This window comes from Uloborus diversus, chromosome 4, assembly GCF_026930045.1.
Source record: "Uloborus diversus isolate 005 chromosome 4, Udiv.v.3.1, whole genome shotgun sequence".
In the NCBI taxonomy this organism is placed as follows: Eukaryota; Metazoa; Arthropoda; class Arachnida; order Araneae; family Uloboridae; genus Uloborus; species Uloborus diversus.
In genome coordinates this window covers 17,504,173-17,640,420 of record NC_072734.1, presented here as the reverse complement: position 1 = coordinate 17,640,420, position 136,248 = coordinate 17,504,173, and the positions used below count along the sequence as shown (strand labels likewise).

General features: G+C 32.5%; 2 protein-coding genes across 3 annotated transcripts; one reads left to right on the top strand and one right to left on the bottom strand.

Moving 5' to 3' along the window:
- The first annotated feature begins 26,983 nt into the window (after window positions 1–26,983).
- On the top strand, window positions 26,984–42,291 carry LOC129220315 (uncharacterized). 2 transcript variants are annotated; one of them, XM_054854715.1, is made up of 2 exons: window positions 26,984–27,151; window positions 39,121–42,291. In XM_054854715.1, exon 2 carries the CDS (start codon window positions 39,216–39,218, stop codon window positions 41,802–41,804), a length of 2,589 nt encoding a protein of 862 aa, XP_054710690.1. In that variant the 5' UTR covers window positions 26,984–27,151; window positions 39,121–39,215; the 3' UTR covers window positions 41,805–42,291. The 2 variants fall into 2 exon arrangements, with proteins under 2 accessions (XP_054710690.1, XP_054710689.1); XM_054854714.1 differs by lacking the exon at window positions 26,984–27,151 and adding an exon at window positions 30,802–30,860.
- Window positions 42,292–45,891: 3,600 nt separating this feature from the next.
- Window positions 45,892–125,743, bottom strand: LOC129220004 (GATOR complex protein MIOS-like). Its single transcript, XM_054854330.1, is given in 28 exon segments — window positions 45,892–46,888; window positions 50,548–50,641; window positions 52,171–52,276; window positions 54,812–55,007; window positions 62,037–62,217; window positions 67,460–67,532; window positions 68,461–68,526; window positions 71,020–71,189; window positions 74,040–74,152; window positions 76,116–76,184; window positions 77,142–77,334; window positions 81,668–81,737; window positions 81,962–82,105; window positions 85,036–85,157; window positions 86,428–86,543; window positions 89,020–89,057; window positions 92,253–92,312; window positions 97,332–97,426; window positions 98,736–98,837; window positions 99,243–99,405; window positions 101,814–101,872; window positions 102,286–102,335; window positions 105,200–105,279; window positions 114,588–114,655; window positions 117,244–117,317; window positions 119,110–119,236; window positions 120,097–120,203; window positions 125,555–125,743. Coding segments are annotated over 26 exon segments (2,643 nt in total). The 5' UTR covers window positions 119,160–119,236; window positions 120,097–120,203; window positions 125,555–125,743; the 3' UTR covers window positions 45,892–46,797.
- Window positions 125,744–136,248: the final 10,505 nt, after the last annotated feature.

Here is a 136,248-nt window from a genome sequence, read left to right as displayed (position 1 = left end):
ATTAAATTAAAAAATTAAGAGTCAATGTAATTTTTAACATAAAATGTAATCTTTTGTGTATTAAATGTATGTTAAATATAGTTATAAAATCTGTCGACACATCATAGTGCATCATTGTATTTTTACTTCAATTTCAACACTAAGAATTTTTTTCTTTTAAATTCAAAAAGAAAGATTGTGATTAGTAAATTAATTCTAAGTTTTAAGCTATTCTAATTCTGAGTTATTAATACAACGATTCAATAATTTTTATACTTTATCATACTTTTACTCCCAATTTTCCTTTTTATGAAATGGTTTGTTTTGTTCATGCAAAATACATTGGTACAAAACATTGGCCTTCAGTATAAATTCAGGAAATGAAACATGAAGAAATGAAAAATTCCTTCTACACTGAGCATCAACAGATTTTTTAATTGATATATACATTAACTGGGGTCTAGACAAATAAGTCAAAGGCCAAAGGTTAAAACATTAGTGCTGTCATCTACATGCATTCCAGAATTACATTTGTGTTTAATTTAAAAAGATGTTGCGGGTGTGACTTTAACTAAATGTCACACCCGCAACAGGAACACGTCACACCCGCAACGCTTAAAAACTCCAATTAAAACATTAATTAATTTTTTTTCTGTTTGTTATTCAAAGTACTTTAGTAAACTATTTTAGAATACAAAGTTTCAAAACTTTTAGGCAAATAAATTTTTCTGTGGAAATATAAATGCATTTTTTTGTTGCGGGTGTGACACAATAATTAAGAATAATTAAATATGCTTACCTTTTGTAGTGAAGATTAGTAGACATTTCTCTTCAGGAAAAAACTGTTGCTAATGAATGTCAGATTATGTGTGAAACTTTATAGATTTCTAGAATTATTTGTTCAGCTGTAATAGACCATGCAACATAAGCAGTTTTGGTGCAGTCTAGTTCGTACTGATATAGTTTCTCTTTAGTAATTAAAATAAGAATGTTAATGACATAAATGAAATTTTTTTTCAATAAAATATGAAATAGTATACTTTTAACAGTGTGTATGCAAAATTTCAACCATATTGAATGAAATTTGAATTTTCATCCTCATGTCCACTTTTTTTTGGATTGGGCGATGTATGATTTTTACCATCAGATATAATCATACATAAAATATACATTTCTGTTATATTTTATGAAAAAAAAACTCATGCAAAAATAGCACAAACGGTTATTTTGTGTTTATTTTTTTCAACGGCATTTTAAACAATAGGAAATTAACAATAAAAATTACTTTGTCACTTCATACTGTCTTTTCTTTTTCAGTGAAAATCTTAAAAGCAGAGACAACAATCAACTAACTAAAGAATATCCAACCATTTTCGTGTTGAATAATGAGCACAATCATGCATTAGCAACACTAGCTGCTTTAAAATATCGAGGCCTCAATTCAAAACTTAAAACAAAATTTTTTAAATTACTTATAGACAAGGACATGTCCCTCATCTACACTGTACTGTCATAAAACTGATTTGTTGATAGAACACTGGAAAAACTATTTCTAAACCGCAGCAGATAAGTACTTGCCATTATCTTCAACATTTATTTTGAAGGTGAATTAAAAAGCCAGTTTACACATTTTGGAGAAGAAAAGAGCATATTTGAATCTCTGAAAGAATTGTAAATCTAGTGCATTTAAGATAGTGGAGCTGTTGCACAGTTGAAATGTAGTACTGATAGTGAGCGTTATTTTATTATTTTACGTACACCAGGGGTAGAAGTGATCGACTTGTCACATATAGGACATTTTCCACAAAAAATATAGGACAAATATAGGACACATTATACGAATAATTTTGCTATGAAAAAAGAAATAATACAAATCATATATTATTTAGTTATTCTTATTAATGATTTTGTTTTAAAAAAATCTCAAACAAAATTATAACTTACATCTGAAATGACTTTCCTGTAGTTGAAAGAAGTATAAAGTACACTGTTTTTGAAAAAACAGTGTACTTTATAGACTAAATAACTAAACAAAATTTGAACAAAGATAATTTTAATATTTCTTCCTCACTCATGACCCAAGTACTAATTCCACTGTTCTTTGATTTTATGTGTAAACTGAACCCTTTACCACTTGTATTAAGAACAAACAGAGCTTGAGAAGGATCCTTCTGACGTTTTTCAGAGTTTTCTTTACGCTTGAATGTCTCAGCATGCTGCCTCAATTGCGAAAATCCACTATTGCTTATGGGCACTCAACAGTTGCAAAAATGGCAAAAAGCGGTAAAATCATCTTTTCCTTTAGTGCACCATGCACCAAAATTTGTACTATTAATGTCCTCTTGGTCCAACCACTCCACACGAAATTTTGTTAAGCGATGCGATTTCGCCATTATAATTCCACTTATTACAACAAACTACGTTTTAACATCAAAAGGAACTAACATTCCACGATCCCAAAACTCCACAAAAAGAAAAGATTGGAAAAAGAATATAAGAACACTCCGATCAGAAAATGCACTGAACACAAAAATATACCAACGAAAACGAAAACCATGATGGAAAAAGAAACAAACGGCTGTTGCCCCCCCCCCCCCCAAACGCAAAATTCTAAAACCAACTTCAGACTTAGTTCTCGAAACTCCACCCCCTATAGTGACGTCACATTGCTGTAGCCAAAAATGAGCGAAGATGCCTGTTGCAGGATTTAGTTCGTTTCGTTTTTTAATTTGAAATTCGTTTGGGGACGTACTTTCAGCTATATTTCAGCGAAAAATCCGATGTCAGAAAGTTTATTTACTGTTCTTTTTTAAAAAAATATACGGTTAAAAACGGGAATATAGGACATTTTCGAAAAATATAGGAAATATAGGACGGTTTTGATGCTTTTTTTGAAAATATAGGATATATAGGACTACTTCGACCCCTGGTACACCAATAAAGCTTATGACGCCAGTTGGTTATGCCGGATGCTTCTGGGGATGTTGATAAAAATTCACACGGGATTTACTTTTTTGTTACACCTCGTATAAACAATAGCCGATGATCGAGTAACCCAAGAGTTTCAACGAAGAAACTCGTGCCACGGCATGATAATTTGATAATGTTTTGATTATGTTTAATATGCAGAGAAAAGCTTTATTGTGACAAGACTGAACTCAATCCAGTCACTTAACTGTTTTACTGGTAAGATTGTGTCATTTCAGGCGAATGAAGAAATGAAAAAGTGGTTGAAAATGAACGATATCTACTGGAGTTCAGGGTTAATCCACTGGAGTTAGGGTTACAATCAAGGTTGCCAGACGTCCCGAATTTCAAGGGACATCCTCGTATTTTGAAAAAAATGTCCCCCATCCCGGGGAACATCCATACGGGACTGCTAAAGTCCCATATTCTAGCTAATAACAGTATTTTACAAAACGAGACATTATTTTAAGGGGAAAATATAACAAAACATGTGAAATAAAGGGCAAAAAGAAAATTACGTGGCAGCAAATGCAAAAATTCTTATTGTTTTGATTTGGCTTGTATGTTTTTGTTTTGGCGGCAGACAATGAGGCTTACTCATTCAGATTTTCCCCTTTGGGGCAGGTGTGGCATTAAAAAACAAGTTTTGCTTCATGATTCCTTGCATTCCTATTTCAGATAAAGTAGTCACATTTAACAAGAAAATTTTTCGATTGCACCGTTTCTCTTTCTACCCTTATAGCAAACGCAAGTAAAAAACTAAGTAGCACCTGTTCCTATCAACGTCGATTTGAACAATGAACATCGTTCTATTACTTGCCTTATTCTCTGAGATAGAGTTCCTCCAAGATTGTGCTCACCTACACTCCTGTTTGTGAAAATTGCAACACCATGAAGTAAGCATCATAGTTGAATGAAATTTAATACACAGTTCAGTGGTAATGGTACAAATAAATGCTTACATTTTCAAACCAAACAAACAATAAAAAGAGATAGAAATTAGTATTTTGTGTGGCCACCACGCGCTGCAATAAGAGCTAATACGCGACTCGGCATGGAGTGAAACAAAGTTTGAATATCTGCCTGCGGAAGAGTATTGAATATTGTTTGTATGCGCAACCAAAGTTTGTCTGTCAAAGCAACAGGACGAGGATCACGAGCAAGACGCCGCCCAACGAAATCCCACAAATGTTCAATCGGTGACATATCCGGGGAATATGCAGGCCAAGGAAGAAGCTGTACCTGCTGCGAATCAAGGTAGGATTTCAGTCCTGACGACATATGTGGACGGGCATTATCTTGCTGGAATACAGCCCCTGGCAATCCTTGCAGGAAAGGAATAGCTTGGGGCTGTAAAACTTCGTTTATGTATTGGGTACTGTTCAAATTGCCCACAATTCGTAGCTATTGTGATCGTCCAGATATGCTATGGCACCCTAAACCATAACTCACGGTGTTCGTCCACTGTGGCGTTCAATAATGCTAGGCCTAGGCTTTTGGTTTGAGTATTAATATCTGCAATAAATTCTTAGAACACAGCTCAGTCTCATTACCTTTTATACAGACCCTGTATGTCGAAGTGGTCTCATGTTTCCTAAAAGATTGTGTACTTAATAGAGTGAATGCTTTCAATGACATTCAGCTGGTTGATTACATTATATCTTAGTATTAAATGTAAATGTACCTACTGCAAGCATAAGTGCCCCCCCTCCCCAATATCACCTTGAACTCCCTCAAATTGAAGTCCCTCCTCTAAAAAAAGAGGAAAATTCCCCTTAATCCCTCCCAAAATTTTCAATGCCGCAGTCTGCGCCACGACTACCCCCCCCCCCCCCCCACATCCCCAGGCACTCAACCCTGCAGCAAGAAAAGAAGATTAGTTGACTTTTGCAATGGGAAGTATTCATACATATTATTAATGAAAATAATGCCACATAACATTACAAAATTAAGCTACATTAACAAAGGATTTTGGACAGTTTGTTGGTACCAATTAAGAGAATGAATTTTTTGATTCACTTCCACCAAGGTATGATGGGCTCTTCTTGTGAAGGCAACAGCGGAGAATTATGTAAGCTTTTCTCCGCATTACTTAATACAATTAAACAGCAAACCAACATCTTATAATGTAATTTCCAAAAATGTTCTGCCTCCAGATAATTGGTTTTCGCCTTTACAAAACAAGGACATAACAGAATATAACAAGCTAATGTTGTTTCAACATATCACTGGATCTAAAAAAAAAGAATCCCAGAGCAATATGGGAAATACCTGTGTTTGACGTCCAGCCTTTGTCTTCAGAAGAGGAAAACAACTTAAAAGCATTTGTTGGGAGATTCCTAAAAAAATGTCCCGTGCGTAACACTAAGTTTTTCATTTTTTTCCAGCTAACCAATGCCTTCAAAAAAAAAAAAAAAAATCCCGTTGGGGAATAATACATGCTTTAATATCCTATCAAAGCATAACAGTTAATCCCATATTGAATTAATAGTTACTTGAATAAAATAAAAAACTTATTGTTACGCACAGGACATTTTTTCGAAAATGGCTCTGTAGCAAGAATCAAAGTAGGGATCGAAAATGATTGACACAACTTCATTCCAGCTGTGTGCAAATTTTTGAAAAATGTAAAAGTACATCCTAAAACAGAGAATGGTTTTATCAATGAACCACACAGGTTTTTACAAATATAATGCATTTCAAAATGCAAGCAAAAGGGAAAGGAGATTTCACCAAAAAATACAGCCTAGAGCAATTGGAAGAAGAAAAGTCCACTTGACTAGAAAAAATAAATTAAGAGCTGGACGACCTTTCAACAAAATAGCCAAACCTAATTTTAGCATTAAAGATCACAATCGGGTCGTTTCCAAAATTTTAAAAGTATATTTTTTCTGAAAGAGCATACTTAAAAAAATATGATCTGACCATTTTTAAAATAATTTGACTAAGTTTAATGTTAAAAAAAATTACTTTAATCAGTTCGCTTTCATTATTTACGCTTCTGCCGATATCACAAATGATGAAATGCTTTTCAGTGTTGCCATTCACAGACAACAATATTTAATTCACATCTTTACTCAAGTGTACTGGCAACGATATGGTTGATAGCAAGCGTAGAGCGCAATATTTAATTCCCTTTTTGATTATCGTAACATGAAAACGTGGTAGACAGATGCACCAAAGTGCATCATTTGTGATGTCATAAAGGCCACGCCTTGTTTGAAAAATCAGACATTTAAAAAATTGAATAAAAAAAATAACTGTTGGGAAAATGAAAGTATTTTCTGGGTCCGTGTTATTATTATTATTTTTTTTTCGCTTATTCTATCAATTTCAGTGTCAAAAGATAGTACTTTTGACTGAAGGTAACAACCCCATTACGGTGACGGCACCAGTAACAGACATGCTTAAGACATCGCTCTCAGCTTAACTCAATCTTCTGAGCCCTTTTAATGTATTTAGACTTTTAAAACTATTTTTCTCTCATGCAACTGCATCTCATCTTACGTTTGGTTGCTCCTGGATCCTCTGAATGAGTTAATTCTATTTTTATTTGCTCAATTTCGAAAAAAGGTTCGACCCCCCAGTAACAGACACTGAATGATCTGATGATATCCAGTAACAGATAGGATGAGGAAAGGATAAGTAAGAGACGAAATTCCCCTTTTCTCTTCAAAATGTGCAAAAGCTTTTTTTTTAAACTAAAACTTTTTAAAATTCAAATGAACATGAAACACCATCTAATCTCGTGGTGGCTGTTCATAACCTTGCATCGCTGCCTCGGAAATACCAAGTGGTTTTAATTCACCCTGATAACACTAGATGGTTGCACCATAGTCGTTAGCCACAGCAACATCAGTTTTACCTGCCCAAAATTCTTATTGTTTAAATCCAAAGTTATGACTGTCTGTTACTGGTGCTGTTACCCTAAACCAATGGTTCTTAACCTTTTCACTACTGAGGACCACTTGTACCTTTCAGAATCCTTGGTGGACTACATAGATATTATTAATATAAAAAACAAAATAAAAAGACAGATAGCACCAAATGAATACATTAATGACTTCCTTGGTCTTGCTTCTCAATATTTGGCTCGAAAGAAGTTGACGCCAGTCTCATAGGAGCATTCAAATTTAGCAACCTATTTCTGTGTTGAAAATGCTGCCTCACAGAGAAAAAAAATGAAAAGGAAGAAGTTCCAAAGCTTTTTCACTGAGCAGTGGACTTTCATTAAGTAATCCTATCCAAAAATCTGCAACATTTTCGCAATGAGATTTTATCACTTTTAAATGATCATCGGATGAAATTTCAATAAGCTGTTCATTTTCCCGAATAGACAGATTATTATCATGGGTAGTTAAAAAGGGATCAGTCACCCACAGATTATTTTTCCTCACATCTGTATCAGCAGGGAAGTACTTCTCAAAGTAATTTTGAAGTGATTTAATGTAAGACTTAACCAGAGAATGTAAAACATCCTCATTTAAGCCTTCATTTTCAGAGATAAAATCTGAAAACAAGTTGAACATTTCAAACGATCCTTTTCCAGCTTCGAACTCCCATTGCAACAATTTTTTGGTCAACACAATACTGCAAACGTTTTGAGTTAAAAAAAATTCGGCAGATGCATTAGTTTATGTCTAAAGAGTCAAGATTTAAATTAATTATTTTATGACTGTTCACTTCGCGGACCACAGATTGAGAATCACTGTCCTAAACTACTTTTGGACATTGGCTTGCAAGGAAAAGAAAAGCTTCACAGTTTGAATGAGGCAGTTATGCAAAATAAAAGTTTAGGAAACAGTACATGACACAAATTTTGAAACAATTAATTATTCATTTCACATAGGTTAAAAATTTTAAAACTTTTACCCTTTTCCACAGTCATAAATGCAGTGTTTTATACATTTTTAAACATAAGAAATGACGAAATGTAACTTTTTTAGTTGTATTACTGAAAAATATTTTTATTCTACGTAAATATATCATAACAATAGTTACACTTTCATTACCATGAAATTTCTACCCCACTGTATACTTGTTTTATGTTTTCTGGTGTTTATTTCTAGATACTTTGCTGTGTCCTAATAATTTATTATTTCCCCAAAATATGTTTTAAGAAATTCCTAAACTTTTCAGTTAATTTAATATAAATCTAAAAACTTGATAAAGCATTTTCCCCATCATTTTGTGAACATGATTTTCAATTTTCAAGGGAATGTTCTTACTTGAGTCACTATTTTTAGTTTTGAAAATTTTTAAAATCAGCACAATGTGTCATATTTTTAAACTTGTTCTATTTATTAAGGTTTGAACTATTAAAGTATTTTTAATTTCTTATGGAGATTTCATGCACATATTTGTTTTGAAAAGCAAAGTATTAAAACTGAGCTTATTTAAAATTTCGTAGCATATTTCAAGCACAAAGAACTGTTTTTGGAAAACAAAACCTTGCTAGAGATTGGTATAGATACATCCAGTATTTATTGTTCTTTCAAATGAATCTGAATTATTCAAAATGTTGAATTACTTTTTTTATTTATCGCTTACTATATGCATTTCATTATTTCTAAATACAATCACCTAATTCATATTTATTTTGTCATCATTTTGGTATGCACACACATGCATATGCATTTTTTACTGAAGTCATGAATCCAAACTGTCATTTGTAAACTTTTAGTTCTAATGCCACCTATAAAAAATGTTTTTTTAGAATTTCTGCATATATACTCATCTGCAAAAATGAAGTGTAGTAATACTTAGAAAAAGTTGATGATGTGTCGTTTATTGATTTCATCATGCTTGTAATGGTTTATTTCATGCATCTTGTTTCATACTTTAGCAAACTTCATACAGCAATTTTACAATCAATTACATTTTGTGTTACCCCTTCTCCATTAATTAACAGTTAGAACAAAATTTTAATAAAAATATAATAAGAATTAAACCTTACCTTTTTGTCTGAACCTTATTACCTTTCTGTCTGAAAAGTAAAAGAAAATAAAACGTAAAGAGCACAAACTTGAAGGAAACAGCAGACACGTGTTTTGGGGTTAAAAAGAACCCCTTTTCGATGCTAAAGAAGTAAATTTATAGATAGATGCAAAGAGCAAAGACATCCTGCGAAAGCTATTAAGCCATATTGATTCCAACTTTCTATTTCTGAAAAAAATTCCTATCTGTTCAGTTTTCCCCAGAGCCCATCTAAAACCAGTAGTAGCTATAGTGGTGTGCTGTGAATGCATCAGTCGAACAGTGAGAAGTGAAGGGTTGTTAAGTACCAAAATTTGGAGATAATCAGTGTAAATGGTAGGAGAACCTCTCCTCTATTTTGGGGTAAGAGATGATACAAGTAGCTTTGGTTGGTGCTGCTGTACAGCATGATTTAGAAACAAATTTCAATGAAAGCTTACCTAGGATCTAAACTTAAAACTCGTTTTACTCAAAACTTTATAAAGTCTACTTACATCCCTTTGCTTCTCACTGCAGAATCAACCTAGCCCTTGTGCTATGAAAATAACTTAAAAAATTTACCAATTTTTAACAATAAACAATATTTTTTTTAACAATATTTTCACAGTATTACAAAAAATAAACTTCAGTATAAATTCAAATTGCATTGTAAAAGCTTTCTTATTTTCTTGATGCTAATCACAAACTGTTTTTACAGTTAAAAGGAATTCACAAAATGCCATTCTGAAATCAAAGAAACAAGTCCGTCGTTTTCGATTCTAAATACATGCTGTTGATTTTGGAAAAAGTTCCGAAATTCTTCTCCAGGGTATTTGTTCCGAAAAAATGTTTTTATACAGGGTGCAGCTCGCAGCAAATGCAATTGTAAGTTGTACCAGTAGATTTCTCCACCACATTCTTCGAGAATATTTTCAAAATAATGAATACACTTATTTTTTGTACTGCATACGGTTCCATCTCGATTCAGTATAAAAAAATTGGGCTGATTCAATAAAAATGACTTGAATGCTCCTCTTGGATAAAACTTGTTGATATAATCAGTCACATCTTCACTTGCTTGTCCTAGCAAAAAAAAAAAAAAAAAAAAAAAAAAAAAAAAAAAAAAAGAAAAGAGAAGTTAGAAATCTAGACATATATGTTTGAAATAATGTAAGTGTGTAAGTGCTTTGTAATGTTTAATGCAGTTGTACAAATTCTTCCTACTTTAATGAAAATACAATATTATCTACAAAATACTAGATAATTTATATTTAATACTAGCAGATTAAATAAGAATTAAATGTTGGATGAATGGAAGGAGCCTGGCACTCAGACCAAGCAGTCTCAGTTTCCAGTAACAACAAAATAGTCCCTCAAAAGTAACCTCGTCCCTTTCATTAAGAAGTAAGGCTATTTCGCATTTAACCCTTTCAGGACCATAAATAAGCTTTGCAGTAGTAAATGGAAATGTGCAGAGTTTTCATTAAAAAAAAAAAAAAGGTGCGTCGCAAAGACAGATGATAGAAGTGAAACTTTTATCTTATCTTTTTTTTTTTGACGTTCAAAACTGTCACGTCACCTGCGCGTTTTCTCTCATGCCACGCTCTTGTTCTTTCTGCAAAATTAAGAACAAAAATAATTCAAAAGCTCGTACTTGGTTAATTCTATTGCCAATATACATGGTTTTAAGTGGACAGAAGTTGCAGAGCGTAAATATTGATGTTCTAAAAGATATTACCATCCAAAGTGACTATCAAATAGGTTCACATGAAAAATAGCCTATTTTCAATGCGCTGTAGCTCAAGTTTGATACCTTGCATCTTCTTTTCCTTTATACCATTAGAAAGAACTTATTTTTTTCCTATAAAAATAAATTTTCTTTCCGATGGTGTTCTTTCAGATAAGCATGAAAAAATGAGCTTGAAATCCTATTAGTCGTTTACGAGAAAATCTCGTCCTAAATTGAATAAAGAATGGTGATTATCATTAAAACCGGTGTGTAAGTGATTTTGCAACTGTTATTTGTGAGAAATAGTTTTTTTTCTCTTTTAAAAAGTTATTTTCTAAATTCAATATGATAGACACAGAAAAACATCCTGTTCTGGAAACAGACTGACACATCAAACAAAACAAAATGCTTCTCTGTTTCTACTATATTTCATTTGCAAAATCTCATAAGCCGGTTTCCATGGCAATCACCATTCTTTATTCATTGTTAAACGATATTTTCTAGTAAACGACAAATAGTACTTCAAGTTCATTTTTTCATGCTTATCCGAAACAATACCATTATGAAGAAAAATTTTTTTATAGGAAAAAATATGTTCTTTCTAATGGTATAAACAAAAAGAAGCAAGGTGACAAACTTGAGCTACAGCATATTCTGAAAATTTGCATAGATTAGTTTCAAAGGCATCTCTACACCTCTATAAAATTTCATCCAAATCGGAGATGGTCCAGTGGGGACCACTAGGTCACTTGACATAAAATGACTCTAATATAATTTTTACTTTAAAAATGGTATTTTAAGGCTTTCTGCGCAAACTTAGATGATCGACAATGTGCCTCCAATTTTTTTCTATAAGTTTTGTTAACTGCAAAGTGTATTTTCATAGGTCTTTAAAAATTACCGATTTTTTCCCAATTTAAAGGCTTTTGCGCGATTTCAAAAATAGTTTATAATTTTTTTTTTATTATTTTTCCTGTTATTAGGATGCCAATGCGGAAGTTTTTCGCGCTATTAGAAATTGACTGGAAAGAAAATGTGTTTTTCAACCCACCCTAGTATATACTCAATACATATTACAAGAACGAAATAACTAATAACTTGGACACATGAAAAAAAAAAAGGTTCTAAAAACCAGAAGCAGGGTTCATACACTTATGGTTAAAAAAAATCCCTGACTTTTCAAGGTGTTCTAGGTTGTTTTTTAGAAAATTCCAGGTTACTCGCTTCATTCAAAATTAAGTTTAAATAATAACAATATTTTCAAAATAATCAAAGTTTTTTCAAGTAGCAACGCGGAAGAACTGAAACTTTTCCTCTTAGATTAAAAAAGAAAAAAAAAAAACTAATTTTTTTTTCTCTAAATTTTTTTTAAAAACATTTTGTTCAAAATCGTTTTAATTCGTTTACTACTTGTTGAAAACAAAGTACTTTCACCTTATTTTAGCATTTCTTTGATACCACGTGCCATGCATAATATTAGCGTTTTGTTGTTATCGCGCACCAAGCTTTTAGCATCTACTTTTGGTTTACAACACTTCTTTTTATTTTCTTAATTGTATATAACACAAAACATATTAAGCAAAATACAAAGCTATTTTTCAGCATAAATATGAATAACTTACTGCATTGATTGGCATACCATATAAGGCATAATAACAAAAATCAACAAAATGCTGATCATAGGCCAATGCCAATAATCATCTTTTTTTTTTTTGCATATTAAAGGATGCTTACATTAAAATTTTTCTTTCTAAAAAATAATTAATTTTTAAAAATTCTTAATTTATTTCAAATTTTATGTTACTTTCAATAGTTTACATTGAGATAAACATCGAATTCTGTTTTTGAAAATTTACGTTTACTTCCATTGTGCAAAGACCAAATATGGCAAGTAAGTTAAAAATTTAAGATAATGAGTAGATTTTTCAATTTGTCGCAAAAAAGTAGTTAAAAACAATGAATAATCTTAAAAAACTGAAAAAAAGACAAAATTGTCAGTTTTTAGCACATAAGCTACTAAATGAATTTGAATAAAATACTGTATTTTCCTGTATAATATATGCAGCAGCGTATAATCCCCAGGTCCTGAAATCGGCTTGAAGAAAAAAACCTTTGTATAATCCGCGGATAATACGATGCAAAAAAAAGAAGTTTGGATGCAACATACAATTTTAGCAACTAAATTAAAAATGTGAAGAAGTAATAACTGTTGAGGTATATTCAATATTAAAAAACAAAATAATCTAAAAAATAAAGATTTTTTCTCAAAATTGTCATTATAGTATACTAATTACTTGAAGAGAAAGAGTCAAGAAAAGAGCAAACGGTCTTATCTTGTGCAGAAGACTACGTTTTTACTGTATGTTTTTAATTTTATGTAGCCTGAATCGCGTAAGAACATTCAAGCTATGTAAAATAATCAACATACAGGCAGGATTAACGATCGCTAAGAAGACCATTCAAGCTTTGTAAAATAACCAACATACAGGCAGGGGTCATGATCTCTAATGGTGAATCAATCCTGCTGGAAATATTGAGGTTCAATGCGTTGGTGTTAAGAAAAAAATGCACAGATAATCCTTGGCAGCGTATAATCCACACCTCAATAATTTTACTTTTTTAACAGATAATCCACGGATTATATACAGGAAAATACTGTAATATTCTGAAGATAAAATAATGCATTTTTCAAAAAAACAATGAAGAAAAATTCTAGAAAAAAAGCCACGTTTTATGTTATTTTCAATAATTAACATTGCAATAAACATCCAATTCCATTTTTGGAAACTTAGGCACTTAAAGAGTCTTGTGTACCTCCTTCTTGGGAATGAACAAATATGGCGGCTAATGCCAAAAAAAATAAGGATATTTTTTTTTTTTTGAATTTGTAGCATGAGAACAACTTAAAAATAATAAATCTTCATAAAACTAAAATTCAGTTGAAACGTTTTTAGCACATCTGAGTCCAAGGCAGTGGAAGATAAGATTAAGTTTTACGAACCAAATTTTTCATTTCTCAAGAAATTTTTTTAAAATAATAAAAAAATTAATTAAAAAAAAAATACAGCACATCATGTTATTTTTATTAGTTTGCAGTTAAAGAAAACATTCAATTATGCTTCGTTTTTGGAAACGCATTTAAGCATTGTGTCTACTTCCATCTTGTGAATGACCAAAGATGGCGACTACATTTCACACGTAGCTGAAAAGACTTGGCAATCAAAAAACAATTTGCCTCAAAATCTTTACAATTTTTTTTCAGGAAACATTGATAAAAAAGAAGATAAGATCTCATAGTACAAAATTCCCTGGAAAAAAATTATAATTTTTTTTGGGAGGGGGGGGGGAGGGGCAAATTTGGAAAATTCCCCGACTTTCCCGACTTTTTTTTAATGTCATTTTCGCTGACAATTCCAGGTTTTCCCGGAGTGTACGAACCCTGCAGGGGGAGGAAAACTATCCCCTCAATCCCTCTAATGAGAGAATCGGTAATGATTTAAGCAAAAACCACTCAATGCACAATAAATTAAAAAAAAAAAACTGCATTTGTTACACCCAAAATATCTGGATTTTTAATTGCTTTTTGTTTTATTAATAGTAATTATAATTTCAATATTATTATTTGTAATAAGTTTAGATAATGGTGAATTAAGCTCTAAATGCAACTGAAATGAAGCTAAATCAGCAAATATTATCCCATAACTGATTAATAAAAATATATCAAAACTGCTGCAGAATATTTTGATATTTGTATTTTATTAGCTAAATGTTATGGAAAAACCAAGTTTCTCAATTTGCCTGCTTTGAAGAATGAGGCATTGATTAATTCTGCAACATCAGACTTAGAATTTGGGTTCTCCAGGTTCACAGCAAAATACATTAACAAAGGATTTTTTTTGTGCATAATCAGTTTTATAACAACAAATTAAAGCTTACTAGTTTAAATCGAAAAGTAGTCCTTCTCGACAGCACATGATCATTTTTAATAGCAATAATTTTCTTTGTAACATGTATTTTACACAGTTAAGTATTTTAATTGCATGACAGCGGAATTCCAGCTCTTTCTAATATGAAACAACCATAGTAATACAAAATACAGAACTCTAACTTAGGATTACTAGCTGCACAAAAACAGAAATGTAACAAAATTAGTAAAGCATAAGTGTGACAGGTTATGTAGTGGCATTGAAAAAAATCAGAACACAAATACAAAAGTGATGACCAGCAACAGGCTCTGGGCTCAGCTAGGCTGGTCCTAGTCAATTTACAATCCCCAGTGAAGATCGATGGCCCTCTTAAAACTATCTACTCCCTTGCTCATTACCACCTCTTCCGGTAAGCTGTTTCAAGGTTCCACTAGCCTGCTCATATAATAATTTTTCCTAATATCCATGTTAGCCTGAGATTTAAATAGCTTAAAACAATGACCCCTTGTCCTGTTTTCAGTGCTAAACTTCAGCCCCGTAACCTCTTTCATTTTAATAAATTTAAACAACTGAATCATGTCCCCCTCGGTCTCTTCTTTGCTCAAGACTGTACATTTTTAGCATTCTAAGCCTGGAATCATAGTCTAAATGAGAAAGTCCATTTATTAGCCTTGTAGCCCATCTTTGAACCCTTTCCAATACATTAATATCTTTCTTAAGATAAGGAGACCAAAACTGAACAGCCTACTCCAAATGAGATCTTACCAAACTTCTATATAAGGGCAGAAGAACTTTAGATTTGTTTGAAATAGATCTATTGATAAACCCAAGCATCTTATTGACTTTGTGTCTGCGTATGTTACTAGCTATGCTGCACTGTTGATTAGAGACCACACTTTATATATTTCAAGTGCATATGTGTATCAATGACTAAAAGGCATTAACTCATGTAAAAATGTAATGCTGGTAATATTCAACAACTCCATAAACCTTTAGAACCACAAAGAAAGTCACAAAAAAAAAAAATATAAGTAATGTCATGAAAGTTACAGCTGTACAGAACTCGTTGATTTTCGTGAATGCTCCACTGACAAATGGTACCACTTTATTATTAATAAAAAAAAAAAAAAATCAATTCATTTAGTATATCAGGACTAATAAATCAGGGCAAAAATTTTTTCATCAAGAACTAGTTATCCACGTTATGACTGCCTTACCTAAATGTCCTCTGAAGTTCATATAATGAGGAGAAGAGTCTGTACCGATCAAAATCTGTTCAAAATATTCAGCAGCACTTGTTTCAATGTCAGCACAGCATGATGCTGTTGGTTCTTCATCAGACAAAGAGACAAATCCATACGCATCCAAATGAAAGTGCTCTGGATAATTTTGTAAAAATTCTTGAAACGAAGTGTTGTAAAGATAATAACTCATGTAATCCCTTATATTTCTATGCGCTTGACCAACGTGACAAAATAGTGTAGTATGGTGCAAACTTCCACCTACAATTCGCAATCTATTCTCAAGGAATGAAACACACTCTTCCTCAGTAAGTCTTACCGTACCATCAACTTGAACAATAAAATGATGAGTTTGAGACAGCAAAAACCTTTTGAATCTCTTCCCAGGATAGTTTGCATTGATGAATATTTTAACCCATCTAGTGGCTTGGTCTGAAAAAGAAGAAAAAAACCCACAACAGTGAAAAATATGCACGTAACTGATAAAGATATAATCAACATGTTTTTAGGTACAAGGGGTTTCTGAACTAAATACAACAGGAACAGGCTCCAGGAGTTTGAAACAAACTGACAGTCAACAGAAAGTTATTTGTCATTACGTAATTTTCAATTTAAAATTTACTTAAATGCAGAAATCAAAATTATGTATTAAAAAGTTGCATAAAAATCAGGAGTGCCCTATCCCATGAGATTAAAAACCTTCTAATATCTCCCTCCACCTGCTCCCCAAAAATTTCAATGGCAGTCTGCACCCCTCTTCCCTGTTATGGGACCCCTGTAAAAATTTTAAACTTTGCAGCTGGAATGCTTAATATAACTTTCATAACAGAAAGAAGGAAAAGAGAGAAAAAGCAATTAATACAAGACAGGTTTCTATACTTTTCATTTTTTATCTCATCTAAAATTAAATCAGCAGTTTGATCCTCCCCCCCTTGAGATTTATTAAATGTTGTTCATCATCCCAGCTTTTTTTTTTTTTTTTGAAAATGTTCAATTTATTAACTTTTTTAATATTAATTTTTTAACAGAACTTTGTGAAGTAGACCAGGGCTGTCCAACTGCAAAGAGCTCACAGGCCAGAATTCCGGTCACTGATCACCTGGCGGGCCGCAGTTTGAAAAAGTTAAACGATAACCTCTTATCTCTTTTACAGTAACAATAGTTGAATTATTAATTATAAAACAATGAAACAGAAGGATTATAAAACAATTTGCTTTTATTTTAATGGGAAAACTGAGGCCGATCCGCCGCCTTTACAAGGGCAGGAATGCTTAATCGGAGCTGATGCAAGCTTAACCAAGAACTTTACATTTGTCGCAACCAGTCAGATAAATATTATCAACGGAAACGAGCAGAGAGTTGACGAGAGCAAGCTCTCAATTTCATTTTCAAAGTCAACAAAGGCCGTAGAGTCAGTGAGGGGGTCTTTATTTTTAACCAATTGCAGATAGGTTTGCTTATCTGAAATGTTTCTCTCTTCCCTCCCTGTCTCCCGCCGCAAACGCAAAACAACTCTTTCTAGGAATTCGTTTGAAAACCAGCGTGCAGGGTAAGATTGCTTGACCTTGATCTGTAGATGACCCGTACTTTTTTCTCCCAATACAATGAAAGGAGTAAAAGAGTGATCAAGAGGAAATTTCGGGGATCCCGGCTTGTAGTCTCAGATGCTTCTTGATATCATAAAATGTCGAAAAAAGAAGTATGCTGAATAAGAAGTTGGCGGGCCACACAATATGTGTTGGCAGGCCGCCAGTTGGATACCCTGAAGTAGACCAATGAGCCCCAAGCCCAAAGTATATTGGTCCACATTACAAAAACAAGTTCTTCTATGATTTTAATGATAAAAATTATCCAAAATTTATAACTAACTTATTTTGTTTCGTGATTGGGATTTAAAACCTTAAAGTTTAAAGATCAACACAATGTATTAAATTAAACCAAATATTGGATTGACCAACTTCTACTTTTACACTCTTTATTGCCAGAACCATTTTCATTTTATCAGCACAACTTGAGTCTTTATCAAGTTCACAGTTGCTAGCTAATACTAAAATTTTGCTTTTTGGATTCTTCTAAAAATTACATTTTTTTTTGGGGGGGGGGAGGGCTGGGTTCAAAAAATGGACCAACGTACCCAGTATGCTTGGTCTGAAAAAAAATGCTGTCATGACTTTTTTCTTCACAACAAAAAGTAAAAAAACTAAAAATAGTTTTGAACTAATGGAACTTTAAAAGAGGAATACAATTTATTACTCCATTCTTCATGAAAACCATTAAAAAAAATAATAAGTTGCAGGTTTATGAAAGTTACTCCACACTAGCAAAACAACAATAAAATAGGTTTCTAAAATGGAATTTGTTCAATATAATTGCCCCCTGTGATTTCAGTAGCGGATTGGTAGGACAATCGGTGCTATTTGTTGATCATAAATTAAAATAAAAAATATTAATAAAATTAAAATTATCGAGACTGGTCCCACCCGTGGTCTAACAAGTTCCTATTGTCCCCAAATGCAAAGTTGAAAGTTTGATGCATACTTACAGATAAAATTTCGTAGTTTCATGAAATGAGGGTAATAAGAGCACTCTAGGAGTTTAGCATGGAAAAAGTTTGCGGCTGCCTCTTCCACTGTGTCGAAATCACGCTTGTCATCGTCATACGCATTGTACACGCTGCCATTATCACTGTAAGGTTCTTCTGAGCTATCAATTTCATTTTCAAATTTTAACTTGACAAAATTTACAAATCCATTCTCATCTACCCGAAAATGGTCGGAATTCTCTTCCAGGAAAACTCGAAACTGCTCTCCCGGGTAATTGCTTTGAAGGAATGCTTTGATCTGCGGCAAGGCACGACTGCTGCTCATCAGTAAGTGGTAATAGTAAATTCCTTGTCCCATCTTTCTAAGCAAGCTCTGGTAGAATCGCACACATTCTTTTTCAGTGGACCATACTGTATCATTTTCATAGACCACGAAATAGTCTGAATTTGATTGGAGGAAACTTGAAAACTCTTCACCAGGATAAAATGCATTTATAAAACTAATCACAAAATTATCTGCATCCTCTGAAAATAAAACAATCTTTAATAGAAGAAATGGGAAGAACAAAAAATAAAACTATACCTTTGTACTAGTATTAGAAGTAAGAATTTAAGTATAAGCAGTCATGACTATGCCAACAATAATTTTATAGATATCAAAATGAACAATCTGTGCCAGTTTTAATAAATTACATGTAAATTTTTGACTATACGGCCTAGTGAAAAACAGAGATAGTTTTGTTTGAGAACTCAAATTTTAGGGAGAAAATAAAGTTTTTGAAGCCTATTTTAAGAAATTAAACAACTTTTCAATCATGAGATAGTCAACAAACTCATTACACAAAAGTTGCAAGAGAACAGTTCTCTCGCAACTTCTGGTTATGTTGGTGAGCTTTTTGCACTGATGAATAGGCTCCATTGTAACCTTGAAATAGCTATATGCTGTATTTTCTCCAATATTTGTGCTTTATTTACTTTGTTTTTTCACCTTAATCTGAAAGAATAGTAGTTTAGTTAAGTGCAGCTGTTTCGGAACTACTATCAGAGCCGCCGAAAAATAACCTTGAACCCGGGGGGCTTGGGGAGGCATGTGCTGTGGTCCTGTTACCAGCCATAGGAAATCCTTTACATCTGATTTTAGTTTAGTTTTGACAAAAATAAATGACACATCATTAGTGATGTAAAATACCCAGGTATTTATTTTTAGGGGTAAATACCCAGGGTATATACCCGGATAAATACCCAAAATGGGTATTTACTCGGGTATTTATTTCAAAAATTTATATTCAACTGAAATACTTTTCTGTATGTATTAAACTATGGATATATACAGGGTCTATTCCAAAAGTAATGCTATTTTTTTTAATAGTAATTTATTGAACAGATTTGCGCAAACACTCAAAATTCTTCAAAGTAACCTCCTTGGGCTCTTCTGCACATTTCTTCCATCTTCTCTGCCATGACTGGTAAGTGTCCTGAAAGGCGTTTTTGGGGACCTCCCCTAAGGTCTTCGTCGCGGCTAATTGGATCTTTTCTAGGGATGAAAAATGGGTTCAATTCAGGCCTACCTTAATCCGAAGGAACAAAAAGAAGTCTGTCAGGACTATAGGGGGCTGGGACAGCCTTTTCACTTGGTGTTTAGCCAGAAACTCGTGGATTCGCAGCGTGTTATGGCAAGGAACTTGCCTCACACTTTTCTTATCGTTAAATCTTGAGCAATGCAAAACACAGCAGTAGACAACATGTTCAGTTCAGTTGCAAACATCTTGATAGTCAATTGAGGGTCAAAGTCCAACAATTGAGGAACACGGGCTACATTATTGTCGGTTTTGCTGTTTGATGGCTGCCCAGAGCGTTGTTCATCTTGAACCTCTTCCCGGCCCTCTTTAGAGGTCTTTAACCACCTCAAAACTTGTGAATAGGACAGAGAAAAGTCCTTGTAAGCCTCACAAATCATTTTGTTAGTCTCCTCAAGTGATTTTGTTGGTTAAGCAACAAAACTTAATCGCATACCATTTTTCCCGTGACACGGTCGATGCGCAGAGATTAACATTAACTTATGTCCGGCCACTTTCACAGCTCGGAGAACCCCCGAGACTGGTTTTCCGGAAAACATTAGGGTCCCCCTCACCTAAACCAAATACGATTATACTCCGACCAAAAAAATCGGCCTGGAAAAAACCATTGCATTACTTTCAGAATACACTTTGTATAACCAACCATATATACAAAACAATAAATTTTTGCCCAAAATTGTATTGTGAAGAAGAATTATTGTGTGAAACAACTTAGCAATCTAATATGATATTCACATTAAATGTGTTGGATATGCCTAATCAATGTTGATAGCCAAATTTCATTTATAAAAAGTCATTCTACAAAAAGTAAAAAGCTTAACTAGTTACAAAAAAAAAAAAAAAGCAAATATCTTCTCCAATTATGACACTGAAAAGAAAGATTCCTTGGTTCACGATATGTTTCTTTCATAATTTTCATCAACTCTTTCAATAAAAGAAGTTATAAACTGTGTAATACCATATGTATGTATCAGTTTTACCAATTATTTCATATTTAGATTTTAAAAAAATAAAGAAAAAAAATTCCCATTCATTTTTTGCATTTTTTTGTAAAATACCCTGTTTTTGGGTATTTACCCAGGCCTTGGGTAAATACCCGGGTAAATTCCCAAAAAATATTTACCTACCCACTGGGTATTTACCCGATCCACATCACTACGCATCATAAAAATCTGTGTGCTTCACGATACCATTCCAACTTCTCTGTCACCGGTGAAGTCTTGGAGATAACAGCAAACACATGCGAATGAGTTCAGAACTCGAACAAAGCAACAAGACATCAGCAGATCGCCCTCAAAGCTATGCTGTTCGATAATGGGAGACATGAAAGACTGACCTTCCGTAGAGTATCCAGATAATCCTAACCATTATTATTCTATTGAGAGGTTATGGAGGAATGAGTTAGTCTCTCCCAAAACTAGTAAGGACATAAAAATACCAGAGTACATTTAAGGGCTGTAATTCAAAAACAAATCAAAATTTTTAGTTTTAAATGTTTTTCTTTATGTATTTTTGCTGAAGTGTTGCTGCTGTAAAAAAGAAAAAAAAAAACCTTTTTAGTTCTGGACTGGGGACGGCTGCAGACTCACAGACCTCCCCCCCTCCCCTAAATTTGCCACTGGTAGAGAGAGAAAAATTTAAAAAATCTAATTTTTTTTCATATAAAATATCCAATTTAAATCTTATTTTAAATGCACTAATATTTAATCTTCTACCAATAAAACCATAATTACTCTGATCAGTGATAGTTTTCTTGCAACTTTATATTATTTTCATTTACCTTTTTCAAAATTAATAATATTCCAATTAGTTTTTTCTTCTTCTGAGCTTAAATGTGTTTGAATGTCCTGTTAATTCTCAAAGCAAAATTATGTAGGTTTTTCACTTTAATCAAACAACCTGACATTTGAAAATTGCATTTTCTACTTTTTTTTTCTCAATTTTACATAAAAAAATATGTATACTTGCTTGGTTCTTTTTAATAGAAAAGTGACATCCTCTAGCTTTAACCTTTCTAAGCAGTGTCATAGCACATGTAAAAAAAATGACTTACCCATGTGACACCAGAGATTTCCAATGTCAATAGGTCTGTCACAATCCTTCAATATTTCCTCAAAATAATCCAAAGCTGACTGTCGATGACTTTCCAGAAAATGATCATACTGAATCACTTTGTCGTTCTCTAAGAAAAACATATCAGGGAACTCTTCAAGAAAATTAGAAAACAGCCTACCAGGGAACAGACTATTTATGTAATTTCTCTGCTTCCTTGTCAAACAATGACAGCGTTTCAGGAATTCTACATTTATTGGGTAGTTGAAATCTTCCAATTTCTCGAAATATCGAGAAGCGATTTCTTCCTTCAACCCAACTTCAAATGATGTGTTCGACATAGTGAAGAAAATCTGAAAAATACAAAAATTATTTTCAAAACAAATTTTAGCTTTTGTTAAAAAATAAAAATATGACACTATAATACTTTAAAAAAAATTATATAAAAATCAGGATTTTCACTAAGAAGTGGGATTGTGCAATTCCCACAATATTTTTCAAAATTCTACTCAACAAAAATCCTTTCGCAGGCAGTTTGCACAACTCTTATTGTCGAAAACCCCACTTTGGATTTTTTTTCTCTAACGTGAACTCTGTAACTACAATTTATTTCCCAAAGTCCCTTTAAATTGAGGAATCTGCCTAATTTCGAGTTGGTTGTAATTACAGTAAAACTCCTCTAATGTGGATACTAACGGGACAAATTATTTTCTCCTTGATAGAGAGGTGTCCTGATGACAGGGGTTTAATGTTACTTACCTTGGACTTGGGGATTAAAAATTCTCTGCATAAGAGGGGTGTCCATTAGGAGGGTTTTTACTGTACAGTGCCCGCCGCTTATTAAAATCACATTCGTTCTGCGGACATTTGATTTCATAAAGCGGCTGATTTTATAAACCGGCACTCATGCACTGAAAAAAATAAAAGGTTTTTAAGTATAAATACTCTAAAAAAGAAATAAATTACGATTAGTTGTATTTTATTTTTAGTTTAGTTGTATTGTATTATTTTAGTTCAGTTGCAAAATACAGTTGATATTTTAACTTACATATGGTACATTTTTAAAATTTCTCAAAGGTCTTAAAATATTGGCTTATTGTTGTTTGAAAAAGAGAATTTGAAAGTAAAGATTGAGAAATCCCTAATTTAATTGCAGCATCACACTAACTACATTTAGGAAGCTTGTCACAGGGGCGGCATTTCACCATTTCATTTGGGGGGTCGAGTTTCTTAAATATGTATAACCCCAAAGCGAAACCAAACACATTAGTTAACAAGAAGTTGTCGTAAAATCGGTTTAGTATGAATAAAATTAGTGTTTAGAAACAATTAAAATTTTGATTCATTGACTAAAAAGTTATCATACAAAACATCTCGCTACTGAAGTTTTTATACCTTTCGGAAAAGTTATAATGCATGATTTTTGGAATTCGGAAGAGCAGGGGAATCGTGTTACTAATCTATCAGTGCCCAATGTCGTGCTGTTTTGCCAGTTCAGCTAAATGAAAAAGTCCCCCCCCCCTCCCCTTTGTGCTTCGAAAATATTTCTCTAACCTCCTGAGACATTAAAAAAAAACTTTCTCTACTAGCTAAGCTGATTGTAATAGTTAAAAAATAAATGAAGTAACACAAAGTTATGTATGAAAACACTTTTTATATCTTGCTCTTCAAAATCACCATGGCTACTTCAAAAACTGCGAGGGGCTTAAACTTTTCATCATTGAATAATCTAGTCATGTCGGCGCTCTCAGCTTCAATGAGACATCATTTGCCTCCAGCTCTGTTATTCGCTATTCCAGACTTATGAGTCCATAACAAGGACAAAGTTGCAGTCTCTGGATGTGAAAACTATTCTGTCGGTATATTGCTTGTAACTTTTCTTGCCTCATGCTAAAAATTTTACTCACAGTTGAAACATTTTATTTTTCGTTTTCAAAATCCAATCCTTTTTTTTTTTTTCGCTCCTCTTTAAAATTGGCTTGGAGGAAGAATTTTTTTTTGAAATATTTCACGATTGATTGAAATATACATTCATAAAAAATCTATTTTCAGTTTCAATTGTAGATTGAACTGTGGTAGTAGGGTGCACAGATTAATTGTATATTGAACTGTGGTTTGAATAGTCGAGTAGTGGATTGAAAATATAGATTTTGATAGAGTAAAGCATTTTTCAAAAACCTTTTTCCGATGCAAACAAATTGGATAACAATTCAAACGAAGCCATACATGCTAAAGGGCATGAGCTTTTCCACCATTGAAAGAATCGTTTTGCAATAATTCTTCCAGTCGTCAAATCACTGCTTTAAAGTTATAGAGAAATGTTTTTACCGTTTTAACTCTTGAAGATTATCTTGTGTCACTCCGCGATTGCATAATTATAGAGCCCCATAAGAGGTATTTGGTTGATATGTCTTTTTTTATTCAATAATCACATGAATTTTTAAGAAGTTTCTATGAAAGCATTATAATGTACTGAGCAGCTGAAACGTGTTTCTAGCAGAAGAAAGCGATGAACACTCATTAAATAAATATACACTTAAAAAATGAGCGTAAACGTGGATGTAAAATATCAAGGAATTTTCTTGTGAAAACCATGCTGACACACCACTTTTCACGAGCCTCTCCTATTGGACATACCATCGGAGGACATACTGGGCACACAAGTGTGAAATATTTAGCCTATATGAGGCAGTGTCTTTTTTAGTTAAAATTAACCATGGTTCTCTACCAGTTTTCTATGTTCTGAAAAAGTCAAAAATACTTCATGAATTCCTAAGTCAGCTTCATGAATTTCTAAGTCAATCAACCAAATAACGAAAAACACTTTTTCTAGTCTGAGAGTGTGTCGAGTTTCATCAAATAGTTGCTGAGAACCAGCGAGATTTCCTTTAATGAATATTGATTTCCGACTTAAATAAATTGAAATCACCCATTTTCCATCATTCTGCTCAAAAAATTTGGGGGTGCGACCGCCCCCTCTTGACCCCCCTATTTGCCGCCCCTGGCTTGTCATACTAATTCAAAATTTCGAATTAATCTTTCACACTCAAGTCGTCACGACTTGCTAGCTAACAATTTTAAATTAATTGTAAAAATGAACTGTCAACCCCTGTTGATAGCTGAATGAGCACGAACTGACTGACTCAGTGGTGAGTGAGCAGGGCTGCATGTCGAAACAGTTCTGCGAAGTGGAAACAGGCAGCACCAACTAAATATATGGCTCTGAAACAATTCTCTTGAGACTGCTTCATTCTTCTTCTTTTTTTTTCATTCAACATCCTCCCCCCCCCCCCGCCCCCAAAAACGTACAACCTTCACTTTTTTTTTGTTCATGTGGAATTTGTTATTTTATTAGTGCTGCAATGTTTTAAATCCTTTAAAGAAAAAATAAAATCCTGTTTCTATTCAGAGAAGAATTAACATATGCTCTCCAAAAGTTTGATTTTATAAAACGGCAACTATGATTTTATTAAAGGAAAACCTAATATGTTTTGATATAGAAATGATTCTGTTCTTCCAGATTTGATTCTATAAAGCGGCTGATTTTATAATCCAGTGATTTTATTAGTGGCGGGCACTGTACTTGTACTTTTGACTAGTTTGAAATTTAATAAACAGAATAATGCCAACAATAATCTTGCAATAAAAATCAAACAAATTGTGAACTTTCCTTTTTAGTTTCATTATTTCTGGCGTGAAAATACTCTTGACGTTTTTTATGAAAAGTTCTGGCTCTTCTAAAATATCCCCCCCCCCTCAAAAAAAAAAAAAATCCAGTTTTATCTGATTGTTTTTAGTAGTACAGATTTTTCAAGATGCCACACTGATCACAGCTTGAAAATTAATATTTGAAAGGAATCTCCCTTCCGAAAAAAGAAAGGGTAGTGGTGGTGTCGGATGTTGATAATGTAATTATCATATGAATGGAGGCTCTTGGACATACTCATTTTTATTTCTTCCATGCAGATATTACTTAAAAAAAAAAGCTGTCAATTTTTTAAAACTCAAAAAACGTTTGTCATTTTAAAGGTATGTAGAGGGATGGGGAGAGGGAGGGCCATGTGCACTCCACATTTTTTGAGGGCAGGGCGATCAAAATCCATAATTACATTATGTTTTTAAAGTCTACGGAGGGAGAGTCAATTGACCCCCCACCTCCTGATCCTCCCAAATGAAGCCAATATAAAATATATGACAGAAATGAAAAGGGGGGGGGGGGAACATGGAAAAAGAACAAAACTATTTCCCCCATCATTACAACTAGACTACATATACTATATACATTAGGCTATATTTTCAGGAATTTAATCTGTAAAAATAATTTTGCTACATAAAAATAAAAGAGTGAATGAAAAAATGTTGTGCTCATGGAGAGGGATAAAGTTAAGAAATCTGCAGGCAACGAGAAAAATGAACGGTCCATTTATGTAAAAACAAAATACGGTTTCAAGATTAAGTATTTTTTATTTTCGAATGAAGGAGTAAATGAAACATTTTCGAGGTTTTATCTTCCCTTTTCATAGAAACATGAGTTTGAATAAAGTGTCTGCAAATGTCAATAGTTTATTTTCTAAAAAATGATATTTTAAACGAATGTTAAAATTGTTATCAAAAATCTTAGTCGGGAAGATGTAAATTGATACATGAAAAGAAATGTATGAAATTGTCAATGCATTGGGAATAATTTTTCTAATAAACCCAGAACTGTTTCTTTGAGAAAGGGGGAGATAGCAACAGCGTATATAATTTCATACAACTTTAAAATACATAAATATGAAATGTAGAAGAAAACAAACCGAATTTAGCGCCAACAAAAGTTAGCGCCACCACATGACCGGCCTGGAAAACCGACTGGAGGATTCAAATTGAAGTTTGAATGGCACTGAGTTGTACAAATAGCCCAAACTCACACCCTAGCCACATGAATCCTTCTTGTACTTACTCCAGATATTTTTTTCTTTTTAACCTACAAAAAATGTAACTGTAACCAAGCATAAGCAGTCATCAAACTTAAAACTCGGTTGTCAACGTTATTGAATATTCCTTTTTAAATATCCACAGATTAATCCTTTACACATTTTGATAATAGTTAATTGGAGTAGAAAATATAGAAAGCATGTTAATGACTTATTTTTTGAAGGATTTACCGTTTCAGCATCTGCATCAATAAGGAATTTATTCAGGTATGACATATGGACAAAGCAATGTTGTCATATGCTGTGCAGTAAAATTCGCGGGTATTGTTTTTCAAAAAACATTTTTGGCGATTGCTGTTTCATTTAATTTCCTATCCCATAAAATCCTTACTGAATGCATGATTCGGAAAATATTTGTTCGCGAAGAACATGTTTTCGTATTTATATTTAAAAAAAAATCTCACTCTTAAAAGTGTTCCAACTTTTTAAGAAAGAAATCGGTATTAAATTAAAGCAATATTTTAACGCATGTATTGGCATGCAAAGCTTTTATAGCTATTGTGTTTTCATGACAGTTACATGTTCGCTTTAAATCACAATTCTTTTAGTATAAGACAATGCATTTTTTTAATTATACTTCCATAGAAACACTGGACGCTTAGTGAAACGTGAGTTATTTTATTGTTGCTAGGACTCTTCTTCAGTATCATGTTTTGCGAGTCAAATGTCCTGTTTACAAACCCTTTTTAATGCCGAAATTAACAATCTGTTTCATCTACTACATCTGACCGTCTTTAATAGTATTTAAAATGGCACTATTTGAGAATTATTATTATTATAGGCAATAACATTCAACTTTGTGAATTGTAAGCTAAAACTTAAAAATATGCATTATGTTCTGAAATTTGAAATTGTATGAAGTCTTGCTATGTGTTGAAAATTTGGGTTTTAACTGATTTGTGATATCTTTATAGATGCTGTGTTTGTTTATGGGCCATTTTACAGTATTTTGTCCAAATATAGAGTCTGAAACATCACTTTTTTTGTTATAACTATTTAATTTACTGTTTGATCAGCACATTGTTTTATTTTGAGTTTCTTTTCTGGTAGGATTAAATCAGAGTAAAATTTTGTGCTAATCAAACAGTAAATTAAATAGTTATGGCAAAAAAAGTGACATGTTTCAGACTCTACATTAAAAAAAATGTTTGTGAAACGGATCTTAGAAGGAATCGGGGGGTGGGAGGGGGTGAAAAGTTTTTGACAGTTGGTGGCTTTAACTGTGGTTTTTAGTCAAGTCAAAAACCTCTTTTTGATATTTCTAAGTTGAAGTTTGGAATGGATAAATCCAAAACTAGAGATAAACCTTTTCAGATGATTTTCTAAATCCTTTTCACCAAACCTACTCTTGCTGATCTGAGCTATGCAGCTTCTAAGATACATTATAGATGCACGCTTAAAAAGCCCTTAAAAAACTTATTTTTTATGAATTTGGATGTATTTCAAGTTATTAGTTCAGTTATGAGCAGATTTTTTTTTTCTTAGTTCACAACTAAAGTTAATAACTGAAGACTAAAAATAGTATTAGCCAAATCCAAAGTGTTTGAATAATTTATAAGTACCCATTTAATGCTGATCAGTTTAATTTTTCTTTTACTCCAAAGGAAGAAAAGGCATTGATTACGTTAGTTAACAAAAAAACTTAGTTTGCATTCTGGTTTTAAATAGACAATTTGTACTAATTTAAGGTCTAGAACAACTAATATGGTAGTGGATTTTTTTTTGAATTAGCTCTTGTTTTCAAGATACATAAAAGTCCACTGGAGAAAGATGCACAACAACCACACATTGATTCAAAGGTAATGTTAAGGGGGGGGGGGGATATCATGTACAATAATTGTTATTAACTAAGTAATTAAACAATGTAAATTGTTTTGGAAAGCAGTGGTTGCTTTTTGGCTCATTGCTATAAACGCTTCATTTTTTATTATTTTTTTGTATGTCAAAGAAAGACCAACTCTTGTTATAGTTCAGCAGCATTTTGGTGAGCATTAACGCAGCCCAATGACCCTGATATCCGCCTCCCATTGTAAAGATATCTTAGTGAAACCGTTCCTTATTCTCATAGCTTTAGTTTTTAAACAAAATATCCTGGAAGAAGTGAACGAAATAGAATTTCAGAGACGCATCATTCATCAATTTTCACAGTACTTCAGCAGGGATTGTTTGACCAACTGTTTTTAGTTCTCGTCTTCTCTGCTGCTTAGAAATACTTGTAATGTACCCTTCCCTGTGGCAGAATTTTATTTTACTTTCTGCGACAAATTTTCTGGACCGAATTTCTTTCTGCAAGAATGCTCCGTGAAGTAAAAAATTAACAAACAGGCAAACTTAAGTGCAATTCATTTCAAAAGTGAAAAAATTTATTTATTAACAAATGTAGCATAACTTCTCGTTTAAGTAAATTCATTTATACAAAAACGAAAAGCATTAAAACCCAGTATCAGGGTTTCCAACAGATTTTCAGTTTTTGCTACAGAAAAAAAGGGACCTTATATATACAATTATATTAACAACATGGTAACAGCAATTGGTAAGTGGAGAAAAAATTGAATCTAACCAAAAACAATGTAAATTAAATGCTTAGAAGCTAGCTGCTTTGCCCAGTTCACCTTGAAAATAAAAATTGTGTCAAGTGACCTATATTCAACAATCAGGCTTAAATAAATAAATAAAAAAAATCATGCAAAATTTCCCTCCCAAACAATGATCACAGATATTAAAGTACTTTTAAGCAGGGTTCCCCGATATATATCATGATATATATCCAATATTTATTTTGAAAATATCATGATAGTTTGATATTTTCGATCAATTTTTTCAACTACAGTATTTTTAATATAAAAATGATGTTAATCGTAGTAATATTGTTGATTTATTATTAAAAATAACCAAAAAATTATGTACTATATTTTTATGAATTATTAATGCATGATTTATATAACAAATAGTATTCCTTTTTTACTTTATATTCATAAAATGATTCATAATGTAGCAATTTTATATTTTTTATTTCTGAATCGTATAACTGTGTAAAAGTAGCTTACAGAAGAAAGATGAGTGAAACAGCTAATGCTAAATTAACTCCATCAATATTGATAGAAATGTAAAACGAAATATAAGATATAAATAATAAAAAGAAGCGTTAATTTTAAGTCTACATATTGTAATAACAATGTAAGAAAATGAAGAGTGATTTGAGGATTCATTTACCATTTTGAAGACTTGAGTTTGTGCTGATTGAAAATATCGGATAGAAGTCAAAATTTCCGATACATATTAAAATACCATATTTTCGAACCCTGCTTTTAAGAAATTGAATCGAGAAAGATGGATTTAAAAAGTAACCATGGAAACACAAAATATAATAAGTTTAAGGAATTAAAATGTGAAAGAAAATGGTTAACAATTTGAATGGAAATGAGATTTTTTGAAATTCATTTAAAAAGACTTGTAACTTTTTTTCCTTTTGAGATAGAAGCTTAGTTTTTGGACCATAGGTCGAAATGGATCTGGAGTAAAAAATATCGCTTTTTCCAATGGTGTTAAAAAGAAAACTGTGGGACAATTCCTTCACTTTCTATTGATAGATTTAGTGAAGAAATAGTGCTTAAATTTCAGCTAGGCATAAAGAAATTCGAGCTAAAGACGCAAATAACTTTCGCGGTAATTAAGGTAGAGCATTGAAACAAATTGCGTAGAACGCAAAAAAATCTATTCTTTCCAACGATATGTAATACTAATATATGCAAATGATTTTTCACCCCCATAATTTGGGAATTTATGTGAAACTTCGGCCTAAATTGGAATAAAAAAAGAACTTCTCATTGATTTTTTATTTTTTTTTTGAACCGGTCTGCAAACCTTTCCAATGCTAAAAGAAAGATACTGTGAAAATTTCACCAAAATCAGCCAGGTAGTTCCCGAGTTTTGTGTGTTCAAACAAACAGTCGCTTTTTGGAGACTTCATTTTATACTATGTAGAGACAGACTGGGGTGGATACAGAAAACAGTTTTAGGGGGTCATGCTGAAGAATGACTCCCCCCTCCCCCCTGCATAAACCTATGGTTTAAGGGTAGGGTAGTTCTCAAAAGGTGGGAGCAAACACAGACTTCAACTTTGAAGCTTCAACACCAAATAACTTTCATTTTAATTAACTCTAAAATTTTTGAGGTAAATTATAATGCTGTATAGAGACAAGAATTGACATAAATTATGGAAAAAAAGCTCTTCAAATGCCCGTAAAAAAATATTTTCTTTGCTAAATGGCACAATTTTGGACATACCAAAACGTTAACTGAGCAAATGTACCATTAAAAAAAATTTTTTTTAAATTATTTCCATACGTTTCAAAAAAAAAAATTAAAGGCCTGAATCTTACACTGAATAATTTTTTGTTAATATTTTACACAAATAACAAAAGTAAAGACAGATTATTTACTTTGTAAACGATTTTAGAAAAAAGTAAGTTTGAAATTTGATGCATGTCCAAAAGTTACGATCTTTACAATGCTATTATTTGAGAACTAAGTATATGATGTTTTCGTTTTAAAGGTATTTATCGATCCTCAGAATCAGTTTTTAATTGTTTAAAAGTGTTTTCATAAGCTTTTATGCAGTATCTTAGAAGAAAAATAATTTTTCTTAAACATACATGTGAGATGTCCAAATGGCGTTACGATCTTGACGCCGATAATTCTGTCCGTTTATTTATAATTTTTTTATAATCCGCTGTCTTCTAACATCAATAAAAAAGATTATTATAATGTTATCTTCTTTAATCCATAGGTATTTTGCATAATTAATACGTTACACATTGAACAATACATAAATTACAGTAGAAACATGGCTGTTTATGATCGAACGAAAGCCATTTTGCGCGAAAATTGCCAAGCAAACCTCCGTTGGCGACAACACAGTATACGATAAGCTAAAGGTTACCAGAGGGGGATTCCAGTTTGACAAATGTAGTTAATCGTCAGCTGCACCAGTTTTGGCGACTTTATCACCTGCACTAGCAAATTTTTTTTTCCCTCGCTTTTATTATTTTAGAATTTTTTTTCTCTTCTTTCTTTTGGAAACATAATTTAACGATCTCCAAATAGAAATACGAATTTCTTTTTTCAATAATTTTTTTTTAGACATCGTTTTAATTCTTATGGCATTAGAAAATATATTCATTATTAAAACTGATGTCACTTTTTACATTCTTTCTTAAAGTATATTTTGTTTAGTTTTCCTTTAAAAATATATATGTCTTATTTATTTGTCTCTATTTTTATTCCTTATTTGTCCCAAAAAATCAAACTACAAGTTTGTATAATTATTTCCATGAAGCCTTTTTCTACCTTTCATCAACTTCTTCAAAATCATTCCAAAACTTTATTATATGTAAAGAGCAGTATGTATAGCCATTCAAGTACTTCATTACTATCCTCTTTATCATTAAATTGCAAAATTCAAAAAGTAGTAAATAAAATTTTCATTGGAAAAGTTAAAAATCAGATTAACAGTTGTCAAAAATGGTGAAACTTGCATTATGATGATGTCCAAAATCCGTTACCTACAGGACAACAATGTCCAAAATCTGTTACCTAGAGATTGCTAGTTTAATTTGCTAATTAACAATTTTTACAAATACCTGCTGTCTTTTTCATGTTCATATATTGTGTTGTAGGCATGCATACTATAGAATAAAAGCAAAATTGATATCAAATTCAAAAATTTTGAAATTGCTCAAAGTTAACTTTTTTGTTCCCACCTTTTTAGAACTGCCTGGTACAAAAAGTTTCTGGTATTGCTTGAGGGTCAATAAAAATCAAAATATCGGTCAGGAATACGACACCTAGTTGAGGATAACACAAATTAATTTTATTAGCCATGAAACAAAGTAGTAATTCAAATATTTACTTTCAAAAATAACTAATGAATTGAAAAGAGACTAACTGTTTACATTTTATGCATAAAGTGTTTGAACACAATGTGGACGGATATTGTTGTTTGCGGTTCGGCGGGGGGGGGGGGGGGGGGGGGGGGGGGAGTACCTGCCACCGGTGTAGAGATGTGTTAAAGGGGGGAGGGGAGCTGATTGCTTAAACAGAGATGCCTCCTCTCATATAAAAGTTTTCAGTCTTAACACTTATCAATAGTTCTTAATGCCAGAAAAATACAGATGCAAAATCTATTCAATATTCCAAGAAATAAGATCTGAGGAAAAAATAATTTTTATTCAAAATATGCATACAGCTCGGGGGGGGGGGGACTTCCCCAGGGGGGGGGCGGCATCAGCATTTCATTTGGGGGGTCAAGTTTGTTAAATATGTATTACCACAGTGTGGTCCGAAACATACATAGCTAACAGGAAGTGGTCATAAAATCTGTTAAAAATAAATAAAAATTAGTGTTTAGAAACAATTAAAATTTTGATTCATTTTCTAATAAGTTATCATACAAAACATCTTGATACAAAAGTTTTTATACCTTTTGGAAAAGTTTTAATGCATGAATTTTTGGAATTCGGAAGAACAGGGAATCGTATTACTAATCTACTAAGTATCCAGTGTCATGCTGTTTTGCCAGTACAGCTAAACAGAAAAGATGGTGAAAAAGCTCATGCCCTTTAGCATGTATGAATTTGTTTGAATTTTTTTGCCCATTGTGCTTCAAAAATAATTCTCTAACCTCCTGAGACATAAAAATCTTTCTGATCTGATTGGAATAGTTGAAAAATAATTGAAGCCTACAAGGTTATGTGTGAAAACACTTTTCATATCTTGCTCTTCAAAATCACCCAGGCAACTTAATTTTTTATCATTGAATAATCTAGTCTCATCGGCACTCTCAGCTTCAATGAGATGTCATCTGCCTCCAGCTCTGTTATTTACTATTCCAGATTGATGAGTACATAACGAGGACGAAACTGCAGTCTCTGGGTGTGATAAATGGTCTTTTCGGTATATTGCTTGTAATTTTTCTTGCCTCATGCTAAAAATTTTACTCATAATTGAAACATATTATTTTTCATTTACAAAATCCAACCCAGCACAGAAAAATAATTATCAAATCTTGTGTTAATTTTATTCGAAACCAAATCTATTACTTCATACAAAATATTAAAAAATCAATGTTTGACTTCACATTATCATGTGGATTTTCCCAGTGGCAGAAACGCCGCGGTGACGATGTCGCTGACAATGAAACCCTCTCGTGCGGACAATTCTGTCCGCGCTAAAAAAATAAAAGTTGTCCAGTTGTCGGTAGTGGGAAAAACAGCTGTCCACAACTGTCGGAGACAAAATGAACTGCTAACGTAGGGAGAGAATGATCCTACATGTTATTGTTCTTCTTCCCATTGATTGTCTGCGCACTTATAAACCAAAACAAAACAATCTTTTTCAAATTGTTTACTGAAAAAGCAAATCTGAAATCAAAATAACGCATATTTCTGTGTACAACAAAAAGTCAGCACATTTCTGGGATGCAAGCAATACATAGCTAACACAGTGAATAACTTTGCTTGTTTGTTTTATTGTTTTATCATATGGTTAGCAGTGGTGTTGTTATAAAGTTCTCTAAAAATGCAGTGCAAGAACTTTTTTCCCCTGCTAATGACTTTAAAAAAAAAAAAAGCATTTTTCAGCGCATTGAAATGTGATTGCTTCAGATACGGTCACCAGCTTTAAAATTATCCCCATTTAGTGTCTGGTGTTTAACCTTTATTCATCCTTTTTTTTTTCGCGACTCCGAATTTTTCGGTGAATATGTCAGTGATATTAATAAAATTCAATATGCACCCTTGTTAAATGGTAATTCTAAAATTCAATTATTTTAATAAACTTTTATTTACCGTTTTTCTACTTTTAGTGCTTTTATTTTGAAAAATGCAATCTGATATGAGAATTTAAATTTTACTCTTTTTTTTTCAACCTAACTTTGCTTTATATGGAGGCAAATAAATGAAAAGTATTAAAATCATCATTTCAAGATTTTGAAACGAAATTCTGTTTTTGTTTATGAGTCAAAAACTTAAATGCTGAGTAGGATTTTAGTTTTGCTGCAACTGTTGTCTATAGATATTAATGACGGTTTCTCACAGGCTTCTAAAATGCAACTCTAAAACAATTTTTAAAAAATTAATTCTTTTATGAGCCGTTTTTATACCTTTGGAGTCTTCACTTTAAGAATTGCAATCTCTTTGCATCCGCTTTGAAAACTGAATTTTTGATATTTAGTACGCTTTGTTAAGAGGTAAACAAATCAATTCTCCTTTTATTTTTATTGAAATCACGAAATTTATAAGTTTTAAACGAAATTCTGAGAGTTTTAAGAGTTTCAAGAGTTAAATGCTCAACCACTGCTTGAATTTTATTTTTTTGTTTCAATTATTTAACGGAAATGAATATTTTTAACGGAAAAAAAAATATCACAAAAACACCCGCGTTGAAATTTTGTTTTACAATCCCCCCCCCCCCCCCACGCAAAATTATTTGATTTTTCACAAAATGAATTGATTTTTCATAAATAAAATGGACCCTGTGAAAAATCCTGGACGGTCTCCTGTTCAATAGCCAACGGATGTCTGCAAATGTCAGGTGCCCACCAAGGACAGAGGGGTCATCAGATTGCACCATTGAACTTTTAGGAGGAGGTAATTTGAGAAAGATTTTGGTCTCAGTTTTTTTTTTTTGGGGGGGGGGGGGTGTCTTGTTCTTGAGAGGGGGAGTGCCTCAAAGAATTTAGGGAAGTGCGCCATCGTCTTTGGGAGAAAGGGAGAGTGGCACATCCTGCCTTATTTAAAAAATAATTATTAAAAGAAGACTCAGTTATTATTTTTTATATTGAAACAACGCTCGAAATTTTTCAGAGAGATTAAGAAGTTCTAAAAGCTTGTCGCAGACAGCTGCAAAACTTTCTGCCACTGGGTGGATTTTTGTCGCTTTTTTTCTTTTTTTGGCCTTTTTAAGATTGGCTCGGAGGAAGGACTTTTTGAAAAGTTTCACGCCTGATTGAAATGTACATCTATGTAAAATCTATTTTCAGTTTCAATTGTAGATGGAACTGTGGCTTGAATAGTCCGAAAATTAAGGGTAGCGGATTGAAGACGTTGATAGAGTAAAGCATTTTTTAAAAAATTTTCTCAATACAAATTGAATAAAAATTCAAACGAAGTCATACATGCTAAAGAGCATGAGCTTTTTCACCAATGGAAAGAATTGTTTTGTAATGATTCTTCCATTCGTCAATTCACTGCTTTGAAGTTATCGAGAAATGTTTTTATGGTTTTAACCTTTTAACTCTTGAAGATCGTCTTGTGTCACTCCGAGATTGCATAATTATAGAGCCCCATAAAAAAAAGGTATTTGTTGATATGTTTTTTATTCAATAAACACATGAAGTTTTAAGAAGTTTCTATGAAAGCATATAATGCATTGAGCAGCTGAAACGTGTTTCTAGCAGAAGAGAGTGATGAACACTCATTAAATAAATATAAGGGAAAAGGGGGCACATGTTAACATTGTATGTTTTACCAGGATAACGTCAATGGGCAGTTCTCAAAAGGTGGGAGCAAACACAGACTTCAACTTTGAAGCTTCAACACCAAATAACCTTTCATTTTAATTAACTCTAAAATTTTTGAGGTAAATTATAATGCTGTATAGAGACCAAGAATTGACATAAATTATGGAAAAAAAAGCTCTTCAAATGCCCTTAAAAAAATATTTTCTTTGCTAAATGGCACAATTTTGGACATACCAAAACGTTAACTGAGCAAATGTACCATTAAAAAAAAATTTTTTTTAAATTATTTCCATACGTTTCAAAAAAAAAAATTAAAGGCATGAATCTTACGTCTGAATATTTTTTTGTTAATATTTTACACAAATACACACAAACTAAAGACAGATTATTTACTTTGTAAACGATTTTAGAAAAAAGTAAGTTTGAAATTTGATGCATGTCCAAAAGTTACGACCTTTACAATGCTATTATTTTGAGAACTAAGTATATGATGTTTTTTGTTTTAAAGGTATTTATCGATCCTCAGAATCAGTTTTTTAATTGTTTAAAAGTGTTTTCATAAGCTTTTATGCAATATCTTAAAAGAAAAATAATTTTTCTTAAACATACATGTGAGATGTCCAAATAGCGTTACGATCTTGACCGCCGATAATTCTGTCCGTTTATTTATAATTTTTTTATAATCCACTGTCTTCTAACATCAATAAAAAAGATTATTATGATGTTATCTTCTTTAATCCATTGGTATTTTTTGCATAATTAATACGTTACACATTGAACAATACATAAATTACAGTAGAAACATGGCTGGTTATGATCGAACGAAAGCCATTTTTGCGCGAAAATCGCCAATGACAAATGTAGTTAATCGTCATCTGCACCAGTTTTGGCGACTTTATCACCTGCGCTAGCAATTTTTTTTTTTCCCCGCCGCTTTTATTATTTTAGAATTTTTTTTTCTCTTCTTTCTTTTGGAAACATAATTTAAACGATCTCCCAATAGAAATACGAATTTCTTTTTTCAATAATTTTTTTAGACATCGTTTTAATTCTTATGACATTAGAAAAAATAATCATTATTAAAAAAGATGTCACTTTTTACATTCTTTCTTAAAGCATATTTTGTTTATTTTTCCTTTAAAATATATATGTCGTATTTATTTGTCTCTATTTTTATTCCTTATTTGTCCCTATAAATCAAACTACAAGTTTGTATAATTATTTCCAAGAAGCTTTTTTCTACCTTCATGAACTTCTTCAAAATCATTCCAAACTTTATTATATGTAAAGAGCAGTATGTATAGCCATTTAAGTACTTCATTAATATCCTCTTTATCATTAAATTGCAAAATTCAAAAAGTAGTAAATAAAATTTTCATTGGAAAAGTTAAAAATCAGATTAACAGTTGTCAAAAATGGTGAAACTTACATTATGATGATGTCCAAAATCCGGTACCTACAGGACAACAATGTCCAAAATCTGTTACCTACAAACTGCTGATTTAATTTGCTAATTAACAATTTTTACAAAACCTGCTGTCTTTTCATGTTCATATATTGTGTTCTAGGTATGCATACTATAGAATAAAAGCAAAATTGATATCAAATTCGAAAATTTTTGAAATTGCTCAAAGTTAACTTTTTTGTTCCCACCTTTTGAGAACTGCCCCAATCAAAAATTTTTTAAAAAATCTCAAGTAATGGCAGTACTAGCCCTACTTCTTAACCAAACTTTCAGAGCAAGGATCCAGTTTATGTTCTTGTGGTGAGAGCTTCTTTGTTTTTAGCAGATATTGACCGTATTTTTATCACTGTCTTCTTCGTGTAAAAACATATTTTAAATTAATCGATCCATTATATGAACATTTATGTAAATTTATGCAACGTTGAAATTTTGTAATTAAATTAAAAATTCTTTATTTTTAAAAAAAAAAATTCTAATGTAGATGACATGGCACTTGTGAGCACATGTTTAAGTTATGTGGGTAGGGGAAATCCTGATCACATAGCTTCGAGTACAAAGAATAAATTCAGTGGTAATAGTGGAGTGACCAGACACTTTGTTCCAAGAGGGCAGGTATTAAAACATTAAAGTCTTACACACTTAACAGAACGTATTAATTTTTTACTGGCAATATATGAGCTTCAGATAAAAATTACTGTATGGAATATGTACCTCATGTAGACACATGTTAGAAAAACATGCTTCATTTCACTTTCGAAACTTCACAGAAAATTATGAAATAAAATGAGGTGTAGCCTTTTTACAGATTTTCTGAGTCAGACACATAATGCTAGATAGCGTTATGTTTTAAACTTTTAACACTATGTTGTGTTATTCTAAATTTTAACTGTACAATTAAAATTTTATGAAAAAATTTAGAATTTTACCGCAATAAAAATATTGTCATTAAAATAATCCTAGATCTTTGTTGTCATACTAAAAAAAAATATTTCAATAACTTCTTCTAAACTTTTATTGTTTGCAAAGAAACAGCATCAGAAAATCACACATGTAATGGCGGAATATGGACCACTAAGTAGCTAAGTGAAGTCTCATTTAATATAAAAAGTACTTTTCATGATTGCACATTTTAATTATTTTATTCAGGTATCAATGTAATTTAAAACATGTCTCTTTTTTCTGTTTATTTAGTTGGATTGGAAAAAAAATAAATAAATAAAGTAAAATCAACTTTACCATCAAGAACTTACTGAAGTATTGAATTTTCCCATCTGCCACTGTTCAGTATGAAGATCATAAATTTGCATTTTGAGGACAATGATCTCTTCAGCACCGACATAGACAAAGAGAAATTTGCTTTTTTACAATCACATCCAGATCTCTTCAAGAAAATGTGGATATCACAGGGAAAGACATTTTGGCTGAGGTTTCTACTCACATTTGAAACCGCATTTTATGATTGCATTGATGTTGTGACGCTGGCAACAACACCACAGAGGATATTTAGTTTCACTTTTATTTGCATACATAAGCAATTGGTTGAAAAAAATGCTGAAAAAGCAAAATTATTTATTGAGCACTTGATTATTGTTATAGTTCATTTTCTAGAGTTTTTCTCTGAAGGTGAAAATTCCGAATTGGAGCATTTGCCTCGCATTTCTCTGGACGATCCCAAAACAAAGGATGCCTTCACCAACATATTTGGTGCGTCTAAATTTGACGACGCACTGCCGGCCGACATAATATTTTCAACCTATTATTTATACATGAATTTTTATAATGCTGTTGCATACCTTTTGAAAAGTTGGATTTCAGAGCATGAACTGACTCCTGCAGAAGAAAAAAGTATAGATAATCAGGTGCTGTACTGGATGCCAGATCCAAACTGGTTGAGTGACAATTTCCGTCCAACTTGTTTTAATCGTTACCTTGCAGACCATTATAAAGATAAATTGCCGAAACTGCTGCTCACTTGTAACATTCATAACACTTTTAGCAATCATAAAAAATTAGACTGCTGTGAACGGTTTCAAAATGATTTGAATATATTTAAAGCTCTCAAAAGTTCGAAAGAAAACGTGGAAATGAAAGCATTCGGTGTGATTAGACCTCTGATTGAGAGTTGCAGTACGCATTCTCACTGTCGACGCAAAATAAGACATGATGCAAGTTGCACAGAGCCTTTTATATGTGAAGGAAGCAAACTTTGCTTACGAAGTTGCGAGACGAATCTCAAAGATGCGACATCTGACGAAAAAGCAAATAAAGAATTTTGGAATATATTTTCGGCAGAGATCTATTCCTGCAAAAAAAATAAAAGAACTGTTGCCACCTTAGCTGAAGCACACAGCAAAAACATTGAAACATTTGTACATTCAGCACATGAACATCCTTTAGATTTTTTAGATCAAAGTGCTAGTTATTTTGGGCCAGAAATGCTCAATTCTTATCATCAGTTCCAGAAAAAAATTAGCATAAAAGCACGCCTAAAGAAAAAATTGTCGAAAAAACAGAATTGTTCTCCGAATAATACTTTTAATTTTCCTTTAGAAAACTTGGAAAATCCTGTGTTTCAGATGCTGTTACGCGAAAAAGCTCAAAAGTTGATGAAGGAATACTTGCGTCTTGATAAATGCAAATTGTTTTACGAAAAATTAAAAAAAACTGCCAATAAAACTATAGCCAAAAATAAAGAAAATGTTTTGCCAGATGATTGCACTTCCTTTACCACGGTCGGAGTTAGTACAAGAGATGTAGTTTATGGAACAGTAGTTCAGTCCTCTGATGCTTCTGATTCAGGCTGTGTAGCCTGTAAGTGTACAGTTCCAGTGGTGCCAACTGAAAAAAAGACTAAATCTAAAAAAAATAAATCACGGAAGAAAGATAAACAAGCTAAAAAGGTGTCCTCTGAGACTAATAAGGAGCTTCCAAAGTGCCAACAAGAGCCCTCCGAACTTACTATGAATAATAATGATGGTGGCAATGAAGTAAAAAATGCAATAATACAAAACCCTGATAAACTTTCAAAAATTGATGTAACACCCAAGCAGAAACTTGCAGCTGATCTTGCTGCAAATAATAATGATGGTCCCAGAGAAATAGAAAATGCAACAATACAAAATCCTGATGATCTCTCAAAAACTGATCTACCAGAGCAAAAACTTAAAGCTGATAAGCGTTATATTGATCCCTGTATTAGAGCTGCAATAGAAACCGGGTTAGAAAAGTTTTTAGAGCTCCTGGAAGATTCGGACAGCAGCTTGGCATATACGGACCACAGCTTTGAGTCTTTGGAGCTGAATAATTGTGAAAATGATGTGCCTTGGGATGAACCAATAACGGATGAAAATAATCATGATCTGAAGACATCACCACAAGCATCTGGAGAAAATTCGGTGAAGACTGAAGAATTGGTTGGCGAAGCTGCGGAACTTCCTAAATGTCGAGAAGTCCAAAATAATGCAGTCCCTCCTGAGGGTAAAAAACATATTGAAAGGAGTAATGAAAATAATGTGATTGATGCTAAAAATACTGTGATACCAAATGACAGTGACAAGAAGGTAGAAGAATTTTTAAAATTAATCCAGTCAGAAAATACTGTGATATCTTGTAAAGTAGAAAAAGATGCAAAGGAATCCTTGAAATCTAGTAACATCACCAAGGAGTTGGCCCCTGGGATTGCAAAGCCGGAGAGGAGAACAAAACTCAAAATATGCGCATACTGTCAGGCCCAGGAACCGAAGCGCAAAACGTACAAGATATGTGCTCGTTGCTACGAGGAAAAGTTCCGGGAACAGCGTTACTATTGCAGCTTGGATTGCCAGTTGGAAGATTGGGAGGAAAGACACAGGGATGAGCATTTAAAAAAAGTATAAAGATTGAGAAGATTCTTATTGTAATCTTTTAATATTTACAAATATATATATATATATGTGTATATATATTTATATGTGTGTGTTGTGTACATCTATAATCAGGGTACCGATTGATATCAAATATGTTGATTTTTTACTGTTTTTCTTTTATTTTGACCTTAAGTTGATTTTTTATTAAAACTGTTGAAGCTGCGAGAAGACCTAAATGGAAATGTAAGAGGCACAAATAATTGAAACAAATTGCTTGCAAGTGTTTCAAGTCTGCTTACATTCTAGACACAGATTGTGTTATCATCTATGATGATAAGCTGCACTTTTTCTTACAAAAGTGAGTTGTGTATTATTTGCTTTTAGTTGTAAAGAATTTATTTATTTTTAAATGTATGTAAAATTGTTTTTACATATTATATAACCTATGTGCTATTTTATGTTTTGCAGTGAAAACAACTTTGTTCAATTTGTTTTATACCAGTGTTTATTAATTATTGAAATTGAAAGAATGCAGACAAATAAATTTTTTTTAATAAAAAATAAAAGTTTCTTATTTTAAGATTACATTGAATTATTTTTCAGATTAAATTGTAAAATCTTTTCCTTTTTAGAAGTTCAATTAACTTTAGCAGTTGTTACATATTAGTGTCGAAAATCCTTTAAAAAAAAAAAAAGGAAACTTCCTGCAGAGCAGTGGGTATGAAGATATACTGGCCTGCTTAATATAAAATGTAGATTAACATAAAATATGTTTCTACATAAACTTATTTGCATGTTATTTAGGTGTTTTTTGGCTCATTTAATTTGTATAATGGAGCTGACTGCTTTAATTTGAAATTCAAAACATGAATCCGATGGTGCATTCTACTGGAAAAAGTTATTGAAATATAAAAAAATATGAAATGGCTCAGTTGACAGATGATCAATCACTGGTCCCGTGGACTACTGAATTCTATTTTCTGGTGGTTTGAAACAGTTTCCCCGTGGTCTTGGACTAGTGGAAACTATCGATTTCTAACACTATATTATATTAAATCAGTATGCTTCAGAACCTGCAAATGCATATTACACGAGTTAATACAGTAGACCCTCGTTTTACGCAGGGGTTACATTCCGTGGAACTGCTGCGTAAACTGAGACCCAATAATAGTGTTAAAATGGGGTTTGGTTCCGTAGATAACAAAATAGTTCATTCCAGTGATGACTAATTGTATAATAAGTTTGATGTGTACTTACATTGACATTTATGCATAAGGAAAACATAAATTAATTTCAAGTTCTGTTTATAAAGAAGAGCTGGCTATGATAATCTTGGCAGTCATTAAGAATTTTTCTCTGTAATTCTTTGCAGAGCATTAGCACATCCATGATCACTTGCATCATTTGCATGATAGAATCTTCCTTCACTAGCAAAACAGAAAGATCATTTCTGTTGTCTAGGAATGGCTCAAAATTACTTTTGGTTGTGCGTCACCTGCATTGATATCCTTGTTGACTTGGTCTTCTTGTCACTCCTAAAAACTCTTCTTCCAGTGAGTTCTGAACTGTGCGAGTTTAATAACTTTGCTTCTCGAAAGAGTTCTGGAAACAATCGCATAAGATGTCTCCAGGGGCCCAAGCTCAATTATTAGCACGCCAAAATGCAGCTGATTACGCATAATCTGCAATCTTTAGTAGTTTGGATTTTTGAAAGAGGGGAAAAATTTAATCTGTTTGCATTGCCGCACCCACGTAAAACTGAAGGTGTCGAATCTTAAACCGCGTAAAAGGAGGGTCTACTGTACTTCAAGCTTAAGAAAGTTTTGCAATTTGGACTAGCAGTTCCAGCTAAAGATTAAGTTTTTAACGGAAATATTTCAGAAAGCGATATTTTCTTTCTCATAATCATTTGTTGCTTGTTTCTCAGCCTACGCAGGGCCAACAAGAGCCCATGTCAGCCTAGTCAAAAACTAGCGGCCTGGTTCAGAATCTGAAAATTTGGTAACTTTTTGGGGTGGAGGGGGGTCTGATGACCAAAATGACTAGGGGTCCACCTTGGCTCTCTGCGGCCTTGAGCCTGTGCTGATTTTCTAGTTTTCAGTTTCATTTAAAAGGGGTTATTCATCGATATAAGGAATTATTCATTGTTTAATGCAAAAAAAAAAAAAAAATTGTTCAAAAAATAAATTTGACGTGTAGTATAAAATAAAATATTTGAACAAAATGGTTTATTTTAGCTCTTTTACCTCAGTCTAATTGACAATATACACTAAACGAATCTCAGTACTGTCCGACCACGGATTGTATGGAATTTTCAAACGTCCAGATAAGACGAATCTATCTGAATGAGGGGGAAAGTAAAAATTTGATGCCGATATTCCGCTCATTTGAATGAGACTCTGCTTCTGCAAAAGCTGGCATCGCTAAAAAATAATAGATTCGTCCATTTTCGGCTGTAAAACGGATGTTTGTCTTTCCATGCAATCCGTGGTCAGACAGGATAACAGTTGAAAAGTTAAACTATGAGAATTTTTTCATTTTTTTTATTGAAATTCTTTAACCATTAATTCACAAAGTTGGGGGACTTATGCGCTTTTTACAAAAAGTGATTCATATGTGCAAGTAGTTTTAGGAATGGAAAGCTTTTGTAACTAGTTATTTGAAATGCATTATTAAAATACTTTTATTTTTTCGATTCAGCTATACATTATATATCAAGTATCACAACTTCAATGCTAAAAGGAAAAACTTCCTGAATATTACAGCAATTTGGGAATATCTAGTAACTTTTGTAAATCTTACGAACATGTATTGATTTTATTCAATGAGTGGTGAAATAAAATAGTAAAGGGATTATTAATCACACACACAACAGAACTGAGAATTTGAAGTAAGTATTGACTTTTTAAGGAGTCTGTTTCTGGGAGATTTCGGAACAAAATTTAAGATTCCTTCAAAAACAAAAGTGTTTGAATTTCAACTGATTTATATGTTTTGAAGATATGTGCTAATGAATTAATTTCTTCATTTTTTGAAAACGTATTTCTGTGACTTTTTTTTTGCAGCCACTCTAACTCATTGCATGAAATCTAACATAATTTGGTACTCATTTGTGCTCCATGTGAAATGTATTGATGCATAGTAAAGTTTTCTCTTTCGAGTTTTTTTCTTTCACAAAAGTATGAAGGGGATGTTCATAAATGTCATTTTTTCTTTCCATACATTTGACCCCCGCCCTACCCCTTTGTCACACCATGCTATTTTTCATTAGCATATTTTCATAAAAATGTGCATGTTGTCACTTGTTTTTATCCCCCCCTCCTCCTTCGTCAAAGCATGACATCATTTGTAGACGGCCCCAAAAACAATTTCTCGCAAAAAAATGCATATTTAGCAGTATTAGATAAAATTTAATTATCTTCAAATACTCCAGTTAAAAACTCCTTTTTTTTTTTTCATTTGGAAAACTTGAGCTAAAATGACTATTGATTATAAAAGGCATTAATTATTTTGAGTTAAAAAGTATCATACATGAGGAACATTAAGTGCTTTTCTAACTAAAAGGTTTTCAGTTGTATTATCATGGGTAAAACCCTATGAATTCAAAATTTTAATTATCTTTTGAAGGTAAGACGAGTGCAAGTCGATTCAAGTAAAATTTTCTGAAGACTCAAATTTTTGGAAGCTCGAACCCCTTCCCCGTAAAAACTCTTCAAATATGTGTACAAAAATCATTGAAAAAACAATTTAATTTTTAAAACCAAAATTTTCGGAAACGACAACCCAAAATTTTTGGAAATGTCCGAAATTTCGGATCACAAACACCTCTGAGGTAAGACTCCCTTTAAACCTGATAAAACTAAATAAAATTGGTAACTGCAGGGGTTTTGTATCATGGACCAGACAATCATCATAACTATATCATCATCTCTAACTTAGGAACAAGTGTGTAAGTGCGATGTCTTATACATAACACAAAAAACCCTATAAATCCTTAGAAAAACTGATTTCTCTAGAAAAAGCCCCGTGTAGGCGATTTGAGGTTTGTGGTCATGAAGAATAATTAATCCAAGTGAACTTTTTGGATATACACAAAATTTCACTCAAATTAGCTATATCTCAAAAGTCACACTTTTTTGCTGATAGATGTATGAAATATCTTTAGCAGTTTCGCATGTCACAATGTTATTCACCCATATTTAGTTTTTGTTTAATACAGCGGTGATAGTGGACCCAAGTAAAATTTTCTAAAGACTGAAATTTTGGAAATTATGAGTAAGCTCGACCCCTTCCCCTCTAAAACTATCCCGTAAAAACTCTTCAAATATGCACACAAAAATCATTGGAAAAAAAAACCATTTTAAAAGTTTTTTTTTCTTTTTTTTTAATTGTTTTAAGTTTTCGAGTGTGTTATTGGTTCGGAAATTTCGGATCACAAACATCCCTGGTTTAATACTTAGTTATCACCAGATTCAAAGAATAAATTGAATAATAAGAAACAAGGTTTTAAAAATACTTAACCTACAGCGAAAGTTTTTTTTGTTAGTTTAATTGTAGAATAACATTCATCTTATCCACACTTTAAATCAACAGAAAGGCTGCATTGAATCATTCTAAAGCTTGACCACGGAGAGATGGCGCATGAACTGGAAGCAGAAATATTATTTGTAATATGTTGTTGGCTATTATTTTGTAATAGATAGAATCAGCGAGAATGCACCTCTTATTACTCAGCGCATTCTTGCTCATTCTACCTATGACAAATGTTTCCGCTTCCAGTTCATTCTTCATCTCTCTGTGGTCAAGCTATACATGTAAACTTGCTTGAAACTGAATATAAATTTAACACAGTATTTTTGTAATAAAAGAATTTATAACATCCTATTTCAAAGATTGAATCATACACAAAAGCACAATTTAAAAATTAGCATTTCAAGCATGAAAAAGTACAAAAATTTTAACTTGCTTTAAAATTATTAACAAAAAATAATTATTCCTTTGAAAATCCTATGAAGAGTCTTTTTCAGCTGTTCATTACAGAAGCTAGATTTCCGACTTGATCCAATGACATGCATTTACATGTACAACCCGTGACAGGGCATTCAGTATGATGCCTGTGGGGAAATATATATAGAAACATTTCAAATTTGTGAAACATGAACATATATAACATTTGAAACGATATCATACTTAGTAAATCAAGAAAATGCTTTTTAAATTTAATATGATATTTACAAAAACAAGTAAAGCTTGACCACAGAGAGATGGCGGATGACTTTGTAGTGGAAACATCATTTGTAATTGGTAGAATCAGCCAGAAAGCGCCGAGTAGTAAGAAGCGCATTCTCGCAGATCCTATCTATTACAAAATAATCATCTTTCTGTGTTCAAGTTATAGATGTAGAAAGATATGTCAACAAGAGGAAAAAATAAAGCTATAAATGCAAAATATTATTTTAAAAATAGAACCCTACACATAAGGCAAAAAGAGATTCAGGGCAAAAGTGTTGAAGAAACAAGATTTTAAGCAGCTGAATGGTTTAGAAGTCAATTGTGCAGAAAACGCTGCTGTTACGGTTTAAGATGACAGTCTATCTACAAATGGTTGAATTTAGACCTGCACATGAGATAGAATGAGATTAAAGCTGATTTCTGATGGTGTGAACACAAATTACAAGAAAACTGGGCACCTAGCAGAAAAAAATCTTTTCACTCATACTACAGCATAGATCTTTTTTTTTTTTTTTGTAAGGCGGCAAAGTTGTTCGTACATATATTTTTAGTTCTAATTACATTGAGATTTGTTTCAGAACAAACTTGGCGCTAGTTTTTACCTTTTTCAAGGAATGTCACCAAAATATGGTACACATTTTTTTAATAACAAACACAAATTTGCTGCGATGTCAAGTTATTTCTATTTTAAATCAGCATTTATGTCTGTAAAAGCATTATGTCTAATCATGTAATTACAAGATATTTTCTGTATAAACTTATATCAGGCCTAAGTGACATTCACCAAAACAATTATAGGAAATTATATTTTCCTCCCAAATATAGGAACTTTTCAAACAACATGTTACAGCAAGTACCATACTATGTCTGGAATTTGGAGTCCTTATACTTTGGGGAATGCCAAAATTTGATTTTTTCTGAACTTTACTATTTTATGTTGCATTCCCTTTGCAATTTCCACAAGGCATAAGAAAACTTCAGTGACATATGAGTGTGAGCCATACATTGAATTGACTTTAACTTACTCCAAAAATAAATGTAATGCTACATATACAATGAAGAAAAAAATCAAAACATAATTTTAAATATAATTATGATTCATATTTATTCTAAACATAATTATGAAGGTCATATAAAAAGTTAAATTGTAGTTTTTCACTAATATTCTTTTTCACTTTTAAAATCTTAACGCTGCATCTTATTCTGACAATTTTTGCAATTGGAGGTTTGCATCTAAGCCTAACGGTTGTGAAAGTAGAGGTCTTGCAGGTTTAACGGGGACACTCTGTACAGATAAGGATATATATTTATGTTTGTAAGAATGCATGTTGGTGTTGACATTTTTGTGGAATTAAAGCACTCTGCTATAATTCCCAGATAAGGAGCCAGTGTAAATTCTTGGCTGGAACACTTCATACTGTCTATTTTTCTTGCCTTTGACTTGAGGGCAAAATATTGGCAGTTTAATTACAAGTGATTTAAATTTATTGTGTGTGCTTAAAGTAAAATGTTATTACAAAGGAATAGAAAATGTGACAATTTCTTTTATGTGGCAGAATATATTTTTTAATACAATCGATAACAGTGGTAGTAAAAAAATGTAATAAGCATGCTAATCCTTTTTCATTCTCAGTGATATTCCACTGGGTGTGGAGCTCAAAAGTTAGTGAAAAACTTTTTCATAATTTCAAGATGTTTTCTCGACCATGTTTAAAATTACTTAATGGTTTAAATTGTATTTTTCTCAATTCCTCACACATTAAATTATTCTCTTAAAAGTTATATCAACACTGGTTTGTAAACAATAATTCTGCAGATATCCCAAAAACTTTTAACAGGTTAAAAAACCTAAACTGTTTGAAACTCATCAAAAATCTTTTGCATGCTTTTTTGAATATGTAAGAGGAAAGAAAAACCAGGCCAAGTTTCATCTAAATCCAAGGATATGAGTGTTTAGTCACATTTTCTTGGTTCATTTGGTTCAACAACCAAATTCAAGTGAAGAAATAAATCACATTTTGGAAATAATAAATAAAATATGATAACATAATACAGCATATATTGTAATACATAAACTTCCAAAATAATTGAAACCTTTACTGGATGCAAATGGATTAACATCTAAACAAGAGACGCAATCTTCGGCGAAGCATATGTTTGACGCTGCCATGTTTTAAAAAAATGTTTTTCAGCAAAAATTATGGTATCTGAAGATTGAAAGGGAAAAATAGTAGTTGCAAGGAAGCAAAGACCAAAAAAAAAAAAAAAAAAAAATATATAAGAAAAATTGGATTTTTTTTTCTTCAGATTTATAGGAGTATAGGAGCACTTCTATTGATACTTTTGAGATGAAACTAATTTTTTTGATTTTCCATTCTTTTATCAAGTCTAGTTTCCAATCCGTGGAGTATGCCTCTTTAGAGGGGCATCAAATTACTGTAAGGGGGGTAAGCAGCTGTTGCCAACGTTTCATTTTTAATATACAGGAAAAAAGGAGGAAAGTAAATGAAATTGGTCTCGGAAAATAAGAATCAGCAAAACGTTATCACTAAGGGTTTCAGTGCCCACACAACAAACAGATATATTTTTCAAAAACATGGTTTAAGAAAATTTTGAACTTGAAATCAAGTCCACTCAATGCATTAATACTGTACAATTATTTCACTAATGCTGCAGTTGAAACCTCTGTAAGTTTGTATAGTTATTAAATGTAACAAATATCTTAGTTAATATTATCAATAATCATATAATAAGTAAAAATGTTTTGCTGCAATAAACTTATTTGAAATACAGTATTTGTTTTTTCAACCCTTTCAAGAAAGCATATATGAAATTGAATTGTAACAAAATGAAGGGGGGGGGGGAGAACAATTTCTTCACTAAAAATAAAAGGATGTGGTTTGAAAAGTTTAGAGACATTTGTATTAAGTAGTTTTCTAAAATATTATCTAATGGGCTTTGAGTTACCTCTACATTTAGCCACTGCAAGGAGCTGTCCCTAGCATAGTGGATCACTATTTAAAAATTTTATCACAATGAGTAAATTAAAGTTGTGAACAAACTTAATAAACCTTGAAATGTGGGAGCTTCAAATAAAAAAACACAAAAAAGAAACTGCAAAAAGAAATCATAGGCAGAATAAGAACTTTTTTTTTTCCATTTAGAAAAGGTGTTTCTTGTTATCCTGAAACATCTATAAAATATTTTCTTTGTAAGTTTTGTGCTTTAAAAACGTTGATTTTAAGTAAGTTTGTAAAACATTTTAAAACTAAACATTAGATAATGTTGGTAACTATGTAGATAAAGTATATAACAGTACATGCAACGATGTTTTAAAACATAAAAAATATAACAGTAGTCATTGCATTTCTAGTTTCTGAACATGACTCATATTTTCTAATAAAGTTTATTTTTTATCAGAAGTGTCATGTTCATTTAAAAAAGAAACAGAGAAATACAATCAATACTATTTTAACATATAAGGTATGGTTATTTCACTAACATAACAAACAATAGAATGCAGTGAACACTTATGACTTACTGAAACCATCCTAAAATGTGAATAGAATGTCCCCCGTGCCGACACGTCTGACACCACGTGAGCCAATTGGAAAAATCTGTTATTTTTTTCCTTTCTGAAAAAGAAAGCACATATATCCATTTCAGACAAAGTTGTATGCATTATAATCTTATACCAGTAATTTAGTGCTGAAAAAATTTGTATTGAAAAAAGAAAAGTCAAGATTTTTGAAGAACAGTTAACTGTCTCAAACCCTATAACCTAAAATTTGCAATAAAAAATACAGTAGAATATCAAAAATCCAAACTAATTGGGGCTATAGATGGTTAGGGTATTGAAATTGTTCCGATTTTTAAAAGCAGCAAAGAAAATACCATTTAGGAAAATAATAGGTACATAAGATACAATACGGAGCCTAATGCTATAATTTGTTCTTACATTTTTGATAAAATTTAAGAAAAAAAAAAAGCGTTTATTGAACATAAAGGAAAAAAGAAAAATATTTACAGTACTGTATGTACTCTGTGAGGAACTAATATACAGTAATTGATGAGGAAAATTGAATAAACCTCTGAAAAGTACACAAACTTCACACACAGAAAACTGAATTAATTTCTGTAAGAAAAAAAAACCAAACCCTTTTTTCTTTAAAAAAAAAAAAAAAAAAACTCATTTTTGGCTGAGGGAGCTTTGAAATTTTTATCCTACCGCCAAGTCCTTCACTCGCTTTAGTAATAAAAGTCAAGCTTGATAACAATGCTATGTTTTGAACCAAGCCAATTTTTTGCTTATTCTGATTTTTCATGTGGTGAAATGCATATCATTTTGCAAGGTAAATATAATACTATACCTATACCTTCATTACATAAGTATTTAGTTACATTTCTTGAATCATTGCATGTAATTATTAATTTCATAGAATGTATCTGTTTCGTAGTAATTTTCAAGCAGTTTTTTAAAACTTTGTGGGATTATGTGTTCGGATTTTTTCGTTCCACTGTATAAACAATGAAATTCAACTAAGTGTGAAGCATGAATTTAAAATGGAAGCAATACTAAGAATAAATTTTCTTCTAATTTTAAGGTTTATTTGAACAAGTATAATAGTTAATCATAATTATTTTTATTATTTTTGCTGTAGCCATGCAACAGGTTTCATTTTTGTGCTTACTATTTTACCTACTTTTTGTGAATCTCCATTTTAAAGACCTATTTCACCATATTTATCCAATTATATGTCTGGAACAAGATACAGTAAAACCTGTGTATAACGATACTGTCTATAATGATAACCTGTCTATAACAATCTTTTTTTTTTTTTTTTTTGGCCCCAGCAAAATGTCAGCATGAATAATCAAACTGTCTATAACAATAACCTGTCTATTACGATGTTTTTTTTAGGCCTAACAGTATTGTTGTAGACAGGATTTACTGTAGTTATATAGTGCCACTTAATGCCTAAAAGTTGTAAATATTTAAAAAAGGGCATGAATTAAAATACATAAAAATTCATTTTTATATTGGCATGTATCCTTTTATTTTATTCAAATTTAATAGTTTCTGTGAAAGATACAAAAGAGATAACTATGCAATCAAAAGTATGCAAGCTCAACCAAAAGTTTTGAAGCAAAAAAGTAAAATTACCAGTGTTGTTCTGTCGCTGCCAATGTACTCCAGCTGGTGTGCCCATGTGAGATAAACAAAGAGAGCAACGAGGAAGAGGCTTGCGGCATCCTGGACAGCAATTAATCTATCCAAAATAGGTTAATAACAGGACTTAATTTACAGAGTTAAAAATAGAAAGGTAGCAATAAGTTGAAATATATAAGGAACTGAAAAAAGGATAATTAGTATGTGGGATAATAATAAGTAATTAATAAAAAATAAGATAATAAATTAGTATAGATACAGTCAAACTCACTCATAATGAGCCCTGTTTTAAGGAGAAGTTTTAGTGCGGAAATCAAAATGATAGGGTTGGTACAATGTTAAGTCTATGGTAACATAAATCGCTTTTAACGAACAAACCCGCTTAAAGCGAGCAATTTTTTTTTTGTGATTCATAAAATTTCTATTGATTTCCACCTCAGAAAAGAGTAATCTATTTTTGGAAAAATTCCATTAAGATTTTGAAATAAACCAAAAGTTAAGAGACAAGACATAAATCTTTAGAACAGATGATGACGCTGTCCTTTTTTTGAAATTTGTGGAGTAGAGGAGTATTTAAAAATTACATATATTAGTTAAAGTAAATGTTATCATTTCCGAGATATACTTCCGAGGATATTGTAGCTTAAACCCAAGCTAATGCAGATGGAGGAGAAAAAATGAAAGTGACCTTGATACGACAAATGTGAAGAATTTGAAATTCAACACCCTCAACATATTCAATGGCTTCTAAAGGGCAGAAAAACTTCAAACTATTTTTAAGCGACGGATCCAAGTGACAATGTTTCTTGAGCCTCACGTTCCTCAAAAACAATATCAAGAAAGAGATAATAAGGTAGTTCAAAGCAAAATAAAAAACTTCTTTTGTTCTTTTCAGAAATATAAAAGTAAGAAAGTAAGCATGTATAAGTTTTTATGAGTTTTTTCACAAACATATTTTTTATGAGCACTCGATTATAACGAGTAAAAATCACGGTCACTTCGCGCTAGTTATAAGCAAGTTCCACTAATTAGTTTCTTGAAGCAGTAACACTAAAATATACGAGGAGCAATAAAATAATAACCCATGTAACAACTAAAAAATTATTAATAGTTATTGTTAATCAAATAATACTTTATGATACAATATTTTAAATTAAAAAGCAGATTAAAGCGAAATAATAAAAAGTAGAGCAAAGAAAAACTTGAGTATTTCCAAGTTTTTCTGGAACATATTGATATTACGCCTATGCTTTAAAAATTTACTTCTTAAAAAGCAATTTCTCAGAAAATATTGGAGGGGTGACACAGACACATAAAATGCTCACAGCCTCCAGGTATAAGTAGCTACCTAAGTTGATGTTTTTGTGGGTCTGATTCAAATTATGTATTTCAAGAGCAATGCAAGGAACTTTGCAAAAATCAATCAATATCTACTGCAGACCTATTTTAACTTATAAAGTTTTCAAGCATCATATGTCACACTTTTTTGAAGTTGGAATAAGGTCAAAAAATCCTCATCAGAATCTTCTGCCTCCTTCTAAAACTCAACTCATTACATTCAACATCAGTAAATTGCTTACTTATGAACTACTTGAATCATTCAGTCAAAGTTAGCTACTGTATTTTCCTACTTATCTGTTAAAGAAGTGTAAAAATTAGTGACGTGCGGATTATCTGCGCTTTTATTTTTTTTTCATTGCCAATGCATTGAACCTCAATTTACAGCAGGATTCACCATCAGAGACTGTTTTGCTGCCTGTCAGGTTGTTTATTTTACATAGCTTGAATTTTCCTCTTGTGTGATTCAGGCTGTGTAAAATAAACAAGGAAAAAGCCTCCATTTGCACAAGATTGGAACATTTGCTTCTTTGTTTTTAAGTAATAAGCGAAATATAATCACGATTTCAAGAAGTAATCATTTTCTGAAAAAAACCTATTTTTAAGTTTTGATTCTAAGTAAAACCCCTCAAAGGCGGACAATTTTTAATTCCACAGTTTCAATGTAAATAACATTATTAAACCCCTGTCCTGCGCTCACATCTCTATTGCGGACAAAATTTTTTTGTCCCGTTAGTGTCCGCATTAGAGGGATTTTACTGTACCTTAAAAGTTGTTACTTCTTCACGTTATTAATTTAGTAGCTAAAATTGCATACTAAATCAAAACAATTTTTTTGCCATTGTATTACCCGCGGATCATATAATTTTTTTTTCTTCGGGCCAATTTTAAGACTCGCGGATTGTATGCCACAGCAAAATATGGCAATCTAAATAAAAATTTTAAAACATAATTCATCATGTAATCCTGAGTGTGACACCCACTCTTTTTTTTTGTTCTAAAAAAATAAAATTCTTCAACTCTTAATTTAAGATATAATATAATACTAACATACTATTATGACTACACATTGTTTGTAAATAGTGCTACATGATTTTGGCATCATGTGGATCTATCAATGCTGCATGCGATGCATACCAGTAAAAAAAGGTGCTGATGAAAAGTTGAGCCGTATTCAGTGACAGGTGATATTCATATGTGAATAGTTAAAAATATAATCATTGGAAACTTAAACGCTGGAATTAAATAAAAGTTTCATGAAATACACTCTGACAAAAAGGTAAAAGAAATGACTCACTTTTCTATTGACTGCAGCTGCATTAGCTGCAGCTGCTGCAGCGGCAGCAGCAGGCTGAGAAAACCTGGGCATGGGCTGTCGATACTGAATATGTTGGGAAACAGATCGCCTACAAAAGTTGCAACTCACAAAGATTTGTTGTGCAGGTTTACAAGTGTATGGATTGCTGTTGTACCAACGAACATCAAACAGCGCCCTAGAAAAATTGGAAAGTTTTAAACATTCATGAGGCACAGTGTTTGGCAGAGAGTATCAATATTCACATTAAAATTAAAATTCTAGATTGAAACTCCTTAGACCCAAGACCAACTTTGAGCGATAAGTTCTTTCTTTTTTTCAAAATTAATTTGTTCTAAACACATAAAAAATTACAGAAAAAAACATTTAAAAAATCATTTTTATTTTTGAGAAACTAGTGTCTCCTGGAGGAGCACTACTAAAAATTAGTGGTGCTCCTCCCAGGCTCCTCCACCACTAAGTTTCTTCCCTTGTTAATAATTACATTCCCCAATAAAATACTTACTGCTATGCACCAAATGCTGGTTTAATGAATATCTGAAAGTGAATGCATTTACTGAGAAGACTACCCTATTTAAAAATAATTCACAATGAAATCAAGAAGTACATAACCCGGTTGACACACAAAATGGACATAAGTATTTATGGAAAATATAAAACTTTCATTCAGAAAAATTCCTTTACATATCTTAAATTACATTTCATCTATCAAATTTTAATGAAAATAGAGCACAATGTTGCAAGTAGGCAGTGGTTACAGATGTGTCTGTGGCAAATTTTACACAAAATGCATTTGTAATACATACTCCTCTTTTATTATAAACTTTCGCTAGACCACAAAAATAAAAATGAGTTAACAAAAATCATTAAAAGTTTTTTTTTTTTTGTGAGAGAAGAGGGGATGGTACCGTATTTTCCTGCGTATTATCCGTGGGCGGCCTATAATCCGCAAGTCCTAAAATTGGCCTGAAAAAAAAAGCTTCGTATAATCCAATGTAAAAAAATAAAGTTTGAATTTAACATATCATTTGAGCAACTAAACTAAAAACGTGAAAAAGTAATTACTTTGAAGGCATAATCAAAATTAATCTGAAATATAATCTAAAATATAATGATTTCTTCTTGAAATCTTGATTATAGTACGATAATTACTTGAAAAACAAAGAGTCAAGACAAAGGAGCAAATGGTCTAATCTTGTGCAAATGGCTACCTATTTCACTGTAATCTTGCTTATTTTTCATGACCTGAATCGCCAAGAGGAACATTCAAGCAATGTAAAATAACCAACATACAGGCAGGCAGCGAAGAAGAACATGCATACTTCGTAAAATAAACAACATTCAGTCGGCATACGGTCTCGATCAGTGAATCCTACTGTAAAAATAATAAGGTTCAATGCGTTGGTGTTAAGGGAAAAAAAAATCACAGATAATTTGCGGCTGCATAGAATCTGCACCTCATAAACATTGCCTTTTTTAGCAGATAATACGCGGATTATACGCAGGAAAATACGGTACCTAAAATCAGTGGCGGATTGGTTGAAAAAATCGGCCCTGGCATTAGGAGATTTAGCGGCCCCATAGCTCTTATAGATATTAAATTTTACTTAACGATTGGGATATCACTTAAATATGAGGACTTAACTTTCTGGCTTCTGGTAGTCATTCAAGTACTAGTAGTATAAATGTAATGGAAAGATTAACATTGAATCTGAAATAGGGGGGTCCGGGGCCTCTCCCCCGGAAAATTTTCGAAATTTTAAACTTAAAAACTCAATTTTAGACTATGTGGTGATGTTAGTTCAGGGTTTCTCTTGCTGCAATTTTTCGGAAGTGAAAATTTAAAAACAGAATTTTAAAATATCTTCGAGTATATGGTATGAAGAGTGGTTCCGGGGGCTCTCTTCAGAAATTTTTTAAAAAGTATTAGTTCTGAAAACGCAGTTTTAGAAGATCTTTGGTGATTTTGAGGGGTCACAGTACCTCAAAAATGATGAAACGATCAAAAAAAAATTTTTTATTGCTTATTTCAAAACTAAAAACTATTCCGAACACAGGGGAAAAGTTTCATTGCTTTAGTTCAAATATTTCAAAAGTTATGAGTGGTTTTAGGCCATGCTCGCTATGTGTTCTTACGCAAAAGAAAAACTTTAAACTGCTTTTTCTCGATGATGGTTTTTTTTTGTGTTTTCATGTCATTATATCCCTAAGGATTTTTTTCTATTAAAGATACAGCTTTAAAGTAATACTTTTTGCAATTGAGATAACATATTTGACAAAACTGTGCATTGGATAAGCATTTTATAAATTACTCAAAATTTTAGAGCATGTTAAATCTATAAAAACCAAATTAAAAAAAAAAAAAACTTTGATTTTTTACATAATTACTCACAGAAAATTTTCTAATAAACTCATAAGCAAATAAATGCACAGATTTTTAGAGATGATTATAGTGATCATTTAGCAAAAAACTTTTTTTAAATTAGTGCAAAAATAAAAAAGCCTGAAGAATTTTTAAAAATTGAAATTTTCCTCAATTTTTTGAATTTTTAAAAAAACTAAGCAATATTTTTAAATTTTGAAAACAAATTATTGATTAAGAAATAAGTATGCATGTTGTGGTTTCAAAGAAATATAAAATTTACTTAAATTTAAAAAAATTGCTTGAAAGGTACTGTGACCCCTTAAGCGGGAATTTCTCATTTTGAACTCATTGCAGATACCACTTTTGCGCTAAGCAAAAGTCATTATAATGTACTATCATAGCGATTTTTTTCCCCTAGGTCAAGCCACTAACTGGGTTAAGGATTTCATAAATGCAAACTATCCCGGAGAGAGATTTAAAAGTTTTTTACTGTCACAAACTCATTATTTTATTGTTCAAGATGACGATACAGTAAACCTTACAGAAGAAGAATGCGTTTCATTCCTCGAGAAACGACTGAGAGACTTGGGCGGAGGCTTACACCACGCAACATTATTAATCCATGTCGGGCAAGCGCACAAAAACGTAAGAGATTACGTGAACCACCTCAACGAGTCGTTTGTATCATTCCTAAAAAAATATCCAGCGCTCTTTTATTTGGATGAGAATGAGTCGGTCTTTTTGTGTGATGAAGAAAGCGAGTCGGTAACGACTGCATCATGTTCTGATGACCTAGAAATAAGTGCTGCTGAATATTTTGAACAGTTTTTGAGTCGTATCGACCCTCCTCCTCATTATATGAACTTCAGAGGACATATAGGTAAGGCAGTGTTTGATAAGTCATTAATTAAACGTAAGTTATGTTTTATCTTCAAGTCATGTTTCTGTCACCTATACACAGGGTTGGCCGGATTGGACCCAATTGGGTTGAACCCAACGGGTTTTTTTGAAAAAACCCATTTAAAAAAACCCATTATTTAGCCCACTTTTGGGTTTTTTTAAATTTTTTGAGAAGTTTTTTAAAAAGGTAATTAATTTAAATTCTTTTACAATTTAAACTTCTATTTTATTTGTTCTTCACCACAGACATTGGACACAAAAAATGAATTTTGAACTTTAATAGTATTTCTTAACTCTTAACGGCATTAAAAATTCTTCAAAGATTTAAAAAATATATATTTAACTTTTATCTTTAACTGGTCAATAAATAACTCAAATTATCTTGACTAAGTCCTGTCACGTCTGGTTTTCTCGATATTTGTAGATTGTACAGAGGAAACGACTCTAGCCAAAAGGCTTTCATGTGAATTATTTTCTGCAACCCGACACGTCACAAATTTCGAATTAACAAGTTATATTTTTTTTAGAAATTAACAGGTTTTACAAATGGTTGGACAGAAAACAGAATAGGATGTACAGTATTTTCATTACCTTATAAAAAAGTTTAATATTTCTTAATCTGTACACAGAAATAGAAAAACAGGCAACATAAAATTTAAAGAAATGTCTTGATTAAGATGGAATTCAGTAAATAGGGATTTAAACTACTTGAGGTTCTACAGTAGTTTTGCATTAAAAAAATGAAATACAATAAAGTAAAATGCAAAAAAAAATAGTAGTAATTAAAAACGAACAATAGATTTTATCACTCAAGAAGTAATTTTGCCTTAACTGTTGGTAATCATGGAAACTAAAAAATCTGAAACTTCACCATTCTTGGGTTTCGTCGTCTTTCATACTCTTCTTCAGAAAACCCTGAATTTTAACTAGTTTTCCAGTTTTTTTTACCCCAAGACAATTCTTGTGCTTTGTTCATATACTTACGCTACAATATGCTACAAGTACCCTACATATTCCCTAAAAAAAGACAAAAAAACCCACATTTCTTTAAAAAAAACCCAGCTTTAGTTGGGTTTTTTTGGGTTTTATTTAAAAAAACCCAAAAAACCCTGGGTCCATGGGCTTTTTTAAAAAAAACCGGGTTTTTGCCAACCCTGCCTATACAACAGGGTGGAGGATAAAACTCTTTTTTTTTTTGAGCAATCACGATTGTTTATTGCTTTCATTTGACTGTTTTGATGTGCTATGATTTTATTTCCCCCCCCTCCCTCTGCAGCACCACCGTCGACCGACTTCATGATGCTGCTCCTCTAGCGAAAACCGTCTCCAGATTGCGTCCATATCCTACACTTACACGCACGTACACACACACACGCACACACATACATACATACATCTACACACATACACAAACACTTACACACACATACAGACACCTACACATACACACACATCTACGCACATTCATGCCTGCACACAGACACAAACATACACATTCCCCCCCCCCCCCAACACACACACAAACACTCATACACACAACTACCCACACACTCATACCTGCACGCAGACACAAACACACATGCCTACACATATACCCCTACACACAAACACACATACCCCCCACACACACGCCTACATACACACACACACACATACTCGTGATTGCGAAAAACATAATTTGAATTCAAGATGTCAAAATTCAAATTAATTTTTCTTTTTTTCGATTCTGTTTTTTACCCTAATGCGGAAAAGTTTGATACAGATGGGTGCGTTACATGTGCAACATTTCAAAAACAACAACAAAAAAAAAAATCATCCGTTTTCATTTTGCAGGGGAATTTTTGGATCATCACATGTTAAATCCAACAACAAGAAAATTTTCTAATAAATTCATAACCAAATGAATGCACAGATTTTTAGAGAGATGATTATAGTGATCGTTTAGCAAAAAACTTTTTTTAAATTAGTGCAAAAGTAAAAAAACCTTAGGAATTTTAAAAAATTGAGATTTTCCTCATTTTTTTGGATTTTAAAAAAAGTAGGCAATATTTTTAAATTTTGAAAATAAATTATTGATTACGAAATAAGTATGCATGTTATGGTTTCAAAGGAATATTAAACTTACTTAAATTTAAAAAAAAATGTTTGAAAAGTACTGTGACCCCTTAAGTCGAGATAGATTCCGAGGCCATTCACCAGAAAATTTTCAAATTGAAGTCTTAAAAGCCTTTTTTGGTAAAGACTAAGGCACCGGCAGTTACTCGAAAGTTAAGTTCCAAAAACGAAATTTTTGCTGACCTTCAGTGATGTTAGGAGAAGGAGTTTTCAGAAGGTTCACCCCGGAAAATTTTCGAAATTGAAGCACTAAAAACGAGATTTAAAACGTTCTTTATTGATGATGTCGAGAGAAAGGAGGGGACGGAGCAATTTCCCAAAAATTTTTTGATACTGTTAATTTGAAAACACAGTTTTAGACCATCTTTGTGAATGTTAAAAAAATGGGAGAGGTCCGAGTACTTTGCTCTAGCGAATTTTCGAAACTGGAATTCCATGTTATGGCGGAAGTGGATTCGGCTGTTCTCTTATGAAGTTATTCAAAATTGAAGCCCAAAAATTTAAATTTTACACGATCTTTGATGATAGTAGGAAGTGTGTGGGGGGGGGGGGGAGAGATTCTGGGGATCACGGAATTCTTCCGAAATTGGTTTTTATCAACTTATTTTTCTTTTTAAACTGAGGGGCCCGAAACCGTGAGTTTGTACAGCGTACAGAATACTTTGTTTCGTCAAAAAATGTTGAAACTCACATTTCGGCCGCCTTTGGCCTTTGATTTTACAATCTTAATAATCTAGAGTCTTTCATACTCCTCAGTGGTATTTTAAGATTGCATTTTTTAAAATAATTTTACGGAAAAAAAAATATTTTTTCACTTTTATTCCAATTGTTATAAACAGGGTCGCCCGAGCAGGGCCCCTATTCTCCAACTAAGCTGACATGATCTCAGGTCGGCTGTTGTTGTAAGTTGCATTTTATAGCTATTGTGAATTGTCATTTTTAAATAAAAGCGTCAAAGAGACCAAAAGTATTTTAACTTTTTACGACCGCTAAGGTTTCCCTGTTTTTTTTTTTTAAATAATTTATTCATTTGTTTTTTATTATACCACTAATAACATATTGGCAGCCCAAAGGCCCGACTAACTAAAAGTGAGGCCCTAGGCCCAAATTAATTTGGAGCCTCCCTGTGTATTTGATTTACATTTTTAAAGCACGGCACTTTTGGAGGCCTCTTTGTCTAATCACACAACTATGTATAAATCACTTATGTACATTTATGAATCCCCTTTGGGCCCCCTCATAATCGTGACCAAAAAAATTCGTTACTGGCAGAATGATTAAAAATTCCCCTTTAAAGAAGTTTTTTTCCAATTAATAAGTCATTTTTTTTAAGTACATCATGTATTTTTCATATCGTTGAAATGCTATGCACAATTCTTTGAAACATTTGGGGCCCCTTAGGAACATGGGTCCCCAGCCCTAGACCTAGTCAGCATGCGTGGCAATCAGGCCCGGGAAAGCCCCATTTCAGAAATTCCTCCTCCTCCCCTCTTTCTGAGGGCCCTGCCTCCCACCACCCGCAAACTTTAGACCATGCGTAAAGAGGAGCTGAGGCTGCGTTTTGCGAATTTACGTTATTCTAAACACATGCGCGCAAAATTTACATTTTGCTGTTAGTAGACAGGCCCGAAAGACTTTGCTGTCAGTTGATCGGCCCCAAGCATGACCTGCCCGCCCGGCAAATGCCCGGTTGCCCGCCGGCTGTATCCGCCACTGCCTAAAATTACCGCCCTGGTGACACTTGTGCCAGGAACACCATTGAATCAATGGAAAAAGATTTACCTGTCAGTGCAAGCCAATCGACTAATACCAGACATCAAACCATACCTTTGTTTCCATAACATCCATGTATCAAGAAGGTTTCTGTAGCTCTGCACCCAAGCTCTTGCCCTAGGGTCCCCACAAGCTTGGCTGGGCAGAGTATGAAGGATGATCAGACTGGCCGTTTGAAGGTCACCGGTGGTATCAACATACCTCTGAATCAATGATAGACCGTCATTTGTTAAACCTAGAATTTAGACTTTTTTAAAAAAGATTGAAGTCAGAATAATGCTCAATTTACAAAACTGTGGTTTATATAAATCTTATTCATTTTATTGAGCATTAATGGTTAAACACTTTTAAGGATAATGGGACATACGTTTCCATTAAGCTCAAAATTTATTAAATCTTTACTAATAATAAAGCTGAAAGTCTCTCTGTCCGGATCTCTGTGATGCGCATAGCGCCTAGACTGTACGGCCGATTTTCATGAAATTTGGCACAATGTTAGTTTGTAGCATGGGGGTGTGCACCTCGAAGTGATTTTCCGAAAATTCGATGTGGTTCTTTTTCTATTCCAATTTTAAGAACAAAATTATCATAAGATGGACAAGTAAATTACGAAATTATCGTAACGTGGAACCGTAACATGGGTACGAGCCAGTTGGCGAGAAAATTCACCATACATAATTTGTAAATATACAAGCGAACCAAAAGACCTTTTAATTTTTCTATTACGGGCAAAGCCGTGTGGGTACCACTAGCAGGGCCGGATTTAGGGGAGGGCAGGCGGGGCTACTGCCCTGGGACCTCCACAACAAAGGGGCCTCCACAATAAAATTTTTACAAAATATCCTAACTTTCACGGGTCGAAAATATCGGATATATACATATATATCAAAATATTCGGATATATATCAAAGTATCGGATATTTTCGAAAATATGATGATCTTTTCGAACCCTGATTAGGGCCCTCCAATCCTTCGTTGCCCCGGGGCCTCCACACATCCAAATCTGGCCCTGACCACTAGTAAACTATAAAATACAAATAGTTTATAATTTTTATGTTGTCCATGTTATTGAGACATTAGAATCTTAATACAGTAAACTGTGAAAGGGACGAAGTGCGGGGGACTTCGGGGTGTCATGTCATGTATTTATTCACTTAGCAGTTCATTTGCTGTCTTTTACACCTTTTACACTTTTTTTTTCGTGGTAATGGCTTATTGAATGAAGAAAAATGCACACATTTTAACTTACCAAGTACAAAATCTGCTTTTACACATACATATTTCTTTCTTACCCCTCCATTTTAATTACATCAAACCTTCCTATGTCACCAAAACCTGACTAAATTAAACCCCATTTTCACATTTACACTCTTTAAACCTGTAAATGAGTGACCAGACCAGTTTTGCTCAAAAAAAACCCCTTTTCTTTGTCTCCCCTACACGTTTTCGGCAAAACCTTACTTCGTCTGTTTGCACAGTTTGCAGTCAAAATGAGAAATTGACGATTAAAGTTTTACAACTCATTTCTTTTGATTTATGACTTAATTAAATGCTCAACTTGCGGTAGTTGTTTCGTAAATAACTTATCTAAAAACCGTAAGAAAATATTTTTGTAAAAATCTTAATTTAAAATTAATAAATGTAGTTACGACAAATTTTCTTTTCAAAACCTTTTCATGTACTAAGCTATTTTCACCGTAAGTGACAATTACTAGGCATTTTTAGGGGTATCTGCACAGATACGATAAAAATAGCTTAGTAAAACATGCTCAAAGTATCATTAAATAATACTGAAAGCATCTGCTTTCTTTAGACTTAGCTGTAATCCATAACAGTTTTCCATTTTTTGCATTCAAAGAATGTTTTTTATAATGTTTTATTTTCTAGATTCATTTTTACCGAGCATGAAGATAATTTTGACAGCAGACGATACTTAAATAAAAATATTACTGGCCGTAGAATGAAATGCGTTTTTTTTTGCATGAAAGAATTAGATATGAATATTTTACATGCATTTCCTTTTTAGAATTTGCATTTTAAATAAACATTTAAATAGAAAAAGCTGAATATTTACTTTAACAATTATGCAAAGTTGTATTAGTTTTTAATATGAACCTGTATCAACTATTCAACGGTAAACTAATTTTAATATTCTGTGTTACAATAAGCTGCTCCATTATTAAATATGCTGCTTTACTAAGGTATAAAAGTCGTATCTACAAAAAATACTAAGGAAAAAAGTGGTAACTGCGCAGATACCACTTTAAAGGCTTAGTATTTGTCACTTACGCTCAAATTGCCTTAGCAAACTCCGCTAACTGTGCAGTTACGACTTTTTTCTTAAAGCTTTTTTTAATATTTCGCGTTCACAAAACGCCAAAAAACTTGACATTTAGGTAAATTAAATTACTAACGACCACCTGGTGACAATAACTCAATTTTGATAAAATGTGCAGATACCACATCTGTGCTTAGCACGGCAGTATATGTGTGTAATCTGTTTTCAGTAAATTCTTTTGCTTTTATGCTGTTATTGTTTTTAGCTATAGTTTAAATGCATAGGTAAGTGTTTTTGATTTTTTTAGCCATTGTACACAATCCAGTTAATATGCTACCCCATTCCGTGAATAATCAGGAGTTTACTGTATTATCAAAAATAATTTATTGTGTTAAAATACTGTGTATTTAAAAAAAAAAAAATCCATCACAAGTTTCTACAGGGTGTTCCGTTTTAGGGAAACTTTTATTTTTGCAACCGTTAGTCCTAGCCATTTTCAAAAATGTTCAAAATCAGATGCAGGGTTAAGATATTGAAAGTTTGAAGTGAAAATAAAAATGTGTCAAAAACTACAAAATTTAACTTTTTAAACGGGCCATAGGCACTCTAACTTTTATTTAGGGAAATAATATCCCTTGAAAAATAATTTCAACACAAAAAGTTTGCAAATAATACGACCAATATTCACTGAGATATGAAACGCAGCATTTTGTGACTTTTCACTCGCCATCGATGATACCTTTTGGGGGGAAAATCTAGTGGTTATCAAGTGTTTAGAATTAACTGTGTGAATAGAGTATGATTTTTCAAATTATTCGAGGTTTTGTAGCGTGTTTTTGCATATGACGGCAAAACATTTGCATTTATTTTTGAATAGCAATGAAAAATATACATGTCTTATTTTTCTTACTTTGACGACATGTCATTCTCCTGAAAGGGCGATAAGTTTCAATCTCATCTTCTGTATGGTGCCTTAAAACTGGAATATCTCCTTGAATTTCGGTCGCACAAATTTCAAGTTTTTTGTGTTAGTAATAGTTATCAATAGAGATTATTTCTCTAAATATTAATTAGGGGACCTAGGGCCCGTATAAAAAGTTAAATTTTGTATTTTTTGAATCATTTTTATTTTTGCTTCAAACTTTCAATATCTTAACTCTGCATCTGATTTTGAACATTTTTACAATTAGAAGTATACATCTAGGACTAGCAAAGCTCATGGTCAGACTTAGATAAAACGAAAAGCTTTCTGCGAACATAAATCCTAACCGGAAAATTTTCTGCAAATAATAATTTTGCCTAGCTCACCCTTGAATTAAAAATTAAATTTATATTCAAATATGAAAGATACAAAAAAAAAGTGCTTTAAATCATTTAATTTTTTTTTTACAATAACATTGCTTATTTTTCACCAACTGAAGAAAACTGCCAAAACCATTATTTTTTTTTTACACAAGTGCTTTAAAAGGCTTTTGGAGAAAGGCTTTAACAGAAATAAATTCTGGGATTTTCTTAAAAATTCCCTTCAAAAAAAAAAAAAATCTTTTTTTTTTTTTTTTTAAATGAACGTTATCAGTTTGAAAAAAAAATTTCTGCGAAGCCAAAAATTTTCTGCGAACGCCGTTCGCGCGTTCGTCTATATTATGCAAGACTGCTCATGGTCCTAAAAAGGTTAACAAACACACAGTTAGACACAGTGCAACAGGTAAACAAGGATAATTTTGAGGAAATGGTGAACCATATTTTGGAGAACTATACAAAAATTAGCAATCCACTTTTGTGTTGATTTTGCAACACAAGAAAAAAAAAATATGTATGTTATATTTGGTCATTTTGGTTCACTTAATCTTTAACTTGTGGTTTAAATCTAAAACTTATTAGTAAAATCCCAAAAGTAACCCCCCTATCGATTATAGCCCTCCCCCCTTTTGTGCAAAGTGAAATCATTTTAAAATCCTGAATATACCCCCCCCCCCCTTTCACCTGAAAAGTTTTCAGGTCATCTTCATTTGCCACTCCCTCCAAAAAAAAAAAGATAACATTTTCTGCTTTACTTGGAAAACATTTACAGAGGTTTAGTTTCCCTCTCCATATGCGGGTTTTTCTTTCAAAAAAAAAAAAAAAAAAAAAGAAAAGAAAAGAAAACACAATGATTTGAATAAAAAAGAAAAAAAAGGTCTCCATGGCTTATTCCTTCCAAAATGTCTAGACTCCTTTTGATGCAATGGCGCATTTTGTTTTGTTCATATGTATTACAAAGGAAATTTATATGATTGTACTGCTTTTTATTTACTCTGGAAAGAACATTTTTGTTCTGACTTGTGAAAATGAACAACCTTCAACACGCTGCCATTTTGAAAACGTAACACCATTTTGGAAATGCGTTGCTTAAAAAGTACCGCAAAACTTGAAAATAACCTTTTTTAAAGGAGAAATAAAGTAATTGAACGAGTTTACAACCATCAGAAATGTATATTTTACAAAATTAAATAAGAGATTTGTCGGTGTTTACGTTCGGGAACTTTGTAAAGCTCAGTTTTTGAAATTACGATCTTTGTAACGAATTTGCAGTGGTGATTGCGATTTTTGCTTCTATTCTGAAACAAGAACATTAAAATTTTGCTTCTTTTACTGTAACTTTAGAACATTCACTGAATGAAGAATTTTCAAGTGATATATTATAGGGGTTTTGCCAACTTAAGGTGCAAAATCCTTTCTTTCAAAAAAAAAAAAGTACCGGCATGTAATTTATCACTACTAGAAAATTGACAGGTTTTTATTAATTAATTTCTCAATCATCATTAATATTAACTCCTATTTATTTATTTCTTTTCTGTACTCAAAAATTTATACTACTAAAAATAATTATTTTGGGTAATTTTTCAAAAAAAATCTCAATTAAAACCTCTCCTTCTGAAATTAACAAGTTTTGTTTAGAAAATAGGGGGGGGGGGGTACTTTCGGGATTTTACGGTAAGTATATTGACCAATATTATGTATTACCATCTGCAAAATCTAGCTTAATGTCTAGTGCAATATTATTTTAAGTGAATGAAAGTAAAATAGTAAAATATAAGTATAACAACAATTCCTAGAGTCAGATTTTACTAATGTTTAAACCAGGAATAACAAAAGACAACAGCCATAAATAAAGGGCAATAATTCAGAAAGTAAAAATGGAGCATTAAAAACAAATCACCAGTTAATAATATTCCATCAACATTTCCAGTTTCAGCCATCTTTGTTTTCAAACCATCCAAAAATTCAGAAAGCTATAGTAAATAAATAAATAAACAAATAAAGCACTTCCTGCACACATCAGGAAGAAAACAGCTCATGATTTAAAACCAAAAACTAAAATGCTAAAAATAAAGTTTTACACTACTTGTGCATAAACTTTGAGGGTTTCTGAAGATCTATTTTCAATTTTTTACTTTCCTTCTTGCTACTTATTGTTTCTTCATCCAATAAATTAATAGTTTAACTGATTTTTATTTTTTTTATTTATGCATATTAAAATTTTAATGTATAGGCCCATTGGTGGAAAAATCTTTTGGAAGTGTTTCAGTGCTACACTAGGGTAGGAAAAAATTTGCAACCCACTAACCAGCAGGTCTCTAAGGCTCCTAAGCATATCAATTGCATTAACTCTTTGTATTTTTAAAAGTAAAGAATTTTACAATAAAATCTACACTTTTTTTGTATAAAAAAGATTTTATCAATATTTTAGATTTGAAGAACGCAATAATTTTATGTGATAGTTTGAGAGTTGCAATGCATTAAAAAATGCAAATTATACAATAAATTTATCAACAAAAAGGGATTTTAAGTAAATTTAATTAAAAAAAAGAGTATTTTACCTAATTATTACATAAAAAAAAAGCATTTTATGCACAAAGAAACATATGCTCTTCACATGAACAATACATGAGGTAGGATATCTCATCTTTGAAAGTAGGGCTGCCATTTTTTAAATATTTTTTTAATGAAGGTCAACATTTTCTTTTTGCATACATGATGACATAATCATGCAATCTAAATTTTGTATGATGATGCATCAAATAATTTAAGCATTGCCAAAACTCCCATAATCCATACTTAAAATTAGCCCAAAGATGGAATCGAGTTTATTGCACTGAGTACATTACATTTGCCAACATAAATAATTCATATAAATAATAAACAAACCAAAAGGCTTACTTTTCTATCATTTAAATATAAACAAGCAAAAGCTAGCCTATCTTGAACAGCAATCTTTGACTCATTCTGTAAAAAAAAGGGGAAAAAATGGTTTTATTTTTTCCAGAAATGTTTATTATGACTCATAGAGTGTAGAGTCTCATATGTTATTGTGAGAAACTGAAATCGGAGAATGTCAATATTAACCAGTGATAATTCACAACATATTCAGTCTTTCACAGATGTGAATGCTGATATTCATTGATAGAATGTCAACATTTACTAGGTTTCAGTCTTTCACAGTAACATATATGTTACACATACAAACAGATAAAAGCATGTATGTTTATGATTTGTAATAAAATACGTAATGGGGAAAAGTATTTCATCAGGACATAATTTTTACACACACATATGCATACAGTATCAACTTAAATCATTAGCTCTGATGTATAACATAAAACAGGATTTTTCTTGATACAAAATTCCATAGCTTGTCACTATTTAAAAATACCTAAGAATCATAAAAGCATTAAAACAAGTTTAGTACCTAAATGAATTCTAACCCCTTCCCATGCTTGAGGAGAAAGCAATATTCCTAGAAAAAATAAAATTATGCAGACAAAAAACTTGAGGACCGTCCCAATTTCCGAATTATCGCAAAAGCAAAGCAAAGAGCGAAAATTGAAAGTTATTTTAAAAGCATTGCTTGAAATAATCAAAAATATTTCGTCTGTTAACAAACATAAGATGGCAGCAGTTAAAATTTTTAAATCATCGAGATAATATTTCCAATCATTTCCATACAATTAAAATCACGAGAAATATGCAGACGACAGTCTACTACGATTTATCTTTCATTATTGTTGCATTAATAAAGCTATTTTTATTCGCAAAATAAATAAATAAAAATCAGCACCTGTTGGAGCGATTGGCGACAAAATTGAACCAATGCTAGTTTACATACAGGTTCACATTTATTCCAAATTTCATCCAGAATGCAGCATTACTTTTCGAGATACAGCATTTGCAATGAAAAAGAAAGAACGTTCGATTGCACCACCCCCTTTTCAGCTCTTGTACTCTCAAAAGGCTACTCGTTGATAAATTTTTGTTTGATTCCGTTCATTACTTCTTGAGATACAGCAGACACAAGTGACAACAAAAGACGTTCTATAGCTCAGCCCCTGCTTGAGCAATCACATTGAAATTGAATCAGCACCTGTACATGTTAAGGGCAACATATGGACCAAATTTTGTTTGATTCTGCCAGTTACTTCCTGGGGAATAGCAGGTACGCACAACTCAAGAAATGTCCCACTGCTCCACCCCCTTGGATTAATTCGCACCAAAAACCAATGGGCACAAGTTCACACAGTGGCACATATGTGTACCAAATTTCATTTGATTTCATGCGGTAGTTTTTGCTGTAATAGAGCGGCCACAAAAAAAACGGGCACACACATGGACACACACACACAGATAGACATTTCCAAAAATGGTCAAAATAGACTCAGCACACCTCAAAACGTTCAAATCTGTCAAAATTCGAAAATTTGCACGAAACCAATACTTTCTTCTATATATTATAAGATATAGAAGAAAGTAAAAAGAAAGAGTCATGTTCAAAAGTTTATATCTCACTTGTAAATTTAAACACTGTAAAATAGAGATTAAAAAAAATATATATATATATGCAGGCCTTAGAGCAAAATATTCAATTGTGGCAAAGTTTGTTCTTTCTAGTTACTACAATTCCAGATATGTTAATAACAGGCAAAAAGAAGGGGGCAAACTCCAAAATTAAAGATTAATCAAAAGAAAGTACAGCTAGAATTCCAAAATATTGAAACTCACAATGTTATAAATAATTTGCTAAGCTGATGGAAAATTAATGATGACAAAGAAAAATATGCAAAAAAAAAAAAAAAAAAAAAAAAAAAAAAAAAAAAAAAAAAAAACTGATAATATTCAAACTAACTTGAATTCAATAATCTCATATCATATCATTTTTTTTTTAAAATAAGATCTGCAAATTTTGTCACTGCATTTAAAATCTTGGCTTAAATGATGCAGTTCATATTACACAGTTGGTTTTCTATTTAACAACATTCAAGGGGCTGCAAGAAGTTGACCTTAAGTAAAATGCATTTTTAAACAAAATTTTGGAAAATGTTAAAAGAAATAAAAAAACATTTCATGCTGAGAAATGTCAATACTTTTTAAAAATTGATATACATACGATTTTTACAGTCATATGCATATCAATATATTCTACTTTTTATTTGTTTGTGCTGAATAGTTAACTTCTCAGTACGAATGTATTGAATTGTTTTTAAAAATACAAAGTTAATAAACATAGATTAAATTTATTTGTTTAAAAATCAATAAAACACAAGCTCTTACAAATATATAACTTCTATTTTAAAGCTTGGGTAAAAAAAAAGAACTTCCAGAAAAGAGGAACATTGTATTGAAGTGCAGTTTAATTTTTCTTCAAACTTAGCAAAACATTTTCTAACCAACAAAAACATAGCATGATATTGGAAGAATCAAAAAATTTAACATTTTGGAATGTACCAATATTTCTTCATAATTTTCATTTTCAGCAGTCAAGAAAGCAAATATAGCTCTTAGATGTGGATCTGTGAGCTGAGCCTTCAAAGAACTGCTGATTTCACGCCACAAGGCTGATTTATCTTCAGTATAGCCAGCTAATGCCATTGCAATGGCATTCAAATCAACAGATCCTATTAAAAAAAGGTACAATTTTAAATAAATAAGATTTTGATGTAGGCATAAAATAAATAAAAGTCATTCAGATAAAGTTAAAATGATAAATAAGATTTCAAACGTATTTTCTTTTTAAATGTGAACATAGGGATTTCAGTTACAGTCAATGGTTGACCTATCTAACCATTTTGAAATGAAGTAGCTGAAAATGAAGTTCGACAAAGAAAATATATTTTGACACAAAAATGCCCAATTTCAAACCATATAAAATTTTTAAAAATGGCAATCAAGATCAGAGTCATTCAAAGGTAACTTTGATCCACAAGTTCATTCTATTTTTTAGTTACCCTACTCACATTGAATCACACGATTGTTATTACATTTATTGGCACAAAACTGATGAAAAACTCTTATGAGCATTATATAGTTATCCAAAAGTGAGTATCAATGATCATAAAAACTCTTTATTGATTAATTAACTTGGTTCAGCATTATCCTGACACTTTGACTCAGGCATAAAATGTGATACATAAAAAGTAGTCGAAAACTTTGTACTGCATAGTGAATAAAATATGACAACGTATTAAAGTACAAATTCAAAATGAAAAACGGTTAAAAAACCAGCAAACAGCTGTTTCGGCACTCTAAAATACAAGTGCCACCATCAGTGCAATTAAAAACGAAGACAGGTTCAACCCGACTAAAACACAGTCGAGGCGAACATTGGAATGAGAGACGAGTTGTAAAAGATATGAGAGCAGTACCGGAAACGATGACGTCAAGGTTACGTCAGAACTACAGAGGACAGTTGCACTCAGGAGAAAACGTCATAGACAAAAAATAAATCAAATAACAGACTTCCAAACATTAGGAAAAGGGGGAGTGCTAGACAAATCATTGACGATTAAATTAGCATTTTTCCATATGTAATATGACTCCCAAAAATCTAAATCATGTATAGACGAACACTCGTGAATAACTTTGGCGGAAGAAAAAATAAAATTATGGCCACAAGACCAACAATGTTGAGCAATAGAGGAGCGTTTGAGATCCTGTTTTTTGACGTAATTTTCGTGTTCTTTTATCCGGAATTTGAGGGATCGTCGAGTCTGCCCAATGTAGGCCAATTTGCACTGGCAGGAAACACTATAAATGCCCCATTTGTCAAGGTTCTGAACAGGGTGTTTAAGCTGTGAAAATTTTAATTTATTAGCAGGAGAAAAAGTGACGGAAAAATGAAACTTTTTTAAGATTTTGGCAATTTGTAGACTGATTTTATTCAATAAAATGTGATGCTTCTTTAATTAAAATAAATTATTTTAATTAAAGAAGCATAACTTGAACCGGGGAAAAAACCCCACGTAAATGTTTAAATTTTCCCATTTTAATTTTATAGCATCACAGGCTTTTATTTGCATAGAATATTATAGTGTTGGAAAAGAGATTTCAAAAACTTCAAATCAGTATTTGAGAATGGCTTCCAAACTTTTGGATTATATGGTCGACTGTGTGGTGTTTCTAACTTATTTTGTAAAATAAAAAGTAGAAAACTGATACTATAACCTTTCCATAAGAATGAAACAGTGTCCGTTCTACATTTTCAATTGTGGTGCATTTACAAAGAAAATGCAGTGAACCAGCTTAATGCAGGGAGTCGGGAATTCTGATAACACCCATGAACATAGCAACTAGCAGTTGACCAATACCACTTTGAACTAAAAACCCTTTACATCTGTTAACCATTAGGTTGAAAATTCCATCTGGAAAATTAATTAGGTTCAAAATTCTACCAACATTTATTCCTTTTTTTCCCTCCTTACATTGGTAATAGGGTCATTTCAAGGTAATTAAGACATTTATGTAGAGTCCGTAACGTGACCTTTTTTTGCCATAACTTTTTACTTTACTGTTTGATTAGCATATTATTTTATTTTGAGCCTTTCTTACCAACACACCAACTCAAATTTAAAAAATTTGCAAATCAAACTGTAAATTAAAAAAGTTATGGCAAAAAAAGGCCACGTTACGGACTCTACACAAATGTCAATAATACCGTGAAATGCCCCAATATTCTTATCGTAGTTCGAAAATACCTCCAATGAGCCGGCTTTTTGGTAACTAATCTTTTTGCTCCTGATGTCAATTATACACACAAACATGAAGCGATGCAAAGTTGATTCACATGGTTTGAAGTTATCTTAAATAACTGTAACACTAAGAAAAGTGAGGAAAAATAAACGAATAAAATTTTCTATCAATGGACCTATAGTGTATTCAAAAAGTGATAGTCGACGTGAACAAAGCAACCTGATGCTTGGCGATACTATTGTCATCTTGGTACTGGGATGGTTGAAAATAGGACCAATCAGAAAAGCCAGATGATGATGCACAGAATCTCCAATGCAATGAGTAATTCATAAAACTGGCATATGTTGGTGCCAAGCAGCAACCGCATTTGTTTATTTCCACTAACATTTCTCTTTGAACGCACCATAGACATAGAAATTCTGGCCTATGACACCCCCCTCCCCCATGAGAAAATGACGACAGCATTTGCACACTTTCTACGCCTGCACGTAAGTGGCCATAAGTAAAGCAAGAAATATTTCTTGTTATTCTACTATTACTTGGACAGTAAATATGTCAACTATTCTTTCATCTATCACTTATAGAACAATTATCACTATCCATTTATAGCATCAAGAAGACAATATAGTAGAAGTCCAAAAGCTACTTCAGTCAAATTCTAATTTTATAAAAAGTAAATATCCCACACGAATGGCATGTGGGCACTGTAAGTACTCACACCAAAAATATAAATTTAAATTCAGTTGTTTTTAAAAATGAATCATCTTGAATCACCTTACCTTTGTGACCTTGAGAAACAGCTCCTTTGCTTAGGATTTTAATGGCTCTCCTAATTTCTAAATTAAAAACAGCAATAGCAGCAGCTCTTGTACATTGCCCCTCAGATACAATCCTAAAAAAATCAAATTATCAAATATATTAAATGCAAAACTTAAAGACAGGTAGTGCTCTTAAAACATAGAAATAAAACAAAAGCTGAAATGAGGGAGTGACTTTCAAAATGAGTTTAATCACAAGCCTAGCGATTTTCAGAAAGACCAAAAACTCTTGCTACAATAAGCAACATGAATGAGCAGTAAAAATGGAAACTTTTTTCTAACTCATTTTAGTTGAAATAAAAAGATTTTTCCAAACTTTCAGCAATTTCTTTTTTTCTTACAATGTAGTAGTTTCATTTGATATGTTAGAATAAGTTGCTTTTGATGAACTAAAAATACTAAACTTGGTCATACAACAGCCTATGGGGCCGCAAGGCTTACTATGCCCATCTCAGTTTATGACACTGAGGGCCGTAGGGTGCAAGGCAGATTTTCCAGTTAGGTGGTCAAACCAACTGCAGGACCCCTAGGGTTTGGTTCCCAAGCACACTAGGTACTCATTTTAACGACCCACTGAAGAGATAATTTGCTGAATCGACCATGTTCAACCCCGGAATTAAACATGAGTCTACCACATGGAAGCGTAAAGTACTGCCATTAAGCTACTGGGTTTCTCGATAGGCAAAAATGCTACCTGATTGGGGGTTAAGTCCTTTTTGGGATTAAGTCTCTTTTATAACTGCAACTACTCTTATTAACTACTATAATAATTAATGAACTAAAATGAAAAACAAACAACTCTTTGTTGCAGTTAACAAGCTGCCAACACAACATTAAATTTAAAAGGTCACTACAGATTACTGAATAGATGATAGAAATCAATGTATTTATATGAATAAGGGAGTTTTCTCTCTCTTTTTTTTTGATATAACATGTATTGAATATATACCCTTTGCCCCTCCTCTATCTGGATAAACATGAATTGGCAGGCTTGGTTTTTCTACAATCAGTTTTTCATGAGACAACTTTTTAAAGGTCTTATGATGTCGATTTGAAAAACTGCCTTTGTAATGTCAAGCAATTTAAAATAATCTGTAAAAATGTAATTCAAATACAAATACAAAAGTGACGACCAGCAACAGACTCTGGGCCCAGCTAGACTGGTCCTAGTCAATTTACAATCCCCAGTGAAGATCAATGGCCTTCTTAAAACTATCTACTCCCTTGCTCATTACCACCTCTTCCGGTAAGCTGTTCCAAGGTTCCACTACCCTGCTAAAATAATAATTTTTCCTAATATCCATGTTAGCCTGAGATTTAAATAGCTTAAAACAATGACCCCTTGTCCTGTTTTCAGTGCTAAACTTCAGCCCCGTAACATCTTTCATTTTAATAAATTTAAACAACTGAATCATGTCCCCTCGGTCTCTTCTTTGCTCAAGACTGTACATTTTAAGGCGTCTAAGCCTGGAATCATAATCTAAGTGGGAAAGTCCGCTTATTAGCCTTGTAGCCCGCCTTTGAACCCTTTCCAATACATTAATGTCTTTCTTAAGATAAGGAGACCAAAACTGAACAGCATACTCCAAATGGGGTCTTACCAAACTTCTATATAAGGGCAGAAGAACTTCTTTAGATTTATTTGAAATAGATCTATTGATAACCCAAGCATCTTATTGGCTTTGTTGCTAGCAATGCTGCACTGTTGGCTAAACTTTAAATCCTGACTTATTAGGACCCCCCCAGATCAGTAACTTTGTCTGCCTGACTAATGACTGAACCTTGCAAATAATAACTTGTACACTTATTTCCATGCACTAAATGTAGCACTTGACATTTCCCAACTTAACAGCCATACCCCATTTATCAGCTCACTCCGTAATATGATCTAGATCCTCTTGCAGCTGATTTGCTTGTTCTTCATTTTCTACAGTCCCCATAACTTTGACATCATCAGCAAAACAATTCATGTTCCCAGAAATATTTTTGTGAATATCGTCAAATCAAGAAATTATGAAAATGTAATACAAATCAAACCTTTCTAATCGTTTTGCAAATGTAGTATCAAAGTCAGCACCCCAACCACACAACCTTAATGCTTTTTCCCTGAAAATGAAAAACATTAAATTAAAAACTGCACATTGAGACAGTGAACATAATAAACTAGAGTTAGCACGATTTGGTTAAAGATGGGAAAAAACTGAAAAAACCATCCTGGAAAAAATACATGTTTGCCAATTTTTTCCAAAGTAGCAAAAATAGATGTGATTCATTTAACGGGATCTACTGCAGCTAGCTTTATTAGTAGTAATTTTATCTCTAATATGATAATATTAATGTTATTTAACGTATTTCATTTAATGCATCATTCAAACAGTACTCGAAATGTTAATTTTGCTCTGTTTTGGTAAAGTGCTTTTTTAACTAATAATCTGAATGCCGAACATAAGAAAGTGTTAATAACATTAAAATAACTCACTGCCTTTTATCTAATCTATTAAACAACAGTCGTAACTATTAAATAACAAATTCTAATGTTCCAGCTAGTTTTTAACAGAGAAGAATATCAATCTGACCAGTTCTCAGAATAATAAAAAATTTGAAGAAAAACTATGGTTAGTACATAACAGAAATAGGGAAAAGAAGTAAAACTAATATTAAAGTACGACAACTTTATCAATAACAGTTACACATGAAATAGTTCAAGCCGATTCATATTCAGTTGAATTCTCTACATCTAACACATTTTACGTTTTTTGATGTTATATATTTCTAACCCTTTTTAAAATTTTGTTAGCGCATTATTTGAAGTTCTTTTAGTTAATAAATAAATATTAATGAAAAGGTTTAAGTCTCAGTTGTCTGTTTTGATGAAAGTCTTAATTGGATTAGATACAAAAGTATATATTTCTTTTGCACATTTTTAAAATTCAATTTAATTTCCAGTTTCTGTCTTTTTTTTCTGCTGTCTTGTCAAAAATGCAATCTTGCCGGCAGAATGACCAACCATACAATAAACAAATAATTTTAATGAAAGTTAAAAATGAAGTTGATTTCAATCACCTTTCTTCACTTGTGTACTTGACAATCTTGCATTCAGGGGAGTTAATACCAACCCAAGTCACATGACAAGGTTCGCTGAGGCCAACAATATTGGTGCCACTTTCTCCAAATATGATGGAATGGACTCCTTCATACTTAGGCTGATATCTAAAACCTGATCGACGACTGTATTCATCCTCAAACGATTTTACTAGTACTTAAAGTTAAGTTTTTTCAAACTCGACAACATTAAAATTAACTTCAACACATTAAACATGAGAACTAGTACAACAGTAACAAAATCAACATATCTATAGGGAATGCATCCCCCAATGAATGAACACCTTGTAATTTTTTTGAAAAAATGAGGTTTTAAAATCTTTTTCTTGGATGAATTGGCAATACTAACTCCTTATACACATTTCCAGATTTCAAGAAAGTAAATGTCGTGTTTGTCCACTGGTTGAGGTATTCATTCACTGGGTCTGGGCACTTTTTTCATTTTAACCAAAAAAAAAAAAAAAAACCCCTAATGGAGAACCATAAAAGTTTTCTCAATTTAAAAACTTTAATTACATATAGGGTAACGACACCAGTAACAGACATGCTTAAGGCATCACTCTAAGGTTAATTCAGTTTTTCTGAGCCATTTAATGTATTTAGCAATAGGGTACTATGAAACTGTAAAAAACCCATTAGAATAACAAGATTTTTGAACGACTAAAACACCGATTTTTTGAGTCGATTTACCACCCGCCACCCCCCCAAAGCAGAATACTACTAAATTTGTGACATACGTCGCAGAACAGACGCCTGAGCTGCAGAACAATTCTGTTCAAATGTGAGAGGAAAACTCTTAAGAAATTTTCTGCAGATGTTTCAATAAATATCTTCAACTAAAGATATAATTTGGCAGAAATTCTGCACAACTTCTGCAGATTTCTTGCAATTAATAAAATCTAAAATTACCCTAATTTGGCGGAAAGATCAGGCAAAATGTTGAATTCGATTTAGAGGAACTTTAGATTTACTTTAAACTTAAAGAAATCTGCAGAATTTGTGCGAAACATTCTGCAGATTTCTGCACTTTGACTGCTTGTACCTTTTTTGTGCCCTTAAGCACCCTACAGGGATGAGATTTTTCCAGAATTCCAGCTTTCTATGTTTGGTTTGTCAAGTTTTTCTCCTTGCTTTACTTTTTCAGGCCTTGGAGCGATCCTATATTTCTTATAAATCAGAAATAATTCTGATTATTCTTCGATTTTTGGTTCTCCTCTTGCTAATTTTTTGAACCGATCTTCTTCCACCACGTTATAAACGTATGTTTTGGAAACATGCCAACATTGAAACATGTGATTCACCAAAAATTGCATGCCTTGTTTGAGATTACAATCCTTTTGCATTCTGAAAATATTTCAATTATTAAAAAAGTTTTGAGGTGTTCTGTTATATGCTGTCGTAAGTAGACTCATTTTATTTATTGCTTTAGTAATTTATTTATTTATTAACATTATTTTAACTGCCCCTCATACTATGTAAAATTAACCAAAAAGAAAAGTGATTCGGATTTTTACATCTTTGCACTTTTATGCATTTAAGAAAGCATATGAAATACTTCTGGAGAATCCCAATGACCTAGAAAAAGTGGCGGCACTTTTCAGTGCTAAGAATGAAGACATAGCACAGGGCTTTGCATTTTCAGTCAAGAATGTGTGCCAGAAATTTGATTTCATGCTTTTTTTCTGCAATAAAAACCGAGTGTACTAACAAATGAATTATACCTTCCTTTCATACTCCTGTATGAAACAATTCTGATTTTGGGATCCATATTTTAGTTAAAGGTCTTGTTTCTAAGTGTACAATGCTTACAGTATTTGCAGACAGTGGCGGATCCAGGGGGAAGGGGCTAAGGGGACTATACCCCTCTTTGAGGTCTTAATTTACACGAGATAAAATTGAAATTTCAGAGACTTTTCATACTGCAGTACATTTAAATACAACTACTATACATAGTGGCATATTTATAGAAAGGGGGGGGGGGGCTAGGAGACTGTAGCCCCTCCCATTCTTAAATTTTGTCAAAACTTAAAACAGATTAAAATGTGATCTGCAAAGGAATGGAAAGGCTTCGAGGAAATAGAATCGTTCTGCAATTGTTTTTTATTAAATCAGAAAGTTATAACTTTAAAACTAAACCAGCCATATATATTTAACTTGGTCCCCAGGTTAAGGGGGCTATAGCCCTCCCCTCTCCATGAGGTCAGAAATAACTGTAAACAAAACCAAAATTTCAAATACTTCAATACTTCTCCGAATTTAAATATGCACTAATTTTAATAAATATATACACTGTGGCGGATTAATGGTGAGTTGGGGGGGGGGAGATAAAGGAACTGCAGCTCCTTCTCCCATTCGATCAAAACGTACAATCGATTATAATGTGATTTGCAATGGCATGGAAAAGCTTAGAGAAAATAGCTTCGTCCTGATGTTATCAAGGTTTTTTAAATTAAAGTTATCAGTTTTAAATTCACACAGTTAGATATTTTATTTCATTCTCTGGCTAACAGGGCTATGATCCCCCCCCCCTCACCTCCCAATGAGGTCAGAACTTGCACAGGATAAAACCGAATTTTCAGAGATTTTAAATACCGTAATACTTTTACAAAGAGAGCCTAAAACTGATTTCAGGCCTCTAATTTCGAAAAATTTTGATGGGTGAGCCCCCACTTCCCCCTAATGACATCAAAGATTACTTAAAATTGCATTTTCAGTATACTATTTTCGAATATTTTTGTAGAAAATTCTCCAGCTTTTTTTTTTCAATTGACATAGTATTCACCCCTTTTTTGTACACAGAATGAAATTTATTTTGGAGTTTCAATTTCAAACTACTTCAGGTGGGAAACTGCTCCTATGTATATTTATCGTCGCCTAAGTGAGCTTTAAAGTATGTTTGTAGAACGGAGAAGGGCTCCCAAATCTCCTTCCTCTAAAAACACCATAAAAAAAGATCAATACTGCTTTTCTAGCTTTAATGTAGAAATTTTGTAGGGACAGTCCTCAAACACTGTGACTAAAAAATATTCATTTTTAGGCCTTCAAGCTTGAAACATTTCTGTTGGAGAAAACCCATTCCATCAAAATGTAAATTAAAATTGTGTTTTCAGAACTTCAATATCAATCAGAAGACAACCCCCGAACCCCAACGTGTCTTCTAGCATTCTCCAAGAGAGCCTGAAATGTGTTTTAAAGACTTCGATTTCAAAAAAGTTTTGGAGAAGATCTCTAAACACTCACTCTTTTCCTAATATTACTATAAAATATAGAATAAATTGTGTGTTTGAAACTTCAATTTCTAAATTTAGCTGAAAAAGATACTTAAATTCTCCCTACACGCTTAACGTCTTTAAACAGAGCCAAAATTGCTCTACTAAGACTTCAACTATTATAAACTTCCCGAGGGTCCCCTCGAGCACCTTCTCCCTAGTATCAGCACAGATTGCTTTAAATTTCGTTTTAGAAAATTCCTCGGGAGAATCCTCGAACCTTCTTTCTTCACATGCACACTAAAAATGACTTTCTTAAAGAGGTTTCGAGAGGGAAGGAGGCCGATAGAGTCAAGAGGAGGCAGGAAGTCCTTTTTCCTCAATCTTTCCCAAACCTTAAGTCACATCTTTAGGACCTCAATTTTGAAAAAAATCCAGAATGTAGCTGAAAGGTTGCGCCCCCTTCCTACTGGCGCCCCTGATTTATCCAGGGAGGGGCAATTGCCCCCATTGCCCCTCTCTTGGATTTGCGCCTGGATGAAAGAGGACATTTTCAAGTTTTGAGTAGAACAAATTTAAAAATATGGTCCTAGGTCGGCTTTCATTGAATTTTTTTTCTAAATCAGGCTGTATAGCAGCACCTACCAGAGCTATTAGTACTATCTTTTGCCCCAAGACAAAGGAGAGGATCACCTACCATTTGTGTACCGGTTACCTCCAAATTTTTAACTATGCCACTTAAATCCATTTATTTCTCACTGCCTTATTTAGAAATTGTTAACATCAGATTTTAATGACAGTCAATTCCAATGACACCAAAAATATTTTTTTTTTTTTTTTCGATTCCATAATATAAAAAGAAAAGGTTTTATTTCTAAACATTATAATTTTGTCCTATTTTTTGTTCTGAGAATGTAAAAATATTCTGTGACAGCAAAGTACTATTTTCAAATTCAAGAAGCTAGTTCTCCAGCTCACTGCTAAGTAGTAACAAAAATATTTTTATTGTCTGGGACTGAACAAGCTTTGATTTTGTTATTATTTCCAAATTTTAGAAATGAATTTCACTCATAACTGGATAAATGAAGTAAAACAAAATCTTTTGCTCCCTCATTTCTCTTTAGGCAAGATTTGATTTCATTCGTCATTGTATTTCACATGCATAATTTTTTAAAGTTAACTAGTTTGATACATATTTGAAATTAATCATGGATTTTTTTTATTTTAAATTTTTATATTTGCAGTAGAAGTTCCTAGCAGCAGGAAAAAAAAGGATATAATCTAACCACATCCAAACTCCACTTAAGCTTGGGTCATCTGCCAATTCTGCATTCATATATAATTGTTTCTGTAAATACACATGAATGAAAATATATAGAGAGAAAAACACAAGAACTAACATTTAAAAGCAATGCATATGAAAAGCGAATAACAGGAAAAAAAAAAATTAGTGTTGTTATATCTTAAAAACATAAGAACTAACATTTAAAAGCACTACATAAAGAAACTCAGATGTTTACAATTTAACACTAGAAAATAACTCATGTAAAAGGCAAGTAAAGCGAAATGTACCTTTAAGCCATATCCTTGGCAAGCTCTTTTTCTCATTTTAACCGAAATATCATCGAGACAGGAATAGAACTCATCACTGCTGTCCACACATTGCAGTATTTTTCTCCCATAAGTCCATACGATCTCAGAAGTTGGAGACCAATTCTTCCAAGAGAAATTTTTAAAATGATATAGACATAACAAATTGCAGTCAATGACAGGATGACTTGGGTAGATTTGCATTAAAAAAGAACTATTTTATTCACAACGATTGCACAAAGATTGTAGGATAAAAGCATAAGAAAGTTTACTGATAAATTTTCTCTTACTAATATCTGGTCATGGTGTTTATTCGTACACGATAAAAATAATAAAATAATAACTGAAGGGCAGAGCATTATGACTTAATAAAATTTTCCAATATTGACTGAAGAAAATGACATTTTTTACATGGTTAGAGCATGCTGTCATAGAAGCGAAATGTTAAAAAATGAAGGGGGGGGGGAATTGAATTTTTACAACACATACAATATGAATTCTTATACAGTAACCTTTCGTTATATCGCGCTTTTCGGGGGACAAAGAAAAAGAGCGATATATCCAAAAGCGTGATATAACGAAGGTCATTAAAAATATCTATAAGTCCAAAACACAAGTAAATTAGCATTTGTTCTTTTTGACATGATTTTCTAATGGTTTTGACGTAGTTCACGAATGTACTATCACACCTATTGAAATTTAAGTCAATTTTCACCTTCAAAAAGTTAAAAACATTAAATTGTGAACAATCTTTCTGAGCTATCGAGAGATAAGAGTGAACATTCCAACACAATCTTATTCCCAATAGACTCTCTAATCCATTTGACTTGCTGTAGAAAGGATGTGAAAAGTAAAAGTAACCACATTGTTTACAGAAAACTCTTTTGCCAAGGACCAATCCTGCTTTTGCCCGTCCAGATCATTCTTCCTTTCTTGGATACAAATCCCGGTTTGTGCAACCAAGCACAAATCTTTTCTGTACTAAAAGAAGGGTGCAAATTCTCTTCTCAGGGTTCATACTCTATTTGGATGAAAAAATTCCATAACTTTCCCAAGACTTTTTCATGACTTCAATGAAAATTTTCATGACCTTGTTATACGAAAAAATAGCAAGATTTAATCTCAAACTTGGTAATATTTGGAAATGAGCATTAGCAAAAGGTCTATATGAATGCCACAGCATCATTGAAGCACTTACTCATAATGGAAAAAATATAAGTGCACACTTAAAAAACTAAACTATTCTTATTTGTCTTCTTCATATAAATTTAAGTAAAGTAAAAATGTAGTGAAACGAATATAATGATGCTTAAATGTCTGATATTTTTTTTAAAAACAGGCAGAATGATATTGAATGGGACAAAGGTTGAATGAGTCATCACTAAGTTTCAATAAATTTGCTTCAAAAGTTACCTTTTAGTGTCAACAGTGCCTTTAATCATCCACGTAACTTGACAGTATTTTGGTTCTTTGAAGTAAAGCCACATAGTTTAATTCTTTTTATGTTTCTAAACCAGATCTTTTTTGAAAAAACCATTCAGTAATAATGAATCAATCTTCTGATTCAAAAGTATATTTGTTTTGTTTACAAATTTGCATATTTTCAAATGCATATAAATTAATAGGTTCAGAAATTCCAGAACACGTTTAATTCCCGACATTGAACGTAGCAGTGGGTCGCATGGATTAGTTTTGTGTGCCGTATGTTGGGCACTACTGTTTTAGAGCATTAGAATTCCTCTTTTCCTGAATTCTATTGCCTGACTTAAGATCTTTATTTTCTAAAACATTCAACAAATTAACTCTGATATCAACTCTGATAAATTTAATAATAAAGTTCTTACGAGTTATGGAATCAAACTCGCATGCAATTGACTTGCTTTTTTTTTGACTGGGCGTGGTAAAACTAAGAAAGTGAAATTTTGCTACTACAGAATATGAAGTGTTGGAAATAACAGAAAATTCAAAATAAGCGATGTCCAGGCAAAAAAATCACATCGCAAAAAATGGCAAGCGGCTGCGACAGAAGTGGATGCAAAATTCAGATTTGATTTTTGGATCGTTCAATTTTCCACTTTTAATAGCTTTTATGTGCTTTACTGTTAAATCACTCAAGATTTCTAATGCTCCTTCAGCTACTGTTTCTTTCTTTTTGTCCAGGAAATTTTACATGACTTGAAATAAATTTCCATGACTTGAAATAAATTTCCCTGACTTGAAATAAATTTCCATGACTTTCAATGAAAATTTCAATTTTCCATGACTTTTCCAGGTTTGAAATTCTGTTTTTTTCCCATGACTTTCCAGGATTTCCATGACCCGTACGAACCCTGTCTTCTACATGAGCTAGTATGACACCTGCTTTATGGTGCTTTATGTCTCTCACTCATTGTAAAGGCAATACAAAAGAAGATGTCAAGAAGTAAACGTACTATTTTAAACTGAAATATACTGCTCGGGTATGTACATTTGGATGACAGGAATTGCTGCTGCTTTTCCAGCAAATTCAGAAGAATAGCATCCTTTTGTTCATTGACAAAATAAAGAAAAGAGACCCCCTCTGAGCAATACCATATGTTTTCAGAAATGGTTTCAAACTTAAAGCAAAGCTTTTTTTTTCTTATTTTAGGCTTTAATATTTTGGGAGACATAAGAAAAGAGCGATATATCTGAATGAGCGTATAACGAGGCACGATATAACGAAAGGCTACTGTATAAGTAAATTATATTTGAGATAAACTTTAAAAAACGGTTAATCAAATTTTAAAAATGTCAAATTAAACTATAAAATACATTTCTGCCTGGAATATTTCTGCTTTGGCTTATGTACAATGTGAACAGCAAAAGTATGAAAAGTGCTCAGTTGTTGTATTCCATGCAAGTGATAAAACTTATCACACTTGATAGAAACAACACATTATGAAGAAAAAATGTATTTTGACACAAAAGGAAATCTAAACATATTGAAGAGAGCAAAGAGCAATTTTAAAAATGTATGATTATTCAGTTGCAGGAAAATTTTTAAAAACTTAGCTCAAAATGGCATAAAAACTTACCAAAGTAATTCTATCAAATATTGTATAATCCAGCAATTGGTTGTTTTGTGAAATAGTTAGCATACGATTTTCTTGAGTTGGATGCCAGGAGAAAGAGGACATGATAGAATGAGAAGCAAAAGCTAAAAATGAGAAGAAATAAGTTTCATTTATCAACTGTTATGCTTGTTAAATTGCAATGCAACTTAAGTGAAAAAACTAAGTATTCATAAAAAATATAAATATTTTATGCTCATATTATGCGGGTACGAAAAAACGAAAACAAAAAATAAATGGTGTGGGCTTCTGGCAAACACTAATCATTTAGGACTTTTCCAAACCAATATCCAACAAAAGCAGCACAAGAAAAAAAAAAAAGACTCATACATAGCATAAATGCTACAATTTCATACAACATTCAAACTTGAGCATAAACATTATTAGTTTCACGACTAGAAAAGTAATGTTTCCGAAAATTTTGAGGATGTGCAGAAAAAATTGTCAAAATTTTTATTTAAAAAATGGTCTCCATTTTTTCTAGAAATATTGGGAAAAACGGGATTTTTTTTTTAATTGTAGTTTTTTGATAGTTATATTTTCATTTACAGCACAATGTGTTAATTATGTTAAAATATGTGAAACCTAAGTCATTTTTTTCTCAACAGAAATATGCATAAAACTGTATAACTATTTAATAAATTAGCTTCTCTGTTTTTCTGTTTCCTAACTACCTGCAGTTTCATTGTTAAACACACCAAGAATTATTCAAACTAGTCAAATAATCAGTCAACCATTTATTTGGTGTAGAATGTGATTTTTGTGAGTTGTTAAAGCAAATTTTTGACAAATTTGCCAGTTCTTTTTTTTTCTTTTGTTTAAAATTTTTAAACAGAAAGTTGCTCGGTCTTTTTTTAATAATTATTAAATTTGTTACAGGCGTTTATACATGTGTAAATTTGGAAAAATTCCGAAAATTTTAAGGAGGCAGAAGAAGAGTTTTTTTTTTCGTTTTTTTTTTTTTTCTGGAAAAATTGATTTTTTTTCCAGTTAAAATGTATTAGCTTTATTTTCTTATAAAACATAAAAAAATGATGAAGCAATAAAATATGGATGTAACCCATGTTTTTCTTTTTTTAAGTATAAATTTGCTTAAAACTTTAACTGTTAAAAATAAAGAAAAAAAGCCAGTAACTTTTTTTTGTTCAGAACGCTAAAAATTATCTTTATTAGTTAAATCACCAATCAGCCATTAATTTTGAGTGAAAAGGTGATTTTTGTAAATTTAAATCAATTTTCTTTTGACAAAAGTGCTTCCCTCCCCCCTTTTTTAGAAATGATGATGGTTCACCGAGAACTGCAAATAATAGGTTAATGGATTGCCCGTATTATCACAATAAATAAAATCAATCTTACGATGCAAATTTCTTTCCACAATTGCAGGCTCTACTTCATCATTCCCAGCAGGAGATTGGATGTCATACAGATTAATTGTTGAGCTGTCCTTACATAGCACAGCTAGCAAACCAGAGCTGAAGAATAAATTACATAAAATATTTATCAAGAAAATTGAAAAAGCTGATACTTTATTACATACCAGTACAGCCCGAGTTATATGCACTCAAAATCATGAAAACATGCACTAAAAATACCCAAAATATGCCCTAAAAACTAAAAAATGTGTGCTAAAAGCCTATAAATTTTGTGTGATAAAAACTGAAAAATGTATGTTTCAATATTTTTTTACTTACTACAAGAAAAGAGTCACGTCTAAAAACACACTTCTCTATTTTTTTTTTATTTTGTTGCTGAGGCAATAAATAAATACTAAAGCAAATATTTACACAAAAAAATGATATTCATATTAGTACCGAAAAAAAATCACAATAAGTTTTTTTTGTGTTAAAAATTGTCTTTTTTTTCATTTTGTACCATTTCTACACATGAGAATGACTTTTCAACTTCTACAAAATGCTATAGCCCCTCGTTATATTGCTCAATCAGATATATCGCTCTTTTCTTCTGTCTGCCGAAACATTAAAGCCTAAAATAAGAAAAAAAAACTTTGCTTTAATTTTGAAACCATTTCTGAAAACATATAGTATTGCTCAGAGGGGGTCTCTTTTCTCTATTTTGTTCATGAACAAAAGAATGCTATTCTTCCGAATTCGCTGGAAAAGCAGCAGCGATTCCTGTCATCCAAATGTACATACCTGCAGTATATTTCAGTTTAAGATAGTCTGTAAACTACTTGACATCTTCTTTTGTATTGATACATTTCCTTTATAATGAGTGGGAGACATAAAGCACCATAAAGGAAGTGTCATACTAGCCCATGTAGAAGAGAACATGCAGCCTTCTTTTAGTACAGAAAAGATTAGTGCTTGGTTGACTAAACCGGTATTTGCATCAAAAAAAATCAAAAAAAAGGAAGAACGATCTGGACGGGCAAAAGATTTTTCTGTAAACAATGTGGTTACTTTTACTTTTCACATCCTTTCTAAAGCAAGTCAAACAGATTAGAAAGTCCATTGGGAATAAGAGGGTATTGGAATGCTCACTCTTATCTCGAGGCAGCGCAGAAAGATCGTCTTCATTCGCCAGTTGATGTTTTTAACTTTCTGACGGTGAAAATTTACTTAAATTTCAATCTTGTTCAAATTTTAATAGATGTGGTAGTACATTTGTGAACTACATCGAAACCATTAGAAAATCATGTCAATAAGAATGAATGCTAATTTACTTGTGTATTGGACTTTTTGATGACCTCCGTTATATTGTGCTTTCGGATATATTGCTTTTTTTTTTTTGTCCCAAGAAAACCGCGATATAACAAGGGGTTACTGTATCTTTAAAGTAAAAATAACCTTCGAAAAAGAAGTGCCAAATTGGTAGGTGCAGGGGGTCTGAGAGTGTCAAATGTCAAATAAGAAGTGCGATATGCATTTGTATATAATTTGAACAGCTTAGTACAAAAAAAAAAAGAGTTTCAAAGTTATGGATCAACTCAAATGCAAGCAAAATTTCAAACAAAATTTCCCAAACAGCATTTAATTAAAAAAAAAAAGTTAAAAACATCAAAAACCTGGACATTTTCCTAATTTTAGTACAGCACTTAACTAAACAAGAAAGAAACAGATACAGAAATTTTATACTGTCCAACTAACAATTAAAAAATAACTACAGAAAAATCTCCACTATAGAAAACATTCAGTAAATTTTGAATTTCCAGTATGTGACTCAAAGTCAAAAACTTTACGAACATTTTTCTAATTGGAATACAATTTGTATCTTCATGTAAATGAACAGAACAAATAAACTGCCTAAAAACTAACTTTCTAACATGTAAGCTGAATATATTGTTACTTTCTTTGAATGAAAACCAGTTCTTAAGGTAAGCACAGGAGATTTATTTACAGCTATGTACAGGGAATGTAGTTACAACTGCTAAATCAGTCTTAAGCAATTAAGCAAATATCAATTAATAGCCTAAACTTGATGATGGTACACATATTTACATCCAAATAGGCAAAAACACATCACAAATGCCTCATAATAAACAGAACAACGGCCCAGACGAATCTCAGACAGTTAAAAAGCATAACTGACTCTCCTCTACATCACAAGACGCCTGGCGTTTTATACCTAGCAAAGAGATACCCAGAAAATTCTAAAACGTTTTACCATTTTCTCATATTTTCTTTTTATTCCATTCACAAATCTTATCATTCAGAAATGGAGGGACCATATATTTCATTCGAATGTAAGGGGGTTGCATGTACATTACAAGAAACTATTTACAGGTTACGTTACTAAGATAATTTTAGATGAAAATTAATGGAACAAACGCCAAGTTTAGCCAGATTTCAACAAATTAGTCATAACGATAATTACTGTTTACAAAATTTGTAAAAATATATATATTTATTTGTTAACATAAAATAAAATATCAAAATCTCTAAAAATTCAAAAATGCTTAAAAAATTTAAATGAAAGCAAAATACTCACCGTGTAGGGGACCAGCACAATTTTACAATTTGTTTCGACTCATTAAGTGTGGCAACATGAGGAAAGTTAAGAAAATTTCAGTACTATCACAATATATTGAAGAATATATCAAGAAACTGGTTTCATTTAACTGCATATTGAACCAAGTAAAAGAAATGTCTTAAAATAAACTTGCTTCAAATAAATGCTTGATAGATTTTGAATATTTGATTCCAGAATAAAAACCGTCAAGTAAAAAAAAACTCAGCAACTCTGAAATCAAAGAGGACTTAGTTTTTTCTCAATCCATTTGTACGGGTGTGACATGGTTTTGTATACATTTGCCCTTTACTACCCCAATTTTAAACTTTGGGCTTTTAATTGCTATATATTCTAGTATAAGAAACTAATTTTTATCATAACATCAAGTCATAATATCAAGTTACATAATATCAACTTACTGAACAAATTGCACTTCAAAAATAATGATTTGTACATGGTAAGGGCCTGACAGTATGGTCACACCCAATTAACAGGGGAGGGAGTCAAGATCACCCCTATAAATCCACACCATGGAATGTGTCTATAATATAGAAGCATAGCCTTCTGCGGTACAAAATATACACTAAAGAGTCAAAACATTATGACCACCCCTACCTTTTTCAAAGAACTCGTCTGGATGACGTGGAGACCACATGATGAGGTGGGATTGGTACATAACTGGGGCTGGAGAAGGTAAGGCTTCATTCAAGCACTTTCTTTTGCAAGTTATGTGAAAGTGTAGTGATCTTAGCGAATTTGATAGAGGGCAGATTGTGATGGCCCGAAGACTCGAAACGAGTATCTCAGAAACTACAAGTCTGGTGGGTTGTCCACGATCTGTCGTTGTTAGTACTTATGCAAAGTGGAAAAAAGACGATGAAAGCAACAGTAGGTGTAAAAGTGTTGGACGGCCATGCGTCATCAAACATAAGGGACGTTGGAGACTAGGCCTCTTGGTAAAGCAAAATCGGAGGCAGACAGTTGATCAACTAACAGCTCAATACAATGCAGGTGCGAGTGGAAGTGTTTCCAAACACACAGTTTCACAGACACTGTTGGATATGGGATTGCTCAGCAGATGTCCCACTCGTGTGCCTCTATTGACCAATCATCATCGCCAACTACGCCTACAGTTGGTTTACAACGGGCCTGAGAGCACCGAGACAGGTCCTTGGATGACTGGAAGAGAGTTGTCTGGTCCTACGAATCGTGATTTCTTGTTCATCACGTGGATGCTCGTGTCAGGGTTCGCCGTCTTACAGGTGAACAGTAGCTTCCATCCTGTACCGTTGGTCGTAAACAGGCTGGTGGTGGCGGTATAATGATTTGGGGGACGTTTTCCTGGCAGGCTCTGGGACTCTCAGTTGTGGTAGAACATACCATAAAGGCTGTGGATTATCTGAACATTGTGACAGATCATGTGCACTCGTACATAGTGTCAGTCTTCCCTACTGGAAATGGCATCTTCCAGCAGGACAATGCCCCATGTTACAAGGCTAAAATGTGCAGAAGTGGTTCCAGCAGCATGATGAAGAATTCCAATTAAGCCCTGGCAACAAAATTCACCGAATTTAAATCCGATAGAGCTCATTTGGGATTTCATGGAAAGGCAGCTCAGAGCTGAAACATCACCATGTCAAGATATCTCAACTTTGCGGGACCGCTGTATTAATATTTGGTACAATCTATCTCCAGACGTCTACCAAGAGCTTGTGGCATCCATGCCAAGGCGAGTTGCAGTTGTTTTGCAGCCAAAGGTGGTACAACGCATTATTGACGGGGTGGTCATAATGTTTTGGCTCATCAGTGTATATACTTTCATAATTTGTAACTGAACATTTAGTTTTGTTTTCAACAAATTTAATCTCACAAGAAGTTAACTGCCAGTTAGGAATCAAATATCCCTGTACCCTTCCCCCCCCCCCCCCTCCAAAAAAAAAACTTAAGTTTTCTTATTTAAATGTCAAAAATATAGAAACTTGTAGCGAGCATGTTTCACAGTGCAAAGAATATTTATGTCAGTTTTTGATTTTATCACCACAAAATGAACTTTTATCTCTGTATAAAAAAAAGAGTTTTGTAAAGGAAATCGTGACATGATGTCTGTGAGTGTCTCCCATTCAAGAAACCCCATTGCAACTACAGCTATGAAATTTCGTACTAATCTGCTTCAGACAACAAGGTTTGCACCTAGGTGCGTTTGTTTTAAATATCAACATGGTTCTTTGGTAATTATTTTTTTAAGCTAAAATTTGACATAAATTGCCCAGTTAGGGAATGAAAGATTCCCCCACACCCCCCAGGGGTGGATACAGACTACCATTTTAGGGGTGGTGTCATGCAAAATCCCTCCCCCCCCCCCAACAAATATAGGGTTTTGGGCTCAAAAGAATTCTTAAAACGTTGTTTGTCAATAAAAAGCACAAAATCGGTCAGGAATAGGAGGAGAGGGAGGATAATTGCAGGAGAGGGAGTAGGATTTTAAATTTTTTCTTGTCCTAATACATGTTTTGGTGAAATTCTTTCTAGCAGACATTTTAAAAATGCAATTGTGAAGGAATCTTCGGGGTAAGTGAGCAGCAGCAGGAAAGAGAGCAGAGCCTTTTAGGAGATTTAAGAATAGATGTGGGGATGAATATTAAAAATAGCAAATGTTGCAAAAAGGATACCTTGGAGAACATTGGACAGAATTTTTAGGCATATTATGTTTACAATAATGTTCAAAATATAAAAAGATGAAAACCTATTTAAGAAGATTAAAAGTCAACCACAAATAGCCAAGGACGCCCATATAAGGAGGCAAGGCGGGGGGGGGGGGGGGGGTCTTAGAATTTAGAATTTTCTTCCTTTTAGTACTTTTTTCTTTTCAAAAACCTAAAAACATTTCTTCTCCAGCCATTAATGAATAAGTTATTACAAATGTCAAATTTTAATGACTGTAATCTGTCATGAAATCAGCTTCCATGGGATTTTCCCTATGGAAACCTTGCTAAACCATGGTTAAAATATATGAGCCCCCTTACAATTTTGCATACGGGCGCCCATGCAAATAGCCATGAAGTATTGCTTGGTTGGATCCATTTTTCGATAATGTTTATAAGACCAACTGTGTCAATTATGTGTAAAATAAGAGATTCACCAAATGATCAATGTATGTAATTGTAATATAACATTATTATTACATAGTTGATGTTTAAATACACACATTATACAAATATTCAAAAGGATACAGGTTTCTCAAAATTACGAACATCCCATAAGACAAAACAATTCTAAAAATGAAAAATCACTCATTCAAAAGAGAAATCTTCAACATAAATCATTTATTACATGCTACAGCATTGAATTCTTTTCAGATGTTAAGCTTGTTAGATAAATGTCAAAAGCATTGTCTTTAATTGTTTTGTGATATTTTCTATGAATAAAGTTTACTCTTAAAACATCAATGCTTTCTATTTTTTTAACGTAACGACAATTTTAGAAAATTATATACGAGGGTAACACTGAAATTTTTGAGACAGGCACAGACAAGAAGTTGAGCATTAACAGTTTAATTTGAAAATACAAATGATATAAACACAATGGAAGGTTTTTTTACTCACTTTTTAGCATAGAAAAAATTAAGACAAGAGAAAATAGAGTTGATCTGAGAACATTATCGTGCTATGATTTTAAAATATGACTCAATCAAAACGAATATTTTCAATGCTGCAATTAGCATTTGGTCATGAATGTTTATCTTGTTCTACTCTGTTTGGATGGTTTAAAGAATTTTACAGAGGTTGACATTTTCTTTAGGATCAAGAATACAGTGGAAAGCTGCCATCATCAGTAAATCTTGTATTATGTGTCACTCATACAAATAATGTTAATGGATGATAATTGCAGTACCTACCAAACGATACAGAAGGAACGTAACATTAGATTCAAATCTGAATGAATTTATTCACGAAGAAATACATATGAAAAAAATAGCTCGCTGTTGGGTTCCCCATAATTTGACTGAACACCAAAAAGAGGTGAGTATCTGAATCATCAAAGAAACCTTTAAATTGCTAAATGATGGTGGCCACCACTTCCTTTCTGAAACTGTAACAGGTGCTGAAACGCACATACCATTTTTTGATGTTCCAACACATCAAGAAAGCAAAGTATGGGGCTTTGAAGATAATCCCATCTGACAATGGTGAAAAGACAATGAGTAATGAAAAAAGTAATGTATGCCGTTTTCCTTCGAAGTACAGGACTGGTAAAAGCCATCTAGTTGAAAGGACAGAAGACAGTAATTGCAAACTGGTATACCACTAAATGTCTCTCAGACCTTCGCCAAGAAGTGAATGCTAGGGGATTCATGCTTTATTATAACAATGCATCTTCCCATTTACCCAAAATAATAGTTAAGTTCCTTGAAAAAGAAACAAATTAAAGAGATAGTACATCCACCTTATTATCCAGATCTAGCTATGTGTGACTTTTGGTTATTCCAGACATATGACCCAAACAGGATGAAAAATATTGAAATTGCTTGTTTGTGTGAACTAACACAACCCCTAGTAATATATTTTACTACAACTGAAAGCTCTTCCATGTATTTTTGTACCTATATAGCAGACTACTTTAATTGGATGCATGAAACTAACTGCAACATGTTAAATTTAACTTCCAATGCTCCTTCTTTTTTTCTGTATACAGTATTTTGCTCTCTAAAAAATACTGAAAAATTTCATGTCAGGTTGTTCTTCAGCCTAAAACTTAAATGGACGTTGTTTTCATTCAAAAGAAGAGACTGATGTGGCTATAAGTGCATTTTTTCATTGATTCCAAGAAATGAAAGAATGGGGCATTTAATCTGTAGAAAATTCATCTACAAAAGTGCATTGATGCTGGGAGAGACTACTTTGAACACTCTAAAAATTTTATAGGTATAACTTGAAAAAAGTAGGTGTACCTCAAAAATTTCAAAGTGACCCTCCTATATATCTTTTTTGTTACAGGCACACTTGGCTCATTTTTTTTGTTTTTTTACAATTTCAATTTATTTATAGCTATTGCAAACTGAAAATTTCATAATTGGTGACATTCAACAACTACAATTTCAAAATTCCAGGGTTGCTATATACTTGTAGATATATATTGTTGCCAAAATAGAAAGCGAACAAGAACCCAAACCCAGTGTTCCCTTCATATATATATATATATATCTTCCTCAAACCGAAATGCACCGATAGCTATACTAATATTATAAAGAGAGAGGGCGGATTTTTGTGTTTATATGTTCAAGGTAATCTCCGGAACCACTGCACCTATTTGAAAAATTCCTTCACTATATGAAAGGTGCTTTCTTACTAAGTGACATAGGCTACAATTCGAAGAATTCCGATAAATAGTTACTTCTTTTTATTCCAATTTAGGCCCAAATTTCACATAAATTCCCGAATATGGGAGTGAAAAATTACTTGCACATATTAATATTAATTATCGTTGAAAAGAGTAGAGTTTTTCGCATTCTAAACAATTTGTTTCAGTGCTCTAACTTAATTACGACGGGAGTAATTTGCGTTTTTAGCTCGAGCTTTTTTAGGCTTAGCTGAAATTTAGGCACTACTTTCTTATAAAAAGTGAAGGAATTGTCCTCCAGTTTTCTTTTTGACACCATTGGAAAAAGCAACGTTTTTTACTCCAGATCTCTCTCGACCTATGGTTGAAAAAACTTAGCTTCTACCTTCAAACGAGAAAAGTTACAAACGTTTTTAAATCTAATTTGAAAAATGTGATTTTGATTCAGGTTGTCAGCCATTTTATTTTCACGTTTCCACGATTACGCTTCTTGAATCCATTGTTTCTTTCCTCATTTTGCATTTAATTTCTTAAACTTATTTTATTTCATGTTTCCATGGTTACACTTTTAAAATTCATCTTTCGCATTTTAATTTCTTAAAAGTATTTTAATATCTGTCGTCATTGCTTGTAAGGGTAATTTTGCATGGTGTTTTTTTCTTTCAATTAAGCCTAATTGTTGAATACATGTCACTTGACACAATTTTTATTCTCAAGGTAGACCGGGCAAAGCTGGGCAACGCAGCTCTTAAGTGCAGCAGTTGAGGGAGATTTCCTAACAAAAATCCAGTTTACGTCGGATCTTTGCCAAATTGCGCACAGAGATTTTTTGCTGCTCAGGAACTCTTATGGAGATTTTTGGTAACCTGGAAGGGGGGGGGGCTGTGATCCCCCCATGGAAATTTTCCAAATTTAAATTTAGTTTACATCGGACCTTTGCTTAACTTGGCAGAAGTCCTTTGATGCTCAAGAATTTACATAGGGTAATTTTCACTCCCCTATGGGGGCAGAGGTCAACCTCCATAGGGTTTGTTTGCCAGAAAATCGGTGAAACGTGATCATTAGGCCTATTTTTACAATGATAACATTTTTTAAGTACAAAAAAAAAAAGCCTAAGACGTCTGGATTTAAATTTTGAGGCATAAAATTGTTCTTTTCTACACATTGAGGGAAGTTTTACACTATTTCTTTCTTTTATTTAAGCCCGATTGTAGAAAATTTGTCACTTGACACAACTCTTATTTTTGAGGTAGACCATGCAACACCGGGCAACGCAACCAGTAAAAACTTAAACTGAAAGGATATATTCACAAAACAAAGAATGAAGGGAAATTCGTTTTGTATTTGTATAAGAATTACATAGTAATGTCAAGCTTATAAACTATCATGAATTTCTAATACTTATGTGGTTTAAAACTATTTGGAATGTTTTAAGTCATCTGTAAAATTTATTCACTTCTCTTCTCAAAAACCACAAATTATCAAAAAATATTAATACAATTTAAGGCAAATAGAACATTGTACTTTTGATCGTATGTTGATTGCGAATACTTAGTTTAAATTGCTCTTTGGGTATGAAATAAACAATTCTTATTTATCAATTATTATTATTATTATTAATTATTTTTTAACCCTCATAGAATCTTGGTCTCAGTGTCAGAACACAATATTTTTAGTTGAATTATGTATTTTGCCTTTTTCCGTAAAAATGGTTTTATAATGAAAACCATTCAGGAGTGTTACATGTGGGACATCTTTCAAAAAGCCTCGTTAAAAATTTTCTGCTGAATGTTTGAAGATGAAAGTCTGGTTACAGGTATTATGAATCAAGTTCATTTATGATATGAGATATTTTTGTTCTAGTCCCCTAATTTGACCTTGGAGGAAAACATTTGTTCCTTTTGCATTACGTGTGTGACCAATGAAAGGCGACCTGCATATTTTGGGGGGTTGAAAAATTATCAAAAGTCTTCATTAAAAAAAAAAAAGAGACAATTATAGTAAAGCATCTGTGTTCATGGTATTTGATATTTTTTACAAAAAAACTTTGATGATTAAGTAAAAAAAATGGCTCTTACATTCATTTCACTAACAATGAGTTTTTTTTTTTTACTTTGTATAAATGTTATCAAATAAGGCAAAAATCTGATATAAAAAAAATATTTTAAACTCAAAATTGATGCTAGAATTGAACAGTTTAGATTTTTTTCATCAATAAAAAAGGTTTGTTTTTACATTAGGTGAAAAAAATTTTTAGTGGATCAAAACCACTTTTCGTGGAATTACCCAATTTATTGTTTTGGTGATTTGTTTTGAAAGAAAATAAACTTTTGATTTGTTTTTATCCGAGTAAAATGTATGATTTTTTTCTTTTTTTCTGACCATGATTTTTGAATGTTCCATTGGATGTTTTTTTTTTTTTGGTTAGACGGATGGATTAGGATGGATTATGATAGCGTAGTTGTTGGGAGAGTTTGAAGATAAACAATAGAGTTGAGGCACTCTTTTTACATTTGAAATATATTATTTGATGTCAAAATATTTTAAATGGCAAATGATTTTAGATCATTTGCCATTTAGATTAATGATTGATGATGGCAAAATATTTTAAATTGCAGTAAAAACCGCTGCTAAATAGAATTTTAAAGCAACCGTTAATCTAATTTGATGATTTGACAAAAAGTTTTAAATTCCAAAAAAACTTTAATAGTTTTTCTTTTGAAAAGGTGTGTACGCATTTTATACAAAGAAAAATGATCATTTCACACCAGAGGGGGGGGGGGGACAATTTTTTTCATTCAATAGACTTCCATTAAATTTTCAGCACGGGCATTGTTGCGCGGGTACTGCTAGTATGTATATAAAGGGGGAAAATTCATTAGGTTCATTTTATATACATATACTTAGTTGCTACAACAATCATAAAATGATAGCAACAACAGAAGAAAACTTACATCAACAGATGAAGCAAGTCTGTGTTCCACGGCAGGATCAATGCACAAATTATACACAGCTTTTGATGTAGTCATTTCCTGGTGCTTAGAGACGTCTAATAAGAAGACACAGTTCAGTTTCAGCAAATGTAAACACAATGAAAGTGTTATGAGAACAATGAGCACAATGTAATACAAAACGTACAACAGCTATACAAATTAGCCCTTTTCTGGACTTCACTTCAGAATAAACTGATGTGTGCCTGACATGACTTCCTTTTACTCCAATTTAATGTCATTTTCCTATTACTGGTAATTTTAATGTGATTCAATAGTTTACTCTCTAAATATCACCAACAGTGGCCAAATTGAAACCAGATTTAAAAAAAAAAAATCGCCAAATTTGTTGGCAAGTTGGCGACAAAACTTGGCGACCAAAAGACTGATGATATATTGCCAAGTGTCTGCCAAATTGTAACACCACTTGAGTTTACATCGAAATTAACAATGATTTCCCCCCCAAAAAGGGCAAAAGACCCCCTTAGAAACACCTGAATGCAACCAAAAGGGGAGGTGCACAACTAGACTCCACTAGGCGTCTACGTACCAAATTTCAACTTTCTAGGACATACCGTTCTTGATTTATGCGACATACATATGCACATACATACATACGAACAGACAGACGTCACAAGAAAACTCGTTGTAACTAACTCGGGAATCGTCAAAATTGATATTTCGCATGTCGATACATTCTTAGGCACTTATCCACGTGTGGTCGAGTCGAAAAAAAAGCTCAACATTCATTCGGGGGTGAGCAAAATGGAAATTAAGGTCGATTCTTGGGTGAAAATTTTTTCGCGAATGCAATACTTCCTTTTTTGTAAAAGGAAATAAATAAATAAAATCATAAACTGAAAGATATTCTTATAAAACTTGCTATTAAAAAATGGTGCAAAATACCTGATTAAAAAACAAAAAGTAAGTACAAAAGAAAAACTATTATGGGAATTACAACTGAACTTGGATCTCATCAATTATTAATTAAACTTGACAAGTTAAATTATACAATTTCTGAATTAATGCATTTCATGCAGAGCTGTTGATGGGGCCTTAAGGGGGTGGAGCTGCTCCCCCAAGGTATTTTTTTTTACTGTAAAAATGTACACATGTAATTTAAACTAGTCGCAAACAACTTTTTTTTTTGGTGAGTACTCCTAAACTTTTTTTCAGTTACAGCACTGATTTCATGTAAGGTAACCTCAACCTCACATAAATTTCATGTTATAAAATATTTTAAGACAATGTAATATCTAACTAATTACACACAATCATTCGCATTTAGTTAAGAAAAAGTTCATTTCTCATTTAGCTTTCATGCATTTAAAGTTTGAGACAACAATTTGAGACAATTTAATAACTTACCTCTTGTGTCAAACAGCCTAAGGTGCTTGTAGCTCATGCCACTCACAAATAATTTAGGGTTATTGGGAAACCAATGGACGGACTGAGTTGATTCCCCCAATCCTAGAGGGATTTTTCAAAAAACAAGATTTCAGTTTATTATAATATTAAGAACACAATAACACAGACACTGTAAGTAAATATGCATATATGCAATATATAAAGTAGCACCTAATGACAGATAATCAGTTTTTAAAAATATTTTATCACTAATTTTTTCTAAATTGAAAAATCAAGTTGTTTATTGCAAATTGATGTGTGGACCATTTGTGTGTCACACCATATTTTTTTTCTAAAAGAACTAACTTTCAAAAAATGAGTTATGTAAATACTGCCTAAAATGTTTCCTGGGTTGGTTAGTATGATTTATATTTTTTGTTGGACTCAGTATGGTGTGTGTATTAATATCATACAGTATAATATCACACAGAAAAGGAAACAAATATTTTTATGATAATTTCTGCTTACCTAGTTCTAATAAGGGTTTGGTATTAGTAGGAGAATCAATAGCAAACATGGCACGCCTATCAAATGGGGCTGCTTCAATAGCGCTTGGAAGGTAACTGCTTCGAGAAATATCCCATATTAATATGCTGTTGTCGGTTCGATTTTTATCTAAGCATGAAACAAGCTAAAAGACAAAGTATAACATAGTAATTACATCAAATTATCAATAGTAGAACCAGTTATTAGCTAACTTGAGATTTTTTTTAAAGATTAAAAAGACATAAACATTTCAAAAGACCTCCAGAAATTTCAAAATTTGACAAACATTTGAATGTATACTTAATTGTAATCTTTCAAAAAAAAAAAAGAAAAAGAAAAATATTATGTCCATTATAAAAATTTAATAGGTTGTTTTCCACAATAGGTATAGGCAATATCTAGTTCTATAGTCTGGCCAATAAAAGAACACTTAAGCATATTCAGAAATTCATTACATTGTCAAAAACTTTAGGAGTTAGGACATGATATTAAAATTATTTTTATTGGTATAAGTATTTGTTGTAAGGAAAAAACCCCACAAGGAGAACTTCTTGGTTTTGCTTCATTTTTCTGTGTGTGTGTGGGGAAGGGGGAGCAAATGAAGGGTTGCACAGAAACCCAGTAAACGAGCATGCCTAACCAGTGGCCAAATATAGAATTTTTTACTAGTTTCCTTTATGGAATAATACAGAAGTCATTCCGATTCAGCGAATTTTTTTTTAATTTTAAAACCATAACAAATTAAAAACTGTTCATTCACTGAGGTATTCTCAGTGCACTTTTAAAATTAGCAATATTAAAACAGAATTTCACAAAAATTTTACAAATATTTTGCATTTATTTCTAAAAACAGTGAGAGAGAGAGAAAGAAAAATAATAATGATGTTGAAGGGGGTTGAAAAAGGAAGTTGAAAGGGAAAGTAATAATAATAATGATGATGCAAGACACCAAACATTTTGAAAAAATGCTGAAACTTTTTAGAATTAATTAAAATGCAATCCCTTCCTATTTTTAGCCTACTTTCCCAGTAAAAGTCAAAAAAAGATGAAAAAAGCATGAAAGAAGGCTTAATGCATCTTGAAAATATCGCGAAAAACAAAAAAGTCAAAAATAAATAAAATAATTAAATAAATATCAAAAATTTAAAAATTGAAAAGTAGGGCATTGAGATGGGGAAAAATGTCTGTCAGTCTGTCTGTCCCCCCCCCCCCCTAATAACTTTTGAGTGAATAGTCTGATTTGAACAATTTTTTTTTGTTCGAAAGATCTCGGTGAGGACACCTCATTCCTATATTTCATTTTTTGATTTGAACTTTTTTTGTTCAATTTCGAACAGTTAAAAAAAAACTTAACATTAGCACCTACAGGGAAATTCAAGGCAATTCCGAACGGTGAGGCGAATTTGCTTCAAACAAACTTGGTAGGAAAAAGCTTTTGATGAAAAACTTGTATATAAAATATCTTTTTGATTTGAACAATTTTCTGTTCAATTTTGAATAGTTCAAATCCCTTAATATTAGCGCCTACGGGGAAACTGAAAGTCAATGTAGATTCCATACTTGAAGGCCGATTTACTTCAAATAAATTTGTTGGAAATAGCTCTTGACGCAAAACTCCAGGCTCTGACTCCTAGAATTTAAGGGCACCTGACTCCGACTCCTACTCCCAACAATTAATCAGATTCCGACTTCGACTCTGATTTCTTAGCTTTGGCAAAAATTTATACACGGAGGACAAATGACTGACTCCGATTCTTGGATATTCGACTTCGACTCCTTTATCCCAAAATGAAATTGACTCAGACTCCACAGCTATGGTTTTAACTGTGAAATAATTATTGTTGATATGACTTGTTTTTATTTTCACACTAAAGTTTTAATTTAGGTATTCAGTTTTCGGCGGATAAACTCGAAGTCATTTATGTTTCTACATAAAGATATCTGCAGACGATTTTTTTTTTTTTTTTGACAATGAAAATTATTTCTTTAAGTTGACATTTTATTGTTTTCATTTATTTTGGTAAGAGCTTTAATTCATTTAAAAAATTATTTTTGGCAGCAGGGAAAAAAAGAAACGATTTTTTTTTTTTTTTGACATGATGTATTTATTTTAATGAGCTTATTAATATTAATTATTATTCTTTCGTTTTGAAAGTTGTTAAAAAAAATTTAATGGAAAAAAGTGTATTAGCTGCTTTGTTTAAAACGTGCTGCTATTTTATTTTATTTTTTACGCATTTAATTTTTTAGATGAGTGAAGAATAATTTATTCCTAGAAATCAGCTTAAAATATTTAAAAAATGTTTGAAACAATTTGCGATTTTAGCTATTTTTGAGAATATTGATCAAGTAATACAAAGTAGTATGGGTCTATGGGAAAATAGGCTCGTTCAATTCTAGACGGAACTTCTTTTTGATTAGCCTATGTTGCAGATTTACAAATGTTTTAATGCCTCTGATTACAAGGAATAAAAGAAGAAATACTATTACTTTATTTTAACACTTAGAAATAAGATAATTGATTGGAAAAGTAGGCATAATCAACTTTCTTACTATATTCGCTTCTACAGGGTTCCAAGCGACACAGTTGCAAGGTCTGCTTTGTTTGGGAACTGTTGAAATAATAATAAAATCAGAAATATATTTTATCAGAATTTGTAGTAACTTCACAAAAAAATTAAAAAACATTTTAAAGCTGAAATTTAGTAGGTTATGCAACTAAGTTATGTTCTAGAACATTAATCAACAAAATTTTAGTTTTGCACATTTCATGCAAATATACATAAAAAAAACATATAAATTACATTAGTTATGGTAATGAAAAAAGGTATGCAAGAATCCAATATAAATACAATAATATTTTCACAATTTGAGTGTTTCAATAATATATTATTTTTTATGCTTATCTTTTTTTTTCCTTGCAAAATGGTGAATTGCCCGCATTTTTCATTAGGCTACAAATTGAAAGAAAAGCTAAGACTAGAAACAGCAAACAAATATACTTAGATCAAAATATAAAACTTACTAAGCTCTCTACCAGATATTTCAGCATCTTTTGAACCAATCGGATCAAGACTAAAAACAAATACAATTAAAATATACATATGTTTGCATAATTACATAAAAACTATTGATAAATAAGAAAAAAGCTATTTTTCAGATAATATTCCAACTAATATTTCAGATTAAAAAATGAAATAATAAATGAAATGAAAATCAACAGAAATTAGTTAATATGCGCCCCCCCCCCCCCTCATACTTGTCTGCTTCTGCTTTTAAAATATTCTAAAAAACATTATAGAATAAAATATTTGGATGTTATTCTCATTTTGATATGCACAAAGTGGAGAATTTTAGGTTTGTGCCCAATTTCAGAAATACTGACTTTGTGGCACTTCGGCAGAGTTTGAAAGCAGTTTTTTCTTCTGGATTGGACAATAGCGATGTGAATCTTCAGTGGGCAGAGTTTAAGGAAAATCTAGCGAATACGGTTAGGGATCATGTTCCTTTTCGGAAAAGAAAAGGGTGGTCAACACTAAAATTTGGCCAATGTGGTTCTCCAGGGAAACTAAAGACGCTCTAAATTACAAGCAAGCTGTTTTTCATAGGTTTTAGAGAAACAGGTCACAGTGCAGATAGGCTCCAATATTGTAAGGCAAGGCGTAAATTTAAGTATTTGGTACGGATTCAGAAAAGAGAGTTGGAGCAAAGACTGGCAGATAACATAAACAGGAATCCCAAGAGGTTTTTTGCATACGCTAATTCGGGGGAAAGTTCGAAATAGTCATATTGGGCCACTGGTTGATGAGCACGGAATTTTAATTCAGGACGACAGTGATATTGCTAATGTTCTTAATAACTTTTTTTTCGAGTGTTTTTAACGATAACTGTATCTCAACAGTTGACACCAACAAGACACAAGCTATAGTACAGCTTGAAGACTTTGTATTTTCCAGGGATGACGTTTTACTTCATTTGAAAAGAATTAAAGAGACTAAGGCTCCGGGGCCAGATAATATTTATCCGAAAATTTTAGTTGAATGTGCAGAGGAATTATTTGATGTAATCGCAAACATTTTCAGTGCTTCTTATAATTCGGGGACAGTGCCAGAGGACTGGAAGCTGGCTAACATTACACCGCTCTTCAAGAAAGGGTCTAAAGGGAGTGCGGGAAATTATAGACCTGTGAGTCTAACTTCGGTGGTTTGCAAAATTTTTGAAACATTGATGAAAATTAAGGTAGTAAATTTTCTAGAGACTAATAATCTATTGACTAGTTTTCAGTACGGTTTCAGGAAAGGTAAATCTTGTGCAACTAATTTATTACATTTCTATGACAAAGTTACCATGGCTTTGGACAATAAGAAGCCTGTAGATGTTGTTTACATTGATTTTCAAAAAGCTTTCGATAAGGTACCGCATGTTGCTCTACTTAGCAAATTAGCTGATATAGGAATAGGAGGGAAAACTTTCATTTGGGGTTAAAAATTGGCTGACCGGAAGGAAACAAAGAGTAGTTGTAAGGGGAAATTATTCAAATTGGAGTGAGGTCTTAAGCGGGGTTCCTCAAGGATCAGTGTTAGGGCCTGTTTTGTTCATTGTCTTTATGAACGATATTCACAAAAATATTTCTGGGAACATGAATTGTTTTGCTGATGATGTCAAAGTTATGGGGACTGTAGAAAATGAAGAACAAGCAAATCAGCTGCAAGAGGATCTAGATCATATTACGGAGTGGGCTGATAAATGGGGGTATGGCTGTTAATGTTGGGAAATGTCAAGTGCTACATTTAGGGCATGGAAATAAGTGTACAAGTTATTATTTGCAAGGTTCAGTCATTAGTCAGGCAGACAAAGTTACTGATCTGGGGGGTCCTAATAAGTCAGGATTTAAAGTTTAGCCAACAGTGCAGCATTGCTAGCAACAAAGCCAATAAGATGCTTGGGTTATCAATAGATCTATTTCAAATAAATCTAAAGAAGTTCTTCTGCCCTTATATAGAAGTTTGGTAAGACCCCATTTGGAGTATGCTGTTCAGTTTTGGTCTCCTTATCTTAAGAAAGACATTAATGTATTGGAAAGGGTTCAAAGGCGGGCTACAAGGCGAATAAGTGGACTTTCCCACTTAGATTATGATTCCAGGCTTAGAAGGCTAAAAATGTACAGTCTTGAGCAAAGAAGAGACCGAGGGGACATGATTCAGCTGTTTAAATTTATTTAAAACGAAAGATGTTACGGGGCTAAAGTTTAGCACTGAAAACAGGACAAGGGGTCATTGTTTTAAGCTATTTAAATCTCAGGCTAACATGGATATTAGGAAAAATTATTATTTTAGCAGGGTTGTGGAACCTTGGAACAGCTTACCGGAAGAGGTGGTAATGAGCAAAGGAGTAGACAGTTTTAAGAGGGCCATTGATCTTCACTGGGGATTGTAAATTGACTAGGACCAGTCTAGCTGGGCCCAGAGCCTGTTGCTGGTCGTCACTTTTGTATTTGTATTTGTATATATATAATAGCGAATTCACTGATCGAGTAACGCTGATGTCACCAACAATAAAGCTCGCCCCATGGCATGATAATTTGATCATATTTTTTTGATAATGTTTGACATGGCAGGGAAAGGCTTTATTTTGACAAGGCTGAACTGGATCCATGTCAGACTATGTCAGACTGGAGACTATGTCATTTCAGGGAATGAAGAAACAAAACGAAAAAAGTGGTCAACAATGAATGCTATCTACTGCAGTTTAGAGTTAATCCACTGGAGTTAAGGTTAAAATTTCAACAATCAAAATATCATCAAACAGGCAATTGCTTCATTCAAATGTCTTTTTTTTTTTGGAAACAAACAGTATTTGAAAAGAAACCATCAATATAAAAGATTTCATGCCATGCATTACCAACAGCTCAACAGAACATCTTCACAAATTGTGTTTACCTTTCAAGTACGACTCGGCCATTTGCCATTCCAACAGCAAGTAAAAGAGGATGATCTATTTTAGGATACCAAGAATAGCACTGGAAATAGATAGAATAGTCATTTTATTAAACATCGCTTTTTGGAAACATATAAAATATTTTTATTTTAAAAACCAAGCTATTGTTTATAAACGAGAAAATGCTCCAGTAGTCGGCCATAGAAACCCAGTGCTCGTACATGCATGAGCTAGTAGTCAACCGTTTTCATTTTCGTTACTCTTATGAGGTGTAAGTGAATAAATTTGAACAAAATTGAATGCAAAACTTACAGCATAGCAGTGCACTTAAAGAATTATTATTCCAGTAATTACGAAGGAATTTTGCATTCTGGATGTCTTCATAATGTTTATCTTTACATTATCTTCTAAACTGCAATCAGTTTGAATATGCATTTCATGCAATATTTTTTTTTATTGTCTATCTTCTACATCAGCAATTCTCAACCTATGAGGGGGGATGCAAAAGAATATCAAGGTGGCGAGAGAAGGGACGTTAGGGTATATCAGATAAAACAAAATAAACCCTCTCATTAATATTGTGAAAGTGACTAATGTGTACGACAACCTCAATTGGATCCTAAATTACCTCAAAAAATTGTATTTATTTCTTTTCATCTTGGATTTCATACGTTCTAATAAAAAAGCTGTTCAAAAAAAAAAAGATTTGAACAGTTGAGTTAAATTTTACGTGTGAAATTATCTAGATTTTTCCTTATTTACTTGCTTTCAGTTATCCATATCAGCTCCAGTTTCCAAATAGATTGCTTCTATTAAACATACGGAGGGGGGGGGGGGGGTAACCTCATGTCAGTCTCAAAGGGGCTGTAGAGCCTGAAAGTTTGAAACCCTTGTTCTATGTCATTGATTAAAATGATATCATATGCTGAGAAAGAAGAAATTTGATAAATAGAAAGGACCTGGGTTAAGCCAGAATTTTCTTTTTAAGGGGGGAAAGGCATTTTGAATACTTCTAAAACATGAGAATTTAGACTCCCCTCTCCCCCTACCCTGGCACAAAAAAGTTTTAGTGTTAACTGTTTATGTTAACATTAAGACTGAACGAAAAAGTTGATAGAATTCATGACCGATAAAGAACAAATTATTGATCGATATGATCGACATTTGACTAGTCTATTTTCTTTAGAACAAAACTTCAACCTACGGAACACAAAATTAAAATTGTAGTTTTGGAAATCATTTCTCTTCAAAACAATAAAAGAAAAAATCCTTTTACTTAAAAGATTAGCAATCAAGGTCACGTCTAAAGCAAAATTTATCATAAAAAACAATGGTACTTCACGAACTACAGTGAGATAAATTATGTAGGCTCGTCCGTATTTTCAAAGTTTTCCAGCGGGAGGGGGGGGGGGCAAAGGGTATGAATTCAGTTCATTTGAAAGGGAAAAACATCAAAATACAAGCAAAAATGCATATTTGCATTATATTGTGAAAATCCAGAGGGGGCAATTCCCCCCCCCCCCATTGATTGTCCAAATGACAGGCCTGTATGTAGATAATTGAAATTCAGACATTTGGGGTGTTATGAAGATAATCATACATCCTTCAACAAGAATATTAATAACCAATGAATAAACTAAAATGGAATTAGTAGCCACATAATGCAATTTTGAAGCTAAGTCAGCATTATTTTAAACAAGAAATAAATTTTGATTTTCTAGAGAAGAAAAACCAATGAAATAAATATTTGGCTATGGAAGCAGTAATAAAAAGTATTACCAACATTTGAAATAATTAGCCTTAGTCAAATCAAACCATAAACGAAAGATGGTTTGATAAGAAAGTTGATAAATCAAAATTTTGTAATAACATGTTAAGTAATAGAACATTTATTCTAAATGCAACACTGGACTAAATTTACAACACCAGTTTTCAAGAATTCTTTGTTAAAATCAACTTTAGAGGCAATAACCCCCTTTTGTCAAAAAAAGTTTCGGCATTTTAAACATTTTTTTTAGAAGAAATAACGTCAGAAAGGGAATTTTTTCTCAAAACAGCTTAATTGCCACTGTGTCAATACTTTAATTAGTATTTGATGAACATTAGAAAATCCATATTAGGTACGCAGTTGACTACTGGGCAGATCAACAAAACAATATAGAACCAGTGGCCAATCTGCTATGGGCGACTGTTGGAAATGAATTCAGCACCCAGTGGTCGACCACCCCTCTAAAAATAATCGAGTCAAAGAAAGAGTTTAATTTTTAATTGAAACGTAATGTTATACTATCCATTAAAACATAAGTAAAAGCAAATTTAAATCAGAACGAATAAAATAAGGGTACTTAACATTTAAAGACGATGTGTCTTCTTAAGAAAAAAATAAGCAGAATCACAAACTAGGATGATGGACACACCATTTAAAATAAAATGACTCATTACTACTTTATAAAACGTACTTACAATTTCACTGTTGTTGGATGATAATTGGGGACAGGTTAAGGAATGTGGGAATGCATCATATCTGATTTTGAGTTATATATATTCTATTTAAAAGCAGTTTTATATCCCTGTGGCCAACTACTGGAGACTGGCCGACTACTGGAGCACTTACCCAATATCAAAATATCGGATATTTTTGAACCCTGCAGCTGTATGATAAAAGGCGAAATTGGAGAAATTCTTTGTTTAGTTGCTATTAGACAGAAGTAACAATTTCATTAATAAATTCATTAGCCCCTTCTTTGAAATAGAGACCACTTTTAAAAATCACAGCCAAATGACATTAAAATATATATATGTTTGAATTAATTAATGCAAATGAAATACTTTCAATAAAATGGTTCATAAAGGCTGCATCTTGATTTTGGTGGAAAATATTTTAGCAGTTACTTAATGAGTCATTTGTACAATTAATGATCATTAAGTCATTTTTATGAGGTGACGGTTGAGAGATGATTTTTATTGCCTTTTTTTTTCATTCAGTTGCCCATTAACCAGGGTTGGCAAAAACTCGGGGTTTTTAAAAAAGCCCATGGACCCAGGGTTTATTGGGTTTTTTTAAATAAAACCCAAAAAAACCCAACTAAAGCTGGGTTTTTTAAAAGAAATGTGTTTTTTTTTTTAAATCTTTTTTCAGGGAAAATGGGGTGCTTGTAGCATATTGTAGTGTAAGTATATGGACAAAGCACAAAAATTGTCTTGGGGTAAAAATACTGGAAAATTCAGCGTTTTCTGAAGAAAAGTAAAAAAGACAACGAAACCCAAGAATGGTGAAGTTTAAGATTTTTTAGTTTCCATGATTACCAACAGTTAGGGCAAAGTTACTTCTCGAGTGATAAAATCTGTTGTTCGTTTTTAATTACTACATTTTTTTTTGCATTTTACTTTATTGTATTTCATTTTGTTATGCAAAACTACTGTAGAACATCAAAGTAGTTTAAATCCCTTTTTACTGAATTCAGCTTAATCAAGACATTTCTTTGAACTTTATGTTGACTGTTTCTATTTCTGTGTACAGAGTAAGAAATATTAAACTTTTTGTAAGATAATGAAAGTATTGTACATCCTATTCTGTTTTCTGTTCGACCGTTTGAAAAACCTGTTAATTTCTAAAACATATACGTTGTTTATTTGAGATTTGTGACATGTTGGTTTGCAGAAAATAATTCACATGAAAGACTTATAGCTAGCGTAGTTTCTTCTGTACAATCTACAAATATCGAGAAAATCAGACGTGACAGGACTTAGTCCAGAAAATTTGAGTTATTTATTGACCAGTTAAAGAAAAAGTTAAATATATTTATTTAAAATCTTTGAAGTATTTTTTTTAATGCCGTTAAGAGTTAAGAAATACTATTAAAGTTAAAAATTCCTTTTTTATGTCCATTGTCTGTGGTGAAGAAAAAATAAAAAAGAAGTTTAAATTGTGAAAGTATTTAAATTAATTATTGTTTTAAAAAACTTCTCAGAAAATTAAAAAAAAACCAAAAGTGGGTTAAATAATGGGGTTTTTTAAATGGGTTTTTTCAAAAAAACCCATTGGGTCCAACCCAATTGGGTCCAATCTGGCCAACCCTGCCATTAACTGGTGTCGAAGTCGAACACTGATTTTGCCCTCTACTGTATGAAATAGGTGCAAGCAATTTTGTGTCTCATTCACATTTGATTAATTCACATTTGATTAATTGTACATATTTGGCAAAAGGGAAAATATTTATCATATCAGGGGTCGGAGCAGGGATTCAAAAAGATCTAAGACACAGTTTTGACAAAATTTTAGATTATTTTTAAGACAATTAAAGTCAGATATCAACAAAAACAAACCGTACTTTAGTGGCAAGTTTACAAAAATCTTGTTACAGTGAAACCTCTGTAAGTTGACAACTTGTGGTGCAGTACTTTAGTGGTCAAATTACTAAGGACGTTTCATATGATTCAGCCAAATTTGGTGTATATTGGTGGTCAAGATAGAAAGGTGATCAACTTACAAGGGTGGTCAACTTTACAGGTTTTACTGTATTATGAACATTCTAAAAGGTACATTAAAATATAATAATTCTGACAGATACATTAGGCTACAAGAAACCCTGAGACATTCTAGTTAAAATTAAAGCAATTTTCAAAATAAACTTCATCCAGTAAATAACATTAAAACTTTATTAAAATAAATATTCCTCCAAGGTGATTGTGCTACAAAATACATCATTTTAAAAAGAAATTTAATTTTAAAGTGAAGATTGTAGATAGCAGTGTTCTGCTATCTACAAATCAATACCATACCGCGGGTTTGCCAAGCTCTGGGGAAATTAGGACAACTCCAACCTCTGTCATACAAAAAAAAAAAAAAAAACAGAGCAAAATAAATTAATTTAATTTTGCAATAGAAAAAACTAAATTTCAAATGAAAAATTTAATCAACCTAGAACTAACTTCAATTTGTATGGTTGAAGGTCTATTACTTTCTTCTCTGTCTGACTAAAGAGATTAAATTTCAGTGTGGGATGGCAGGATTCCTGCCAAAATGTTTCTTTTAAAATATTCTGCTGAGAATTTAGAAGCATGTCTGTGAAAATGCAGAAATTTGCTTCCCACTAAAGTACAGAAAACTTCAATTCATCTTAATCTATTTTAAATTTTTTTGATACAATTTTAAACTTTTATTAAAATTTAGAACACTTCTTAAACTTTTTTTTTTTAACTTATGTGGAGAAGTGAAGGAAAGTAGGAAAATCTTGTAAAAAATGCAGCAATATGCATTTAAAAAAATTTTTCTGCATTTATATGTACTAAACGTCAAAAGGGGTGAAAATTAGCAATTATATATGCACATATTCAAAAGATTGTTTTGTAATATGTGCAAAAATAAATAAATCTTTATACATAAATGGCTACTTCTGTGTTTATGTATGTCCAGGGTAATCTTCAAAACTACTGGAACGATTTTAACCATTTTTTCACCATAGATAGCTACATTATCAGGGAGCAAATTAGGCTATAATTTATTCCTAAAAAACGTAGTTTAAAAACGTTGTGATAGAAAACAGTAAATGTCATGTAATTTCCCCATTAAATGATTAAACGTAAAACCCATTGTTACGAAAATTCGTTGCCTTACAACAGCAATATTAAAAGTAATCATAATGAAAGTTTTGAATCAAGGCTTCTTTGGAGTAAGCATGACATTTATTGCTTTTTTTACGAATTGTATCCTCATCTTTATACATAAATGGCTACTTCTGTATGTATGCCCATGGTCAACTTCAAAACTACTGGACCAATTGTAACCATTTTTTCACCACAGACAGCTACAATATCAGGGAGCAACTCAAGCTATAATTTATGCCTAAAAAACTTAGTTTAAAAACGTGATGATGGAAAACAGGAAATGTCATGTAATTTCCCCATTAAATGATTGAATATAAACCCATTGTTACGAAAATTCGTTGCCTTACAACAGCAATATTAAAAGTAATCATAAAGAAAATTTTGAATCAAGGCTTCTCCGGAGCAAACATGAGTTTAAAGTCATCTAAACATTTGGAAACTCTACGTTTTGCACACTTAGAGAAACATAGTAGAGAGCTTTTTTTTTCTTTTTGTGTGTGTGTACTATTTAATTAAATAAAGCGCACGTTTATTTTAGTGATCTTTATTTTTGTTAGTTCATATTTTGAAAATTCTTCAAATTTTTATATGCTTAAATTTGTCCTTTTGTTTCTAAATGAATACTCTTTCGTTCTCTATACTTATTGCTATTATACTTTTATGGGTAAGAAAGAAGCTCGATTTTTAATCACGTCAAAGAGGTGTGTTTTGATTTCTTTCAGTTAAAACAGAAAACAAAAGAAAGTAGCGATTGTTTCTCACAATTATTACTGACCCAAGCAATGCTGGGTATTTTTGCTAGTAATTAAATAAGTAAAAAATGAAAGTAAAAAAAAACTAAGGCATTTTAAAAATCGAAATAGTATTTATTTTTCAAATTGAAAAAATGGGTTATATTACTAAATTTGAACATAAGATATTAATTGTCAAATGAGCACGCATGAGAAACTTTCAGTTCTTTCTTTTACTAAAAATTAAAAAAAAATGTTATGAGGGTCACGTAATTCGACCCAATTAGGATTTTGATTGCATCGTAAAAAGAGGCGTATGTAAGGACTATTTATTATTAAGTAGATAGAGATTTTTATTTAAAAAAAAAAAACATATTATGAATGGAAGTTAATTATTTTTTTAAACAACTTCGTTAAAATTAGTTTTAATAAAGCTGTCAAGCTAAGAAAAGAGAACAGTACAATATTATCATAAGTGATTATTGTAAATAAATTTTTGAACTTAAGAAAAAAAATATATTAAACAAAAACTTCCCTCAAAATAATTTGTTTTTGGCTTTGATTGCAAACAAGATCGCTAAAGACAGTAAAGACTTAACCGAAAGGAGACTTAAACAAGTTCACACATTAGAGGGCTTCAAGTTCTAGAATGATTATGAAATTAATTTGTTCTTCAGAGAAAATCTGTGTAGATCTTCAAAAGTTTCTAATTGACTAAGTCTTGTCAGCCTGAAAACTGTGGGATGACATAAGGGGGGGGGGGGGTATTAAAAGAAAGAAGCCAAATTTGCAAGCATTACTTTCGAAAAGAAGACGTTGATGACACCATGTTATTTGTCATATAAAAGAGAAACGAACGTTTGCATCATAGGCATTTATATTACAGTCTGCAAAAGATAACTCATAGCTCATTATCCGCCCCCCCCCCACCTCCATACAATGATCCTCATTATGGAAACTTTTGATTTCCAATGAGATGTGCCATGAGCCATCCCATCCCTATCACAATAGCAGTATAACAGTAATAAAAGAACAACAAACAAAGGAGGGTAATAAAAAGGAGGAAATATATCTTGTTCTTTAATTAATTGCATATTCTTCAGGGGGGGGGGGGGAATGTGCTTTTAGCAGTCTGTTGCCAGTGAGGGACTTTCCATCGACACTGGCAAAATGCAGGCCACACAGACCGATACCCCCAACCCATCACCACCACCTTCCCGGAGGACAAAGTTCCAAATTTTCTATAATTTCCTTTTTTTAAATATTTACATAGTAAAACAAGTATTCCAAATTTGCTTAGGGGGTTGGGGGACAGTTGGCCTCCTCTGGGGTGGGGGAGGCGGGGGGCACGGCCTGGCCCGGAGAGATGCCTGAAAGAAACACAGGGTGGCGACGGGAACTGAAAAAAAGTTCCTTGACTTTTCCCTGATTAAGTTCACCAAATGTCACTGATTTACGTTACCAATGATAATGGTTTTCTTTCTTTGTTCTACTTGAAATCTATTGTATGTTAACATAAAATGCAGTATTTCAAACGTTTTAAGTTGTGTAAAGTTGTTGAACTAAAGATATATTTTAAAAAGATGCTACTTTTTTAATAAAACGGTTTAAAAAAAACATATCAAGTCAATTGTTTTGGGAAAAAAAACCCATACAAAACACTATATTAAATTTTTCTACATGGAAAGATTATAGAAAATTTAAAAAAAAAAAAAAAAAACTTTACATCCAGAAACCACTTAGCATAAGAATTTTAAGATACTATTAAAACTAATCTTAAAAACATATTTGTATTTATGATAGAACTAAAAAGTAATTGAAATTATTTTGAACTAAGGTTTCAAGCAGTATAATAATTGTTGCAAGAATAACAAGTAATAGTGAATGAATAGAAGTAATGTAGTTATTCTTATATAACTAATTGACATATTTATGCAAAACAGTAAAAACCATCTGACATCCATTCACAGGGAGCATTTCTCTAATCAAGAACATAGGTTTTAATGAATGAATACAGCATTTTAACAATAAAAAAATAAAGATATTTACTTAAGTACACAAGTTAACTCTATTTTAAATGAGTTCAGTATGTAACGAAAAAAAATCTTAGATTGCTTTTGTAACAAACAATTTTGAAACGTAAGGGGAAAAAAAGCAATTAGTTAATTACAAAATATATAAAAGAAGAATACAACTTGGTTATTAAATTAAAGTATCACTTAAGTCTGAAGAAAAGAAAACCTTTATAATCTGCGGTGACAACAAATAGTATAAAAACAAAGTTTTTTTTATTGAAAGTTCAATTTTAGCAATTAAATTAAAAACGCAAAGAAGTAATAACTTTTAAGCTTTTATAGTATTAATTCAAAAACCAAAGATTTCTTCTTGAAATCGTGATTACAGTATGCTAATTACTTCGAGACAATGGAATAAAGGCAAAGGAGCTAAGGCATTAATGAAGGCTTCCTGTATGGTTGTTTATTTTACGTAGCATTGAAAGCGTAAAAGGAAATTTCAAGCTAGGTAAAATAAACAACCAAACAGACACAGAAGCAATCTTAGGAAGTTCATCCTGTGGTTAATAAGTATGATTCAATACTTTGACGTTGAGGAAAAAAGATGCACAAATATGCGGCACTGTATAATCGCACCTCAGTAATTTTACTTTTTTTTGAACAGATAATTGGCGGAAAATGCGTAGGGAATTAGAGTACTTAATTTTGTAAAGCAAAAAAAAAATTTTTTCCTTCATAAAATCAATTTTTCGATTTTTCGTTATTTTTTCAAAATTCCCTCATTTTTCCCTGATTAATAAAGTTCTCTGAAGTTTCCCTGATCAGTCGTCACCCTGAAACACTGTTGAATGAGTTACAAAGCCTCTACATAATAAACACACAAAATGATTGATTGTTTTTATTTGAAAAAAAAAAAGACCTGTTTCGAAGTTTTGTGAAATAAAATCTGGTTTTTAACAAATGTAACAGTAAAATGATAGACACAAAACAAAAATTCAATGTTTTTTCAAAGCTTTTAAAGTATATCAGAGCTTTACTTTTAGGTATTGATGATCAGAACTGCTGTTGATCAGGTTGGCACATGTATATTCAGATAATGGTATAGCTGAAAAATAAATAAATAATAAGTATAAAATTTATACTTCATAAAAAAAAACTGTGTTTCAACAGAAAGAATTACATTCATTAAATTAAAAAATTTAATGCTGATAGTATCATAACAACTTTAAGACACTGATTATTAAGATTATAGAGCAGGAATAGCTGCTATATCACTAACAAACGTTGCGAATATCAATTATGTGAGCCACAAATTTATCACCTGGAATTAATGAATTTATTCTAATTGATTTTCATTTACATTTCAAAAAGAGCAACATATTTTGGTGTTTACAAACCAAACCAAATCCAGAAGCATGACAGACCATGGGGTCAAAGGCCTACTTGCCCATCTCAGTCTTCCTGACCAAGGGATCTGGGGTGCTAGACAGATGTTCCAGTTAGGTGGTCAGCCAAATGCGGAACCCCCAGGGTTTAGTATCCAAAGCATGCTTGGTACTCATTTTATCGACCCACTCAATGGATGAACGGCTGAGTTGCCATGCCTGATCCGGGGATAGAACCTGTACCTGAGGCATGGAAGCGATACCACTGAGCTATGCGGCTTCCGATATTTACAAAAGGTAAGGGAAAAAAATATTTAAAAAAAAATTAATTTGAATTTTGACATCTTGAATTCAAATAATGTTTTTCGCAATCACGAATGTGTGTATGTAGGCGTGTGTGTTTGTGTGTGGCATATGTGTATGTAGGTATGTGTTTGTGTGCAGGCATAAGTGTGTGAGTAGTTGTGTGTATGAATGAGTGTGTATGTGGGGGAGAGGTATGTGTATGTGTGTGTAGGCATGTGTGTTTGTGTCTTTGTGCTAGCATAAGTGTGTGGGTAGTTGTGTGTATGAATGTGTGTGGGGGGGGTATGTGTATGTGTGTGTGTAGTCATATGTGTTTGTATCTGTGTGCAGGCATGAATGTGTGGGTAGTTGTGTGTATGTTTTTGTGTGTGTATGTATGTGTAGGTGTCTGTATTTATGTGTGTGTGTATGTGTGTGCATGCGTGTTTGTAGTTGGTATGTATGCGCGTGTGTGTAGGACATGGATGCAACCTGGAGACGGCTTTCGCTATAGGAGCAGCATCGTGAGGATCCGGTCGATGGTGATGGTGCGGAGGGAAATAAAATCACAGGACATCAAAACAGTCAAGTGAGAACAATAAGCAATCGTGATTGCTCAAAAAAAAAAAAAAAAAATCTAGATTTTCTTTTTATAACATGTTATTTTCAACTTGCATTCAGATTTAGATCAATATTGTTATCTGACTGAAGGCCTAGATAGATTGCTAGATCTACATTCATGCAGAGAGATCAGATGCGATTTGCAACATAATACTTCACAGGTTCAAGAATTTTTTATGTCATTGTAAAAAAAGGTAATTATTGTGATGGCTGTATCGTCACAATACAAAAAACAAACATCATGTGAGGTTTTTAATCATGATACAGAAAGCAAAACCTTTCATTATCAGAGTTCAATGTGTGTACCATTTGTGGACAAGGGATGAACTTGAGTACCGATTAGATGTGTTTTGAGCAACAAAAGGTGCACATATTGAACTCTGGTAATGAAAGATATTTTCTGTTTAATAAAATGATTTAACAGTCCACATGATGCTTTGTTTTCCTTACTGTGGCAATACAGTCATCACAGTAAAGATTATGATTCCAGGCTTAGAAGGCTAAAAATGTACAGTCTTGAGCAAAGAAGAGACCGAGAGGACATGATTCAGCTGTTTAAATTTATTAAAACGAAAGATGTTACGGGGCTAAAGTTTAGCACTGAAAACAGGACAAGGGGTCATTGTTTTAAGCTACTTAAATCTCAGGCTAACATGGATATTAGGAAAAATTATTATTTTAGCAGGGTAGTGGAACCTTGGAACAGCTTACCGGAAGAGGTGGTAATGAGCAAAGGAGTAGACAGTTTTAAGAGGGCCATTGATCTTCACTGGGGATTGTAAATTGACTAGGACCAGTCTAGCTGGGCCCAGAGCCTGTTGCTGGTCGTCACTTTTGTATTTGTATTTGTATTTAAAAGACTTATTATTACACGGTTTTTCTTAAAAAATTCTTACCCCTGTGAAGTATTATGGTGCAAACCGCATATTCATATGACAGTTTTTTGTTTTTCTATGAATTTTTTAAATGCATCATGAACTTTTTGAATACCCTGTATTTTAAAATTTAAGCATTTAATGTTTTTGGAAAAAAAAAAAAAATGAAACTAACATACAGGTCCAAGTATAAAAATGCATATTAATGCACAATGCAATTATTTATTTTTAACCTTTTCTACCATTTCATATTTTAAAATTAATGGATCATAACTTAAGTGGATTTTTCGGACCATTGAATTTTTGTTGCTGATATCTACTCTAATGATTATATCGACATTCTTCGAGTTTTTACAATAGTTATCAATTACTGCTGACAATATTATTTTTACCATGTGATTCATTAAGGCTATTCAAATTAAATGTAACAGTTTGTTTCCAGCTTTAAAAATAGGTAAATCAGCAAAGTATATTAAATTCTCATAACCTGGAAGAATCAAATTATGCGTCAGGTTAATTTTAGTTACCTGATGGTTTTACAAATCCTTCTTTTAGCTCTTCCACTTCATATAGTTGGATATCTGTACTCACTGTTATAAACCTTTAAAGAAAACAAATAAATGAATGACACATACAAAATAATGAGTACCGTAGTAGATACAGTACATGCCAGATTTTAGGAACTGCCTTCGACAGCGGGGAAAGTTCGTTTAAAAAATTTCATAAAATTGAAATGCTATGAAAACTATTTACTAAGAATGGGTCATTCTTCAAAAAGTGTAACTTTTCTGCCACATGCCTTTTACTGTAACAACTTTAAGGAACTTTTCTTTTCCCCAGTAAATCATAATATTTTCAGTTTATGTATAATTAGACTTTATAGGGGAAAAGGGAGCTCATGTAAACACGGGGCACATGTGAACAAGGAGTGTTTTACTAAGAGTGCTTCAAGCAAAAAATCTGGAAAAATTCTCAAATAAGGACAGTACCAGTTGTACTTCTTGGACAAACATTTAGAGCCAATGAGCCATTTTATGTGTCTGTGCTGGCACCTTCTTTGTTTTAGCAGGTGTTGAAATTTTTTTTTTACTGTTTTCTTCACGTGAAAGTATTTTCAAACCTAACTGCAATGCTAAACTTAAGTATTACGTACCATTGTATGAACATTCAAGTAAATTTATGACAATGTTTAAATTTTTTCATCAAATTAAAAATTATTTGCTTCTGCGAGTTAGCTCTAAATTAGAAGATGGGGCAAAAGTGAATGGTTCTCATAGCCGCTCTCCGTAATATTATTCTTAGTGAAGGATATTGAAAGTGTTAAAAAATGTATAAATATTTATAATTATTATTTTCCTCTAATTGATTTGTAAATTCATTGTTAATTGTTATTAATATTTATTTATGTTTATTATTTTTATTTTAAAATTTTTTTGTTACTAAAGTTAACTAAATTTTTAATTAATTCAATAATTTAATGTCATATAATACTTACAGGAAATAAAAAGACAAAATATTTTCATTTAATTAAAAACTGATGCTCAAAATCATTTTAAAATACATTATCAAACAATGTGTGAAGCTTAAAAGCAAAATATATATAGAATAACTCTTGCATAATAAAAAGTTGTTTGAATTATGTAGTTATATCATGTTTTTTTTTAGTCTATTCAGTGATCAGAACAGGCTACGAGGCTAAAGAATTTGACAGTGAGCAGTAATATATTCGGAAAAAAATATTTTCTTAGGGGAACAATTACTGTACGATTGAATCTAATGCAGTATAGGTTACAATCCTTTCAACGTATTTGTTACTTAGGTATATGTTCATATTGAAGAATTTTCCTTTAAAATGTAATGCCTATCCAGCATTTTTTACCCATGTTCATATGTTCCCCTCCATAGGGGCACATGTGAACAAATGAAGACATTTCTTAAAAATACTATAAAGTAGAGAAACAATTTTTTAAAAAATCACAAAAAACTTCATGACACAAAGAAAAGTTTATTCATTCATAGGGATCTTTTGCATTGAGAAATTGATAATATTTTTTGAAAAATAAAGAATTGAAAAACATTGTTTACATGTGCCCCCTTTTCCCCTACCTGGTTTCTGGAGATCCCAGTAAAAATAGACGAATACAAAAAAGATAAATTTTATTAAAAAGAAATGAAAACTTTAGGACAATAATGTAAATAAATATTAAGAGCACAAAAATGCAAAATTTAATCTAAATACAAGGTTGAAATCCTAAACCAAATGATTTGAAAACCATCTATTAGGGGGGGGGACTAAAAAGAGACCAGACTAAGTTAACCAAGTTTCTGACAAGTTAAACAGTTTGAAAAGTTAGAAATACTTTTGATCCACCTTTGGCAGAACAAAGTCATACCTATTTGCTTCACTAGGAGACCATGCTACATCTACTTTCATTGCGCACATTTTCAAAACTATTTCTTTCAGGACAGTTTATTTTCAAACACTTGCACTTCAATACATCAACTCCATGTAATCATAATCTGAAAAGAGGGAAAAAAATATTTGAATTTTACATTATTCTTGGACTTATAGATCAATCAATAACAAAATAGATAAAATGAAAATAAGTCAAGAAACATTGTATTTCATGTATTTAATACCAAGATAAGCAGTTTTTTCGGAAAAAGAGAAGTTTATATTAATCTATTCTGAAAATTATAGAAATATTGATAAAGATTCACTGAACTATCATTTGTTGCACCCTGACAAAGGATACTCAATAATAGGCTTGAAAATTGTAGTTTTAACTATGACAAAATATTTGAAATTATTCAATTGTTTTTATATGGATACATAAATTAAATATAGAGTAACATTGACTAACTGAATTTTTGTTTCTAAAGAACAGTTGCTAAATGGTTTTATTCATTACAACTGCAAACTGAAATTGTTGTTAATATAAACATAAGAATGGATGGACAACATTTTTATGGAGTTAAGGTTATTAAAAAATATAAACAAAAGCATTAAAAAAGGAAATTTCAAAAAAAAAAAAAAAAGCAGACCTGCACACAGGGGTATGCACAGAAATTTTGGGGTGAGTCACAAATGACTTTTATGGGCCCCCACCATATTATTTAACCCCCTCCCCCTCCCAACATATATTTCATCCTCATTTTAAAACTCTCAGGCCTCATTAAGGCTTGGGCCAACAAGTGTCCCTTCTCTCCCCCTTGCCTGCACAAAAAAGGGTTACAAGGAAACCCAAACATTTTTTTTAACATTGCTGTTTAGATTTTTACTTTTAAGCACAACATTTTCAATCCTTTGAAACCATTCATTACATTATATATTCATTCACATTCATTTCTTATGAAGACATATTATGGAAAAATAATACCTTTCTGATCTTCTTTCACATCATTATAAATAGAAAACTAGGCAATTTTTAATTCCTGGCGAAATTAATGCCATGGACATCACAGTCGGTTCAAAATTCATCAGTATCTAAAAGTAAAGCGTAATTAGTATACTGCAAATGAAACAAAAACTATAAAAAACAGTAATACTCTTTTCCAAATGAGACACAGAAATACTGCACACTATAAAGTAAATTTTTTAGTTTAAAAACTTCTGAAGCCAATCGAACAGTTTAGCAAAAGAATAAGTAAAATGGTAAATGTGTGAATATCTGAAAACCAGCCTTCAATATTTTCATTTGTTTTTATTCTATAATCCACACTATATCCATGGTTTTCTTTATTATGATGTTGCAGTGATGGTAGGAGGCTGTTGTTTCAAACTTTGAAGTTTTCAGGTCTTTAATTTTTTTTCGATGTGAAAAGTGTTAGAAGGAAGAAGTTGTCAGCAACATTTTGAGACAAAATTTTTTCATTTGATGCCTTGAGAAACCCAGGTGCCAAATTTGACTTTCGTATCGCATCGAAGCTTTTCTTTCGTGACTAATATTTGAAACCCATTATTGCTGTGAAGAATAAATTTGAAAAAGCAATTTTTAAATGCAATCACTTTTGTCTTTGAATTTTTTTCTTTCATATTTTACAGATCTTTTTTAAAAATTTGGTACCCGGCAGTAAGTAGCACCTCTAATTGTTAAATATATTTATGTATAGTATATATTTGACTCACTAAAAATGACACCTAAATTGTTTATTTTAACCCTTCGAAACTTATCTTAGCTATCATCATAAGACCTGAATTCAAATTTTTATTTCTAACACTGCAAGGCATCAAATTTAATGCCTAAATTTTACACCTTATCAAACTTTTTCTCTGAATTTAAAATGATTGCAATCTGCAATTAACCTAAAAGAATAAAAAGAAACCTTTATTCATTTTCTTAAAAAAATGCATGATTGCATTATTTCTGTTCAGTAAACTATATTTATTTATTTTTTATAACCTCATGCATGTATGAGTTGTCGAAAAGGGCAACAAGATATTTTATCTTGATGCCTAAAAAACTTATTTTAGGCATCATGACAAATAAATTTAAATTCTTAATTCTAATAACGTATACATGAAATACACTGCCAGCTCAGTCATTCCAGCCAAGGACTGCAGTTTTATGCTTATTAGTACTCATCAGCCCAGCATAGGAAGTGACCGAGCTGGAGGTGGAAAACCTCTTAAGGAAGCCAAGAGTGCCAAACAAACTGGTAGCTAATATAGCAGGTGTCTGTCCAGGATTTTTCACAGGGTCCGTTTTTTGTGAAAAATCAAATAATTTTGCAAAAAAAAAGTTTTTTTTTTTTGGTTTAAACGAAATTTTAGAACTTAAGAGAGAGCAGAAACTGCATCATTTAAACTTAAAGTTATGTGTTTTCCTCTTCTATGTTGAGAATATCATTCTGGAGTGTTTTTCTAGTGTTTGGCAGGGGGGGGGGGGGGCATCTCTCTCTCAAGTAGAAATATTTATTTACCATTCTAGATTATGTTAAAATTATACTAGAAATATTTCTGTAGAATATTTAAAATAATTGTAACCAAAAAAAAAAAATCAGACAAGGGATCGGCATATAACTTTTTGACCCAAGACACTCTTAAAAAGCACAGAATTTTTTTTAAAACTTGAAAATTCCATGATTTTAACAAAAATAAAAAGAGATTTTATTTGTTTATCTCTTAACAAAGTGTACTAAACATCAAAAATTAAAAAAATCGGCTTCCCATAGCGGATGCAAAGAGATAGCAATAGGGAAGTTTTCGATTTTTCAATTTTATTTTTATATGATAGAGTAACATGTATGAACATCATAGGTGGAAAAAAAATTTGCGATACAATAAGTAGTTTTTTTTTAAATTATTTTTTAAAGTTCAAGCGCTTATGACGTCAAATGGCATAGGAAGTGATGTCATGCGCTCTTCCGATAGGGGAGAAGCCGAAGGTCACGCATTCGACTTCGAAGATGAAACGTAAAAGGCTTACCTCCCTCGCGTTTCTGGAACATTAAACCTACCATCCTCTCGGAAATATTCGAATATCATACAAATACAAATGTGACGACCAGCAACAGGCTCTGGGCCCAGCTAGGCTGGTCCCAATCAATTAATTAGTCCCCAATGAAGATCAATGGCCCTCTTAAAGCTATTCACTCCCTTGCTCATTACTGCCTCTTCCGGTAAGCTATTCCAAGTGCCCACGACCCTGCTAAAGTAGTAGTTTTTCCTGATTTCCAAGTTAACCTGAGATTTAAATAGCTTAAAACAATGACCCCTTGTCCTGCTTTCCCCGCAAAAATTTAATCCATTTACATCTTTCATTTTGATAAATTTAAATAACTGAATCATGTCCCCTCTGACTCTCCTTTGCTCCAGGCTATACATGTTAAGCCTATTAAGTCTGGTATCATAATCTAAATCTGAGAGTCCCCTTGCTAATTTAGTTACCCTTCTTTGAACCCTTTCCAATACAAAAATATCTTTCTTCAGATAAGGCGACCAAAACTGAACAGCATACTCCAAATGAGGTCTTACTAAACTCCTATATAAAGGCAGAAGAACTTTCTTAGATTTGTTTGAAATAGATCTATTGATAAACCCAAGCATTTTGTTGGCTTTGTTACTAGCAATACTGCACTGTTGACTAAACTTGAAGCCCTGATTAATAAAGATACCCAGATCCATAACATTTTCTGCCTGATTTATGACTGAACCCTGTAAACGATATCTCATACGTTTATTTCTATGACCTAAGTGTAGCACTTGACATTTCCCTACATTAACTGCCATACCCTATTTATCTGCCCACTTAGTAATATGATCTAAATCCTCTTGCAGCTGTTTTACTTGTTCTTCATCTTCGACAATCCCCATTCGACATCATTGATGTTACATGAGGAAGATTATTTAGATTGTGCTTTAACGAATCCGGTCTCCATAGTGTGTTCCGCGTCTCCATAGTCAAAAAGGATTATTGAATTTCTAAAAAATAAAAATATCAGCACGCTCAAAATGTCCCTAGCGAAGACAAGGGATCTTCGGCGGAAGGCTGCCCATTCGCGCCCTGTGATGCAAGCTCGTGACGTTTCAGAAGAGCGCACTTTTGCGCGTGGATTTTTAAAAATTCTTTTAAAATCAACCACAGTGTTTTAAAATTCGGCGATGGTGAATTTTTTAGTTTTGAGGGTCAATACACAATATCCAATAGCCAAAATATGAACATTTAATAGGTTGCAACTTCCCTTTAAGTGAAGGCATCAAAAGTATAAAAACAGCTTGTAAAAGAAAAATTTTTGATAAAATTATTTTTAAATTGCATTTTAGAGTCCTATGATTAACATATCATTAATATTTCTGAACACAGTTGAAGCAAAAAAAAAAAAAAAAAATTAAAACCATTGATTCAGCATTTTAATTTTTGACTCATAAAAGAAAATAGAGTTTTGCTTTAAAAACTAGAAATGAGAGTTCTAACAAAAATAACAAAACTTTTCATTTATTTGCATCCTAATAAAGCGAAGTTAGCTTGAAAACAGAACAAAATATGATTCTTATGTCGGATGTTAAAAGATAGCATTTTTTCAAAATGTAGACATCTAAAGAAAAAAAAACGGCAAGTTAAAAAAGTTTATTTAAAGTTAATTATCCTTGTTAGCATCAAAAAATCAAACCCATATAATTTTCTCCCAAAATAACAGTTAAACATTGCACAGCACCATAAAAATGCAAATATTGGCAAGCTGGTAAAATGATGATAATATTTTCTAGTCAAGACATTATAAAAGTTTAATGCTAGACACTAAATGGTGATAATTTTCAAGTTGGTAACCCTCTCTGAAGCGATCATATATTTTCCCCTCCCTTACTATTCCTTTGCAGTTCTAAGTTCATTTCGTTGATATATGATATTATTATTTATTATTATTATTTATTAAATAATGAGTGGGGAGAAAAGTGCTTACCAACGCCTTTTCAGGAAAGTTTACAACAATACAGCTGCTGTGATAAAAATTAGCTGTGATAAAACAAACAAAATTATTTAAAACCAAACCTATTTTCAGCTGTTAATTTCTTTCCAAGAAACAAACAACAAGCATTACATTTATTTGGCAGTAGCAAATATTCATCGCTTGCAGGATCATCACAAGAGTGCAGATTTTTTTTTCTTTGCAAAATTAGCAGCTTTTGTATAAGCTGATCCCTCTAATTTGACTTTAAAAAAGATTCCAAAAACTATTGGTTAAATGTGCGTTATTTTGCTTTCAGATTTGCTCTTTCAATAAACAATTTGTGAAAGATCCGTTCTTGTTTATCAGAATTTTGTGAAGGGTTTGTTTTGGTTGATCGGGATTTTGTGAAAAGTCCGTTTTGGTTGATTGGATCTTTGTGAAGGGTCCGTTAACGGACCCAAATATCCTCTAGCCAGACCCCTGTATAGAATTAGCACTCTGACCAGATAAGTGACCGAAGTAATGGTTCGGTTCAACTCGAAAACTGAAGGCAAGGCATGGTATTTTCAGTAAGTAACCGCCCTAAAAATCTAACACTAGTCAGTAGCCCACTCAAGATCTTTAACTAGGGAAGATTACTATATCTGTTCAAGACCTAGAAATGAGTGTGGTTGTAAGTGACGACTGCCATATGCAATTGGAATTACTTCATATGAATAAATAAAAACACTATACAGTATAGGACACCAAATCCGGAATGCTCGCGACCGCAACCTTTCAGCACTTTGGAATTTTATGGATTTTGGATTCAGACTTAAAAATAGTAAAGACTCTCCTATTGTGCAGTACTTGTGACGTTTTTCCTGGTTTTGCTAATGTCACGAGTTGAATTTTCTTTTACTCTTTGATCAGTCTGAATGAACGTATACTTCATTATTACAAAAAATACACCAACAGCTCAGTTATTCCATCCAAAAACTGCAGTTTCGTGCTTTAAAGCACTCACCAGCCCAGAATAGGAAGTAACTGAGCTGGAGGTTGCAGTCACTCAAAAAAACTTTCTCTGGATAAAACAGAAAATGACAGGGGATGAGATGCGTTTTGTTTTTATTTTTAACATTTGGAATGTTTTAATATTTTGTATTTAAAAATTAAAACATTCAAGAGTAATGCATTTCAAAAATTCCAGTCACTCACCGCTCCTTTTCCACCTAACGATGTTCAAGTTTTTTCTAGAAAAGTAAAGTAAAAATACCCTTGAATAAATTTTTGATTTTCATTGCGTGAAATATGATTTTTAAAATTATCTCTGCATAACGCAAGTTTCTTCGCTTTTCATAGATATGAACAAATAAACCACATTTGACACAAAAAAAAGTCAAAAGGGAAGTGTTCTCAACATACTAATGACAGAAAAAACACTATACTTGTCAATAACAACTATACCTTTTCATACCCAATGTATCAAAGTATAACACAATAATGCCTTTTTTATGCGTTACAAACTTTAGGCAAAGCTTAAGGATTTCTCAGCGAACCATATTTGATATTTTTTATTCCTTTTTTCTCAACACAATTTTTAAATTTATTTGTTTATCTACTGAAATCTCCCCCACACGAGTTTTTCAAAGTTCGGGTGGCGGATGTACACAACACATGATTTGTGGAAAGCTTGATTGATTGTCCAGCGTTATATTTGAGCAAGGCTCAGCAACATTTCAACTGGTCAACAGTTAAGAAAGTAGAATAACAGAAGAGCATTTTTTTTTTGAGCAATCACGATTGCTTATTGTTCTCATTTGACTGTTTTTGGCGTTACGCTGATTTTTCCCACCGCCACCCTCCGCACCATCACCGTGGACCGGCTGGCTCCTCACGATGCTGCTCCTATAGCGAAAGCCGTCTCCAGGTTGCATCCATGTCCTACACACACGCGCATACATACACAACTACACACACACACGCGCACATACACACACACATACACATACACACACATACACACATACAAACACTTACACACACGCATACATACAGACACCCACACATACACACACATACACAACTACCCACACATTCATGCATGCACACAGACACAAACATGTATGCCTACACACACATGCACATCCCCCCCACACACATTCATACACACACATACACATAACCCGTACACACAAACACACACGCCTATACATACACACACTCGTGATTGCGAAAAACATAATTTGAATTCAAGATGTCAAAATTCAAATTAATTTTTTTTTTTAAATTTAAGAAGTAAGAACGCGAAGTTGTATGAAATTTGTTTATCCACTTTTAAATTATATAAACAATATCTTCTTGTTAACTTGTTATGAACATTGGTTTTCTTTCCCTGTGGTTTTCTTTTCTTTTCTTTCTTTTTTATTTTTGGCTGTGTTCTTGAAAAGAAACAGTATAATTTGTGAAAGTTCACAAGAAATACGGAAGAACTTCTGGCGAGTTGTAGTAAAAATATTTATTTAAATAGCCTGTATTTTTAGAAAATTTATCCGAATAGCCCGGTTTTGGTGATATCCTGTAGACGTCGAGGAGCTTAGAACGCCCCCCCCCCTTGTAAAAAAAAAAAAAGAAAGAAAGAAAGAAAAAACCCGTTTTCTTTAAAACTCAACCGTTCCGTTCTGTTTCAATTCCTGTAATTTTAAAAAATCATAAGATCGCATGCGCAAAAGTTTCTTATCCCACCAACCTACAGCGGAACAACTAAATTTTCGGATATGAACTTATCACACTTAAGTATTGAATGCGAAAAAGAAAAAAAAAGAAAGAAAGAAAGAAAAAAAAAACTGTATACATCTGCCTATTTCAGGCAGGCAACTCGACAGAAAACTTTCAACGCATCTAAACAAAAACTACTCCTTTTTACTGCTTTTTTTCAAAAAAAAGGAAGTATTGTATTCGCAAAAAAAATTTCACCAAAAAATCGGCCTTAATTTTCATTTTGTTCACCCCTGAATGAATGTTGAGTTTTTTTTTTTTTTTTCAACCCGACCACACGTGGATATGTGCCTAGGAACGTACAGACACTCGAAATATCCATTTTGACGATCCCCGAGTTAATTACAATGACTTTTCTCGAGACGTCTGTATGTACGTATGTATGTGCGTATGTGCATATGTGTGTATGTATGTCGCATAACTCAAGAACGGAATGTCCTAGAAAGTTGAAATTTGGTACGTAGACTCCTAGTGGGGTCTAGTTGTGCACCTTTCTTTTTGGTCGCATTCGGATGCTCCAAAGGGGGTCTTTTGCCCCTTTTTGGAGTGAAATCATTGTTAATTTCGATGTAAACTTAAGTGGTATTATAATTTGCCCCACACTTGGCGATATATTGCCAGTCTTTTAGCCGTCAAGTTTTGTCACCAACTTGGCGACAAATTTGGCGATTTTTTTGAATTTTTTTTTTAAAATCTGGTTTCAATTTGGCCACTGTTGGTGATATTTAGAGAGTATACTATTGAATCATATTAAAAGTACCAATAATGAGAAAATGACATTAAATTGGAGTAAAAGGAATTCATGTGAAAAACACATCAGCTCGTTTGAAACAATATTTAAGTAACGGCATTATTCAAAATATTGGAACACTTTACAAGCAGGTAGGGGCGGATACAGAAAACCCTTTGGAAGGGGCCATTGAAATTGAATAGCAACCCCTCTCCTCCCATACAATGTTTTCATGACTTTTATTTTTAAATGTAGGCTTTTTTAGGATCCTTTCAGGCCAACGAATCTACTTTTAAGTACATAAATAGTGTGCACAAATATACTTTGAAAGTGGATATAAAATATCTTTAATGTTTCAAGCCAATTAAATACTGAATTCAATATGATACAGCGTTGCCACTCTTCCAGCAGTTTAAAAGGGCCTTCATGTGGCTTTTTCCGGCAGAGTTTTACCGATATAGGACCACTTCATGCCAATGGTGCAACAAGAAATTTTTCATGGTAGAAAGGGTTTCGCTTATAAACATAAGTAGACACATATATGCGTATAGGTATACAGTCGGACCGCGTTATACGGTTACTCTTCGCGACTTTGCGAAAGTGAGCTTATGAGCGGGATGTTCTTATAGCCAATTCATATGCATTTGTTAATAAATAAGCATATATATATAAATAGAAAATTCTTTGTCAATTCTAATATGTTCCAAAGTATCAGTTTATTAGGTTGTAGCTTTTTAGCAAATGTCTTTGCCCGTTTATTAAAAGTCGAAGGGTTCTTCAAATCCTAAAAAATACAACCTTCTGTTAATGTTTAGGGTTTTTGTCTACTAAATATCGATATTAGGGGAGCCCCCTACAAACAAACTTGAAAATAGGTGCTATATTACTTTTGAGGGCCCGTGAGAACCTTGTAATATTACCGAGATACTGTACAATGAGCAGTTTTAATTAGAAGCATTGTCGTCATAATGATTATAATACGAGGGCAAGGTTATTAAATGAACCCACACCTCAATTGAGTTTTTATAAATTAATTTATATTTTAACTGTAAAATATTATATGATTCAGAAAATCATAGCTTCACAGCATATATGTTTTATTGAAGAATTCAGAAACTATTTCTGTGTGAATTTCAAAGCAGTTGCCGATTTATTTTTAAAGCCGATTTATTTTTAAAGGTACAGTTGAGGTAACATTTTGATACTACATGGCAATTGGATTAGTAACATGGTTTTGCCAAGAAACTACCATATGATTTCTTTCGTTTTACATTTTTTATAATCTGAAAAAGAAATCTTGTTTCGCAAATAGCTTCTTGGATCAAAATGACTCCTTTAGGCACGCCTACACATTGAAAAAAAAGTTAGTTATTGGTTTTATCAAAGAAGAATTGATGGACGAATTGCGATATTACGTTCCCCTTGAATTTGAAACCAGCGAGTAAAATGTATTCCGCCGCTCTGACTCCAGTATTACTTCTTTAGCAAACAAAAATGCATTTCAGTAAGTTACCGCCCAATAGCGAGGGCTAAGGCAGAAATACATGAAATACACCGCCAGCTCAGTCAATTCCAGCCGAGGACTGCAGTTTCGTGCTTATTAGCACTCATCAGCCCGGCATAGGACTGACTGAGCTGGAGGTGGAAAATTAGTGAAGGAAACCAGTTTGTTTGGCTCTCTTGGCTTTCTTAAGAGGTTTTCCACCTCCAGCTCAATCAGTTCTATGCCGGATTGATGAGTGCTAATAAGCACGAAACTGCAGTTCTCGGCTGGAATTGACTGAGCTGACGGTGTATTTCAAAAATGCATTTGTTCAAAATATCCTGTGTGTGTTTTGTGTTCTTTTAAAATAGCTATAATAAAATATGCTATAGAGAAGTCAATTTAAAAATAATTAATTATATAGTTAAATTAATTCATAATTAGGGGGCACGGACCCCTGGCCCCCCTTAAATCAGCTGCTGCAAGCAGGTACCAAACAGCTCTGTTCTGTTCTGGCTCCAGAGACTGCAGTTTTACAAATATTAGCCATCATCAGTCAGGAACATCAGTAAGCTGGAGGCACAGGTTCGGTTCTATGAATTTTTGTCCCTTCCCCGTCCCTTGCAAGAAAAATATATATATACATCGTCTAAGAAATGTGTGAACAGTTTCTGCACTTTAGTGTGTATCGGAATAAACGTTTTTTAGAAATTCAAACTGGCAAAGTCATAAAAAGTTGTTCCTACAGACCCATATGTAACACAGTTGTTTCAAATTCAAATCAACTAATATTTACGTGTGCTGCACAAAGCCTAAAGTTTATAATTTTCTGAAAAAATCAATTTTTCTATATTTTTTAAAATTAACGACATTTTTAAAACATTTCAAATTGACTGATCTAAACGATGAAGTTGAATATGTTTAGGAAAAAAAAAAAAAACCTTCGCTATTTTGCAATATTTAGGTCCCCCACATAGCACTCAAAAATAAGGCTTTTTTAAAGTTTCCATTATGAGCAATTAATTACATTGAGATGAATAAAAAATGCTTCTGATACTTGCTGTTTTTTTTAATGACCTCTTGCATCCAAATAGGGACTTTGTTTTCCCCCATCAACCGCCACTTTTTAAAAATATAGTCTCTCCCCTCCCCCTATTTTTTTTCCCAGTTTTCAATAATTTCACTGCCATCATTTTTATTTGAAGGGGAACAGTGCATTAAATTACCCTTTAACACTTTACTGAAGGGCTAGAGAGAGGAAACATTTAGAAACATAAACATTTGTTGCAAGGAAAGAGTTTTTAAGGGGGAGGGGACGGGTCCCCCCCAAAATATATAAAACATAATTAAAACGATAATTTTTTCCTTTTTTTTCAACTTTTTTTTTCGTTGTAAAACCAAAACATCTGCTCCTCTTGTATGAGCTCCGAATCCAAAAATATTTTCACAAAGTAAAAAAATTTAAAAAAAAAATCTTTGAAGCGTCAACTGTTGCATACAAATCGCACCTCAGAGTTAAAGTAAAGAAACACATTCATATATTTTATAAGGCTGAAAATTAAATGAGTTTATAGTGTATATTCATATGTATCCATATTTCTGTTTCTTGTGTTGAATTTTCATATTATACTCAATTCTTTTAACACAGTAAAACCTCTCCGAGCGACCACCCTCCGTTCCGTGAAAATGTGGCCGCTCAGAGGGTGTGAATGCTCTTAAGGATTTTCATTATTGAGCTCGAACTTTACTACCATTGATACCATTCAACATTTCAAAGAGATTTTTTAAGAAAATAAAGAAAAGAAAATGTTTATTTCTATGATTTCTCCTTTTTAGGAAAAAATGATTCAAAATTTGTGTTTGCTTACAGTTTTACAGAAACTACTTTTTCATGTCAAATGTATATTTAACTTGTTAAAGCAAATCCTGGATTGAGTCATCAGCTATAGCTTTCGAATTAGCTATGATACCATCAATTTTCCCCAACACTTGCTGTGTTGATAAATTCTCTTTTTGTTTCTCACAAATAACATTAAAAACTTCATCATTTAAATAAAAATACCGCCTATAAAAGTCTCAAACTTTTTTCTTATGATTTGAATCAATAAATGAAAAAATTATCAAACTTAAATATTTGCCCTAAAGGTAAAAGTTATTGTTTTACTTCTATGAGAAAAAAATGTCAGCCCTCATAGACTAGTAAAACAACCAATTACAGAAATGATACTTTACGCCTAACGTGCTTATATATTTAGATGCCTACCCGCCCCCCTCCACACACACACACACACACACACACACACACACAGTGGTTTTGGGGTTTGTCAAAGAAGTCATAATTAAAGTTGAATCTTTTTTCTAGATTTTAATATGGGCATTTTCCATGGTGTGATTTGAAATTACACCATCAAAAAAAAAAAAAAAAAAAAAAAAAAAAAAACCCTTTAGCTACAGATTTGGTGCCGTCTTAATGTTGGTTCCCTGGATCCGTGCCCCATACGCCCATGTCTTAATCTAGTCCTAACATAATCTTTACTAATAATAAAGCAGAAAGTCTCTCTGTCCGGAGGATGTCTGTAGGATGTCTGTAGGATATCTGTAGGATGTCTGTGACGCGCATAGCGCCTAAACCGTTCGGCCGATTTTCATGAAATTTGGCACAAAGTTAGTATGTAGCATGGGGGTGTGCACCTCGAAGCGATTTTTCGAAAATTCGATGTGGTTGTTTTTTTATTCCAATTTTAAGAAAAAAACTATCATAAATTACGAAATCATAACGTGGAACCGTAACATGGGCACAAGCCAATTGGCGAGATACGAAATTATCATAGCGTGGAACCGTAACGTCGGTACAAGCCAATTGGCGAGAAAATTCACCATACATTATTTGTAAATATACAGGCGAACCAAAAGACCTTTTGATTTTTCTATTGCGGGCGAAGCCGTGCGGGTATCACTAGTTCTAAATAATGTAATTGAATCGATGAGTTCGAAAAACAGTCTCTGGGTTTTAACAAAGGATATGACTGGCTTTCGGACTGATTGAGTCAATTAAAATTTGAAAATTTCCATGAACTGAGTTATCTGTTTTAGAACAAAAACGGACGCAACTCAAAAAAATGCTTCCGAAACTGAGCCAAAAAATATTATCTTACAAATATTCCTCGAAGCAAGGCTACAGAGTCGGAGTTTTTGGGGGATTTTGGGGTGAAGGAGTCGGAGTCGGAGGTGTTATTCAAAATTCGAAAGATTTAAAATTCCAAGAATCAGAGTCGGTCATTTTCCCTCAAAGCCCGCACTTCTGCCAATGCTTGCGGAGTCAACATCGGGCTAATTTTGGGGTAAAAGACTCAGAGTTGAAGGCTCTGAAATTTTTGCTCCGACTCCGGAGCCCTGCCTGGAAGCCACCAAAATTTAATTGCATTTTATAGAAGTAGAGTCATGACCAACGAGAGACCATGTTAGCCCAGTCTGAAATTAGTATTAGAGGAGAGGACCGGGACCTTTGTTTGGAGCAGTATGAATTTCATAAATATCATGGGGGGAGGTGGTCTGGCGACCAAACTGACGTGGGGCCTGCTTTGGTTCTTGGGGGTCAGGGATCATGGAGTCGAGTCTATGTCTTCATAATTTTCATGCAATGAAACAAAAATATAACATACTTGGGCTTTTTTGTAGGGTGTTTTGTGTATCTAATGATAAATCTATTAAAATGGAATTGCCCAACAGCAAACCGAATATTTCGGTGGTAGGCGTTTCCCTCAACCTGCAGCACTGTTGGTCGGTCGACTCTATACACATTCGCAGTGAAGTTTATATTGCTTGAACATTTTAGATACATATTTATTTGGGCAAAATATTTGCATATTATATAGCACAAAAATTAAGTAATGAACACAGTACCAAAAGAGAACGCTGCATTTGTTTGCAAGAACAATGTTGAATCATATTGTTTAAGCAATAGGGAATAATATTTTTCAGAGAATTAATATAAAATTTCATTTAATGTCTGTTACATAGGTGGAGATTTCATTTAAAATCAATTACAGTGGAACCTCTCAATGAGAGACACTAAGGGGACCAGACATTTTGTCCCTTAAATAGAGGTGTCCCTTATTCGGAGGCATAGGCGTCGGAAGCGGGGGAGCTGGGGGAGCTTGAGCTCCCTCTATAATATTTCAGACCGGCTCAGCTCCCCCGGAAAAATTCTAACCGTATAGCTCTTTGCAGTACATTGTCTATCTCAAACCTGATTTCAAAAATGAGATCTACCTTTTTTAGGAATTTCCACATAATAACCAACAAAGAAAGGGGAGAGATGAAGTGGTCAGTACATTTGTGTTTCCCTCTTTTCAAACCTCTCGATTCCCGGAAGAAAAAGAAAAGTATTGAAGACAAGTTATCTACATATGGGTGTTTTCCGCCCTCTCCACTTTGAGCTTGTCTTTCGCAAGTGTATTACACATTACACTGTAGCTCAGTTTAATGTTCATGCCATTTGTATCTCACACTTCCACTAAAAAGAGATAATCGTGAGCCAGTTTTGTATTTAAATATGAAGGTGCTCCAGACACGTATCAAAAAGAAGGTTTCTAAGGTAAACAACATCTGACCTTCCGGACGCTATCTAAAGAATCTCCGGCGAATCCTTTTAAATTCGTTGATTAAAACAAACTTGCAAAATATGAAACGAAAGTTAAATTAAAATACTGAGTGGTCATATAATATTTTTGTTTATAGTAATCATCAAAAAAAAAAAAAAAAAAGAAAGAAAGAAAAGGAAAGAAAGGAAAAAAAAAAAAAAAACAATGCAGAGGAAGAAAAGAAAAAAAGTTCAATTTACAAACAAATTTATTTAGCATTTTTATCCATCGTTTCTTTCTCTTTTTTATTTTTTTTCATTTCTTCATAAAAAGTTCAGCCCCGATCAAAGAAAATTCTTTAGCGAGTTCTCAAAAGTTTAGCAATGTAGTTATTGAACAAAAAATAGTTCTAAACTAATTTTCGAGGGATTATGATCGTATGTTTCGGGTGTTAAATTCCACGTTTTGATCAAAAGATACGATCCCCTACCTCCTAAATTATTAAAAAGCGTTGCAATGTTCGTTTTTGGAGATCAATATCCTGAAAATTCGCGGAAGAGAGCCCATGACTGAACACCTTGCCCTCCACAATAAGATAGATTATATAATATTCCGTTCAATTTCAAAACATTGCTATGCCTCTAACTAGACACGTACCGAGTAGCACTTTGGCCGAGTAGCGAGTACTCGGCCTTTCATTACTCGGCCGAGTACCGAGTTACCAAGTACTTGGCCTTTCACTACTCGGCCAAGTTACCAAGTACCAATTATGTTTTAAGAAGAACCACGGACACACATGTAATGAATTTTGAACTTATTGGAATAGTTGTATAGACCTTGTCCATATAACAGTTCTTAAAATTAAATTCCTGCTGAAATTTAATTACGCATTATTTGAAAAATTTTGTTTTTGTCAAAAATTTTACAAAAAAATTATTTTTAAAATTAAAAATAAATAAATAAAAGGTATAATTAATCAAGTTGGAATTAAAACAAAGTATACCAATCTATTATAGTTCTAGTCCGCCAAACATAAATAATTTTTAAAAACAAATAAAACAAATGTGCAGGAACACTGCAGACACGTATTTCTGCATTACAAGGAACGTCTTTTTCAGCGCATAAAATGTGAGCTAAAGAATGTAAAGACATTCGACAGAAGAATCCGACTTTTGGCGGATGCCTTTAAATCCACGAGCTCACACTTTGTGCATTGAAAAAGGAATTCCTTGTAATGCCAAAACACGTGTCTGCACTGTGCTTTTAACATTGTTTTATTTCCATTTATTTTTTAAGCAAAGGTATTTTTATATTTCTTATAACTAATTTTTGTTTGTAGCAAAAATCCATTTTTAATATAAAAATTCCATACTTTCTACTATTACTTTTCTGCACAATTTTTAATAAATAAGTTTTATTAACTTTGGGAACATTAAAATAAAGACTAATTCCATTGAAGCATTACAGACTTCATTATTCTCAAAATTTAAATTTGACTTGTAAATGATTGCAGAAAATTATATATGCTTGCGCTTTTTTATAAATTTTAATATCTGTCTTGGACAATATTCAATTTTTTGCAACTACTCGGTACTGGCCGAGTATCTGATCAAAATTGGGCCGAGTACCGAGTGCTCGGCAAATTGGCCGAGTAGTTACCGAGTACTCGGTGCGTCTCTACCTCTAACATTAACAAATATGATCTATCTCGAATAATTTTCGGAGAGCGACACCCGAAACTCCTCTATGATATCAAAAAAGAAGGATGAAAATTCAGTTTTTAAAACTACAATTTCTAAAACTTTAAGGGGAAGGAATCTTTTACAATAACCTCATTGAGGAACGCTCTCTAAGACTTCAATTTCTAAAAAATTCCAGAGAGCCCTAGAACTTCCCCCTTTACCTGACATCATTGAAGACCGTCTTCAATTGCGTTTTTGGAACTTCAATTTTGAAATATTGGGAAAGAGATGTAAATCGATTGAGGACAATCCTTGAGTCATATCATTTTCCCTAACGTCATAAATATGGTCCGAATTCGCGCTTTAAAGACATAAATTCCGAAAAATTTCCAGGGAGGGCATTTGAACATTTTCTCCCCTTAACATTACCAAAGACCGTCTAAACTACGTTTTTAGAACTAAGATTTCGGAAATTTTCCGGGACTGAAGCTCCAGGACCCCCTATTGATGTGTGCTCATCTTCGAGAACTGACCGACCCCCTTCCAAAAAAACCAGAAGTTTTATCACCTCATTCTCTCCATATACTATTGAGTCGGTGAGAAGCAAGAGGATGTAAGTAGCAAAATTAAAAATTTGGAGATAACCAGTACAAATAGTAGAGAAACCTTTCCTCTGTCTTGGGGTGAGAGATAATACTAGTAGCGCTGGTTGGTGCTGCTGTACAGCATGATTTAGAAAAAATATTAATGAACTCTTACCTGAGACGTTATCTTTAAACGCATTTTACTCAAAACTTGAAGATATCCACTTACATCCCTTTATTTCTCACTGCCTCAATTTATATATTAGATATGATTGAAAACATTACTGGGAAATGGAGAGGAAGACGAAAGGATCGACAATC

Excerpts from the sequence above, each read along its gene's own strand:
- LOC129220315 (XM_054854715.1), top strand. The coding sequence starts at position 39,216 with ATGAAGATCATAAATTTGCATTTTGAGGACAATGATCTCTTCAGCACC.